This window comes from Plecotus auritus (genome assembly GCF_963455305.1).
Source record: "Plecotus auritus genome assembly, chromosome: 9".
Classification (NCBI taxonomy): domain Eukaryota; kingdom Metazoa; phylum Chordata; class Mammalia; order Chiroptera; family Vespertilionidae; genus Plecotus; species Plecotus auritus.
The window spans coordinates 153,235,934-153,369,443 of record NC_137783.1 but is presented as its reverse complement, the minus strand read 5'-3'; the positions used below and the strand labels follow the sequence as shown (position 1 = coordinate 153,369,443).

General features: G+C 59.4%; 4 protein-coding genes, 1 long non-coding RNA gene and 1 pseudogene across 14 annotated transcripts in view; 3 read left to right on the top strand and 3 right to left on the bottom strand.

Annotated features, from left to right (window-relative positions):
* Window positions 1-1,351: 1,351 nt before the first annotated feature.
* On the bottom strand, window positions 1,352-15,698 carry FADS1 (fatty acid desaturase 1). Its single transcript, XM_080688010.1, is given in 13 exon segments — window positions 1,352-3,597; window positions 3,962-4,087; window positions 4,194-4,273; window positions 4,539-4,635; window positions 4,829-4,926; window positions 5,796-5,872; window positions 7,210-7,270; window positions 11,299-11,427; window positions 11,531-11,632; window positions 12,762-12,959; window positions 13,538-13,648; window positions 15,281-15,502; window positions 15,505-15,698. Coding segments are annotated over 13 exon segments (1,515 nt in total). The 5' UTR covers window positions 15,667-15,698; the 3' UTR covers window positions 1,352-3,545.
* A 24,079-nt stretch (window positions 15,699-39,777) lies between these two features.
* On the top strand, window positions 39,778-40,932 carry LOC308257891 (glyceraldehyde-3-phosphate dehydrogenase-like; annotated as a pseudogene). Its single transcript has one exon. The product of its transcript is annotated as a glyceraldehyde-3-phosphate dehydrogenase-like (transcript).
* Window positions 40,933-43,889: 2,957 nt separating this feature from the next.
* On the top strand, window positions 43,890-52,792 carry LOC308257893. Its single transcript, XR_013961648.1, has 3 exons — window positions 43,890-44,034; window positions 46,136-46,348; window positions 52,393-52,792. It is a non-coding gene; the product is annotated as an uncharacterized lncRNA (long non-coding RNA).
* Window positions 52,793-64,525: 11,733 nt separating this feature from the next.
* FADS2 (fatty acid desaturase 2) lies at window positions 64,526-97,599 on the top strand. 2 transcript variants are annotated; one of them, XM_080688012.1, is made up of 12 exons: window positions 64,526-64,976; window positions 73,545-73,655; window positions 75,428-75,625; window positions 75,798-75,899; window positions 83,323-83,448; window positions 89,639-89,699; window positions 91,270-91,346; window positions 94,346-94,443; window positions 94,681-94,777; window positions 94,951-95,030; window positions 95,852-95,977; window positions 96,235-97,599. In XM_080688012.1, the coding sequence occupies exons 1-12, from the start codon at window positions 64,770-64,772 to the stop codon at window positions 96,284-96,286; spliced, it is 1,335 nt and encodes a 444-aa protein (XP_080544138.1). In that variant the 5' UTR covers window positions 64,526-64,769; the 3' UTR covers window positions 96,287-97,599. The 2 variants fall into 2 exon arrangements, with proteins under 2 accessions (XP_080544138.1, XP_080544139.1); XM_080688013.1 differs by lacking the exon at window positions 64,526-64,976 and adding an exon at window positions 69,123-69,323.
* A 5,781-nt stretch (window positions 97,600-103,380) lies between these two features.
* Window positions 103,381-119,453, bottom strand: FADS3 (fatty acid desaturase 3). Its single transcript, XM_080688011.1, has 12 exons — window positions 119,029-119,453; window positions 109,020-109,130; window positions 108,370-108,567; window positions 107,525-107,626; window positions 107,291-107,413; window positions 106,968-107,028; window positions 106,311-106,387; window positions 105,868-105,965; window positions 105,428-105,524; window positions 105,206-105,285; window positions 104,929-105,054; window positions 103,381-103,685 (listed from the first exon to the last, which is right to left on the bottom strand). The coding sequence occupies exons 1-12, from the start codon at window positions 119,251-119,253 to the stop codon at window positions 103,634-103,636; spliced, it is 1,350 nt and encodes a 449-aa protein (XP_080544137.1). The 5' UTR covers window positions 119,254-119,453; the 3' UTR covers window positions 103,381-103,633.
* Window positions 119,454-127,449: 7,996 nt separating this feature from the next.
* The window catches only part of RAB3IL1 (RAB3A interacting protein like 1), a 17,610-nt gene continuing 11,549 nt past the window's right edge, over window positions 127,450-133,510 (bottom strand). For 3 of the 8 annotated variants that reach the window (XM_080687805.1, XM_080687799.1, XM_080687802.1), the window contains 5 exons: window positions 133,354-133,510; window positions 133,048-133,071; window positions 131,841-131,940; window positions 129,335-129,401; window positions 127,495-128,430 (listed from right to left, as the gene is read on the bottom strand). The exon at window positions 133,354-133,510 is cut by the window's right edge and continues 166 nt beyond it. In XM_080687805.1, coding sequence (XP_080543931.1) covers window positions 128,348-128,430; window positions 129,335-129,401; window positions 131,841-131,940; window positions 133,048-133,071; window positions 133,354-133,510 — 431 coding nt within the window. In that variant the 3' untranslated portion in view covers window positions 127,495-128,347. Of the gene's footprint in view, window positions 128,431-129,334; window positions 129,402-131,840; window positions 131,941-133,047; window positions 133,072-133,353 lie in introns of all 8 variants that reach the window. The other 5 variants (XM_080687800.1, XM_080687803.1, XM_080687801.1 and 2 more) reach the window with 3 other exon arrangements.

Genomic DNA, 133,510 nt, shown 5'->3' with positions numbered 1-133,510 from the left:
TGGACCAAAAGGTTCCGGGTTTGATTTCGGTCAAGGGCATTTACCTTGGTTGCAGGCTCCTCCCCGGCCTGGGCCCTGGTCAGGGCCTCATGCAGGAGGCAACCAATAGATGTGTTTCTCTCACATCGATGTTTCTCCTTCCCTCTCTAAAAAATCAATGGAAAAATAATATTCTCTGAGGATTAACAAGAACAAAAATAGCCTTGCTGTGTTTTGTCAAACAATTAACTCACCCCTAATGCCTTGGCAGGACCAGATCAAATGATTTTGTGGGCTTGTACAACCCTGGGCTGGACGATCCCCACCCGATTAGATAAACTGCTATTAGAGCATTCGAGCATTTACCATTTTGTAAATTGCAAAAGCTGCCATTCAAACATCACTTCCCTGTTCCTTTTGTGACATCAGATTCAGGTTGCTGTTTCTCAGAGAGATGGGATGTTTTTGTACTTTGCAAAATTATAATCCTGATAAAACTTGGTGGGGAACTGTCCTGTTTGATTTTCTAATTTCATAGCATTTAGAAAAGTGGGCAGAATATAGTGTTCTTTTCACTCAGAGATAACATATCTGTCGGTTGGGACAAACTTTTTTTTTTTTGCATTTGAGTAAGTTTTATTTTCTCAGAAAAAAACACTAAGTCTGCTCTTATCCTGCAGTGACCCTTTGAAGCCCCAGGGCACTTTACCTAATCCCTAGCTCAGAATGGCTTGTATATCCATGTTCCCTTTTTATCTCTGAACCTCTAGTGCGTATGGAGTCTCTCTTTGTATCTGGGTTCCCATACAAATGTGCTAAATTTGGCTATCTTCTCTTGCTAATCTCATGTCTATTTGATTAGACCAGTGAGAAGTCTGCCGATCTTTATTTAGCATATTCTAATACGCTGGCTCAAAGATTGCTGTTCTAGTAGGATGGAGTTTAGAAAAGCATTGCCTTGTAGTCCAGCTCTGAGGCATTGTGCCTGCAGGGGAAGATTTAGGCAAAAAGGCGACTTAGGGGACTACCCATATGCTAGTGTACTGAGACCAGAAAGGAGTTCAAGGGTGAGGGCATTGCCTCATAGGAGGGATGCACAGAAACCCTAGTGTATCCAGCATTTGAACATAGGGTGTCATGGGAAGGGGCTGGCTTTTCTTTTCTTTGCCTTAGTTCACCTGTGCTCTGTTCCCTGGATTTCCTGACGTTCCTCTTCTGCCCAAGGGGCCTATGCAAAGGGCAGGCTGTGTGGGGCTTCATGTTCAGAAAGAACTTCGATCCACAGATGTAGACAGTGACTTGAAGAACAGGCACGGGGAGTCCTTTGGACATGTGCAGAGGAGCGCTGTGGGTTACAAGTGAGGAGCCTTCATTTGGTCAAAATTCGCTTTATTTTTCAGCTTTCCTCCAGGATGTGGTAACAAAGTTGGCATGTACAAAAAGGATAGTGATACGGGCCCTGGTTAGAGAAAATGCCTCCTCTGGCGAAGGGGGAGGAAGATGAAAGTAACTGAGACAAACGCAGACGTTGGGACTTTTTCAAAAGTGAGTTCAGATGTTAGTGCTGCCAGTCTGTGACCGGAGGCGACTTGTTCTATCGGAGCCTGCTTCCTCGGCTGTCGTTGGATTTGAGGTCGCTCACGTTACCATTGTAACCCTCGGAGCCTTTTGTCCGCGGCGTGTCCGTTATTGGCCGTGTGAGACCACACTGACCTGGGCTAAGGAGAAGGCCACCCATCTGAGGTGCTTTGAGGATCTGGACTTGGCTGAGTGAGCTTCACTGGGTTTGCTCAGCCCGGGCCCAAAGCCAGATAGATAGCTTGGCAGGCTGGTGACACCACACCCGAACCTCAGGTAGCGGGGAGCTGAGGGGTGGGGGGGATCAGCACCTATTGCGGAGTGAGGAAGCCAATGCTTCAGTTGTGCGTGTAATTTAAACCAGGTTCTGCCCAAATGAAAAAGATCTGAACACCTGTTACCTGTTCCCCCAACCTATTTGTTTTTTACATTTCTCTGTTTTGACCTCTAAGTAATCACAACACCCGTTCCATAGGTGGTGCCTCTAGTCCCTTCCCAACATGCCTTAGGACCGTCACCTCCCAAAACTAAAAGCCAACTCTCCCAGGGCTCGGCTTTTCCTTCTCGTGTGAGCGTCCCTCCTCCCAGGGTCCCAAAGGCTCAGTCCGCCCAGGCTGGGTGCTGCGGACTGAATGGCATGGGTACGGGGAGCGGAGAGGGTGTGAACGCTGATGACAAGTTCTGGAGTTAGGCGAGTCTCCTGGGGCACACTCTCTAGAGATGGGTTAAACTTTCTCTTTTAAAAAGCAGATTTAAAAAATGGCATCTCCGTACTAAACTAAGAGATCATCCTAAATTCCTAAGAGAGAGATCCTTGAACAGAACTGACAGAGTAAGATACCTAATGACAGCAACAGATGGTCCCATGACCACGAACTTCCGTGTTTACTTCCTGTTTCCGGGTTAGAACTAGGAAGCGATGACATTGAACCCCGCTGCTCCTGCTCAGAGGTAATGCTGTAAACAATCTACGTTAAGGACATTGCTTACAGCTCTTGCCTTCTTTATGATCAGCCCTGTGTCTTCCTCCTGACCGGCGTCTCCCCGCTTGGAAACTTGTGCTCAAGTATTAAACTTGGCATTACAGGTAGGGAAGCAAAGAGAACCCCCGAGGCCCCCCATTTGTCTCTGAGGAGGAGAAAAGCAAGTTGCCCCGTCTGCTCACTTGCTTGTGGAACAAGAAGTGGACTCCCTGTCCTAGGAATGTCTCACTCCTTAGGTGCTGGTGAGAAGAGGTGGAAAGCTGAAGGGAGTTTTAATGGCCAGTAACTCTCCGCTGGCATTTCGGCAGGACCTAGGACCGGATGCTCCCTTGGGACTCTGGATGGCACGTGGACCAACATCAGTAGTGGCAGGATCCTTCGGGGCCAGATGTCTTCCATGCCACCGCCCGGCCTTTGCCCTGCGTGCTTCTAAAAGCGGAGAAATCGCTTCTCCAGGAACCTGAGGCCCGTGGAGGTCACGGGCTTCACGGCCCTAAAGCGAGCCGAGCCCCCAGGCGCTGCATGAGGCTGGCCGATGCGTCCTTTCTAAATCCTGCTCCGAAGGTTCAGCTGCTCCACCTCCCTCCACCCTTCGAACCTGAGGTTTGCAAAGGACGGTGAAGTGGACCCCTAAGATGAGCTCACCCCTTTCCTGAGTGGAATTGTACTGCTAAACCGCCTGATTTCTGGGCTCAGCCGGTCCTCCCTAGTCTTCTCACACCTTCCCGACTCCCTCTTTTGCTCACCAACCACCTACATCTGGCACTAGGAAAAAACAAACTCACATCCCTGCCCTGACAGCTCCATCCCTCCCTCCAGGGGCTGGCATGTTCCCCTCCCTCTTTGGGTCCTAAATCTGCCTGGAAAGTAAAGGGGAGGGGTTTGAGCCAGAGCCTTGATCTCAAACCCACCCCCTCTGGGTGTTAGGGTTGTAGTGGCGCGTCCCTGGGGCTTCCTTCTTCTGCTTTGGCTCCCGAGGTTCTTCTTCCAGGAGCGGGGCTGCTGTTATTGGTGAAGATAGGCATCTAGCCAGAGTTGCCCCGACTCCTTCAGTGAGCTGTAGGGAGAAGACGGAAGAGGGAGCAGGCAGTGAGGGGGGCAGGGCAGGACCGAGCCCCAAAGCCAAACCACCCACCAGAAAGGTAAGGTACGGAGATGCTCTCACAGAGGTCTGGAAGCCCGTCACCTGGCTTGAGGCCCCCTCCCTTCCATGTGACCTCTTCGCCTCTGTCTGAGAAAGAGCTTGGGCCACGCACGGAGAGCAGAGGACTGACCTGGCCACAACGGAGCGCCCTGCTTTGGCCTCGGAGCTCCATTCCATGGGGGAAACCTTCCTATCGCTCCAGCCCCACCCTTCGCCCACCCCACGGCCCTGCCCGCTTCCTTCCCCACCAGCCATCTCCCCAGGCCCAGATACTCACTGAACAATGTCCGCGAAGGCCGTGAGCAGGGGCTTGGACTGGTACTCTACGCCGTGCTTGGCACACAGGGAGCGCACCAGGGGAGCCACTTTGTGGTAATTGTGTCGCGGCATCGTGGGGAAAAGGCTTCAGAAGAACGGGGCAGTCAGGGCTTCTGCTCCTCGCTCCCCCACCCCCACCCCCACCCCCAGCCGTGGACCCTGCCCAAGGCCCTGCTTCCAGTTCTACTTACTGGTGTTCAATCTGGAAGTTGAGGTGCCCACTGAACCAGTCATTGAAGGCCGACTTGTGCACGTTGCATGTTGCCTGGAGCTGGAGGGGGTGGGGAGGGGAGGGCACGGCGCTGGGTACTAGGCCAGCCCAGGCCTTTCAGGCCACGCTGTCTGAGCGGAGGGGCTTGGGACTGTCCCTGGTCACTCCCTGTCCACCTGGTGGCAGGGGACGCGTCAAGCTAATGAGGCGATGCTGCCGGGAGCTTGTGTGGTCACTGCTCCCGGTCCCCTGCCCCGCGTCGCTGCCCACCCACACTTTTCCTTAGTTGCATCAGGCCTCGGTCTTCCAGGTCAGTGTCCCTTACCTGGGTGGAGACCCAGTCCCTGTTCCGGTCGTGGTCAATGTGCATGGGGATATGGTTCATCTGTGTCACCCACACAAACCAGTTGCTTTCCAGGAACCTGGTGGCGTAACACACAAACGGGACGCACAGAGCTCAGAGTCCCTCTCCCTCAGGTAACTGCTCCAGCCTGGCCACCTTCCCGGGCCAACACCTGAAATACCCCTGCCACCCAAAGACCCTCACAGCCCCCACACCAGACTGGTTCCTCCCCAACATCCCCTCCGCCAACCCCTCTCCCCACCTCACCCTACCTGACCATGAAGAAAAGGCCCAGGAGGCCCTTCACCCCCAGCAAGGGCGTGTAAGTGAGGGCGATGCGGACGTAGAAGGTGATCATCCAGGCCAGGTCCTGCAGAGAGGCAGAGCGTGACGCCGGGCACAGAGCACTCCCTCCTCTTCCTCACGTCGCCTGGTGTGGCCCCTCTCCCTGGGACCCAGACTGGGACGCTCAGTAATTGTCAGTGTCCCTCCCAAGTGCCCAGTCCTGCAGGGTCTAGTGCAGCCGTGGGCAAACTTTTTGACTCGAGGGCCACCATGGGTTCTTAAACTGGACCGGAGGGCCGGAACAAAAGCATGGATGGAGTGTTTGTGTGAACTAATATAAATTCAAAGTAAAGGAGCGGAGGGGAGAGCAAGAGAACCGGATAGAACAGCCGGAATCTGGCCCGCGGGCCGTAGTTTGCCCACGGCTGATCTAGTGCCATGGCTCCTTCCTCCCATTCCTAGAGGCACCCCGGCCCTTCTTGCCTGTCCTTCAGGGACGCCATGGCCTCCCTCCACCCCACATCTATCTGTCCCCCAAAGGCAGTTGTACACGGGACGCGACAGAGCCTTTTAACTGACGCCTCTGGTCTAGCCGAGTGTCATCGGGTCCCTTTTGGCATCTCAGGACCCTCTGCCTGAACCTCATCCCCGGTGCCAACCACATCCTCCACCTGCTTCGTCAGAAATTTCCTGGGAGTGGGTGCCGTCTCTCACTCGTCTTCCCCACCCCCCAGCCTGCCTGGCCAAACCCAGCAAAGAACCTCAGGAGATACTGCTGAACGGAACAGGGCAGGGGGGTCCGAGTCACCCCACCTACAGATAAGGGAGATCTACACCTGCTTTTGCTCTAAATCGGGCCTGGAGTGAGCCTCAGTGGGTTGCCCTGGAGAGCCCTTCCCCTCCCCAGGGAACTGGAGACAAAGCGTGTGGGGCTCGTGGGCCAAGGATACTCACCACCCACTTCTTCCGCTGGATGACGAAGTAGAAGATGTACCACTGGAAGTAGAGAGGTAGCAAGGCTGGGGGCCCAACTGGGGAGGAAAGGAGACGGGGAGGAGGTGTGAGCAGCGTGGGGGCCCTAAGGGCTGGCGGTGCCGGGGGGCTGGCCTCCGGCATCTCCTCCTGTTGGCCCTGCTGCCTTGGCACTCCTCCGTCCACGGAAGCAGCAGGCACTGGAGGTGCGAGTGAACGCACGTCTGCAGGAGGCAGTCTCCCAAGAGGATGGAGGGGTGGGGGTGCGGGGGGGGGGGGGGGGAGGGACCTTCCAGTGGAAGGCAGCAGCTAGGGAACTGCTCTGCTCCTGTGCCTTTCAAAGGGCTCGGCTGACACTCCCCCGTTGTCCTGGCTACAGCCCTGCCCCCGCCGGGCCTTCCTGCTGACGCTGTGCCTGTCCTTGCCATCAGCTGCCCTGTGTTCCTGGCTGCTCCTCCATGCAGGGGAAGGGGTGTGTGTGTGTGTGTGTGTGTGTGTGTGTGTGTGTGTGTGTGTGTGTAGATGGGGGGCCCTGCTGCTCCCTCGTGGGCTAGAAGCTCACGTCCACCCAACCCAAAGCCCCCCAGCGGTCAGCTGTGGAAAGGGGTGGAGGTGCGTCCCTTAACCCTGGGAGCTGAAGAGGCGGGCAGTGTCCAGTGTGCTTCCCCTTCTCTGCAGAGCCCCCACATTACCGTGCCCACCCACCCCTGGCTCCGCTACCCTGAGGCTTCACGCCTTCCACCATCCTTTCTTCGGGACAGTTCTGCTCCACCCTCTGCCCCACCCCCCTTTGTCCAGTAGGGATGGTTGGTAGCAGGCAGTTGGGATAGATTCCTTTGAACTAAAATGGGATCGATGGAATCATTCCCCCCCTTCCTTTAAAAACTCCAACTGTAAGCATTATGACGCAGAGTTTTAAAGCAGGGGACATGCAGCCGTCTTCAGAAAGAGCTTAAAACAACGATAGAAGTGCTTCCTCCTTTTCCCAACAGCTCCTCCAACCCCTCTTCGGGTCCAAACCTCCACAGCTACATCCACAAGTCTCTGGGGGTGGGACTACGCCCCACTGAGTCACCTTGACCCGGGTCTCTGTTTGACAAGTTTCCAGGTGAGGTTTTAGTCGGGATGCCCCCCCCCCGCCCCGACCATTCCGTTCTCCGGTGGAAGCCAGGGTGGGACTGGAGGAACCGGACCCAACATTAGGCTCAGTGCCGCTCCTTGGCTGAGACGGTAGACTGCCCCCAAGCCGGGAGTAACCTGCTGGGGCGGGGTGCTTCCTCCAGCCTTTCCCTGAAATGCCAGGATCCTCGCAGAGTCCTCTCCTCCTCACATCCCTTCAGCCCCCGCCCCGCACTCCCCCAGAGGGAGTCTCCCGGTGCTGAATGGGGACACTCACTCAGGAAGAAGTATTTGTGCTGGTGGTTGTACGGCATGTACTTTTTCTTCTGCTTCCCAAGCTGCGAAGAAAAGCAAACAACTCAGCACCCGGAGCCCAGTCACCATTCCCCTCCCCCCTTGACCTTGGCTCAGCTCAGGCCTGCGCCAGGACTGCTGCTGCTGGACGGCTCCAGCAGGCCGTCTTACCTCCAGCACCCGGTCCATGAAGCCAGGTGAGCCACACCGCGGCGTGCAGCTCAGTGGCCCATGCCCACGTGAGATGCGTACACAACAGTGTCTTCAAGTCCTCAGGACCCCTCATGTTTACCCGAAGACAGCCTCGTGGTGAGGTTTCCAGGCCCCTCCCCCGCTCCCCCTTCCTTCCCGGGCCTTCCCCCCCCCACGCCCCCTCCCCCCCGCTGCCCCGTACTGTGTTGACACCAGAGTCTCCTGCACAGTCACTATTCCCTCTACATCCAGCCCCTGGCATTTCCCATCAAAATCCTTTGGTCTCTTGACGTCAGCATGAGCTTTCTCAAACCCCTTGAAAGCTCAGCAACGTTTGGCAAATACTGATGCCAGGGGACCAAGAACAGCTTGGCGATCTGAAGATGCTGGAAAAGGTGTTGCCAGCGGGAGGTGGTGGTTTATAAGCCTAGCTGCTGAAGAGGTAGGCCGGGGCGCCAGGGCAGCCAAGCAGCGTGGAACCCCTGGCGTGACGGCAATGCCCTGCCGTCCCCCTAGGTGGCTCCTCTGCCCCCCCTTAGTTATGGCAACCAGACAGCCACGGGGCGGGAGAGGCGCTCCATCCAGAGCACAGCGCCTGTTCCTTCTCCTTTCACCGTCTACCAGGCGTCCTCAAACTGCGGCCCGCGGGCCACATGCGGCCCGCCGAGGACATGGATCCGGCCCGCCGGGGGCCGCTGCCTGTCCTGCTTACCAGCTGACGCGTCCCGGGCCCGCAGTGCGCATAGGAATTTGTTCATAGTTTTTTTTTAAACTATAGTCCAACCCTCCCACGGTCTGAGGGACAGTGAACTGGCCCCTGTTTAAAAAGTTTGAGGACCCCTGGACCCGCTGCTGTGACAGGTCATCTATTGAGTTTATTCTCTGCAAGGCACTTCTGCTAAAGAATTCATTCATTCAAGTGTTTATTGAGCACCTACTATGTGCCAGGCACTGTTCCAGGTGCTGAGGATACAGAGGTGAACCGTACAAAATCCCTACCCTTGTGGAATTTGTAATCAGCCCAGGAAGCTGGCAATAAATCTGTAGTTATAGATTAAAAACAAGAAAACGAACAGAAAGTGAGGGAGGCGGCAGTGTTTTGGTGGGGGTGGTCAGAAATGGCCTCCCTGAACTGAGAACTGAGTAACGAGAAGGAGCCAGCAATGTGAAGATTCAGGGGAAGAGCATTTATAGCCGAGAGAACAGCCAGTACAAAGGCTTAGGATAATCCAGGGACGGAAAGATCAGTGTGACTGGGAACAGTAAGCAGCAGGGAGAATGGTTAGAAGGCCAGAAAACGAGCGATGGGTGGCCAGATCATGCCGGGCCTTAGAAAGCCCTGGTAAGGAGGTTGGCTTTTATTCCAATGGTGATGGGAAGTCGCTAGGGGGCTTTCGATGGGTGTGGCAAGAGCCGCTTTGTGCTTTAAAAGGCTCTCTGGCTGGCTGGGGAGAATGAACTGTTTGTAGGGGGCAGGTATAGTCACAGGGAGACCAGTAAGGAGCGACCCTAGATGACCAGACCTGGGGAGGGGAAGCAATGGAGCTGGAGAAGTCAATATAGGTTTGAGGTCTGTTTTGGAAGCAGTATTAACAAGGCTTGCTGAGCCCTGCTGGTGTGACTCAGTGGCTGAGCATCAACCTATAAACTCGGAGGTCACAGTTCGATTTCTGGTCAGGGCACATGCCCGGGTTGTGGGCTCAATCCCGTGTGGGGTGTGCAGGAGGCAGCCGATCCATGATTCTCTCTCATCATTGATGTTTCTAGCTCTCTCTCCCTCTCCCGTCCTCTCTGAAATCAATAAAAATAAATTTTAAAAGAAAAAAAAAAACAACAACAAAAAAAAACAAGGCTTGCGGATAGGGGGATGAAGGTTATCCCGCCCCAAGCATCATTAACTGGGAGGGGAAACTGGAAGAGAGCTTGTCTCATGGGCTGGGTGGGTGGGGCAGAGCTCTGGCCTCCTCCTGGAACAGTTATGGAAGGGAGCCCTGTCCATTATGATCCTAATGGCTGCGCCCTTGTGCTTTGACCCTGGGAAGCCAGGGGGTTCTCTTGAGGGTGAAGTGTCCTCGGTACCTCTTGTCCTCCAGGAGAGCTGGGAGGCAAAGGCAGGTCAGCACAGGGATCAATGCCCAGGTAAACCACACCCAGAGAGGGTGGCCCACGCACAAGCAGCCGGGAGCCGGGCATTTACTGGCATACGAGCAGGCAGCCTGTCTTCAGCCTCATAAGTAGGCCAAAAAAGGGAGGGGGGGGGCGGTATTTTGGTCCCAGATCATTCTCTAGTTTCGGTGTCTATGGGTAGGAATCTCCTCACACCCTAGATACAGGGGTCCTCAAACTACGGCCCGCGGGCCACATGCGGCCCGCCGAGGACATGTACCCGGCCCGCCGGGTGCCGCTGCCTGTCCCGCTTAGCAGCCGACGCATCCCGGGCCCGCAGTGCCCATAGGAATTTGTTCATAGTTTTTTTTTAAACTATAGTCCGGCCCTCCAGCGGTCTGAGGGACAGGGAACTGGCCCCCTGTTTAAAAAGTTTGAGGACCCCTGCCTAGAGCCAAGAAGCAATCCAGGCCGTGGTGTGAGAGGTTCCCTTCCACTTAGGCTCCCACGCGGTTGTTTTTTAACTCTCCGCAGCGACAGCAGAAGTGCTGTCCCGAGCTCCATGCTCCGCCCGATCAAGGAGCCGCGCTGCCCGCAAAGGAGCCGCCCGAGCCCGGGCCAGGGCGGGTTCGGCATCCCCTCGCTGTTGACTAGAACACCGTGGAGGGAGGGCAGGCAGCAAACCACACAGGTACCGGTTAGGAGGTGGGAAGTTAGGACATTACGGGCCGTGAGACACAAGCTTCAAGCTCGAGGCCAGCCAGTGCTGCCAGCAGCTTTCCACAGAGTTCTTCTCACGGCCCGAGGGGGGGCCGAGAGCCAGGCCACGCTGAACTCACGCCTGGGACTGGAACGTGTTAGCAGCCGTTGCATTCCCGGCAGCTGCAATGTCATGGAGCGGTGGAAGGGGACCTGACAGAGCTCTGGCTGTAGCCGGGAGCCTTGGGGCGGAGGGTTTTACATTCACTGCTTTTATTTTAAATCCTCACTCAATTGATTGATCTTTAGAGATAGGAATGGAGAAACATCGATCGCTTGCCCCAATTGGGGATCGAACCTCCGCACCTCGTGGCGTATAGGACAATGCTCCAACCAGCCGAGCTACCCGGCCAGGGCCCCATTAACTTTGTAAAGAACTCGGCTGGCCGTCCAAAGCCTCCTACTGCATTATGCTCCCCAGGAACCCTCCAGATCTCCACCCGCTTCCTTCAGCAGCTGCGTTACGATTTTTGCTCACAACCGCAGATGACAACTCAAACCCAACACTGCCCACCCTGGCAGTGAGACGGGGTGGGAGGATTATTTGGTGAATGAATGTTCCCGGCACTGGGTGTCACAGGAGAGTGAGACAGTCATGGCCCTGATGGGGAAGTCTGTGACCCAGTAGGATATCAAGTACGAGAGAGGAATAGAGCGAGGGGCCCAGGGGAGGGCTGCTGCCTGGGGTCGGACTGTCAGAAAACCCCGGACGGGGGCCATCCCTCACTTCCAAGGACAGGCGGGGTGTCTGCCCAGCAGTCCCGGTTACCCTTTGGGCCCTCAGCAGCAGGTGGCATCTTTAGACAGTAACTGCACTGCCGGTTTGAACTCACTCGGGAGGACAGGTGGTTCTGTCCGGGGCAGCACGGTGCCGCCTGTTCCCTCCCACAACTTCCAAGCGGCCGGGCCGCGGGCCAGTGTCTTCCCTCCCCTGGCAGCACTGCGAGCATCCCCCGAGCCCTCGGCGCTGGCAGGCCTCCACTCTCCCAGACCTTCCCGCGGTGCCTCTGCTCACCTCCACGGAGAGGATCTTCCCCAAGGCAAAGAAGAAGGGGTGCATGTTGATGTCCGGGTCTTTGCGGAAGCAGTTGGGCTTGGCGTGGTGCTGGAAGTGCAAGTGGTTCCACCAACTGGCGGGGGCCCCCTACAGAAAAGCAGGGGCATGAGGACCAAGGCCTAGCGCCCCCCCGCCCCAGGTAGCCCCGCGTTAGCCAGAGTTTCAGAAAGCCCCTCCCCGTGCCACTGACCTTCAGGTGGCCGATCACGAAATGGTGTAGCAGGTGGTTCCACGTGGAGGTGCTGAAGACTGACAGGTGCCCGAAGTCGTGCTGCAGCCAGCCGGCCTGGGCCTGGGCGGGAGAGGTCAGTGCTGAGCCGCTCACCGGCCCGGCGTCCCCCACTGCCCTTCAGCCTCTCCCCCTCACCCACCGAGGCCGCCGATGCTGAGCTCACCAGGAGAGGCGTTGGCAAGCCTGGCCCTACCGCTGGCTGTGGCACTAACTCAGAGGAAAGCTGGATGCAAGCACATTTCCTTCCCGGCCCGGAGACCTTGACATACAACGGGCTGGACATCCAGGCCACAGAGAAGGACAGAGTGACACACTCAGAGGCCTGGCAGATGCATCCGGGCAGCGAGTGTTAGAGCCCACGCATCATCAGCACGCTGGGCGGCCTTGTGCCGGGGGAAACCACGCATCCAGCTGCTGATAAAGATCTTGGTTCTTGGCACCCTTGGGCTGTGGCGGAACCCGAGCAGGAATTTCCCGAGGAGAAATTCCACGGGAAGAAGGGAGCCCTAGCCCTGACCGGTTTGGCTCAGTGGATAGAGCGTCGGCCTGCGGACGGAAGGGTCCCAGGTTCGATTCCGGTCAAGGGCATGTAGCTTGGTTGCGGGCACATTCGGGAGGCAGTTGATCGATGTTTCTAACTCCCTATCCCTCTCCCTTCCTCTCTGTGAAAAATCAATAAAATATGTTTTTTTTTTTAAAAAAAGAAGGGAGCCCTGGGAGAAGCCGCTGGAGCGGCAGGGAGAGGAATGAAGGTGCACAGCGACCAGCGCGCAGACGGAAGCCACAGACGGCGGCGTGCGTGTTCTCTTTCTGCACCGACTCTCCCGCGTGTCCTCAGCCCTGCCCGTCAGAGGTCAGAGGGGAGGGCACCTTGGCCTCCTGAGGACAAGAGTTTCCCTGAGGGATGCTGGGCATGGCGGTGCTCTCTCTCTCTCTCTCTCTCTCTTTTTTTTTTTAAATGTTTTGTTGGTTTCAGAGAGGAAGGGAGAGGGAGAGAGAAACATGAATGATGAGAATCACCCATCGGCTGCCTCCTGCACGCCCCCTACTGGGGATCAAGCCCTCAACCCCGGCAGGTGCCCTTGACAGAAATCGAACCCGGGACCCTGCAGTCCGCAGGCCGACGCTCTACCCGCCGAGCCAAGCTGGCCAGGGCCGGCCGTGCTCCCGCCAAGCCGAGGGCTCTCACCTGCACTGCGCTGAGCAGCACCGCACAGAGGACGAAGGGCACGAAGGACGTCCCCAAGGCCCACAGCGTGAGCCAGGCGGCCACGTCCAGCAGCAGGATGTGCAGCAGGTGCAGCAGGAAGAAGGCGCGGTTGGCCTTCAGGAGCCCCATCCGCTCCACCGTGGCCCGCAGCTCCCGGAACTCCTCGGTCAGCTCCTTCTGAGGAGGCGGCAAGAGGAGGCAGCTGTTATTCTCCGCAGCTGCAATGCGACCCTACTGGTGACCAGGGGCCTCTGAGGCTCACCCCCCCCCCCCCGCCCCGCACCTGGAGTCTTCCATAAAAACACCACAAACCCAGCGAGGATGGCGGGAGGAGGGGCTATGGGATCACGCCAAAGAGCACGTGGTCGCTGGAACTTAGACTCGACTCAAGGCCCTGCGCTGCGTTTACCAGCCGTGTGACCTGACCCTTGGCCACGTTGCTTAACTTAGGAGAGCCTCAGCCTTCCCGTCTGTAAATGCGTGAGGGTGATGGGAGGTTATGCTTGGCACAGAGCAGGTGCCCAAAATTGGTTTCATATTGACGATTATGGTCATGGTGGTGGCCTTGTGAGACCCATGGATTCCAGAGACCCTGCTCTCTTGGGCCTGTGACCCACTGACTCAGCAGACGAATCAGGGACCTCAAGATCCCCAGGAACTACTGACCGAAGTTACCCGTGATCCTGTCTAGGTCTTCCTTCCACCCTCCGCCCCTCCACAAGCACAGGGTCTCCAAGCAGCAAACAGGGTCTCACATTCTTCGTGGGCTCGAAGCTGGGCTGCTCCGGAGACAGCTCTCCAATCAGGAGCGAGTTCATGTACTTCCTCACAAGGCCCTTGTTGATGTGGAATGCCACAAAGGGGTCCTGCAAAGATGGGGAGAAGGCGGAGCCGTGAGGAAGCCAGCCCGGCCCCCGGACTCTGGGAGGGCTCCCACCCAAGGTCAGCAAGGAGGCTGCGCCAAGTTCAAACAGACACCACCTGCCCTCTGAGGGTGCTCAGACCTGGTCTAGGTGTCTGCAGCTCCCAGCACCTGTGGTTAGTGAGAAAGGCACCACTCCAACCCACAGGAGGCGGGGGTGGGGCCCCAGAAAGACAGCCCTGGGCTGGCCTTTCCACCGGTGTGGCCAGGGTCAGCTTTCACAGGGGACTTGCGGGGTGGGTGCGAAACAGAAGGGATGCGTGGGGCTGGGACGCTTCTCTGTGGGACTTAGCCCCGCTCCCTGCCTGCATTTCCCCTCCTTCCTTTCACGGGGCTTCCACGTTTCCTTGGCACTTTGATCCCACCCAGCCGCTAATTTTGGTTATTGGAGCTGGGGTCCTCGGTGGTAAGATCCACATCCTCGGGTCCGGAAGCCCCGAGGCTGGGGGGGAATCCACTGGAGAGGCGGGAACCAGGGCGGAGCCGCCGGTGGCGCCACGCAGCCGGACCAATCGCCGGCCCAGCGAGGCAGCTGGAGCCCCAAATCACCCTGCGGGACCGGCGTTATTGCCTGCTCCTACGCATGCGTGGGCTCAGCCTCGGCCGGCGGCCAAGGTCTGGGCTCCCCCGCGGTCACTCAGGGTGGCAAGCGCAGACTCTGGCCTTGTCCCCCCGGGCTGTGAAGGAAGGCGGGCCCTCACCTGGGAGCGCCTGCGCTCGGCTTGGACATGAGGGAAACGCGGATGGCAAGCGGGGAGGGGGGGACAGCCAAGGGTCAAGCCACCAGGCGAAAGATGGGCGAAGGATGCAGGGGACGGGGACCAGGAGAAGCGCACGCTCCAACCTCTGGGTCCCCAAGGGTGATCCCCAGCTCCTCAACCCAGCAGGGAGGCGCCGGGTGCCTGAGAGCTGGGTGGTCTAGAAGGGGAAGCGGAAGGCCGGGGCCGGGCGCAGTGACCCTGCTGCTGGGGCGCACTGACCCTGCTGTGTAGCGACCCGGGACTGTGGCTGGGAACACAAAAAGCCGTCCACCCGCGGCTGAGTGGGTCCTCGCCAAGTATATGTTCATGCACCTCCCCACCCTCCCGCCCTCACCCTTTGCGGGGCTCCCAGGACAGCGGGCGCCGGTGGATTCCGGCCTGGGCCTTTCCCCCAGACTGGTTCCCTCTCCCGCGCCCGCTCGCGAGGGTGGCCCAGCACACTCAGCCCTCCTTCCCGGCACCGCTGACAGCCCTGCCGCGATCCCGCCCTCCCTGGGCCTCGGCCGCACCGCCGTCCCGGCGCCCAGCATCCTCCCTCGGCCCCTCCCAGCCCCGCTCGGACTCGCGGCCACGGGCAGAGCGCACGCAGGGCCGGCGGCCTTTGTGTGAGTGTGAGCGGTCCGCCTCCATCCCCACTCGTGTTCGCAGCCTCTCCTCCGCTTGCACCCCCGCCCCATCCCTCGGCAGCCGGTACGCTCGGGCCCCGCCGGCTTCCCCCCGAATGAGTCGGTGTTCAGTTCTGGAAGCCAAACTTCCTGTCCTCCGGCCGCGGCCGCGCGCCCCGCCTTCCCCCGCGTCCCGTCGGCAGCGCTCACCGTAGCATCCTGCCCCGCGTAGTGGCTGATCACCCGGGAGCCGCCGGGGTGCCGGCGGCTGAACTCGCTGATGTTGTACACCTTCCGCTCGATCACCAGCCACCGCTCCTGGCCGCGCCCGCAGCGCTGTGCCACCTCGTCCCAGGTGAAGTAGCGCGGGGCCGGCCCCTGGGCCGGGGTCTCGGGGGCCATGGGGTCTGGCGGCTTCCCGCGCCGGCTGAGTCGGAGGAACCGGGCGCGCGCTCGGGTGCCCGCGGATGGCGCGCCGGCCTCGCGCGCTCGGAGGACGGGTCCGCGGCGCGCGCCCCGAGCCTGCTCCCCGGGCGCCGCGCCGGGTTTTCAGCTCCCGCGGCCCGGACCGCCGGGCCCGCTGCGCGCGCTCCCATTGGCGGAGCCGCGTGGCGCGGAGCGAGCCCCCGCCTCGCCGCGGGGCGGGCGGTAGCAGGCCTGGGGCGGGGGCGGACGCGCGCCCCCTGGCGGGCGCGGGACCGGGGTGACTGCGGGATCCACTGCCCAAGCGCGGCTTGGTCCCCAGGAGGCGCGCCAGCGGGATAACGGTTCCAGGGTGGGTGCAGGCTCCTGGGCCGGGCGTCCCTGGGCTCTAGGGCGGGAGTGGGTTCCGCCAACGGCAGGAGGCGGGGCGGGGAGGGGAGGGAGGCCGCGAGTCAGGCCGCTTAGGGAGCTTGGGGAGGTGGGTGGAGAGGAGCTGTCCCTGCAGCCATGGTTGTCCAGGGGCTGAGGCTGTCCCGGGGCATCGTCTTTGGCCATGAACGCCCTCTCCAGTGCCCAGTGTTCCGTCGTGCTTGCCGGGAGCTCTGTGAGACCAGGGGCTCGTCCATTTAATTCTGTATCTGCTTACCACACACGTCTTCAAGCCCGGCCATCCCCAGTGGGCGGCGTGCAGGAGGCAGCGGGTCCCTGATTCTCTCTCATCATTGATGTTTCTCTCTCTCTCTCTCCCTTTCTCTGAAATCAATCAAATTTTTTTTAAAAAAAAGAATGTACACAGTGGTAGTAAAGTAGGCTGTTTCTGAGCGGACAGAATAAGCATATTTTTAAAATATATTTTTTTATTCATTTCAGAGAGATTGGTGGTACCAGAGGTGGGGAAGATGGAAGAGATGGGTGATGTTAGTCAAAGGATACAGACTTCTGGTTATAAGATTAATATCTAATGTACAGACGGTGACTATACTAGTAGTTAACAATACTAGCTTGTATATTTGGAAGTTGCTAAGGGAGTGGACCTAAAATGTTCTCATCAGCCCTGACCGGTTTGGCTCAGTGGATAGAGCACTGGCCTGCGGATCGAAAGGTCCCGGGTTCGATTCCGGTCAAGGGCATGTACCTTGGTTGCGGGCACATCCCCAGTGGGGGGTGTGCAGGAGGCAGCTGATCGATGTTTCTCTCTCATCGCTGTTTCTGACTCTCTATCCCTCTCTCTTCCTCTCTGTAAAAAATCAATAAAATATATTTTTAAAAAATGTTCTCATCATACACGCACAAAACGGTGGCAAAGTGAGGTGGTGGATATGTTAACTAACCTTATTGTGGCCATAATCTTACAATATATACACACATCAAATCATCACGTTGTACACCTTAACTGTACACAATGTCATATGTCAAATACATCAGCAAAACAGGAAAAGAATAAGAAAATGAACCACTTGATTGAAACATGGGCAGAAGACTTTAAGAGACAGCGTACGAAAAGGAGCTCAACGTCCTATGTAGTTGGAGAATTGACAGTTCAAACAACAGTAGCAAAAGTCCAAAACACTGACGATACCAAAGGCTGGCAAGGGTGTGAGTGACAGGAATTCCCTTTCATGGCTGGAGGGAATGCAAAATGGGACAGTCACTTACAAGGCATTCTGGCAGTCTCTTACGAAGTTCAACATGGTCTTACCCCGGCTGAGCTCCCCCGTATTTGCCCAATGGGATTGAAAACGTATGTCCACAGACAAATCTGCCACCAGTGTTTACACGGTTAAAACCAATGTGTGGCTTTATTCACAAGCAACCAAGTTGTTCTTCACAGGTGAATGGACAAACGGACGCGTATATCCAGACAACACTTTTTTTTTTTTTCCAGTGCTGAAAGGAAGGAGCTGTCAAGCCTCATGGAGGACCCCTAAATGCATACTGCTAAGTGGAAGAAGCCCTATGGCCCTAGCCGGTTTGGCTCAGTGGATAGAGCGTCGTCCTGTGGACTGAAGGGTCCCAGGTTCGATTCCGGTCAAGGGCATGCGCCTTGGTTGCGGGCACATCCCCAGTGGGGGGGGGTGCAGGAGGCAGCTGATGGATGTTTCTCTCCCATCGATGTTTCTGGCTCTCTATTCCTCTCCCTTCCTCTCTGTAGAAAATCAATAAAATATATTTAAAAAAAAGAAAAAGAAAAAAAAAGAAAGAAGCCATCTGGGCCGCCGTAACAGTACCAACGACTGGGTAGCTTATGAACAGCAGAAATGTATTTCTCCTAGTTCTGGGGGCCGGGAAGTCCAAGATCAAGACACTAGCAGGTTGGGTGTCTGCTGAGAGGGTCCACTTCCCAGGCGGCTGTCTTTTCTCTGAACCTCGCCTGTGAGAAAGGTGCGGGGGTGGGGGGGGGACGTTTCTGTAGGGTTTCTTTTCTAAGGACACTAATCACCCTCATGACCTAATCACCCCCAAAAGCCCACGTCTAAACACTGTCACGCGGGGGATTAGATCTGCCAGAGCAGGGCACCTCTTGGAGTACTTACTCCTAAATCCTGCTCACAGCGCTACTTGTGAGAGCCAGTTCGCTCCCTCTTGAGCCCTGCTCGCTGTCCTCGTGGTGGAAGCATTCACTGCTCCATCCTGCCGACTGGCCCAAGTGTGGGAGCACAGGTCCTGATCCTGCTGACTTGGCCAATCGTGGGGTCGGAGCCCCTCTGCCAGGGGCTGGACCTCCTGGGACCCCGCGTATTCCAGGATGGAGACGCCATGAGAGGTCGTGGATATGTAAGAGAGTCTTTCTCGTAGGAGCGAGTGGCCCTGTAGCCATTGCTAACAGGGAGCCATCAGACAAAGCAGTTCTCCAAAGTCAAGTCCCACACACCGGCTAGTTAACGATGCGTCTCTCCCGCAAAGTAGAGCAGCCGCTGTGTCCACAGCCTTTATCTGAACGGCCACGCGCGCGCTGCCTCTGGACCCACAGCCTCTCAGAGTAGCTGCAGCTGAGCTCACTCACTTCAGCAGCCTCAGTGACATACGTCAGTGCTACGTAGACGAGCGAGGCTTCCCGCCAAATGGTAACATCGATCGTTTGAGTTACCGAAGGGCACGTGCGCGCAGTGTACCGTGGGATTGCCGTGTCCTTGCACCTGTGTCTAGTCCTTGGACACCCTGATTAAGATGCCCCTGCTCAGAGTGGCCTTGGACATCCGGTGTTCTCTGGCATGGTTCCCGTAAGGCCTCAACATAAAATATTCAGGACCTAGTATACTGTATGATTCTAATTATGTGACATCCTGGAAAAGGCAGAAAAAAAAAAAATGATGGAGACAGTGAAAAATCAGTAGTTGCCAGGGCTTAATAGAGAGGGAGGGATGAATAGGTGGTGCCCAGGGCACTTTTAGGGCTATTCTTTGTGATGCTGTGATGGTGGATGCATGTCATGGCACGTGAGTCGAAATCCATAGAGTGTACAACGCCAAGAGTGAACTCTAATGTAAACGATGGGTAGTATTGATGAGTCAATATAGGTTCATCAGTAATAACAAATGTACCACTGGTGGAGGGATGTTGATAGAGGGGAGGCTGTGAGGGGGGGGGGGGGCGAACTTTTTTTTTTAATATATTTTATTGATATTTTACAGAGAAGAAGGGAGAGGGATAGAGAGCTAGAAACATCGATGAGAGAGAAACCTCGATCAGCTGCCTCCTGCACACCTCCCACTGGGGATGTGCCCGCAACCAATGTACGTGCCCTTGACTGGAATCGAACGCGGGACCCTTCAGTCCGCAGGCCGACGCTCTATCCACTGAGCCAAACCGGTTTTGGCCCGAACTTTTTTTTAAATATATTTTATTGATTTTTTACAGAGAGGAAGGGAGAGGGATAGAGAGTTAGAAACATCGATGAGTGAGAAACATCGATCAGCTGCCTCCTGCACACCTCCTACTGGGGATGTGCCCGCAACCAAGGTACATGCCCTTGACCGGAATCGAACCTGGGACCCTTCAGTCCACAGGCCGACGCTCTATCCACTGAGCCAAACCGGTTAGGGTGTGGCGGGGCGGAGGGGGGGGGGGACTTTTTGCTCAATTTTGCTGTGGACCTAAAACTGCTCTAAGGAATAAAGTATTATAAAAACAATAATGAAAGAGACCTTAAAAATGGAAAGCCATCTGTTCTGTGGGATGTAATCCACCCTGAGTCAGAACGCTAGCTGGTCTCTATCTACCCGCTTTCCAGGCCTCGGACTCGGAGCAGGTCGTGGGACCACTCTAGGGCTTGGTTTGTTTTCTACGGGAAAATGAAGAGGTGGTCAGATCAGCGGTTCTTGTGCTTTTGAGTTTGTCAGGAAGAAGTAAATTAAACGTGAGAACCAGTGTAGGGTTGTCAACTTTTCATTTTGCCAAATAAGCATATTTTTTGAACTCCACCATCTTCTGTTACCATTTTATTATATATAGAGAGAGATATATGCACACACACACACACACACAAACACATTTTAGTATAAAAAATCAGGCCATGATTTTTAAATAAAAGGCGGTTTTTTTTCAATTGAATACTCTTAGTTTTATGGAAAACTCTACATTTCCCTTTATTTTTCTAATTCTTGCATTAGAAAAATACACCTGGTACCAGTTTGTAGATCATCACTTGTGTTGGCTAAACCATATCTTCTAACCTAATATTCTGAGACTTTATGCCCAAGTAGGTATGTGTTTTTATTGATTTGTGAGAGAGAGAAAGGGAGAGAGAGAGAGGGAATCATTGATTTGTTCTTCTACTTACACATTCATTCATTGGTTGATTTGTGTATGTGCCCTGACGGGGATTTGTGTATGCCACAACCTTGGCATATCAAAACGATGCTCTCCAGGGGTCCTCAAACTACGGCCCGCGGGCCACATGCGGCCCACCGAGAACATGCATCTGGCCCGCCGGGTGCCGCTGCCTGTCCTGCTTAGCAGCCGACTCGTCCCAGGCCCACAGTGCACATAGAAATTTGTTCATAGTGTTTTGTTTTTTTTTTTAACTATAGTCCGGCCCTCCAACGGTCTGAGGGACAGTGAACTGGCCCCGTTTAAAAAGTTTGAGGACCCCTGCAACCAACTGCGCTACCGGCTGATGTGCAAGTAGTGGTTGTACTGCAGGAAGGCCACAGTAGATACCCTTCGTGCTGGTCCTGCGCAGAGCAGTGAGGAATAAATGTCAGCGCTAAAGCCTGCACCATACATGCAGACATACACACTAAGGCTAAGAACAGCCCTGCGGGGTAGATGTCATAGGAGACGTGAGGCTTGGCAATCGTGAGCGACCTGCCCAGAGTCTCGCTGAGTAGGCCTGCGGGCAACACCAGGTCACAGGCCTGGGCCCGTCCTGACTCCAAAGCCCCTACAGTTTTGTCCTCAGAGTCTGGTTTTCGCCCAGCGCCTTCTTTTCTTCTGGAAGCAACCGGCTGCTCTTGCAAAAGTGGCTCCTCCCCCCACCGCTACACTCGGGCTGCTGGAGATCCATCCCCAGGCCAAAGCTGATTCACAGGGGCCTGGGCCCGTGATCCCGGGAGGGCGTGCCCGTCAGAGTCCTTCCTCCTGTGTTTGAGTTTATGCTCGAGAGATTAGACGGTATGGTATGCCATTCCAACCAGAATTAAGATCTAAGACAGCTGTTCTCAGCAGTCTATCCACCCAACGGGTCTGCAAAGAGAGAGAGCCAGCGTGGGGAAGCCCCTGGCAGCCTTCAAGGCCCTGGATCTATTTGTTCCCCAGGCCCTTCGTCCGCACCTTCCCGTGGTTAGATTGAGAAGGAAAACCCCTATTTTGTAAAAAACTGCTGTTTAGAATTCTCTGCTGTTTTTCTTAGATGGCCTCTTATTCTAAAAAAATAACTTTGCTTTCTAGCCTGCTTTAGCCTGCTTGAATAATGAGGAAGATAAACTTAGCTGTCTGACCTTGTAGGCCAGAGACTACATATGCCCATACTCTCAATGCCATGCCAGGTGCATTTTTTAATTGGATAGAACTTCCCTCCTTGTTTTCAAGGCCAGCAGCGAGATAACCACTAAGTGCACATAGGACTGGCTCCTTCATAAAAAGGGAAGTCCTGCTTGTAGCCTTGCTTAGAATTTGAATTCATTTTCTCTGAGCCCACCGCGGTGAAGAAAGTGTGACTCCAAACTCTCCTGCATTGTTTGATTATTCCGGTTTTCTGCAACAAGATGACCCCACCTTCCCTGGAATTTAGTGAGGCAACAAACCCCTCCTTTTCCCGGGGCCGGTGCGAGTGTTGCTCACATTCAAACCGGAATCGCTGAGGGCCCAGCGCTGTCATTCTCTCCGCCGGAAGGAGCCAGCCCTGTGGTCTAGCGGAGGGAAAGCATGCGGCTTCAGAGTCAGGTCCCGACCACACGTGGACAAAACAATCCCTCCTGGCGTCAGGGCTTCAGAAAGGGTCGGGAGCACTTCTGTGAGGCCACAGCAGAGGAAACCGTCTCAGACACCAGACGCACGCGGGCTGTTGCTGTGCGGGGGACACGGAGCTCAGATGTGCGTGAGGAAGGGGAAGAGGCGGCCAGCGCTGTGCGTTTGTTTCCAGCTCGGTCACTCTGCACGTGAGAACAAACAGTGCCACTTGTGAACCGAAACTCTCCTCCCCCAGCCGCGCTTCCTAATTTTAACACTTTGCCATCGCCTTTCCTCTTGGAGAGCGTGTCATGGACGCTCCTCTGGTTCAAAATGCAGAAGGTCCAAACAGGAATACAGTGAAATTCTCCCTCTCGTCCTGAGCCGGTCCTCCCCGCCCTCAGGCAGCCGGGGAAGCCAGCCAGAAGTCTTCTTCCCGGCGACGCTCTGCATGTTTACATTGGCCTTTGCTGCTTGTCAAGTCACTCCAAAACGTAGTGGCTTAAAACAACTAGCATTTTTTTCTTCTTTTGGTTTTGTTTTGTTCATCCTCACCCGAGGGTATTTTCCCATTGATCTTTTAGAGAGAGTGGAAGAGAGAGGGAGAGACAGAGAGAAACATGGATGTGAGAGAAACACATCAGTTGGTTGCCTCCTGCACATGCCCCGACCAGGGCCAGGGCCAGGGAGGAGCCTGCAACCCAGATACGTGCCCTTGACCGGAATCGAACCCGGGACCCTTTGGCCCGCAGGCCGATGCTCTATCCGCTGAGCCAGACTGGCTAGGGCAGAACAAGTAGCGTTTGTATTTGCTCAAGATTCTAGGGGCCAGCTGGACAACTTAGCCTGAGCGTGTTCGGAGGGCTGGATGGTCTACAGCGGCCTCAGCCACAAGACAGGCAGTTGGCAGGCTCTTTGGACTCGGGAGTCCTCACCTATGGGGAAGTTGACCCTGTGCCAGCTGGTGTGGCAGCCGCACCTCCCACTGCACAGCGGCCAGCCCAGCCTCGCTCATGTGATGCGGTCGGGACTTGCCAGAAGCGAGCGAGGGTCCACCCCGACCCGCAAGCCCCTTTCAAGTTTCTGCCTTCATCCCTTTGGCTCATGAACCTTTGGCCAAAGCAAAATTAATCAAAGCAAATGGCCCCGTCCGGATTCAAGGTGTCTGGAGAAACAGACGACCTCACTTCTTCTTTTTTTTTTAACCTCAAGAAAAACGATTTTGACTTTCTCCATCCTTTTTCGGCCGAAAATGCACGTGGCTCACCATGTCTGTAAGTTCTTGAGTTGCAATCCTTCCTTTTTCCTGAATAAATCCCTTTTGGTGATGAAAAAAAAAAAAAAGAAAAACGGTTTTATATATAACTAGAGGCCCGGTGCATGAAATTCGTGCAGGGGGGCGGTGTCCCTCAGCCCAGCCTGCACCCTCTCCAATCTGGGACCCCTCGGGGATGTCCGACTGCCCGTTTAGGCCCGATCCCGGGATCAGGCCTAAATGGGCAGTCGGATATCCCTCCCACAATCCAGGACTGCTGGCTCCCAACTGCTCGCCTGCCTGCCTGCCTGATTGCCCCTAACCGCTTCTGCCTGCCAGCCTGATCACCCCCTAACCACTCCCCTGCCAGCCTGATTGATGCCTAACTGCTCCCCTGCCAGCCTGTTTTCCCCTAACTGCCCTCCCCTGCAGGCCTGGTCACCCCTAACTGCCCTCCCCTGCAGGCCTTATCCCCCCACAACTGCTCTCCCCTGCAGGCCTGGGTCCCTCCCAACTGCCTTTCCCTCCAGGCCTGGTTGCCCCCAACTTCCCTCCTCTGCCGGCTTGGTCACCCCTAACTGCCCTCCCCTGCAAGCTTGATCGCCCCCAACTGCCCTCCCTTGCTAGGGCCAAAAAAACATTTTTGCGTGTGTCTCAGAACTTGAGCAATTAGTTGAAGTGTGTGCGAGGTGAAACAACGGGAAATGGCATCTTAAGGGATTCCCACCTGAGTCTGTCCCGGACTTACTCCCTGGCCGAAGCGCATTCGCTGACTTTCGCTGACTTTGGAGGTGGGCCCTTGGCCGCTGTGGTCACCCAGGACACGTGATGTCTGCCCCGCCCTGGCTCACGTCCGTGGGATCCAGTCGCACAGGCAGACACAGCCTTTCCAGAGGCATCTCCTGTTTCCTTTCCCCTTTCTGTGTTCTTCATCTTCCCTTGTTACTTCAGAGCAGTAAGTTGTCTTTCACGGCCGTGCCTCTTGGTCTGATGACCCAGGACCCCACTTCCGAACAGAGAGCTCTCAGGTAAACGAGAGCAAACATCGGGGTGTGCGAACAGCTACCCCAGGTAGGTCGTTCCAGCTCATTCAGATACACCGATGTTGGCTCAAAACCCCAAGCGGCTCTCGGGGTCACAGGTGTTCCGTGGGCGATCGAAACTTTCATTTCCCGGAAAACAGACCTTCCCATGGTCTTCCTTTTACCAATGTCAGTGGTAAGAAAATGTCTAGCCCTGACCGGTGTGGCTCAGTGGATAGAGCGTCGGCCTGCGGACTGAAAGGTCCCAGGTTCGATTCCGGTCAAGGGCATGTACCTTGGTTGCGAGCACATCCCCAGTGGGGGATGTGCAGGAGGCAGCTGATCGATGTTTCTAACTCTCTATTCCTCTCCCTTCCTCTCTGTAAAAAATCAATAAAATATATTAAAAAAAAGAAAAGAAAATGTCTAAACAGTAAGTAGCAATTAGAATACAATATTTATTTGTAAGTTGTATATGAAATACATTTTACTTTCTGACAAGGAAGTGGGGCTGGCCGATGTTGCTCAGTGGTTAAGCGTTGACCTATGAACCAGGAGGTCACGGTTGGACTCCCGGTCGGGGCACATGCCCGGGTTGCAGGCTCCATCCCCAGTGTGGGGTGTGCAGGAGGCAGCCGATCCATGGTTCTCACTCCTCATTGATGTTTCTCTCTCTCTCTCTCTCTCTCTCCCTTCCTCTCTGACATCAATAAAATATATTTTTTAAAAACAAGGAAGTGGGAAGAGCCATCGCCTTCCAACCACCGCTTGCTCCCTGTGCTGGAGAGGGTGGCCTTCCCCGGATCAGCTGTGCGCGCCCGCTGGCTCTCCTGGGCTGGGAAAGGAGAACTTGTCGCTGACCTGCCAGTGCTGTCGTCGGCTCTTTTCCACAAAAGGCTTCTGAACACTGTTAACTCAGAATCCTAGGAATGTCCTGGAATAATTTTTTTTTAAATATATTTTATTGATTTTTTTACAGAGAGGAAGGGAGAGGGATAGAGATTTAGAAACATCGATGAGAGAGAAACATCGATCAGCTGCCTCCTGCACACCTCCCACTGGGGATGTGCCCGCAACCAAGGTACATGCCCCTGACCGGAATCGAACCTGCGACCCTTCAGTCCGCAGGCAGACGCTCTATCCACCGAGCCAAACCGGTTTCGGCTGGAATAATTTTATAGTCAACAAAAGTTAACTCTCAGAAACAATGAGCTGGGCCCTAGCCAGTTTGGCTCAGTGGCTAGAGCATCGGCTTAGGGGTCCCGGGTTAATTCCGGTCAAGGGCACCTACTGAGGTTACAGGCTTGATCCCTGGCCCTGGTCGGGGCACATGCGGGAGGCAGCCGATCCATGAGTCTCTCTCATCATTGATGTTTCTCTCTCTCCCTCTCCCTTCCTCTCTGAAATCAATAAAAACATATATATATATTTAAAAATATATTTTATTGATATTTTACAGAGAGGAAGGGAGAGGGATAGAGAGCTAGAAACATCGATGAGAGAGAAACATTGATCAGCTGCCTCCTGCACACCTCCCACTGGGGATGTGCCCGCAACCAAGGTACATGCCCTTGACCGGAATCGAACCCAGGACCTTTCAGTCCGCAGGCCGACGCTCTATCCACTGAGCCACACCGGTTTCGGCAAAACATATGTTTTTTAAGAAGGAACGCCTGTTGCGGGAGTCGGCCCCAGACTCCCTCGTTGCAATGAGGCTTCCTCCTCTCCTTGCTCGGCCTTTGCCCGCTTTGAGTCCAAAAGGCCCTCCACCGCCTTTGAAGCAATAAAGTCGTCCACCCCGTGACCCCTCACCCCGGCGGTCTGTGCCGGACGTGGAACGGAAGGTACCTGGCTGCAGCCTTCTCTCCCTGGGTCGCCTGCCTTCGCCTCTTTTCCCCTCGTTTCTCCCGTGGCAGTGGTGGGGCCGGCGATGTAGGACGGGGCCGCGCCGGAGACACGGGAGCACCAAGACCCCGAGCCCGAGGCTTCGGGTTGGTGTGTCAGAATCGGGTTGGTGTGTCAGAATCGGGTTGGTGTGTCAGAAACGGGTTGGTGTGTCAGAAACGGGTTGGTGTGTCAGAATCGGGTTGGTGTGTCAGGGTTGGTGTGCCAGAAACAGGTTGGTGTGTCAGAAACGGGTTGGTGTGTCAGGGTTGGTGTGCCAGAAACGGGTTGGTGTGTCAGAAACGGGTTGGTGTGCCAGAAACGGGTTGGTGTGCCAGAAACGGGTTGGTGTGTCAGGGTTGGTGTGCCAGAAACGGGTTGGTGTGCCAGAAACGGGCTGGTGTGTCAGAAACGGGTTGGTGTGCCAGAAACGGGTTGGTGTGTCGGAAACGGGTTGGTGTGCCGGAAACGGGTTGGTGTGCCAGAAACGGGTTGGTGTGTCGGAAACGGGTTGGTGTGCCAGAAACGGGTTGGTGTGTCAGAAACGGGTTGGTGTGCCAGAAACGGGTTGGTGTGCCAGAAACGGGTTGGTGTGTCAGGGTTGGTGTGCCAGAAACGGGTTGGTGTGCCAGAAACGGGCTGGTGTGTCAGAAACGGGTTGGTGTGCCAGAAACGGGTTGGTGTGTCGGAAACGGGTTGGTGTGCCGGAAACGGGTTGGTGTGCCGGAAACGGGTTGGTGTGTCAGAAACGGGTTGGTGTGTCAGAAACGGGTTGGTGTGCCAGAAACGGGTTGGTGTGTCAGAAACGGGTTGGTGTGCCAGAAACGGGTTGGTGTGTCAGAATCGGGTTGGTGTGTCAGGGTTGGTGTGCCAGAAACAGGTTGGTGTGTCAGAAACGGGTTGGTGTGTCAGGGTTGGTGTGCCAGAAACAGGTTGGTGTGTCAGAAACGGGTTGGTGTGTCAGGGTTGGTGTGCCAGAAACGAGTTGGTGTGTCAGAAACGGGTTGGTGTGCCAGAAACGGGTTGGTGTGTCAGGATTGGTGTGCCAGAAACGGGTTGGTGTGCCAGAAACGGGTTGGTGTGTCGGAAACGGGTTGGTGTGCCGGAAACGGGTTGGTGTGTCAGAAACGGGTTGGTGTGTCGGAAACGGGTTGGTGTGTCGGAAACGGGTTGGTGTGCCAGAAACGGGTTGGTGTGTCAGAAACGGGTTGGTGTGTCGGAAACGGGTTGGTGTGTCGGAAACGGGTTGGTGTGCCAGAAACGGGTTGGTGTGTCGGAAACGGGTTGGTGTGCCGGAAACGGGTTGGTGTGTCAGAAACGGGTTGGTGTGTCGGAAACGGGTTGGTGTGTCAGAAACGGGTTGGTGTGCCAGAAACGGGTTGGTGTGTCGGAAACGGGTTGGTGTGCCAGAAACGGGTTGGTGTGTCAGAAACGGGTTGGTGTGTCGGAAACGGGTTGGTGTGTCAGAAACGGGTTGGTGTGCCAGAAACGGGTTGGTGTGTCGGAAACGGGTTGGTGTGCCAGAAACGGGTTGGTGTGTCAGAAACGGGTTGGTGTGTCAGAAACGGGTTGGTGTGCCAGAAACGGGTTGGTGTGCCGGAAATGGGTTGGTGTGTCAGAATCGGGTTGATGTGTCAGGGTTGGTGTGTCAGGGTTGGTGTGCCAGAAACGGGTTGGTGTGCCAGAAACGGGTTGGTGTGTCAGAAACGGGTTGGTGTGTCAGAATCGGGTTGATGTGTCAGGGTTGGTGTGTCAGAAACGGGTTGGTGTGTCAGAAACGGGCTGGTGTGTCAGAAACGTCTAAAGACGGTGCTTAAGGAAAGCGAATTCCTTGCTGCCTTCGCCAGGGTCAGTGACCTGACAGAGGTGGCGGGGGGGGGGGGGGGGGGAGATGGTGGGGGGGGGCAGAGGGCCCAGCCTCTTGGGGGACAAGCTTTGTTTACTTTCTGTGTTTCCTTTGTTTGTTTGATAATCCTCACCCGAGGGCATTTTCCATTGAGTTTTAGAGAGAGTGGGGAGAAAGGAGCAGGAGGAGACAGATAGACAGACAGACAGACAGACATCGATGAGAGACAGGTATCGATTGGTTGCCTCCTACCCCCACCCTGACTGGGGCTGGGATCAAACATGCCACCGAGGTCCGTGCCCTTGACCGGGAATCGAACCCGGGACCCTGCCGTGGGCGGGCGGATGCTCCTAACCACTGAGCCACACCATCCAGGGCCTGCATTTCCTTCTTTTTCATTGGACGAGGACGGACATAACAGCCCCTCCGCACCCTCCTGAGGGAAGCCCTTCCTCACCCGCCGTTTCTGAGCGCCAGGCTTGGCACCGAGGGGGTCCCTTTCTCCCGGGCGTTGACACTGTGAGGAAAGCGCATGCGTGGACTTTACGGTCCAACGGGCCAGGGTCTACACCAGCTCTGTGGCTTCTCTGTTTGACCCTAAGCCAGTTGTGTCACCTCTCTGAGCCTCAAATTGCGCACAAAACCCGCATGGCATCCGGTGTTGAAATACCTGGAGGGACGTGTGTCGTAAGAGCTGGAAGGCGGGTGCGTGGCTGCTGTCCCCGGGCCAGGCTCAAAGGGCAGGTCTCTGCTCCCCTGGCCGCTGCGGGGGGCCCCGGGGCGCTTGCCCTCGGTCCTCATGCCCCTCCCTTGGCCTCAGCGGCAGGGAGGCCTCGGGAACTTGTATTCCAGAACATTTCCGGGCTCCGGCCTCTGCTTCCCACACTTACTGCTGTGCCTGGCTCACAGGCCCTCAGGAAGGAATGCGTGCAGGAGGCAGGCCATCCGGAGAGGTGCTGGGAGCTGAGTCTGTGGGTTCCCTGGCCCCCCGAAGGGCAGGTGGAAATACCCCGTTAGGGTTAGCGAGCAGCATTACCGCTTCGGAGTCCTCTGCCTCTCAGACGCTCCCACGGGAGGCTCACCCTGAGATGGGCCACATTTACCCAGCCTGGCGTGCCCCCAAGGCCCTGGCCGCGCCCCCCCACGTAAGAGGCACAGATACAGGCTAGTCCAGGGGTGGGCAAACTTTTTGACTCGAGGGCCACAATGGGTTCTTAAACTGGACTGGAGGGCCGGAACAAAAGCATGGATGGAGTGTTTGTGTGAACTAATATAAATTCAAAGTAAACATCATTACATAAAAGGGTACGGTCTTCTTTTTTTTTTATTTCAATAGTTTTATTCATTTCAAACATTTTAACAAGAAGAATGTAAACACTAATTATTATAATTTGAAACTTCAAAAAATGGAGGAATCATAGCACAATAACATACCTTCTATTGGAGATGGCAAAGGCAAAATAAAATTGCCTGACAAAGGAAAGGTACAAAAGCCTTTCAAATTAAACTTAAATATAATAAAATAATTTAAAACTAAAACAAATAGAAAAGAACAAAATGTGGAAACAGTACATTAAACATTTTCTTTAGTGCAACTTCCAAATGATGCCCGGGACGTCGATGTAGATGGCAATGTAGACTGGGTTGAAAGGTTTTTGGTCTTTAAAACATCAACTTCAGTGGGAACAGTGTTGTTGGTCTCCTCTTTAGCTAATGCTCTGATCCTGTGCTCTCCAGGGGCGTGTCTCCCTCCATCACCACGATCACGTGTCTCCGCATTCCCAGGGTGATGTCGGGGGACGCGTCCGCGGGCATTCCAAGGAGCCTCTGGAAGATGGAGAGGTTGTTCCTTCTACTGAATGGGGATATAAATCCGCCCACTCAGAAGAAGGAGCTGCGGCCGTGTTTCCCGACGTTGCCATGTTAACACTGCTGCTGGCGAAGGAGCGGAGGGGAAAGCAAGAGAACCCTCCGCTCTTTCGGCTCCGCGGGCCGGAGAGAACAGCCGAACGGGCCGTATCCGGCCCGCGGGCCGTAGTTTGCCCACGGCTGGTCTAGGCACAGGGCTCCCCACCCTTCCCCGACGCACAGAAAACTCCCTCCCACGTTCTCAGGACACTCAGGCGGGCCTTTGTCAATGAAGGTCATCATTTCCCGCCCTAGCCTGTGTGGCTCAATGGACAGAGCGTCGGCCCCCGGACTGAAAGGTCCCGGGTTTGATTCCAGTCAGGGGCACATTGGTTGCAGGTTCCCCGGCCCTGGTCTGGGTACACGCAGGAGGCAACCAACCGATGTGTCTCTCTCACACCGAAGTTGCTCTCTGCCTCTCCCTCTCCCTTCCACTCGCTCTAAAAACCAATGGGAAATTGTCCTCGGGTGAGGATTAACCAAACACACACACACACAAAAGAAATCATCTCTTCCAGTCCCCGTGGTCAGACGTAACCGGCCTAAGCCAGTCCTGCCCAGGGGAGCCGTTTCAGGAGCTGGACGCGCTGGGCGTTTGGCTAACGTGGCCGACGTCCCGGACTGTGGCTGTGGGCCAGCAGTGCCCGCACAGAAGACATGGTGTGCCGGCCGGAGAGGTCCAGGGGGGACAGGCCTGGGTTTCTTAGGGGGGGTGAGGGGGCGGGGCCGGCTTGGCTAGATCCAGCCTCAGGGCTGCCTCTCATCCTTGATGTTTCTCCCTCCCTCTCCCTTCCTCGCTGAAGTCAATAAAAATATATTAAAAATAAATAAATAAAGGACAAGGTGAGGACAGTGTCAGAAGCACCCAGGAGGCCGTCCGCTGTCATAAGGGGCCCAGCATGGAGCTGCACGCGCCCCGAGGAGCCATGCCTGCGTCCCAGAGCCGATCCCCGCGGCACGGCTCCTTGCACCTCAGCCTGGACCCCCCGTGGCACCGTCCCCTCCGCTGAACCCCATTCCAGCGAGCGTCCTTCCCGGCCCCCCAGGAAGTGGCCGGAGTGGTCTTCCCACGGGTAGGCTGTGCAGCTTCCAGGACCTGGGGGCCCAGCAGGCATCGCGCCTCCTTCTTCGCGGAGAGAGCGTGTCCTTCACTTTGAAAAGGCTGTTCTAGACCCGCCAGGACCCCGACGTGGGCCCCATCCGCTGGGCCTTCGACTCTCTTTGTTAACAATGGACTTTATTTATTTTTTATTTTTTTAAAATTATTTTTATTGATTGTAGAGAGGAAGGGAGAGGGATAGAGAGAGATAGAAACATCAATGATGAGGGAGAATCATGGATCAGCTGCCTCCTGCACGCCCCCTACTGGGGATCGAGCCCACAACCCAGGCATGTGCCCTTGGCCAGAATCGAACCCGGGACCCTTCAGTCCACAGGCCGACACTCTATCCACTGAGCCACACTGGCTAGGGCTGGACTTTATTTTTTTAGAGGAGGTTTAGGTTTACAGCAAAACTGAGCAGAAGTGACAGAGATTTTTCATATACCCCTGCCCCCCACTCGCTCATAGCCTCCCCCATTATCAGCATCCCGCACAGCGGGGTACCACTGATGAATCTGTATGGACTCGGCATTATTGGCCCAAATCCCTCGTTCAGGTTAGGGTCCGCTCCTGGGGCTGGGCATTGGCGGCTTTGGCCAAATGCATACCGACACGTGCCCACCGTTATAACATTAGACCGAGCATTTCCACGGCCCAATGCTTGGTGCTCTGCCTGGTCATCTCTTAACCGCGCCCCGCGCCCCGCCGCCAAGCCCTTGCAAACCACGCGTATTTTCACTGTGTCCACAGCTTTGCCTTTTCCAGAAGGTCAGCGAGGCGGAAGCGGGTGCAGTTGGCCGGTTCCGATTGGCGTCGTTCACTTAGTCGGATGCAGCTGGGCTTCCTCCGAGGCCGTCCCTGGCCCACGGTGCTTTGGTTTCACACGCAGCGGCCTCCCCGGTCGGGGTTCAGTGCTCCCTCGCCTGCTGAAGGACATCCTGGATGCTGCCAGGTCTTGGCAATGGCGCGGAGAGCGGCCCTGCACATCCCTGGGCAGGTCTGCACGGGGAGGTGGGTTTTGCCACGGGCCTCTGGTCTCCCAGGGCGTCCCGCCTCCCCCCCCCCCCCGTCCGTGGACACCCGCGGGCTGTGCCAGGGCCTGCCGCGGACTCCTGCTTGGTTCACAGCGGCGGCCGATCCCTGAGCCATCCGCTGCAGAATGTCCCCTGGCCACCTCTTGCCCGTGTGCCACGGAGGAAAGAGAGCGCACGTACCTTGTGGATGCGAACAGCGTCCGGTCCTCCTTCCAGCTGGGAGAGCACAGGCCTCCCCCCACATCATGGCTGCACGCCTCGCACCTGAGCAACTGCAGGTCAAGGTCTGGCTGCCGCAGCCGGGGAGGGCGGGCCTGGGGGAGGCAGCCCCTCCGTGCAGGCCAGTCCTGGGGAAGGTCTCCTCGCAAGCAGCCAACACGTGGGCAGCTGGGGAAGGAGGGCCCGCCCGGGAGGGGTCTGGCCTGCGGGCCACAGCGCCCACTGCAGCATTCGTCAGCCACGGGTCACGCTGCCGGGGAGGGGCTCAGGGCGTCTGGAGGCCAGAGCTGCCAGGCTGGAGGCAGGAGGTGAACGTCTGTCATGAAAACGTCCCCTAAGCCACGGGAGAGCCTGGGTGAGAGAGACTGGGTGAGAGAGACTGGGTCAGGGAGTCTGGGTCAGGGAGACTGAGTGAGGTCATTAAGAGAGTAAATGTAGAATAAAATGACAGAGAGAGAGAGAGAGAGAGATCCAAATGACCCGGGCCAGGAGGAGCCTGCACCAAGTTCGTGCTCTTGATTAGACTCGAACCCCGTACTCTTAAGTCCATAGGCCGGCACTCTATCTATTGAGCCAAACTGGCTAGGGCAAGGAGCTTTTCCAACACCCCACAATTTCCCTCTGCCCTTTCAAAGCAGCCCCCCCAACACACACACACACACACACACACACACACACACACACACACACACGGTGGTCACTGTTCTGACTTGTACCACCGTCTGTCGTGCCTGCTCTCGACCTTCGTCTGAATGGAATCACACAGCATGTGGTCCTTGCCATCTGCCATTTTGCTCATGGTTATGCCTGTGAGATTCCTCCAAGCGGCTGGCTGTGGCGGCAGCATATTCTTATTCATCGCTGAGTGTTATTTGGTTGTAAGACTATCACAGTTTGTTTATTTTCTACCGCGGCAGGGCCTGGGGCACGCTCCCAGCGTGGGGCTATGGCGCCTGGAGCTGCCCTGATCCTTCTAGTGCCGGAAGCCACTTCCAGCATGTCATAATTACAAGAGTTTTATCAAAAGGTTGATGAAACTTGGGGGCTCAACAAGGGCTGAGTCACATATGTAATCAACCTGTTGGAATGGCTAAAAGGCACTTCCCCCTCACCTGAATAGGATGATTGTTTGCTGCCAGACAGCTCAGGGCATCTCAGTCTATATGTTATTGCCTCCTGTTGGCCAAACACCTGAGCAGCTGTAGGCCATTCCCCAATCTGACAATGCTTCTGTAAACCCTACCCTTTGAAGTGTATTATCTCCTTGCCTTAGGACTAATTGTGTTAATAAAAAGCAAGGGTCCTGAGACAAGGAGGACTTTAGCTCCTTTAGCTGAAGCTCCTCTGAGCCCCAATGCCTTTCAAAATTATCTTTCATCTTTGGACTCTTATTTAATCTATGCACAGCCTTTCTCCAGATTGCTGAACTCTTTGTAATGCTGGGACAAGAACCCTGGCATTCTAGTTCCTGGTTTTGGATGGACACGCACTCATTTCTCTTGTGGATCGACCTCGGAATGGAGTTGTGGCTCATGACTTGTTTCTTAAGGAAACTTCCGGAAGGATTGGCAGGGATTTGCCCTGGCCACGAATGCCAAGGCCACAGAGGAGCTGTGAGCATATTTACGAATGCCGAGAGGCGCCTGTGCCAGACAGCTCGTTCCTCTATGGGGCGGGGCAGGGGCAGCAGCCAAGACGGGGAGGGGGGGGTAGCCAAGGCTGATGTCAGCCCCCAGGCTGCGGGAGGTTGTCTGGCCCAAGCCCACAGCTGGAGCCAGGCTGAGGCCCATTGCAAGGCCTGCATCTCGTGGTCTCCCTGGCTGTTCACCTGAGCTGTGCGACTCAGCTCGCAGACCGGTGAGTGATCAGGGAAATAGGTTCGTGTCCTCGGAGCGGCAGACAGGCTCCCTCCGCTGCGACCTAGAGGAGGACTTTGAGTTTGGGGGATTGAGCCCTGGAGAGCATGTTACAGAAAACCGGAGAAGAACCGAGCAACGCTTCGAGAGATGGAGGTACACTTATTATTATTGTTATTATTATTATTATTATTATTATTATTATTATTAAGCAGGGGCCCAGAGGAAAATGTCTCTCAAATTCTGGGCGAAGTCACACAGGAAGTTTCTCTATTTATATCTTTTTACCCTCTTTGTCTCCCAGATATGGGGTGTTTCCGGCCCCCTTTGCAAGTTCTTAAAGAGCCCCTATGTGCTGGGGCTTTGAGACCTCAACCAAAGGCCTGGCCTGGTGCCAGCACTGATAACTTCGTCTGGGAAGGTTTAATGGCCTCTCTGAAGTGGGAGTAGTCTTATTTTCCTTATTATTTAAGCAAGCACGCATCTACAGAAGCCAAATAGCAGGGTTGGAATTTCAAACAGCAGTTTTTATAGAAGATGGATGCTTCAAGCAGGCGACCAAGGAAGAAGTCCGCAGCCCTGGGTCCGCAGGGCCAGAGCTCCTGAGCCTCCCCCGCGGCACCGCCGGGTCAGCGAATCAGTCCGAAAGCAGAGGGCAGTCACCCCGGGCCTCCCAGCGGGGCTCGGTCAGGGATGCTGGTGCCGCTACGGGAAACCTGCGACCCCGAGGCGGCAGGCAGCCACTGCTGTCGTGAGGTCAGGGCGTTTCCCTCCGAAAAGGACCCTCAGCAGGACCTTCTCCGCTCCCTGTGTCTCCTAGAGGAGGAAAGAGGCCACAAAGAGTGATGTGTGCACGGGATCAGTTAAGGGGGCAAAGAGGCTGGTGTGACCATCCCTGGGAGGGCTGCAGCTTTGGGGGCAGAAGCGGGGATGGGGGGGGGCGTCCCTGAAGGGTTTAGAGCAGAGACCAGTGTCCTGGCCTCGTAGGAACAGCCTGCAGGCATCCACAGGCCGGACCAGAACTCACTGGGACTGAAGGGCAGACCAGCCCGAGAGCACCTGCAACCTGAAGGGGTGGGGGTGGGGAGGACACAGCGATGGAGGGGCACCCGTGAACTCCGGGCAACGGGGACCTTGAGTGTTTATGACTCGGAGCCAGGAAGGACAATACTACCTGTCACTCCAATAACATTCAAGCCAGAAGGGACTTTGTACCTGATAGCTAATTCTACCTCTTTGTTCTATTCTTGGGGAAACGGAGGCCCAGAGGGGTGGAGGTGCTGGCTCCAAGGCGCACCCACCGTGTGTGGGGGTGAGACTGGGCCTGGACTCAGCTCCCGGACAGGTCCTATCGCCCAAGCCCCTTTGTGCTTTACAAGGTCACAGAGGCCACATAACAACAGGCCGTCTCCCATCATCAGCCTGCCGCCACCCTCCAGGCCGAGGCTGCAGCTGCTCTTTTCCTCCCCTTTCGCTTTTCCCTCGGATAACAGCCCGTGCCAGTCTGCCTGCCCACTTCCATCTGCCACCTCTCATTGTAGCGCCATGGCGACCAGCCTCTCGGAAGAAGAACCCATACATCTGCCTCCCGACCGACGGGGCAGGGACCTGTACTCTCATCTCTCACCCACTGTAAGGGCAGCCCCCATAATCAGTCTGTCCCGGTCCCCGTAACCCATCAGATCCGACACAAAAGGGCCGTCCAGACAATCCCTCTCCTCATCACCCTCGGTACCTCAGCAGGGGCTGGGACTGGCGTAGGGGACCTAACCACTGCTTATCCTGTTTTGAAATCCTGCCTCAGGACCTACAGGAAAGCTCTGGATGCTTACCAAGGGGCAAAGCTGGGAAAACAAGAACCTCGCCCCCAGGGTAGCCGCTCCTCCCCTTTCATATCGCTAATCAGGCAACTTAGATCCCTGAGCTTTTCCTCCCGAAAGATAACATCTAGGCCTCGGCTCCAGGCCCAGGAAAGCAGCAAAACCAGACAAGTGACGCTGTGGCAGCCTCAGGACCAGCTTTTACCTCCCAAGTCACTCAACAGGACCGCTTTCCAGCCCTCGCCAACCAGTCTCTCGGGAAATCGTGCTGCTGCGAACCCTTGCTCCAACCAGGAGGAATCTACAGTGTTCCCGCCGACAGTCCATCCCCTTACCCCAGGGGTGGGCAAACTTTTTGACTCGAGGGCCACCATGGGTTCTTAAACTGGACCGGAGGGCCGGAACAAAAGCATGGATGGAGTGTTTGTGTGAACTAATATACATTCAAAGTAAAGGAGCGGAGGGGAGAGCAAGAGAACCCTCCGCTCTTTCGGCTCCGCGGGCCGGATAGAACAGCCGAACGGGCCGGATCCGGCCCGCGGGCCGTAGTTTGCCCACGGCTGCCCTATAATCTTCATGACCCTGCTCAGCAGGAAGTAACTACAGAAGATATGACCTTTGTCCCTATTCCATAAAACAGAAAGGCTGGAATGTTAGGTCTGATCAAATAATTGAATCCATCCCCCCTCCCCTGGGAACTGACCTTCAGGCCACTTCATGATGGACATTCCACTTGCTTAGACCACATTCCACTTGCTCCGACCATTATCTCTCCCCCGCGGACTTTCCCAGGATCCGAATCTGCACAGAGAATTCTCCGCCCCGGAAAAGCCCGCCTGGAGTCCTTTAAAATCGCTGACTCCCCGTCCCCGGGTGCAGGCGCCATTTTGGGGTTCAGCCCATCTGGTGTCCAGATAACCTAATAAATGCATGACCCCTCACCACTTTGGGCCCTTGCGTTCCTCCTTCGGCGACCCTAACCCCTCCCAGGTTGATTACTAATATGTTTTGTGGACGACGAAGCACGTGACGCCCCCCACGTTCGCTCAGAGCCTGTTCCCTGGAGAACATGGGGCAGCACCTCCCTGGCCTCAGTGCCTCTCGTCACCTACCTTCCCCCGCGGACCCTGAACAGCCGGGCTGGGCCTTGCCTGTGGCGTGGAGGCCCGTGGGAGCCAGCCCCCGGGTCCTGGACCGTGTGCACGCAGTCAGGCCAGCGCTTCTCCCAGCACCACGTTCCCTCGCTGCGTGGGCCCCCTCCCTCGCGGGCACTGCCCCCGCTGACCGTGGCTGGGCACGCGGCTCGGGGTAGAGCAGTGGGCCAGTGGGCCCGGTCCCCGCCCACAGGAAGTTTCTCGTCTATCAGGGAGGAAGGCAATAAACCAGGAAACAAAGTGTGACAACTGCTAGGAAGGAAGCAAAGCGTTGGCAGAGAATGAGGGATGGAGGGTGGGGAGGGAGGACCCTGAGGGTGGCTTCAGAGCCGGGCCTGGGCACGGGGACAGGAGGCACATTTTAGGCAAAGCCAGCAGCGAAGGCCAAGGCCGGGGCACAGGAAAGAACTTGACTTCAAAACCAGAAAGCAGACCCGAGTAGAGGCGTTTGGATGACGCTAGCTAAGGACAGCGTGAAAAGGGGGGTGGGGCCGGGGGGCGCGCATCAGGAGGCTTGGAGGTGCTGCTGATCCAGACAGGCTCACTAGGGGCGGGTATGGGGCGGGGGTGAGCTCCCGGATCTGCTGACCGTAGGAACAGCCTCAGCCTGCAGCTCTGCTCTAGAAGCGGATGGAGAGAAAGGGAAAGGGGTGTGGGGTGTTTTTCTGTTTTGTTTTTTTTTCTTCTTTTTTTTGTTTTGTTTTGCTTTTGTTGTTGTTGCTTTAGCTGGCAGCTTCTTAAGACAGCTTGGAGGTGACGGTGAGCCAAGGGGTGGCAGGTGGACAGGCCCGGACTTTGGAAGAGCCCAGCCTGGTGCTGGAGGATGGCAGGCAAGCGAGGGGCTGGGGGCTCCTGTGATGCCCTGGTCTGCAGGCTGCTCAGGAGTTTGGGGTGGGGGTGGGGGTGGTTACCAGGGATGCAGCCTGGGCATGGGGTCTCAGTGCCTTCCACGGGCTTCTTGCATCTTGTACGGAATGGTGGGACTTAGACCCTCCAGGTCAGAGTCTCCAAACCTTTTCCTTCCCCCGCCCTCTCTTTTTTACTTTTGTTTTTATTTCATGTTTTTCAAAGCCGGGCGGTGAAGCAAAGCAGGCCCAGGCAGGAAGTGCGCCTTGTCTGGCTGCGTGGCTCCCGGGAAGTCAGAGAAAAGGGGCCGGGGGTCAGCCTGGGACGGGACAAGCTGCCGCCGCCGCTCCCTGGCTGCCAGTGTTGTGGGGACCTTTCGGGTTTCAGAGGTGCTCACGTATGGGGGACGGGAAAGGAAGTGCTCACGTATGGGGGACGGGAAAGGAGGTGCTCAGTTATGGGGACGGGAAAGGAGGTGCTCCCGTATGGGGGACGGGAAAGGAGGTGCTCACCTATGGGGGACGGGAAAGGAGGTGCTCAGTTATGGGGGACGGGAAAGGAGGTGCTCACCTATGGGGGACGGGAAAGGAGGTGCTCAGTTATGGGGGATGGGAAAGGAGGTGCTCAGTTATGGGGGACGGGAAAGGAGGTGCTCAGTTATGGGGGATGGGAAAGGAGGTGCTCCCGTATGGGGGACGGGAAAGGAGGTGCTCAGTTATGGGGGACGGGAAAGGAGGTGCTCACCTATGGGGGACGGGAAAGGAGGTGCTCCCGTATGGGGGACGGGAAAGGAGGTGCTCAGTTATGGGGGACGGGAAAGGAGGGGCTCAGTTATGGGGACGGGAAAGGAGGTGCTCCCGTATGGGGACGGGAAAGGAGGGGCTCAGTTATGGGGGACGGGAAAGGAGGTGCTCAGTTATGGGGGACGGGAAAGGAGGTGCTCCCGTATGGGGGACGGGAAAGGAGGTGCTCAGTTATGGGGACGGGAAAGGAGGGGCTCAGTTATGGGGGACGGGAAAGGAGGTGCTCCCGTATGGGGGACGGGAAAGGAGGTGCTCAGTTATGGGGACGGGAAAGGAGGTGCTCCCGTATGGGGGACGGGAAAGGAGGTGCTCAGTTATGGGGACGGGAAAGGAGGTGCTCCCGTATGGGGGACGGGAAAGGAGGTGCTCAGTTATGGGGACGGGAAAGGAGGTGCTCAGTTATGGGGGACGGGAAAGGAGGTGCTCAGTTATGGGGGACGGGAAAGGAGGTGCTCCCGTATGGGGGACGGGAAAGGAGGTGCTCAGTTATGGGGGACGGGAAAGGAGGTGCTCAGTTATGGGGGACGGGAAAGGAGGTGCTCCCGTATGGGGGACGGGAAAGGAGGTGCTCAGTTATGGGGACGGGAAAGGAGGTGCTCAGTTATGGGGACGGGAAAGGAGGTGCTCAGTTATGGGGACGGGAAAGGAGGTGCTCAGTTATGGGGACGGGAAAGGAGGTGCTCAGTTATGGGGACGGGAAAGGAGGTGCTCAGTTATGGGGACGGGAAAGGAGGTGCTCAGTTATGGGGACGGGAAAGGAGGTGCTCAGTTATGGGGACGGGAAAGGAGGTGCTCCCGTATGGGGGATGGGAAAGGAGGTGCTCAGTTATGGGGGACGGGAAAGGAGGTGCTCCCGTATGGGGACGGGAAAGGAGGTGCTCAGTTATGGGGACGGGAAAGGAGGTGCTCCCGTATGGGGGACGGGAAAGGAGGTGCTCAGTTATGGGGGACGGGAAAGGAGGGGCTCAGTTATGGGGGACGGGAAAGGAGGTGCTCCCGTATGGGGGACGGGAAAGGCGTGAGGGTGCTCCTGGGCGGGAGAGCACACATTTTTGTGTCTTTTAAAAATAAGGTTCAAAGTTACATTGTCTTGGCTCTCTGCTCCTCCTGCTCCTCAGACAGCCTCTCCTCCTGCGCTGTGCCAGCCACAACCCTGAGACGCGATGGTGAAGGTGGGAGTGAACGGATTTGGCCGCGTTGGGCGCCTGGTCACCAGGGCTGCTTTTAACTCTGGCAAAGTGGGTATTGTCACCATCAATGACCCCTTCATTGACCTCCACTACATGGTCTACATGTTCCAGTATGATTCTACTTGTGGCAAGTTCAAAGGCACAGTCAAGGCTGAGAATGGGAAGCTTGTCATCAATGAAAGTCCATCTCCATCTTCCAGGAGCGAGATCCCGCCAACATCAAATGGGGTGATGCTGGTGCTGAGTACGTTGTGGAATCCACCGGTGTCTTCACCACCATGGAGAAGGCTGGGGCTCACTTGAAGGGCGGAGCCAAGAGGGTCATCATCTCTGCCCCTCCTGCGGATGCCCCCATGTTTGTGATGGGGGTGAACCATGACAAGTATGACAACTCCCTCAAGATTGTCAGCAATGCCTCCTGCACCACCCACTGCTTGGCCCCCCTGGCCAACGTCATCCATGACAACTTCGGCATCGTGGAGGGACTCATGACCACAGTCCATGCCATCACCGCCACCCAGAAGACCGTGGGTGGCCCCTCTGGGAAGCTGTGGCGTGATGGCCGAGGGGCTGCCCAGAACATCATCCCTGCTTCTACTGGTGCTGCCAAGGCTGTGGGCAAGGTCATCCGTGAGCTGAATGGAAAGCTCACTGGCATGGCCTTCCGTGTCCCCACCCCCAGTGTGTCGGTTGTGGATCTGACCTGCCGCCTGGAGAAAGCTGCTAAAAAGGATGATATCAAGAAGGTGGTGAAGCAGGCATCAGAGGGCCCCCTCAAGGGCATCCTGGGCTATACTGAGGACCAGGTTGTCTCCTGCGACTTTAACAGTGACACCCACTCCTCCACCTTTGATGCTGGGGCTGGCATTGCCCTCCGTGACCACTTTGTCAAGCTCATTTCCTGGTCTGACAATGAATTTGGCTACAGCAACAGGGTGGTGGACCTTATGGTCCACATGGCCTCCAAGGAGTAAGAGCCCCCTGGACCACCAGCCCCAGCAAGAGAAAGAGAGGCCCTCAGCTGCTGGGGAGTCCCTGCCCCAGATCAGTCCCCCGACACACAGAATCTCCCGGCCACCGTTTCCATCCCAGACCCCCTGAAGAAGGGGAGGGGCGTAGGGAGCCCTGCTTTGTCGTGCACCATCAATAAAGTTCACTGTACCCAGCCAAAAAAAACAAAACAAAAACAAACAAAGTTACATTGTCTTGAGTCATTGCATTCTAATATAATTAACCTTTTTCTCTTCTAAAAACATCTCATTTATTATTTTTTATTATTATTTTTTAGGTCAGCTTTTTATGGGACGTGTTACGAAAGAGGTTTAGTTAAAGGGCCAGAGCCCGTGTCACCCTCAGACTCGTCAGATTCTCATTTCTCTGCTGCCACTGCCTTCCCAGAGGCCGATGGGCAGCAGGGGTGGAGGGCAGGGCCTCCGGGTGCAGTGCCAGCTGCAGGGCCGCCTACATTGCAGATGAGGCTCCTGACATTGGCCAGAGGCGGGTTTCCTGCAGCGGCTTTAATGGGGGCATTGATCGGTGCCCTCCCTCCGGCCCTCACCTCCCCTCCTCCGTGCAGCATGAGGGCCCAGGAGATGCAGGGGCGCTCCCAACGGGGGCCATGGTGTGAGGGGGTCCGGAGTGAGCACTCTGGGGGCCTGCGGGGGGCACGGTGCTGGTCGCCAGATGAAGGGAGGTCTCACCCCAACACAAGGCCACCGCTTCCCCAGGACAGAGCACCCCACCGGCAGCTGGGGGGAGGCATCCCGTAATTTAGAGAATGACGCGGCTGAGAGAGATTCAGGAAGACGTTTCCAGGAAGCACTGAACTGAAATCGTCCTCCAACCATGGTAATATTTTACCGGAAGGTCCACGAAACGAACCAGTTGCTTTTATTTTGTGACTGTGAAGTAGGAACTTGACCGCCGTAAAGAACCAATCATTGCTTTTAAACCATTAAGATAAACTCGTTGGCGCCCCGGCCGGCGTGGCACAGTCAGTTGGAGCATCGTCACGCACACCCAAAGGTCTCGGGGTGGATCCCCAGTTCGGATGCATGTGGGAGGCCACTGACTGAATTTCTCTCTCACATCGATGTTCCTCTCTCTCCCTCTCCCTTCCTCTCTCTCTAAAATCAATGAAAATATATTCTGGGGCGAGCATTTTTTTTTTTATAACAGTTTTTTTTGTTTTGTTTTTGTTTTGTTTTTTAAATATATTTTATTGATATTTTACAGAGAGGAAGGGAGAGGGAGAGAGAGCTAGAAACATCGATGAGAGAGAAACATCGATCAGCTGCCTCCTGCACACCTCCCACTGGGGATGTGCCCGCAACCAAGGTACATGCCCTTGACCGGAATCGAACCCGGGACCCTTCAGTCCGCAGGACAACGCTCTATCCACGGAGCCAAACCAGTTTCGGCTGGGGCGAGCATTAAAAACATGCAAACATAGCCCTAGCTGGTTTGGCTCCGTGGATAGAGTGTTGGCCTGTGGACTGAAGGGTCCTGGGTTTGAATCCAGCCAAGGGCACTTTCTTCAGCGGCAGGCTCCTCCCCAGCCCCGGGCCCTGGTGGGGGCTCGTGCAGGAGGCAACCAGTCAATGTATTCCTCTCACATCGATGTTTCTCTCTGTCTCTCCCTCTCTCTTCCACTCTCTCTAAAAATCAATGGAAAAATATCCTCGGGTGAGGATTTTTTTAAAAATAAATCTTTATTGTTCAGATTATTACAATTGTTCCTCTTTTTTCCCCCCCATAGCTCCCCTCCACCTGGTTCCCACCCCACCCTCTGCCCTTACCACCCCCCCCCCCCGCACTGTCCTCATCCATAGGTGTACGCTTTTTGTCCAGTCTCTTCCCGCACCCCCCACACCCTTTTCCCTGAGAATTGTCAGTCCACTCCCTTTCTATGCCCCTGGTTCTATTATATTCACCAGTTTATTCTGTTCATCAGATTTTTTATTCACTTGATTTTTAGATTCACTTGTTGATAGATATGTATTCGTTGTTCATAATTTTTATCTTTTTCTTCTTCCTCTTCTTAAAGAATACCTTTCAGCATTTCATATAATACTGGTTTTGCCGAAACCGGTTTGGCTCAGTGGATAGAGCGTCGGCCTGCGGACTGAAGGGTCCCAGGTTGGGAGCTTTTGTCTCCCTCCCAATTGAGAAAGCCAGCCGCGTACTCAGTTGCCAGCCCTCTCCGTGTGCGCGTCTCAGTACCTCTGCCTTCCGCAGCTCCTGTGAGTCTCAGTGTGCTTTTCTCTTCCCTTCTAGTTGTAGAATTTCCACTCAGCCAGCCTTCCTGTGGTTCTGGATGATGTCCGTTTTGTCTTTTAGTTGTAGTTTTGAAATTGTTGTGCGAGGCAGCAGTTTAGGTGTTTACCTATGCCGCCATCTTGGTTTCTCCTCCTCGGGAGAGGATTTTAAAAAAACACACAAAAAACCCTACAAACATAAAGTCATTTGTAAAGACACTATCAACTGAGACTTTCTTATACTTGTGACTAATCCATTATAAACAAATTCCAATCTTAAAAACACAGTTCCAGGATTAGTGCAGTTATACTGGGTACAGATAAGTGGATACAAGGAATTCCTTGGCTATGCTCTACCAAACTGATGAGAAATAAAACTGATTTTATACTATAGGTCTCTATAATGAAATAAATGAATCCCATCTCTTTTTTTCTGTGTGTGTGATTAGATTCCTTGTACAAATAACATAACACTCCATTCCAGTCACTTCAATGGGACAAACTCATTAGGCCCAGCTGGTGTGGTTCAGTGGTTGACCGTTGACCTTTGAACTAGGGGTTCATGGTTTGATTCCTGGTAGGGGCACATGCCTGGATTTTGGGCTTGATCCCCAGTAGGGGGTGTGCAGGAGGAAGCCGATCTGATGATTCTGATCATTGATGTTTCTCTCACTCTCCCTTCCTCTCTGAAATCAATAAAAAATATATATATTTTTAAAAATGATAAACTCTTTAGAAAAAGATTGAAAAGTTTGGGTAAAGGAACCAAGATGGCGGCATAGGTAAACACCTGAACTTGCTGTCTCGCAGAACCACATCAAAACTAAAACTAAAAGGAAAAACGGACATCATCCAGAACCACGGGAAGGCTGGCTGAGTGGAAGTTCTACAACAAGAAGGAAAGAAAAAAGCACATCTAGACTGGTAGGAGGTGCAGAGGTGCAGAAGAGTGAAGGTACGGAGGTGCCGTGGAAACGGGCTGGCAACTGGGTACACTGTGGTCTTTTTCAATCGGGAGGGAGATACAAACTCCCTACTGCTCTGAATTCCAGTACCAGGCGAGACTCTGGGGACCCAGACTTACACGTGGATAAACTGAACTGTCTGGCATCAGGCCGGAACACGAGGGCGGCTTTCTCTCAGAGGTGGTCGCAGCGTTCATTGTTCCTGCACGGGGCGAGGGACACAGAGACCCAGGGATCTATCTGGGGCAGGGCCAACGGGCAACCATTGTGGTTTGCACCACCCAGTGATTCCCTGAGACCACGCCCCACCCAATTTACAACCCCACCCAAGCTGTGCGCAGAGGCGTTTGCATATGAATGGCCTGGCCTTTTGCAACTTAACCTAACAAACTGCAGCTGGGTCAAAGAACCCCAGAGCTTCCAAAAGACGGCCTAAGGCTCGTCAGCAGCCCGCATTGCTTCACAGCTGGGCCTCATCTGGGCACCTCCAAACCCCAAACTAAGAGGAGGAATCTGCAGATCTCTCTGTAGCCTGCTGGGTGGCCTCAGGCAGGGGTCAGCTTACCACTTCCTTGGAGATTCAAGAGCCAGTGCACCCAGTGGTCAGTGTGAGACCACACCAGATTACAACTCTTCAGATCCATAAGGGACACACTCAAGGGGCAGACTCAGTGAGCACTAAAGCCCCACTGAAGCAAGTCCTGTCCCATAAGGGTATTTCCACCACAGCAGTTCTCCCATTGTAGACACAACTGGTCCTCACAGCCCATTGGTCTGGAGGTCAACTCTGCCCAGTGATACCAACAGCAATCAAGGCTTAACTACAACAAGACTGTGCACACAGCCCACAAAGGGGTGCACCAAGAGTGTCCACCTCAGATGACTGGGGAGGCTGAGCCACTGGGCCCTAGGGTGTTACAGAGAACCGGAATAAATGAAGCAATGTTCAGAGAGTTTGGAGTCACACTTTATTCACTGCGGTGGGCTTAGAGAAAATGAATTCAAATTCTAAGCAAAGCTACAAGCAGAACTTCCCTTTTTATTAAAGAGCCAGCCCTGTGTGTGCTTAGTGGTTATCTCGCTGCTGGCCTTGAAAACAACACAGTTCTATCCAATTAAAAAATGCACCCGGCATGGCATTGAGAGTATGGGCATATCTAGTCTCTGGCCTACAAGGTCAGACAGCTAAGTTTATCTTCCTCATTATTCAAGCAGGCTAGAAAGCAAAGTTATTTTTTTAGAATAAGAGGCCGTCTAAAAAATAGCAGAGAATTCCAAATAGTAGTTTTACAAAATAGGGGTTAGCCTTCTCAATAGGACACCTAGCACACACAAAGCCACTCCATCAACACAGGGAAGCAGCCAAAATGCAGAGACAAAGAAACAGGTCACAAATGAAAGAAATGGAGGAAAGCAAACTACTGGATATAGAGTTCAAAACCATGGTTATAAGGTTACTCAAGAATCTTCTAGAAACCTCCGAGAAATTTAGTGAGACCCTCAAGGATATGTGCCGGAAGCCAATTCCAATATGTCATAATTATAAGAGTTTTATCAAAAGGTTGATAAAACTTGGGGGCTCAACAAGGGCTGAGTCACATATGTAATCACCTGTTGGAATGGCTAAAAGGCACTTCCCCCAAACCTGAATAGGATGATTGTTTGCTGCCAGACAGCTCAGGGCATCTCAGTCTATATGTTATTGCCTCCTGTTGGCCAAACACATGAGCAGCTGTAGGCCATTCCCCAATCTGACCATGTCTTCACTAGCAGAGAGGTGTGGACAAGGAACTCAGAAGGCTGGAGACCTTGAACTCTGAAAGGTCAGAGCTCTGCACCCACTGTTTAGTTGAGACAAGGGGAGCTGAAGCAACTTCCACCTTTTAGTTTTATGTAAATCCTTGCTGATTGGCTATTATTGGAATTGCCTGCCTAAGGGCTATGTGTGTATCCCAAAACCTGAATAAAAAGGAGAGCAAGGCCAGAGCAAAGCAGAGTCCTTCCTCTTGAGCTGGGCTCCCGCCTGGCCCCCAATCCCCAAATTTATATTTTCTTGTCTAGTCTCTTTCATTTGTGTGCGGCCTCCTCCAGAACCCGAACCCTGAACCTGAATCCTGAACCACGCGGGACGTGGGGGGGACACTCACAACTGGCACCTTCGACGTGGGACCTCTGGAGGGGATGATATTTCTCCTAGAGCGAAGAAAGGAAGAATACACCGAAAAGGTGGGGAAGAATTCACCGTATAGGTGAGGGAAATTCACCGCACGCAAGGCCCACGATCTGCTGCAGAAGCTGAGATCTGTAAGTAGGGTGGGAACGTCTTTTAGAGCCAGGCTAACGGGGCAGAACTAGGTTATAAAGTAAACTTTATCGTAGACTTTTGGCTTGCATGCTCAAGGAATGAAAGTTTTAGAAGGTATTCTCTCACCGTTTTTGTTTGATGCTATAGAACATAACCCTTGGTTTCCTGAAGAAGGTACATTAGATCTTGAATGTTTGGCAAAAAGTTGGTCAAAACTTGAAAAAAGCTCAACAGCAGGGGAAAAAACTTGCCTCCAAACTGTTTCTCCATGAGGAACACAATATTGCGTTTGCTAGAGCCTTTTAGAGAGGCTGAGGGGGAGTCTCCTCCCCTGGCTCCCTCCGCTCCTAGAGAGGAGTGGGAAGAAGAATTGGAGGAATGGCCTTTATGGCCCCCTCCACCTCCATGTCCTAATCCTGAAACATTTAATTCGCCGTCAATAGAGTCATCTATACAGAGAGCCATCAGGGAAGGAATGAAGGACATGTCGGTGGAAGGAAAGGCTTGCTTTTCCTGTTATACAAGGAGCTGACCCACAGCTCCCAAATCAGATAATAAGACACCATGGAAAAACTGATTTTAAAACGATAAAAGCTTTGCGAGAGAGCGTTGTTCAAAACGGTCCGACGGCTCCTTTTACAGGAGAAATTATGAATAATATTCCGGAAGCATTCTTAGCTCCTTATGGTTGGTATTCTCTGGCTCGTGCAACTCTAGATGGCAGAGATTATTTACTACTAGAGGCCCGATGCACGAAATTCATGCACTCAGGGGGGGTGTCCCTCAGCCTGGCCTGCGCCCTCTCGCAGTCCAGGAGCCTTCAGGGGATGTCCGACTGATGGCTTAGGCCCGCTCCCCGCAATCAGACATCCTTAGCGCTACCTCGGAGGCAGGAGAGGATCCCGCCACCGCCGCTGCACTCACCAGCCGCACATTGACCACCAGGGGGCAGCTTCTGTGTTGAGCATCAGCCCCCTTGTGGTCAGTGCGTGTCATAGCGACCAGTCATTCCGCCTTTCGGTGGATTTGCATATTAGCCTTTTATTATATAGGATGGAAGGGAGACTATTTGGAGAAATGTCGAGAGCAAGCCCACGCAAACGGAGGGCCGAATGCTCAAATAACCTATGAAATGCTGGCAGGCTCTAACCGGTTTGGCTCAGTGGATAGAGCGTCGGCCTGCGGACACAAGGGTCCCGGGTTCGATTCCGGTCAAGGGCATGTACCTTGGTTGCGGGCACGTCCCCAGCAGGAGGTGTGCAGGAGGCAGCTGATCGATGTTTCTCCTTCATCGATGTTTCTCTCTCTTCCTCTCCCTTCCTCTCTGTGAAAAATCAATAAAATATATATTTAAAAAAAAAAAAAGAAATGCTGGCAGGACTGGGACAGTATATGGATGTACAAAATCAGCTACATTACATGCTACAGGCGTATGAGCAAATTAGACTTTGTGGAAGGAGAGCTTGGTGGGCTTTACCAGCAAAAGGGGACCCTCAGGGAGCTTTTAGTAAATGTATGCAGGGACCCACAGAGTCATTTTCTGATTTTGTGGCTCGTCTCACTCGAGCAGTGAGACGACAGATTCAACATGAGACAGCAGGAGATATTTTAATTCAACAATTAGCTTATGAAAATGCCAATGCTGATTGTAAGAAATGCCTGACGCCTCTGAGAAAAGATAGTGCCATTACAGAGATGATTTGAGCGTGTCAGAATGTGGGATCAGGCACTTTTCAAGCAAATTTACTCGCTGCTGCAGTAACAGTGGGAAATAAGAGGTGTTATAATGTGGAAAAACAGGACATTTCCAAAAGGAATGTAGGCAACCGAGAAGGACACAAGGTAACGCTCTAGGGAGAGGCGTGGACACTCCACCTCCAGATTTAATCTCTCGGTGTCCTAGATGTCAGAAAGGGAACCATTGGACCAGTCTGTGTAGACTGAAATTTCATAGAAACAGGCAGCTGCTAGATCAAGACAAAGGGCGTCAATCCTCTAAAACTGCGGTTACATATGTAGAACTATTGGCTCAGTTAATATTTCAAATTAGAAAGCGTTGTAAACAGCTTAGAGGGGAAGAGCCCCAGTATATCTACCTCCCCCCCACTGGGAAGTCATTAGAAATGTTATTTCAGACGGATATACATTGGCAAATTGGGTTAAGTGGATATTCAGGGGAACTTAGCTGTCACCTATTAAAAGATAAATTACTACAATTTTTATATAATACCTCTATCGTTATACCAAAAAATACTAGGCAGGAACTATTCCTGGAGCTTTAACTGTTTTTACTGATGGATCATCTGATGGGAAAGCTGCCTCTCATACAATGAATTCAGACCGAGTCATACTGACCACTCATACTTCTGTACAAAGAATCGAACTAGAAGCCATGAAGGCTGCACTGCAGGATTTCCAAGAGCCTCTTAATATCGTCTCTGATTCCTTTTACGCTGGGAACCTAGTGAATAGAATTGAAACTGCCGGTTGACATGGCTCAGTGACCAAAGTTTATTTTTACTATTTAAACAAGTTCAGCAGATTGTACAACAGAGACAATATCCTTTTTCTATCACTCACATCAGGGCTCACAGTGTCTTACCTGGTCCTTTAACAAAAGGAAATGCACAGGCTGATAAACTGGTTGCTTTATTAAAAGAAGCCTTAGAATCTCATCAGCTTTTACATCAGCCTGCCAAAATGCTGTCTAAACCATTCTCAATCACTCGGCAACAGGCAAAACAGATTCTTAAGGAATGTCCCACTTGCATGTTACATCTACCTCAAGGGCCTAACACAGGAGTCCACCCCAGAGGTTTGCTAAGAGACCATATCTGGCAAATGGATGTTACACATTATAATTCCTTTGGATGCCTTGGGACATGTCTCTGTAGACACCTTTTCAAAAGTCCTGTGGGCCACTGCATCTACAGGAGAAACGGCAAAACAGGTTATTAATCATTGCCTCGCTGCTTTTGCCGTCATGGGAATTCCAAAAATTATTAAAACTGATTGTTGGAAGCCGCCCATGGTCCTCACTAGCAGAGAGGTGTGGACAAGGAACCCGGAAGGCTGGTTAACCTTGAAGCTCTGAAAGGTCAGAGCCAACCACCCACTGTCTAGTTGAGACAATGATAGCTAAAGCAACCTCCACCTTTTAACCTTATGTAAATCCTTGCTGACTGGCTATTACTGGAATTACCTGCCTAGAGCTATGGGTGGATCCCATAGTCTTAATAAAAGGGATCGCTAGGCCAGAGCAAAGTGGAGTCCTTCCCCTTGAGTTGGGCTCCCGCCTGGCCCCCCATTCCCAAATTTATACTTTCTTGTCTAGTCTCTTTCATTTGTGAGCGGCCTCCCCCAGCGCCCAAACCCTGAACCTGAACCCTGAACCATGCGGGACGTGAAAGGGGTTCACTACAACTGATAATGGGCCTGCTTACACACGCTGTCATCTCCAGGAATGTTGTAAAAGTTGGAAAATTCAGCACATTACAGGAATACCATATAATTCCCAAGGACAGGCCATTATTGAACGACAGCATCAGCGGCTACAATCCCAGCTTGAAAAACAAAAAGGGGGGATGATGGAGAAATCACCTGCGGGTGGGCTGCACCAAGCCTTAATTACTTCAAATTTTTTCACTTGTGGTGCTGCTGGCAGACACCTATGGAGTTACACTGGTGTCAGAATAAAACAAAGGAAAATGGTCTGGTTCAATGGAAGGATCCCGAATCTGGTTTACGGAAGGGACCCGATCCATTATTAACCTTCGGCAGAGGGTATGCCTGTATATTTCCGGAGAATTTCTCCAAACCCGTGTGGATTCCTGCTAGAAATATTAAACTGCAACAGGGATCCAAGAGAGGAACTAGCCAGACGAACGAGGACCTTGCGCCTGGAGCCACACCATGCAGCCGCAGACAATCAGCCACCTCAGCCACAGAGAGCGGCGACTCCAAGCCATCCACTGAGGATGAAGAGCAGGAGGAGGACAGGCCGGACAACAAACAGCCCAGAGGTCACATGGTACAGAAGATGGTACAGAAAGCTGAGCGAGTTTGTGAGGAGACCAGAACCCCAAGAACGCCTGAGAACCTCTTTCTTGCCATGCTAGCAGTCATCAGCTGTGTGGCAGTATTACCTGGGGCAAATGGGGAAGTATTCTGGACTTATGTTCCTGACCCTTCATGGGTGAGATCCCTTACGTGGGCTGATCCCCCGCCTAATGTAGTCACCAATAATACCAAACACTTCGGTCATCCAGGAGGACCACGGGTGGGGCAAGGAAGTATATGGACAAAGTATAATTACGCAGGGGCCGCCGCCACCCAGCTTCCCTTTTGTACGACACAGAATCCAACCACTGCTCCTTTGTGTGTAGAATTAAAGAGAGGCTTCTGGCTTGCGTGGACACCAAAGGAGGGGGAGGCAAAAACCCAAGTACTCTACTATCACTACTTGCTCCGGGGAGAGGTGCAGACAGTGTAACTAAGACCTTGTCTGTACAAAAAGGAATTGACAGCCAGTTTGAAATGGAATTGATGGCATTAAGGTCTACAGCAGGCATCCTCAAACGACGGCCCGCGGGCCACATGCGGCCCGCCGAGGACATGTATCCGGCCCGCCGGGGGCCGCTGCCTGTCCTGCTTAGCAGCTGACGCGTCCCGGGCCCGCAGTGCGCATAGGAATTTGTTCATAGTTTTTTTTTAAACTATAGTCCGGCCCTCCAACGGTCTGAGGGACAGGGAACTGGCCCCCTGTTTAAAAAGTTTGAGGACCCCTGGTCTACAGTCTTGTGGATGGGTGATAAAATCCATGGCCTAGAGCAGCCGTGGGCAAACTACGGCCCGCGGGCCGGATTCGGCCCGTTCGGCTGTTCTATCCGGCCCGCGGAGCCCGAAGAGCAGAGCGGAGGGTTCTCTTGCTCTCCCCTCCGCTCCTTCACCAGCAGCAGTGTTAACATGGCAACGTCGGGAAACACGGCCGCAGCTCCTTCTTCTGAGTGGGCGGATTTATATCCCCCATTCAGTAGAAGGAACAACCTCTCCATCTTCCAGAGGCTCCTTGTAATGCCCGCGGACCCGTCCCCCGACATCACCCTGGGAATGTGTAGACACGTTATCGTGGTGATGTAGGGAGACACGCCCCTGGAGAGCACAGGATCAGAGCATTAGCTAAAAAGGAGACCAACAACACTGTTCCCACTGAAGTTGATGTTTTAAAGACCAAAACCCTTTCAACCCAGTCTACATTGCCATCTACATCGACGTCCCGGGCATCATTTGGAAGTTGCACTAAAGAAAATGTTTAATGTACTGTTTACACATTTTGTTCTTTTCTATTTGTTTTAGTTTTAAATTATTTTATTATATTTAAGTTTAATTTGAAAGGCTTTTGTACCTTTCCTTTGTCAGGCAATTTTATTTTGCCTTTGCCATCTTCAATAGAAGGTATGTTATTGTGCTATGATTCCTCCATTTTTTGAAGTTTCAAATTATAATAATTAGTGTTTACCTTCTTCTTGTTAAAATGTTTGAAATGAATAAAACTATTGAAATTAAAAAAAAAAAAAAGACCGTACCCTTTTATGTAATGATGTTTACTTTGAATTTCTATTAGTTCACACACACACTCCATCCATGCTTTTGTTCCGGCCCTCCGGTCCAGTTTAAGAACCCATTGTGGCCCTCGAGTCAAAAAGTTTGCCCACCCCTGGCCTAGAGCAAAGAATATCCTTACAATGTCATTATAATTTTTCCCAGATTTGTGTTACCCCCGTTACCGATAATAGTACCTTGCCCCCTGGGAATCAATAAAAAATCATCTTCTTGGTGCTTGGAGACAAAAGTAACACAGCTCTTGATATTGTAGAATTACAATGATCCCAAGCAAACTTACAAACTAGTTCTTTGAATGTCTGGCAGCCGTTTAAAAAGGACATGAAAGAATGTAACCCCTCCCACTGGATGTCCTTGCATTTGCCTCTCAGCATAACCACAGCTGCTTATCTCACTTTCGTTCTCATACGTTTATTTCTAGTCTGCAGAGGCGGAATGAAGAGTCTGAAGAGGACTCGAACCCTGCAGGCGGCATTCACCATGCAAGCTTTACTAAGGAAAAGAAACGGGGGAGATGTTGGAAGCCGCCCATTGTCCTCACTAGCAGAGAGGTGTGGACAAGGAACCCCGAAGGCTGGAGACCTTGAGCTATGAAAGGTCAGAGCTCTGCACCCACTGTTTAGTTGAGACAAGGGGAGCTGAAGCAACTTCCACCTTTCAGTTTTATGTAAATCCTTGCTGATTGGCTATTATTGGAATTGCTTGCCTAAGGGCTATGGGTGTACCCCAAAACCTGAATAAAAGGGATGGCAAGGCCAGAGCAAAGCGGAGTCCTTCCTCTTGAGCTGGGCTCCTGCCTGGCCCCCAATTCCCAGATTTATATTTTCTTGTCTACTCTTTTTCATTTGTGTGCGGCCTCCTCCAGAACCCGAACCCTGAACCTGAACCCTGAACCACGCGGGACGTGGGGGGGACACTCACAACAATGCTTCTGTAAACCCTACCCTTTGAAGTGTATTATCTATCTCCACCTTGCCTTAGGACAAATCCTATATAATAAAAGCCTAATATGCAAATTGACCAAACGGTGGAATGACTGGTTGCTATGATGTGCACTGACCACCAGGAGGCAGATGCTCAAGGCAGGAGCTGCCCCCAGCCCACAGGCCCCAAGCCAGCCAAGGTGGGTGCCAGCAGGGGCCCCCAGTTGCCCCACAGATTGGCTCTGATCGCCGGCCAGGCCTAGTGACCCTACCTGTGCACAAATTTTGTGCACCAGGCCTCTACTTGTGTTAATAAAAAGCAGGGGTCCTGAGACAAGGAGAACTAAGAAAGAAGAACTTGGAATTTTAGCTCCTTTAGCTGAAGCTCCTCTGACCCCCAATGCCTTTCAAAATTACCTTTCGTCTCTGGACTCTTATTTAATCTACGCACAGCCTTTCTCCAGATTGCTGAACCCTTTGCAATGCTGGAACAAGAACCCTGGCAATATGAAAAAGGACCAATTAGAAATTAAGCATACACTGACTGCAATAAAGAATAATATACAGAGATCCAACAGCAGACTAGAGAATCCCAAGAATCAAGTCAAAGATTTGAAATACAAAGAAACAAAAAACATCCAACCGGAAAAGCAAAAAGAAAAAAGAATCCAAAAAATATGAAGATAGTGTAAGGAGCCTCTAGGACAACTTCAAGCGTACCAACATCCGAATTATGGGGGTGCCAGAAGAAGAGAGCGAGCAAGATACTGAAAACCTATTTGAAGAAATAATGACCGAAAACTTCCCCTACCCAGCTCCCGGAGAGGCAGGCACCGCTGTGGAGGCTGCAAAGAGAAGAGGCCTTGGCCACTCACTCTGACCTGCTTCAATTTCGAACCACGCGGGTCTCGGGACTCCCATCTGTGAAATGGACTGTTATTAGAGCAGACACTGACTTAGCGAGTTGAGGGTATATTGTCAATGCCCCAATGTCTGGTGAGACCAGCTGAGCCCGAGCTGGGATTCAGCTGTGGCTGCTGATCTGTAGTTGCTAAGAGGGATCCCCCAAACCATCTTTTGGGGGTCCGGGGCAGACAAGCAGCCTAGAGACAGCAGTGTCTGCTCCCCGGCCACAAGGCCGGCCTCGAGGTCAGTCTCAAGGCCGGCCTCAGCTGAAGAATCGCTGTCATGAGGTCTCTGAGAATAAGGGCATGCACGCTGCCTCTGCCCAGAGACCAGAATACACAGAGGGTAAGGCATGCACCTCCTTTCTGTGGGACACTGTGGGGAGCAGCTACAGCGTTTAGACAGGTTCAAGCCTCGGACTAATGAGAGGGCACGATCCTCTCGTGGCAAAGTCACATGCAAGTCCAGCACAATTATAGCCAAAGGTTATGGCTGTAAGCTTGACCTTATGGTTCGAACCTGTGGTCCCAGGAGGCTGAGTGATGTGGGCTCGATAGAGTTCAGGTGCATGCAATTGAGTAGGTTCGAAACCCCACGAGAACGTTGTAAACACCTTGACCACGCCCTTACTTTGCCTCGTGGCATCTGGCTATAAAATAAAGACTCGGCTTGCAGGCCGTGGCACTGTCTCTCCATCAGAGTGTCCCACCTAGCCCCAGCTTTATTTTCTTGAAGCGACACAGGAAACATGGGACTTGCCAGAGTTCTTCAGGACATTGTGTCTTTTCTTGAATTTTCACTTGAGTCTTTCATTGCTCGATTGACTGAAAAGGTATTCCGCCCTGGCCTCCGCTGTCCCATCTCAAAGTGCGGTCCCCACAGCACACCTGGCCACAGGCCGACTGGCCTGCCCGCACCAAGGGAAGTGCAGAAATTGGGAGTAAGTGTTCAGAAGCGTTTAAAGCGATTTGTTGGGGAACTGTTATGCTTGCTGCCTCTAATAATAACAACTCCAGCCTCGGACGCTGGTTTTTGTTTTTTTGTGTGTGGTGTTTTTTTAAAAAATATATTTTATTGATTCTTCACAGAGAGGAAGGGAGAGGGATAGAGTTAGAAACATCAATGAGAGAGAAACATCAAGCTGCTGCCTCCTGCACACCCCCTACTGGGGATGTGCCTGCAACCAAGGTACGTGCCCTTGACCGGAATTGAACCTGGGACCCTTGAGTCTGCAGGCCGACGCTCTATCCACTGAGCCAAACCGGCTAGGGCCAGACACTGGTTTTTGTGTGTGCCTTTTTTGCTTCAGTTTTCTGATTCATTTTCATTGTATTTTACAAAAGTATCGATCTGTGATTGGCTGGACTTTTTTTTAAAGCCCGTCCTTTATCACTGATATTTGTGGAGGCCGCGTGTCCCCACCTCACACACACAGCTTGGAAGGTCTGTGACCTCAGGACTAAAGAAAAAAAAAAAAATAACACGTGGTGGTTGTTTGGCTGAGCTAACAGGTAGACGTGGACGGAGCTCAAAGGTCTCCAGCCCAGGCTGACACAGCCTCAAGGTCGTGGAAGCCTGGCTCCTGCGGGGGGCGGGGAAGGTCTCCCAGCCCCAGGACGTGACTTCCTTCTGGAGAGGACCCGGCTGCTCAGCCCAGCAATGGGGTCACCAGGCAGGACAGCCCACCGTGTGGTGTGAGTGCCCCTGCTCAGCCCCATCCTTTCCTCTCGCTCTCGCTGGGGTTTCGCACATGTTTCAGGGGCACGGCCCGGGCCCACACCGAGGCCTGCTCTCTGAGAGTCAGGCTCTCCCCACGGAAGCCTGTGGGCTGGCGATGGAGGGCGGGTAGGCGAGGTTTTGATGCTACATATACGAAGTGCTTTGGGAGCGCAGAGGAAGCGACTTGAAAACTGAATCTTAAGGCCGAGTAGGCGTCGCAGGCCGACGAGGTGGGCAGGGCCTCTGGCCAGGAGAGGCGCTCAGATCAAAGCCAGGAGGACTGAGGCAGCTCTCCCTCCTGGGAGCACCCCTGCTTTTCCCTTCTCCCTCTCCTCCCCCCACAGGCGTGCGTCTCCTAAACTCTGAGGGTCCCCATGAGGCTTGCCACCAGGGGAGCAACGGGCAGAGGCGGCTTGTCCTGGGCTCACCCCTGCCCGCGTCTCCAAGTGAGCTGACAGCAGCCGCGCTGGGCTCACTCCGTCACCGTTAATTCTCCGTGAGCTGACAGTAGCCCCTCCCCGGCTCACCCCTGCCCGTGTCTCCAAGTGAGCTGACAGCAGCCCCGCCCCGGCTCACCCCTGCCCGTGTCTCCAAGTGAGCTGACAGCAGCCCCGCCCCGGCTCACCCCTGCCCGTGTCTCCAAGTGAGCTGACAGCAGCCCCTCCCCGGCTCACCCCTGCCCCTGTCTCCAAGTGAGCTGACAGCAGCCCCTCCCCGGCTCACCCCTTCCCCTGTCTCCCTGAGCTGACAGCAGCCCCTCCCTGGCTCACCCCTGCCCCTGTCTCCAAGTGAGCTGACAGCAGCCCCTCCCCGGCTCACCCCTGCCCCTGTCTCCAAGTGAGCTGACAGCAGCCCCTCCCCGGCTCACCCCTTCCCCTGTCTCCCTGAGCTGACAGCAGCCCCTCCCTGGCTCACCCCTGCCCCTGTCTCCCTGAGCTGACAGCAGCCCCTCCCCGGCTCACCCCTGCCCCTGTCTCCAAGTGAGCTGACAGCAGCCCCTCCCCAGCTCACCCCTGCCCCTGTCTCCAAGTGAGCTGACAGCAGCCTGACACTGCCCCTCCCGGGCTCTCCCATTGCTTCTCCTGTGCTAAGCCCGTCCTGTGTCACTGCCCCAGCTTTAATGAACATATTCTCAAACCAACCATAAAGCCAGGAGGATTGAGGCGTCAGGGCCATGCTGGGGGACACGGAGCGTTTCCGTATGGCTGCGACAGGATGGCCGAGGGGAGGAATGAGCAGGAAAGTCGGGCGGGTGATGCATCGTGCAGGACCTTCCACGCCAGGACCCTGGCAGGAAGACGAAGATGAAGGACCCCATATGCGCTTTGTGGGGAGGGGCAGGAAATGCACTTCAGAGACGATGAGAGGCAGAGTCCCGCTGCAAGACCCATGGGAGCTCTCTGAGGGCGTGAGAGGTGTGGGTTTGAACTCGGGGGCTCACCACAGCCTCTGCCTGAGTCACACCGGGTGTCAGGGCCAAGGGCAGGAGGTGAGGCGAGGCGAGGCCAGCGTGGCAGCCTCCTGAGGGCATGAGGCCCTTCGCGTCTGCCGAACGGCTGATGCCAGTCCAGACAAGGCTCCCCGAGGCCTCCGAAGCCTGGTAGGCGACCCCTCCCAGCAGCCAGCACCTGGGCCGCCTGGAAGCAGGGGAGGCGGCGCCTTTAACAGGAAGCAACCTGTCGCTCCCGGCTCCCGGGGCAAGGAGACTCACAGGCGAGGAGGGAATTAGGAGATTACCTTCTCCAAAGCCTTTTCTTTATAAGAAAGGAGCGAGGTGCAAAGTGAGGGCAATGACCTTGGGCCTCGCTGCCCGTGTTTGCTGTACGTGCAGCACCCCAGTCCTCGGGTGTCCCCTGCTCCGCTTGGCCTCCAGCTGGAGATGGCTGAGGTCATTACGTGGCAGTGCCAGGGCAGGTGGCATCACCCCGGGGCAGGACCCAGAGAACAGGGTCATGGGAACAAGAACAGGTCATTGGTCTGAGCGGCCTTGGCCCGCGGAGGGGACTGGTGGGCAGCTGCGTCCCAGCGATGCTTTCCGTATCTTACCGGGGCTTTTAGTTAGTGTCCACGACAGGACAGGACCAGGTGCCCAGACCCCCCCGCTTAGAAACAGGGGTCTCTCAGGTTCCTCACTGCTGGGTGCTCTTTGGACAAGCCAACCTCTGGGCCTCAGCGTCCCCGTGTTAAAGGGGAGACAGAGCATCAGCTGGCTCTCCTGCACTCCTAGTGCCCGCGTTCCTGTCCCCTGCCATCGTGGCGACGCCTTGGGCTGTGCGTGCCGACCGGGCTCCCGCCCCGAGGCCCGGGGCCGCGCTCCTGCGTGGTCAGCTCCGCCGTGGCCACCTGCAGCCCCTTTCCTGGCAGCGCCTCTCCAAGTCGGTCATGCACAGCCTGGACTCCGAGGACCTGACCGTGAGCGTGGGAGGCAGCCACTGGAGCGAGGCGGCCGCTTCCTGCCCGGCTCTGCTGCCTCCCGAAGGCCCTGCCAGGGAGAGAGCCCCGAGCAGACGGCAAAGGGCAGCGGCCACCCGCCACCACCCACGTGCTCAGATGCCACACTGCCTCCAGCCTTACAGCTGCGTGTGAGCGTCACTGCTGTAGACGGGCGTCACCATGACCGAGCCTGCCTTCCTAACAAAGCGCTTTTCTCCCCATTATGTCAGGTGGCTGCCACGCAGCCCTGGAGGTGAGCCGGGGCCGGGGGGGGGGTCCCCCCTTTGTGCCAACGGGAATGCTGAGCATCAGCAGGGTCACCTGAGCTGCCTGAGTGATGCTGGTTTGGAAAGAGCTTCTCCTTCGGCGTTGGAACTGAAGTCAAAGTCCACTTGTGCCAATTACATAACTTGACTGAGTTTGATTCCCCAGCTGGACACCGGGACAGCAATGCCACGTCCGCTTCCAGTGAGTTCCCTCCTTTGCCACCCCAGGTTTGCGCCCTAGCGGTGCGAGCCAGCCGCGTGGTGAGCCAAAGGCTGGGGGGCCGCAGGCTAGCCTGGCAGGGCCCCCCAACTCCCTGCCCCAAGTGCACTGCAGCCTCCTAGCCCCGGGGTCTCCACGGAGACTCTTCGGAGCTCTTACACGCCATGAGCATCACGCTCCCACGCATGTGCATGTCCTGTGGTGCTGGACCGGGTCCTGCCATCTGTATTTGTCTTGGTCGTTGCCAATGAGCAGGTCATGGATGAACAAGCACTGACCTTTAAGTCAGACAACCAGAATGTCTGGTTCCTGTCCTGCCACTCATTGGCTACGTGGCCTGGTCAAGCCCCTCATCCTGGGGGGCCTCAGCCATCCTGTTGGTGCACGGGGGCCCTCGATGGCCCTCGATGGGGAATGAGCACGTGCACGTAGCAAACTCGAAACAGAACCGCAGGTCTGCAGGGCAGCCCTTCCTCCCGGCGGGGACTGTCCAGTCCACGGGCATTGCCTGCCTCGGCCTCTCGCAGCCTGGCCTGAGTGGACCTCACCGGAGAGCTGCTGCATGAATGAGTGAATGAGTGAAAGAATGAATGGCTTTAGGTTTTCCCATTTAACATGGAGGCTACTCTCATCAAGGCAGTGCGATTTGGTGGAAAGGGCGTGGGCTACAGAGTCAGACAAGTTCCATCTCTGCTTATAGCCTGTGGGGCCTTGAGCAGACCACTTACCTCTCCGGGCCGTAGCGCCTTAGGGGTCCTTGCAGGGTTGTTATGAAGATTAAAACAGACCACGGACTTAAAAGACTTAACACTGTGCTTAGGGCATAGTAAATGCTCAAGAAATGTTCATCATCAGTACTGATAGCCTAGAAACAGACATTGGCAGGGGCACCAACGGTAATCCTATCTAATAAAAGAGTAATATGCAAATTAACCATCACTCCGCTACACCCACAAGCCACACCTACCAGCCAATCAGGTGCGAGTATGCAAATTAACCCAAACAAGATGCCGGTTAATTTGCATATCCAGGAGTAGAGCGAAGACTGAAGACAGTGTAGAAGGAAGCCAAGCGCTGCAGAAGGGAGCGAAGCTGCGGAGAAGCAAGCAAGTGGGGGGTGGGGGGGAGAAGGGAGGGAAGCAGACCGCCGCAGGAAGCCCTATTGTAGGAATCTTCCTGCAACGGGCCTCTAGTAATAATAATAATAATAATAATAATAATAATAATAATAGATCCGACAGCAGCAAGAATAAGAGGTTGGGTATAGTACTTCATAAACTGTCAAGTACTTTTAGATTTTATTGTATTTGTCTGATTTTGTCTTTATAATCCTGTAAGGTAGGTATTACTGCCATTTCACGGATGAGGAGACCGAGGCTCAGAGAAATAAAGCGACCTGGTCAAGGAGGGTCACACATCCCCCAGCCTGGGTTCCCCGAGGGTTCTAGAGCAGGCAGCTGCTGGCCCTTCTTGCCCTGGTTCCCCTAGACAGCCAGCCTTCTCTTTAGGGGTGCTGTTGTGTTTGTCTCTTCAGGTCTTCAAGGAGGCTCCCCTGTGGGGTTCTAGGACTGAGCGAGCCCGTCTGGCCCTCTGATTCCTCCTCCGCTCAGTCTTCATTACTTCTTGTTCCCCTTTCAGGTTGCAGACTCATGAGAAGCATCCTTTTGCAATAAGACACACATCTCCTTAGTCATTAGTTGACTTCATGATCAGAATTACATGATTGTGTAGTTTCCCCCAGCATCCTCTCTGATGACCTCCTGTATATTTTTAGCCATTTGCGTTGGGCCTTACGGCAAGGCCAGTGTCATCAGGGAACATTATCAGCGTTTACGTGCTTCCCTCCCTCTCCCCATCCCCGCTCAATTCACTAGGCAGGAGAAACCAGGGGCAGGAGAAGTCCCATAAGACCTGGGCCCAGCAAAACGACGTCGCGGCAGTGACTGCAATGGTTGAGTGTTAGGACCCTGAGCCAGGGCAGTGTGGCCGGTGGCAGCAACGGAATAAAAAGAGCGGAGGGGAAACGCTGCTGGAGGTAGAATCCGTTGAACACAACAACTTTTTTTGCAAGGTGGGAGACCAGAGGAGAGAAGTAACAGATGTCCTGAAATTCCGAGACTGAGTTTAAGAAAGAAGAGGGGGGCCGTGAATAGGAAGGAAGACGTTCACGGGAAGGGCTGGATGTGGAAGGAAGGTGACAAATTCCAGTTAGCACCCAAAACAGTGGCGGTGAGACCTGGATGGACCCAAAGAACACACTTGCTGAGACCTGCCCTTGACTCAGGGAGGTGTCGGCAGGTCTTAGCGTGTTAGTGGGACGTCAGCTCTGCCTGAGTACCAGGTAGAGTGGACGTAGATCCAAGATGCAGAGTCTTCCCAGATGTGGTCCCCGAAGGAGAAACTACTGAGTGAGGCCGGGACAAGAACATCTAGGGCAGGGGTCCTCAAACTTTTTAAACAGGGGGCCCGTTCACTGTCCCTCAGACCGTCGGAGGGCCGGAATATAGTTTAAAAAAAAACTATGAGCACTGCAGGCCTGGGACGCGTCGGCTGCTAAGCAGGACAGGCAGCGGCACCCGGCGGGCCGGATAAATGTCCTCGGCGGGCCGCATGTGGCCCGCGGGCCGTAGTTTGAGGACGCCTGATCTAGGGGGAGGAGGCGGAGGAAGAGAAACACATGGAAGGAACACGGAAGGGGTTGCCCCGCCGTAGACTCGGACTGGGCGCTGTCAAAGGACCAAGGGAGCTTGGGATTGCACGCGGGAAGGGATATTGGCTTGCCGGGTGCCTCTGAGAGGTCTTGGACTTGCTAGTGACCTTTCAGAGAGGGTTCTAGAAGGCCTCATGGGAGCAGGGCCTGGAGTGTGCGGACTAGAAGTCAGGCTTCCTGCTGTTTGAGGGCTAGACCTGTTGTCTCCCTTTGTCCTTGACGTGAAGGGTGAGATCAGGAGGTGGTCATCTGCGGAGTCCTCGTTCCGCACCAGGCATTGCCCACTGTCTGAGTCCTTTGCCCACCCTCGCCTGTCAGAATCGGAGAAGACTGTGATGGCCAAAGAAAGGCAGGGAGACAGACAGCAGGCCAGACAGGCTTGACCACTCATTCACGAAACGGGGGCCGTGACTTGAGAAGACGTGGACTTAGAAGATCTTTTTTTTGGGGGGGGGGGAATGTTAGGGGCCACTTGCTATATTTATCCAGCGGGAAAGGCAGGGCGTCTGCGCCGGCCAGCTGGTTCCGCCTGTGCGGTGCTGTGTCCGCATCATATTCCCTCTCTGGGTGCCTTTCGCTTTCACTTTCTCTCCCTCTGATGACCTTTCCTGACCCTGCCGTCTCCCAGCAGACACAGAGGCTGCGGGTGAGGGAAGGATGGGAAGCCCCTCGCCGGCTCCTCCAGGCCCTGGCTGTCCACTCTGCCCAGCCTTGCACCCGCTGGCGGAGAGGACGTGGGCTCCAAGCCACGCAGGCTGGCCTCTTTGGATTCTGATAAAGTGCAATGATGTCAACGAATTCCTGGCCAGTGCCCTGGGAAGCTGCGGTCCTCGGTACCGCTAGAGGCCGTGGGGAGGGATTCTGTGGGGCAGGAGGAAGCCAGGCGAACCGCATCCCTCTCTGAGATCACCCCTTTTCCTAAGTGACGGGGGCCAGCTGGAGACTATGGGCTTTTCTCTAGGGAAATAGTGTTATCGGCCCATCTAAGCAGTAAGAGCAATAAATAATAGAGTAGGAAGAGAGCAGATGGGGTGAGGCAGTAGGGTCTGCCGTGGGCTCCAGCCTTCAGTTCTCTTGTAGTTCAGCCCCCCTTCCTCTCTCGCCCGCCCGGAGTGCTGCAGTGGCCCCTGAACTGATCCTGGTGTCTCCGGGGTCCCCTCCCCCTCCCCCTCCCCCAGCCTGCCTCCCGAGATCTGCCCACACCCTAGACCTCGTCATAGCACATTCCTGCTTTATGCATTCTCCCTCCTCCAGGCTCAACCAAAGTACACAAGGCTTTCCCCAATTCGTACCCTGCTCCCAGGTCTCTCAGAACCCCCATCCGAGCCATTCCTGCTGTCTTTTCATTCATTCATTCATTCATTCATTCATTCTTCGTGTCTTCAGCCACTGTTCGTCAGGGCCTGCTCTGGGCTAGGATCTGCTGGGAACTTCTCATCCTGGCCCGTTCATACTCCTTGTCCCCCCCAAACACCATGGCTGCCTTTCAGGGCCTGCTGCCTTCTCCCACACCCTCTTCTCAGCCTGCGAGCCCCCTCCGTGAGCTGGGTCTCCCTTTCATTTTTTAAAATATGTATTTTTTATTGATTTCAGAGAGGAAGGAAGAGGGAGAGATAGAAACATCAACGATGAGAAGGAATCATTGGTCTGCTGCCTCCTGCACACCCCACACTGGGGATCCAGCCTGCAACCCAGGCATGTGGCCTGACCGGGAATTGAACTGTGACCTCCTGGTTCATAGGTCGACGCTCAACCACTGAGCCACGCCGGCCGGGCCCCAAGTCTCCCTTCCAGATCACATATTTTCCTCTGAGCTCCATGGCCTTCGACTTTTTTTCTTCATTGAAGTGATCTATGTTTTGTGCTAATCCTCCTCCTGAAAAAAAAAATCGCCATCTTGGTTACTGTTCCAGTAAAGAGGCATGAAAGTCAGTGTCCCTAGCACTGGCTTCATCTTCTCATCCTGTGAGCGAGGGGCCTGTCCTCGTCCTGCCCGGAGCCTGGGGCTGAAGGAAGGACTCTGGGGACGGGCACCAGCATGACATGACCGTGCTAGAGAGGAGGCCAGCCCCTGCGGGAATGGCAGACAGGGTCCGCGTGGCCCCCCCACTGCCCTGTCCCCCACCAGTGGGCCAGAGTGAGTTTCCCTACATCACCCCTGTATCTGGCCATGTCATCTTTCCTAGGCCTGCCCCTCCGTGTTTGCCTATAACAAGAGGGGCCTGGTCACCTCCGAGGGCTGGACTGAGACCCTGACCCTGACCAGGAGAGTGTGCCACCACCACCACCACCCCCCCCCCCCCCCCCCCCCCCCGCCCAGGGACCTGGAAACCATCCCATTGAAATCAGAGGGCCCCTCATGAACTCCGGATTCCCAAGGCCACACACACACACACACACACACACACACACACATACACACACGTTCACCCCGACTTCCCCCTCATCCTCAGCCAGCCTTCTGCGCCCAGGGCTCCTTGCCAGCCCTTTCCTGGGGGCACTGCGCTAAGCAGCTCCATCCGGCCAGGGCCTGGGCCTGGCGCTCCGCCTTTCAGCGCCCCCATCTTTTATTTCCCGGCGCCTGGCCCGGGCACTACCCAGTGAGCCGCGTGTGGCCCCGTAATGAGTCCGTCTCCCAACGAGACTGTGCGCCTGCTGAGCCCAGAGCAAGGACCCTGTCCTGTTCATGGCCGCCCCGGGGCGCTCAGCGCTCGGAGGCTGAGCAGAGGTGCCGGATCCCTGTCTCCGACCGCAGGTGACAGGGTTCAGGGTCCCGCACGAGCCCTCCCGGGAGGCTGCGGGAAGGCGCCGCTGGGAAGCGCAGACAACGACCGGAATCCCGATTCCGGGCGCGGGGAGGGGAGTCCCCTAGCCAAGCCAGTCCCGGTGCAGCTCGCCAGCCGGAGGCTCCGCGCCACCAGCCCGGCCGCCCCCCCACCGCCAGGACCGAGCCGTCTTTGTGCAGCATCAGGTGCGAACCGCGCGAGCACGGGCCGTGCGCGCGCGCACGCACCCCCCCCCCCACTCCGCCCCCAAGCCCGGCTGCGCTTCCGCTCGCCCGCCCGTCCCCTCTGGCATCTCCTCCGGCGCCCCGGGCGAGGGCAGGGGGAGGGAGGAGGTCGGACACGTAGCCCGCCCGCTGCAGGGCGGCCTCGGCGCGCAGGGCGGGCGGGGGAGCCGGGACCGCCGCTCAGCCCGCTGGCCTTCGAAAGATCCTCCTGGGCCAATGGCAGGCGGGGCGACGCGCGCGGATTGGTGCAGGCGCTCTGCTGATCACTGTGGAAACCCGGGAACGCGGGAGGATGCGGAGCCCGGGGCGGGGGGGACCCCGGGGGCGGGCGGGGGAGGCGGCGAGGCCCTGAGCACCGAGAGTTTTTACTGGTGGCAAAAGTCCAGCGCGGGCTGGCGGGCGGGGGACGGCGACAGCTTGGGGGCACTGGGGAGCCAGGGATATTCCGAGGGATATTGGGCAGCGCGCTCCCCGGCAACGTCGAGGAAGTGGGGGGAGGGGCGCGGTGGGGGGAGGAGGAGGAGAAGACAAAAGCCGAAGGCGTGGAGGGCTCGGCCGCACTCGGGCAGCGGGCGCCGGGAGACCGCGGGGCATTCCGGTCTGCAGGCAACATGGGGAAGGGGGGGAACCAGGGCGAGGGGGGCCCCGAACGCGAGGCGCCGATGCCCACCTTCCGTTGGGAGGAGATTCAGAAGCACAACCTGCGCACCGACAAGTGGCTCGTCATCGACCGCAAGGTGTACAACATCAGCCAGTGGGCCAGCCGGCACCCGGGGGGGCACCGGGTCATCGGGCACTACGCGGGGGAAGACGCCACGGTAAGGGTCGGCGGCTCTGCGGAAGGCGGCAGCCGGGAGCCATGGTTCCCTGGGCGCCAACCCTGCTCTGCTGCTGGAGCTCGGGGCGCCCCGGGGCGGCGGGGCAGCGGGGGGGGGGGAAGAAAGTGTGTCTACGGCGCTCTCCTCCCGCTCCGAATCTTTGTCCGGCGGGGCAGAGGGGCGCACCTGCGGTGGGGGTCGGGCTGGGGGCCCCGGGAGGGAGGCAGCGCCGCGGGGGGAGACCGGAGCGGGGGCGGACCGTGCAGGGTCTACCTTGCGCACGGGCCCCCACGCGTCCGCTTCTTCCGCGGGGTTCACGGCAACCGGGGGCGCCCCAAAGAGGGCGCTCGGGCCCTGGAGCTTTGGCGCCCCAGCGTGGAAGATGGCCGCCCGGCGCTGCGGGAAGGAGCCGGGAAGGAGCCAGGTGGAGGACCCGGGAGCCGTCCCACTCTCCGGCCGACCAGGGGGTGGGGAGGGAGAGCCGGCCCGGCCCGCGTCTGCCTGGAGTCTGGCCCGAGGAGTCCGCCATGGCCGCCTCACAGACCCCCCCCCCCCCCCGGAGCGGCTGTGCCCACGCTCAGACTCCCAGGACCCACGCGCCCCCAGGACCGGCCTTCTTGGGGGGCGAGGGTGGGGACTTGGTGAGAAGGAGAAGGGCTGGGGTTTGCAAAGCCCACGTGGAGAGGCGGTGAGCCGCGTGGATTCAGCCGCTCTAGGCGGGCTTGGCAACAGGTCCGGCGGCCTCGAGGTTACTCGGGGGCGTTCAACTCAATGGCCCTCTGTTTCCGATCCGCCGGGAGTGCCCTGCGCCCTCGGCCCGCACAATCCCTACCCCCCGCACAGTCCCTACCCCGGGAGCTTCCTTCCGCCTCAGATCGCATTCGCAGGGCATGAACTGTACTAACTGGGGGTACAGCTGATTAATGTGAAGTCACCAACTGGAGAGTCATTCATTCTCCCCCCTCCTCCTCAGCCCCCCAACATGGGAAGTATGGGAAGGGGACTTGGAGAGGTTAGAAACTGGCTTGGAATCGGAGGGTTTTGTTTTCAGGCTGTTGAGCAGGTGCTTTGCCCCTTGGGGCATGGACTGCCTGCCGCCTCAGGGTTTGGGGAGCGCAGTATTAGGGGCCATGCCAGTATGGGGAGGAGCCGACCAGCAGAGAGAGTTCGTACCCCTGCAGCCCCTGATGCGCCGTTAGGAGTGAAGTGCCACTTAGGTCCTCAGGAGGCTGAAAGTCACGGAAACTTCTGGGGACAGTTCAGGTTCTCCATGGGGCGTTTCCCTGCTTCCGAAGAAGGGATGACCTCAGGACTCAGCACCTCCCTTTCCCCAGAAAGATGACCCGGAGAAGGGCCGGGCCGAGGCCATCTGGGCCTCCTGCAGGGATTAGAACGCCTGGGCCTGTCGGAATAACAGCTGCTTCGCTGTTCCAGCTTCCGCATCACATTCCTACCTGTCGCCTTTCACCCCAGCCCGGGGTCAGCCCCAAACTCCGATTGCTCTTGCTCGTTGCTGTCAGGTTTAAAAACCTGCTCAAGCCCTGGCCGGTGTGGCTCAGTGGATAGAGCGTCGGCCTGCGGACTGAAGGGTCCCAGGTTCGATTCCGGTCAAGGGCATGTACCTTGGTTGCAGGCACATCCCCAGTGGGAGGTGTGCAGGAGGCAGCTGATCGATGTTTCTCTCTATCCCTCTCCCTTCCTCTCTGTAAAAAAATCAATAAAATATATTTAAAAAAACAAACCTGCTCAAGCCCCGGTCGGGGAACTCGGCCAGGTCACTCCGTTGGTCATCCCAATATGCCAAGGTTTTCAGTTTGGTTCCCCAGCCTCTGGGCCTAAACTCGGAACCTGCCATCACTGAGTTCTCGCTCCCTCCCTCCCTCATTTCACCTCGGATCGCTCTCGCTCTGGTCCCCTGGCACTCTCTGCTCTTCACAAATAAATATATTTGATTTCAGAAAGGAAGAGAGAGGGGGGAGAGAGAGAGAGAGAGAGAGAGAGAGAGAGAGAGAGAGAGAGAGAGAGAGAAACATCAATGATGAGAGAGAATCATGGATCGGCTGCCTCCTGCACGCCCCACGCTGGGGATCGAGCCCACAACCCGGGCCTGTGCCCTGACCGGGAGTCGAACTACATGACCTTCTGGTTCACAGGTCGATGCTCAGCCCCTGAGCCGCACGCCAACTCGGCCCTGCCCTTGGCTTTGCTGTGGGCCAAAGGAACCCTCATCCGTGTCCCAACGGTGTCTGTTGTGTTCATGGCAGAGTCCCCCCTCTGCGGAGCTTTCTCCACCGGCGACTTTTAATCTCCAGCTGCAGTTCCGTCACACATTCACTTAGTGTCTCCAAGGCTCAGAGCTGGGCCCGAGCAATAGATGGCCAACGGAGGAATCCACTTTCCCTCCTTCCTCTCCAGCGGGGACTTGAATGGGGAGTCTCTGCCTCTCATCCCAGCTCCCTCCACCCGCCTCTTGTCCAGCAAACTCCTGCCCTGCCCCCTCTTAGAACCCAGAGAGGGAGAGCAGGGGTCAGGACTCCTGCCTTTTTACCTGCCCCTACGCTGTCCTCCTGAAAAGGCCGCAGACTGAAAGTGGGAGGCTCTGGCCCTCCGTGCGACAGGGCGACAGGGCGGGAGGTCCCAGAAGAGGAGGACACCTCGGTGTGAATTCCCAGGCGGACACTTCCCTCCCGGGTCTGTGACGTGGGAAGGTTATCGTCAGGCGCGAGTGGGCCGTGCGTGAGGTCATTGCTCAGACTTCTGAACGCTCTGCCGGTGTAAAGGATGGTTACTGTGTACATGTCCCCGGCACACACGGAGGGGGGCTCAGGACATAGGAGAAGGGGGGTGAAGAAGGGGTACCCCACTTTGACCGAAGGAGACACATTTACTGAAATAGAAATTCTCCGGGTTGTGCCTGGAGGGCAGTTCAGCTCCCTCAGCTAGGTCTGGGGAGGAGGGGAGACCACAGGCCCAGCCCAGCGTTCCCGGTCTCTTAGGCAGATTCACCAGCCTGGTCCCCGCTGTGACCCCATCAGCCCCAGGCTGCCGGCGGGGGGGCCTGCTTCCTGGGTAGCCCTGCCCTTCCCAACCCCACAGTGCGTGCCTGTGCCCTGCACCCGCAGGGACACTCGCCACGGGCCCTTGGGGCACAGCACTGTCCTCCCTCCCCAGCCTCCGCGGCTCCTTGCCCCGCGTGCACCTCTCTGCTTGGGAAGGAAGTCAGCCTCCCTGCCTCCAGCTGGGCACCCAGCGTCCCCCCCTCGGCTTCTCCCTCTCACCACGTGTCCCCGGTCCCGGTTCCCAGGGCCGCTGCCCGCAGCACTGTCTGCCAGGAGTTGGCTCCTCCCGCACTTGTGAGTCCCACGCTCCCCGTGCCCGCTCGGTGCCCCATGTGCGAAGCTGGATTAGAGACCAGCGTGCTCTGCAGAGGAGGGGGGCACAGCAGAAACAGCATGGCGGGGTGCTGGGTGCCGGGGGCGGGGCTGGGAGCCGGGCCTGGGGTGGGGCTGGGCCAGGGGTCCGTCTGCTTGCAGAAGCTGGCTGGCCTTGGAGCGGGCCATGGCAGAAGCAGAAACTGCAGCCGGTGTGTGACACGCACACATCTTCCGTTCGGGAGTCGGTGCTCTGGGTCTGGCCTCCTGCAGCCTGACCCCCTTACCCCTGACATGCCCTCCTGGGGGCCTGGGGGGGTGCTCTGCCATGTCAGCCTGTCGCTGCTCCTGTCCACCTGGGAGGTCTGTGGCTTCTCTCCCTCAGAGCCTGGCTCGCCTTCTTGTTCCCAGACCCACTTCGGGTTGTCCCTGTCTCGCCCGCCGCCTGCTTTGCACAGGCAGGCCCTTCTGTGCCCCAGCCGCTGCAGGGAGACACTTCGAGGGGAGGCACAGAGAGGGCCCTTCCGCAGGGAGGAGGGAGCTCTGACTGAGGCCTTTGTGTGAGCCGTGGAGACCTCTAGTTAGGCACCGCGGATGGGACGGCCCGGGGCGGGGAGCGCGTCTCCCTGTCTCTTCTCCTCTCTGAACCGGCCTGTCCGGAGTTCGGGAAACATCGGTGGCTGTTGCATGCAGCCTGGCTCGGTGGCTAGCCCTCCACAGCCCCCCCCCCCCCCCCGAGGAAGGGTGGAGTGGAGCGTTCCAGGAGCGCCCGCCGGGCTGTGCGGAACGGCAGGGGCGTCTGAACACCGTTGCCGTGTGGGGAGGTCTCCTGGGGCTAGGGGTGCGCCGTGTGGGGTCCTGGGGCCCCAGGCTTGCTTGTGAGCCCTCCTGGGAGGCTCTGCGGTAGCCCTGGGGCTGCGGCAGCAAAGGAGGCAGGCGTGGCCCCCCTGGCGCAGCTGTATCCTGGTGCGAGACGGTAAGACTATCCTGGTGCGAGACGGTAAGACGGGAGCGCAGGCGGCCCCCGGCTTACGATGGTGTGACGGGATTCTTCGGCTCCCGATGCTGCGGAAGTGATCGCCTGAGTTCCACGAGGTCCTGACACTTCGTTACCAAATAGGCCTTGTGTCGGTTTTGCCCAGCGGTGGGCTCGTGTGTGTTCTGAGCACGTGGAGGGCAGGCTGGGCTGAGCTCCGGCCCGTGGGCTCGGCGTCGTGAACGCACTTTCTGCTTCGGGACGTAACCCTATTGAAAGTCGGGGAGCATCTCTTCGGAACACAGCCTGTGGTTCTTTCAATAAATATATATTTTGCCAAAACCGGTTTGGCTCAGTGGATAGAGCGTCGGCCTGCGGACTGAAAGGTCCCGGGTTCGATTCCGGTCAAGGGCACGTACCTTGGTTGCGGGCACATCCCCAGTGGGAGGTGTGCAGGAGGCAGCTGATCGATGTTTCTCTCTCATCGATGTTTCTAACTCTCTATCCCTCCCCCTTCCTCTCTGTAAAATATCAATAAAATATATTAAAAAATATATATATATATATATTTATTGATGTCAGAAAGAAAGAGAGGGAGGGAGGGAGAGAAACATCCATGATGAGAGAGAATCATGGACCGGCTGCCTCCTGCACGCCCCCCACTGGGGATCGAGCCTGCAACCCGGGCCTGTGCCCTGACCGGGAATGGAATCGTGCCTCCGGGTTCCTAGGTCGATGCTCAGTCACTGGGCCAGGCCGGCCGGGCTAGAGCCTCGGATCCTGATAGGTAAGCATGTCTCAGGGGGAGTGTGGGCTGGCGGGTGGCGACAGCAGGTGGGCGGCTGGGAAAAGCCTCTGAGGTGCAGCCCAAATGGAGCCAGCCCGGGACACGTGGGCGCAGGCCTCGGCAGCGGGGAGCAGCCGTGCAGAGGCCCCGGTGTGGGACCCAGCTTGCCGGGCTCAATGGCAGTTCCCCCCCAGGGACGGCGAGACGGCCCCACAGCGCTCGGCTTTCTCAGCTGGCGGGCGGCGTCCGGGGTGTGGGGAGGCACCCCGTGGCAGGGGAACTGGGTTCCATCCTGGCTCTGCCCTGGGGGGCGTGGGAGGCCACTGGCCTGAGCGCCAGCATCTTCATTGTCAGCTGCGCTCTGTCTGGCTCCTGCCTGCCACCGCCTTCCCTCCCCGGGAGGTGAAGTCCCTGAGCGCATCAGGTCCCCAGCCCAGGCGAGGAGGGCCTGGAGCCACGGCCCCCGGACCTGGTGGGGCGGGGGGAGCTGGAAGCCGGGGGGGGGGGGGTGACTTGCGGACAGACCCGTGTGCTGAGTCCCTCTTCTGTGGACCGTAGAGGCACCGTTCGCTGTGAGACGAGGCAGGGCCCCAGGAAGCCGCCTCGTGGTGAGGGGGACAGTGACGGCGGGGATGGGCCCTGACGGGGAGCCACCATCGCCTCCGTGGCACCGCACCCCGCACCCCGCACCAGCCCCGCTTTGGAAGCAGCGCGGGGCCTTTCCGGGGCCTGGTACCCACAGCTGGGAGGGCCCCCCTTTGCAGAGGAGGCTGAGGCTATGCGGACGGCTGGCCCTGAGTGGGCACAGCTGGTCCGGACCGGACCGCAGCCCCTCGCTGCCTGCCGGGAGCCCTGGATGAGCACCGGGCTCCCCTCTGAACGTGGACATCAGGGCCCTGGGCCGCCCGCCTCGGCCGCTCAGCCAGGGGGAGCACAGGCCTTGTCACAAGCTCCGGCCCCTTTCCCTCGGCACAGTGTCGCTTTGTGAGTCTGTTCTAGACACAAATAGAACAAGGACCAGGCAGCAGGACCTGGCGCCAGGGGAGCAGGGGGAGCGGGAGGAGACTGGCCGTGACCGCGGGGACACTGCTGGGGGGGCGGCGAGGGAAGACATTGTCCTGTCTTGTCGGCGTTTTCCTCGTTTCTCCCCATTTTTCTTAATTGGAAGATGTCTGAGCCCGCAGAGGAGTTGAGGGACCAAGTGGACAGGAGAACGGTTCGCGGCTTAGCTTTCGGCAGCGGCTCTCCTTCTCCCTCACGATGCGCACGCGACTCCCTTTTGCCGGATCCCAGGAGAGTAAGCTGTGTCGTGCGCCCCGTCACCGTCTCCTAAGAACGGGACAGTCTCTCCACACCCACAACGCCCTGGCCACATTTAGGAAAGTCCATAATTCTTCGTATGATCAGGTCTCCCATCCGTGTTCATCGTTTCTCGCTCAGCCCGTAAGTGGCTTGTGTAACTGCTGGGTCCTCCCCTCTCCCGCTTCGAATAGAGTCTCAAGTCAAACATTGCAGTTTTTAAAATTATTCTTTTTTATTGATTTTTAGAGAGAGAGAGAGGGAGGGAGAGAGAGAAACATCAATTTGTTGTTCCACTTATTGATGGTTGCTTCTTATATGCGCCGACGGAGCTACCCAGCCCTGGCAAGCTTTGCAGTTTTCTGTTATCTTTTTACTAGAGGCCCAGTGCCCGAAATTCATGCACGGGTAGGGTCCCTAGCAGCTGCTGGCTCCCAGCTGGTACTCCCTCCCTTCCCCCCACTGCTGCCACTGGTCACCGCCTGTGGGGTCCGATCACCCCGCCAATTGCCCTACCGACACCCTGCTCCCAGGTGCTGAGGGAGCAGGGCGGCGGCCCCGCCCCCTCCGGTCACCAGTCGCCCTGCTGTCAGATCAGTGGGTCATCAGGCCCCTCCCTGGCGACCAGTGGCTCGTACCTGCCTTGGCCTGGCGCCGCCCACTTACCTGCTCCATCATCCCGCCCTGGTCCCGCTCTCGTCGGGGCCCATCGGGGCCTGCAGCACCTCCACTGCCACCCACCCGCCCGCTGCCAGCACCACGTCGCCAACACCAGCCAGGTTCCATGCTGCCCCCCTGGTGGTCAGCACCTGTCATAGCAAGTGGTCGAACTCCCGGCAGAACTTCTGGTCCAGGGGACAATTTGCATATTAGGTTTTTATTATATAGGATCCTCTCTTTTGGAGTCTCTTTTCATCTAGGCATCTACCACCACCACCCACACACAGACAGACACACTGTCTCTCACTCTTTTCTCACGGTGCTGATTTCCCGCTTGCTTCCCGTGGTGGCACGGACGTGTTCCTGTCCCGGCAGCGCCGTGGGGCTGGTGCCAGGCGGGTGGAGGCTGTCACCCCTGGGACTTCGCACAGCAGCCCATCGGGGCGCCGGGGCACTCCTCCCCACAGCAGATGCCATGTTGGTTGGGAGCTAACCCATGAACTGTACGTGGTACGCGTCGGAAACCCTGCAAGGAAGCGTGCTGGCATACCAGCAACAGTGGCCACCCATTGGGTGGCATTTTCCGCTTCGTTCTGTCCTTTTCCTAAATTTGCCAGAAGTATGCCCATTATTACCTTCTGAGGGGGAAAACCATTAGAGTGCATAACCTTCCTTTAGCTGTAAAAGCACCATAGCCATGTTAGAGGAAGCGGGGAAAGTAATGGAAGTACAGCAAGCCGTCATGCCGCCGCTGCCGTCAACACCCTTCTCACGAGTAAGTGATGCTTCTTCCAACGGCGAGGACGCTCCTGTCGGCCACGCTGCGCTGGTTTCCGGTTTCCCGCGTCTCCCAGCCCCGTTTCTCGCCGTGTCGTCTCCAGCCGCGCTCCTCCTCTCACTGACGGCCGCGTGCAGGGTGGTGGGTGGCCCGCTTGGCGGGGTCCCAGGCACCCAGCAGAGGAGCCCGAGGCCACGTCCTTCCCCGGCCCTGCCCAGCCCGGGGGCCGCTCCCTGCATGTCCCCGGAGGGCCCTGCCCAGGGGGGCATCCTTGGCGAGCTCAGTGGCCCCTCATCAAGGCAGAGGCCCAGCCGAAACCCGTTTGGCTCAGTGGATAGAGCGTCGGCCTGCAGGCTGAAGGGTCCCGGGTTCGATTCTGGTCAAGGGCACGTACCTTGGTTGTGGGCACATCCCCAGTGGGAGGTGTGCAGGAGGCAGCTGATCGATGTTTCTCTCTCATCGATGTTTCTAACTCTCTATCTCTCTCCCTTCCTCTCTGTAAAAAATCAATAAAATATATTTAAAAAAAAAAAAAGGCAGAGGCCCAGGTGGCACCTTGTGGGGGGGCCGGGCACTGAGGGAGCACTTGGGGCCAGTTCGTGGGAGGCACACAGGTTTGCTGGTGAGTCCTGCCCTCCCGAGTGGGGTGCAGGCTGAGGTCGGGGTCCCCGCTCACCGCTCACCCCCTGCTCCCCAGGATGCCTTCCGCGCCTTCCACCGCGACCTTGATTTTGTGCGCAAGTTCATGAAGCCCCTGCTGATCGGCGAGCTGGCGCCCGAGGAGCCCAGCCAGGACCGCGGCAAGAACGTGAGTCCGACCGACCACGGGAGGAGGGGGTTTTGGGGGGACGAGGACCCCACCCCAGGGGGAGGTGCTGGTGTGGGGCCGGGAAGCCTTGTGCCAGCCCAGGGGGAGCCCTCCCCACCCAGCCTTGTGCCAGCCTGGCTGACCCCCCACGTGGAGGGGTTCGTCCCCAGCCTCTACCTCCGGGCAGTGGCCCAGGCTGGGCAGAGGGCGGTCCCCTCCTGTCTGTCCTCCTCTGGTCAGCCCCACCTCCCACTGACCTCCACGCCCGCCCCTCCTCTCCTCGAGGCCGATGAGGCTGCCTCCGCGGCTCCGCAGCTGAGCTGGGCTCCCACCGGCAGAGTCCCACAGGCCCCCTTCCTGAGCTGCTTCTCCAGCTCCTGCCCTTCCCCCTTTCACTGCTGCATAAGTGGTCGCCAAGGATACGCTTCCGAGTCTTCACTTACCTCGCAGGTGCCCAGATCTGGCCTCCCCCGCCCAGGCCTCCCTCCCCTCCCCCCGTCTGCCTGTCCCAGGACCCTGGGGGAGTCCCTGCGGATACCCCTGCACCTGCTCTCCCCTGTCTCCCCTCCTGCCCTGCCTCCCAGCGATGCCCACACTTCCTCGGCGCCATCGGGAGGCCCTGCCTCCATCACCCCTCACCCCACCGGTCCTCTCCTGCCTCCCTCCCCAGCCCTGGGGGGCAGGGACTTCGTCATGTGTCTCCCCCACCTCCACCTCTTCAAGGCCCAACAGGGTACCCAGGACAAGTGCGCCGTGTCCGGTAGCAGAGACTGCAAGCTTGGGGGGGGCGGGGCCAAGCGGACAGAAGATAGAGAGCCCGTGGTCGCCCTTCCCGGGGTGCAGTTCAGGGGTTTGGAGTCCACGTGCACTGTGTTCACCCAGCACCAGCGCCCTCCCTCCCCCAGCCGTGGCCGGCACTGCTCTCACTTCTGTCCGGGCTCCTCCGGAGTGGAACCCACCGGGGGCGTGTCCGTTTGTATCGGGCTGGATCGCACTGAGCCCCGCGTCTTATGTGTGAAGATTCCCTTCCTGTTTTAAAAAATATATATATATATTTTAATATATTTTATTGATTTTTTACAGAGAGGAAGGGAGAGGGATAGAGAGTTAGAAACATCGATGAGAGAGAAACATCGATCAGCTGCCTCCTGCACACCCCCGCCTGGGGATGTGCCCGCAACCAAGGTACATGCCCTTGACCGGAATCGAACCTGGGACCTTTCAGTCCGCAGGCCGACGCTCTATCCACTGAGCCAAACCGGTTTCGGCTTAAAAAAAAAAAAAAAAAAAAGAATATTTTTACTGATTTCAGAGAGGAAGGGAGAGGGAGAGAGAGAGGAACACCAATGATGAGAGAGGACCATGGATCGGCCGCCTCCTGCACGCCCCCCACTGGGCATGCATGTGCCCTGACCAGGAATTGAACGGTGACCTCCTGGTTCACAGGTCGATGCTCAACCACTGAGCCACCCCGCTGGGCCCTTCCCTTTGAAGGCGGAAGAATGTTCTGTTGTATGGGCGTTTGGTTCAGCCATTCATCTGCCCGCGGTGTCTGCTTTGTCTCCGCCTTCTGCCTGTGGTGAACGCTGCTCTGAGCGCGGGTGTGCGCGGGGCAAGCTGTGGGGTTGCCGCCGTTCTCTGCCCCTTGACTGGCTGGGCACGAACGCACAGCCCCCAGGGCTGGCCTGGCCCAGGCAGGCGCGTGGCAATGCCGGCGGGGAGCGCTGACACCTCCTGGGTGGCTGACGGGGCCCCGTGCCCTCGCTCCGCAGTCCCAGATCACCGAGGACTTCCGGGCCCTGAGGAAGACGGCCGAGGACATGAACCTGTTCAAGAGCAACCACCTTTTCTTCCTCCTCCTCCTGGCCCACATCATCGTCATGGAGAGCATCGCCTGGTTCACCATCTTCTACTTCGGCAACGGCTGGATCCCCACCGTCATCACGGCCTTTGTTCTTGCTACCTCGCAGGTGAGGCGTGACCCCCCCCCCACGGACAGCCCCCCCCAGCGATGCAGGCCCCGCCCACCCCCCCAGCGCTGCAGGCCCCGCCTCCCCCAGCGCTGCAGGCCTGGCCCCAGCCCGCGGAGGCCCCCACTGCCGCCTGCCCCGCGGGGAAAGCACCTGTGGCCTCTCCCCGCAGGCCCAGGCCGGCTGGCTGCAGCACGATTACGGGCACCTCTCTGTGTACAAGAAGTCCACGTGGAACCACATCGTCCACAAGTTCATCATCGGCCACTTGAAGGTAAACGCGTGGCCCGGGTGCAGCCCCGCCGTGCGCAGTGGGTGGAGTGCTGCCGCTCTGAGACCAGGCCCCAGTTGTGGGGCTCCCCCCGGCCAGGACCAGGCCCCAGCTGTGAGGCTCTCCCCCTCCCCCCCCCCCCCCGGGACCAGGCCCCAGCTGTGAGGCTCTCCCCCTCCCCCCCCCCCCCCCCCCCCCGGGACCAGGCCCCAGCTGTGAGGCTCCCTCCCCCCCAGGACCAGGCCCCAGCTGTGAGGCTCCCTCCCTCCCCGCTCCGCCCTTCAGAGCCCGACTCCCTATCTCCTTAGAGCCACAGGCCCCGCTAGTTCTGAAGACGGGCCCTGGCCTCTTGGTCTGTGACTCAGCGACTGGACGGCTCCTTATCTGAGCTGCCCCGTCGCTGTGGGGCCCGTAGAGAAACTGTTTCTCTTGATGAACTGGAGCAATGAGAGCTGTTTACCACATGGAGTTCTTCCTTCTTCTTCTTCCTCCCCCTCCCCCTCTTCCTCCTCACTCTCCCTCTCCCCCTCCTCCTCCTCCACCTCCTCCTCCTCCACCTTCTCCTCCTCCACCTTCTCCACATTCTCCTCCTCCTCCCCCTCCACCTCCTCCTCCTCCCCCTCCTCCTCCTCCTCCTCCTCCTCCCCCTCCACCTCCTCCTCCACTTTCTCCTCCTCCTCCCCCTCCACCTCCTCCTCCTCCTCTTTTGTGAAATGTGTCCTCCCCTCCCCTGAGCCATCCTTCGGGTCATTTACTGCCTTTTAGTCATTTTGTTATGAGGAGTCCTGGGTCACGAGCCGTCTCATCAGCTCGGGGTCAGAAAAGGGGTCTGCAGACCAGGGCGCACCACGCAGCACAAGGTGCAGCTGAGCCAACGAGCAGAGCTGGTCAAAGCCCTGCAGACCAGGCGGCTCTCAGGCCCCCGCAGACCAGGCGGCTCTCAGGCCCCCGCAGACCAGGCGGCTCTCAGGGCCCCCGCAGACCAGGCGGCTCTCAGGCCCCCGCAGACCAGGCGGCTCTCAGGGCCCCGCAGACCAGGCGGCTCTCAGGCCCCCGCAGACCGGGCGGCTCTCAGGCCCCCGCAGACCGGGAGGCTCTCAGGCCCCCGCAGACCGGGAGGCTCTCAGGCCCCCGCAGACCAGGAGGCTCTCAGGCCCCCGCAGACCAGGCGGCTCCCAGGTCCCCGCAGACCAGGAGGCTCCCAGGCCCCCGCAGACCAGGCGGCTCTCAGGGCCCCGCAGACCAGGCGGCTCCCAGGCCCCCGCAGACCAGGCGGCTCTCAGGGCCCTGCAGACCAGGAGGCTCTCAGGGCCCTGCAGACCAGGCGGCTCCCAGGCCCCCGCAGACCAGGCGGCTCTCAGGGCCCTGCAGACCAGGCGGCCCGGCAGCGGCCGGTGTGTGAAGCCCAGCGGGCCGGGCCATGGCCTGTGCTGATTTGATGGCGTTATCTCCTCGGCTTCAGAATCACCCCTGCCGGCTCTCTCCCTGACACACCACCCTCCCGCCCAGCTGCTCCCTAGGAACGGCTGTGTCCTGAAGACTCCCACCTCCCCACGCCCTCCCCCTCCCCACCCCACACCCTCCCCACCCCACCCCCTCCTCATCCTTACACCCTCTCCACCCCCTCCCCCTCCCCACCCCACCCCCTCCCCACCCCACCCCCTCCTCATCCTTACACCCTCCCCACCCCCTCACCCTCCCCACCCCACACCCTCATCCTTACACCCTCCCCACCCCCTCACCCTCCCCACCCCACACCCTCATCCTTACACCCTCCCCACCCCCTCACCCTCCCCACCCCCTCCCCTCTCCACCCCACACTCTCCCCACCCCGCACCCTCCCCATCCCTACACCCTCCCCACCCCACACCCTCCTCATCCCTACACCCTTCCTACTCAAACCCTCCCCACCCTCCCACCCTCCCCCTCCCCACTCCCTCCCCCTCCGCACCCCTCCCCTCTCCCTCCTCCTCCCCACTCCCTCACCCTTCCCACCCCCGAACCCTCCCTACTCAAACCCTCCCCACCCCCTCACCCTCCCCACCCCACACCCTCTTCATCCCTACACCCTCCCCACCCCTCACCCTCCCCACCCCACACCCTCTTCATCCCTACACCCTCCCCATCCCCGCACACTCCCCACTCTCCACACCCCCCACACCCTCCACACCCCCCACACCCTCCACCCTCCCCACCTCCCCACCCCGCACCCTGGCTGGGGAAGAGCCACGTGTCAGGGTTAACTCTTCCCACTGAGACCCACACGCATCGGGCCCTTGGCTCCAGGCTCAGGTCTGGCTGGGGGTGAACGACCATTGAATTGGTCACCGGTTCTGAGCGAGCTGCAGCGAGCGGCTGGCCTGGCCCTGAACCTGCACCGCCTGAGAACCCGTGGCTCTCCCCGGGTTTCGGGGCGACGGGGAGGTGTGCACAGTAGGCGCTCTGTTTCGTTTTGTGCTTTTCCGGGAGACAGTAAGACGTGAGTGCAGACGGCCCCCGACTTACGATGGTTTGTCATAACCCTCCCACCCCCCCACCCTCCCCACCCCATGGGCCCATCGGGGTGATGCCCGACACTAGACAAGGGCGCCTCTCCCTCCTTCCCCACCTCATCCCTGGCCTGGAAAGCTGCGTTTCACACCCGACCGTGCTGTCCCCACGCACTCAGCGAAGGCGGGCTGTGTCCTGCGGGCGCTGGGCCGGAGCTGCAGCCCCTCGGCCGGGGGCCGCCGGGGGCGGGGGAAGACGAGGCCGGGGCGGGGCGGCCTCCACGGAGATGGGAGTCTGGATGGCGGGATGCGGGCCGGCTCGCAGGGGGAGGAAGCCAGGGCCCTGCCTGCCGCCCTCCGTGTGGCCCTCCGTGTGGCCCTCCAGCTCGCCGGGGCGCCCAGCCGGGAAGACGCCGCAGCCAAGTCCCAGAAGGCCGCCTCCTCTCGGGCCCTGTGCGGGGCCAGGTTCCGGCTGCTCTCGGGCCCTCTGCGGGGCCAGGTTCTGGCTGCTCTCGGGCCCTGTGGAGGGCCAGGTTCCGGCTGCTCTCGGGCCCTGTGCGGGGCCAGGTTCTGGCTGCTCTCGGGCCCTCTGCGGGGCCAGGTTCTGGCTGCTCTCGGGCCCTCTGCGGGGCCAGGTTCTGGCTGCTCTCGGTCCCCGTGCGGGGCCAGGTTCTGGCTGCTCTCGGTCCCCGTGCGGGGCCAGGTTCTGGCTGCTCTCGGCCCCTGTGAAGGGCCAGGTTCTGGCTGCTCTCGGCCCCTGTGAAGGGCCAGGTTCTGGCTGCTCTCGGGCCCTCTGCAGGGCCAGGTTCTGGCTGCTCTCGGGCCCTCTGCAGGGCCAGGTTCTGGCTGCGGGGGCCCGTCCTGCGCAGCCGGGGGCTCGTGTGGTGTCCACGCCCCGTGCCCTCTCCCGCGGCCGTGCCCCCCTGTCGGGCGTCTCCCCGAGGGCGCTCCGTGGAGACTGTGCCGCAGTCCCACCTGCAGAGCCTTGGGTTGTCCCGTCGCTTAGGCTGAAGCACAGCGGCAGGGCCCGGCCACCCCTCCTGGAGCTGGCCGCCCGGCCACGGGGGCCAGGACTAGGGTAAGGCTAGCGAGGGAGGCTTTTGCTAGAGTACCAAGTTTAAGGGAACCCCCCAAAATACTCGAAATCAAGATAACGTTTTAATGCAATCTTTTCTTGAAAAAGCAAAAATAATGCAAAAGAAATTCACAATGAACAAAATATGAACTTAAAAAAATTTTTAATGTATTGACGAGAGAGAGAGAGAGAGAGAGAGAGAGAGAGAGAGAGAGAGAGAGATGGATTAGCTGTCCCCACAGATGGATGCATTCATTGGCTTTTGTACGCGCCGTCTGGGGATCGAACCTGCAAACTTGGCATATCGGGGCGACCCGCTCACCAACTGAGCGACCCAGCCAGGGCTCAAAATATCAACATTTTTTTTTATTTTTTTGCCCTAACTGGTTTGGCTCAGTGGATGGAGCATTGGCCTGCGGACTGAAGGGTCCCAGGTTCGATTCCGGTCAAGGGCATGTACCTTGGTTGCGGGCACATCCCCCGTGGGAGGTGTGCAGGAGGCAGCTGATCGATGTTTCTGACTCTCTATCCTTCTCCCTTCCTCTCTGTAAAAAATCAATGAAATATATATTTTAAAAAAATATATTGACATTTTTAAAGAAAGACCAGGACGGGGCTGAGCCATTGGAACCGGAGGCTGGTCCCCTGGACACACATCTGTCTGTCCTCTCCTTAATGGTTGATTTCCCCCTGAGGGCATTAGAGTCGCTGACAGATACTTAAGAATTGGGAAGTCCGTGTATTAAAAGCCCCCACGTTAAGTTTATGTTATTTTTAAAAATATATTTTATTTATTTTTACAGAGAGGAAGGGAGAGGGATAGAGAGCTAGAAACATCGATGAGAGAGAAACATCGATCAGCTGCCTCCTGCACACCTCCTACTGGGGATGTGCCCGCAACCAAGGTACATGCCCTTGACCGGAATCAAACCTGGGGCCCTTGAGTCCACAGGCTGACGCTCTATCCGCTGAGCCACACCGGTCAGGGCTAACTATGTTATTTAAACCAAAACAGAATTGACTGTTTCATTTCGATTCATTGAAAATCATTTAAAATGGTCACGTGGTTGAAGCCGTCACACGTGGCGGTTCTCCCGATGGGAGACGGGATGAGCCAGAGGGAGTAGGTTTGGAAAACCCGCTGATGAGGTTGCGTCTGCCAACACCAGGGGCACATTTGCCCTTTCCCTCGGGTCCTGCGATGGCCCGGCCCGGCCCGGCCCGGCTGGCTGCCGGGGGCCTTCCTGTGGCTTCTGGAGCAGCCCACAGCCCCCTCCCCCTCCCCAAGGCCCTCACCCAGGCTGTTTCCCTCTGTCAGGAAGGACCCTCCCTCGGCCCGGCCCCTCCCCCGGCCCCAGCTGCAGACCCAGCACAGTCCTGAGCAGCCGCCCCAGACTTGTCCGGCCCCATGGGCCCCCTGGGTGCGACGCCCGACACTAGATGAGGGCGCCTCTCCTTCCGCACCTCATCCCGGGGCGGCCAGCATCGCCACCACGTCCTGAGGACGCGGCTGGGCCACTGTCCCGGGCAAGCAGGGCTTCCTGTGGGGAGGGTGGTGGAGGATAACGGGGGAGAATCGCAGCAAAGGAGCGGCATGATCCGAAGGTCCCGTCATTCCGCCCGGCGCGCGTGCGGGACGGCCCCACCCGGCCCGTGGGCACAGCCCATCTTGCCAGTCTCCCCAGGTGCCCATGCAGCCGGCCTCGTGCCCGCTCAGGACCCGCCTGGCGTCTTCGTTTCTTTGTTCCAGAGGTTTTCCTTGTAGTTCTTACTAGGAATTTGGTTCCTTTTGTCTGGAAAGATGAATGTGTCCTCTGATCCTTCATCCTCTACCAGGCGTCCTCAAACGACGGCCCGCGGGCCACATGGATCCGGCCCGCCGAGGACATGGATCCGGCCCGCCGGGTGCCGCTGCCTGTCCTGCTTAGCAGCCGACGCGTCCCGGGCCCGCAGTGCGCATAGGAATTTGTTCATAGTTTTTTTTTAAACTCTAGTCCGGCCCTCCAACAGTCTGAGGGACAGGGAACTGGTCCCCTGTTTAAAAAGTTTGAGGACCCCTAAGCGCTCACTCGCTGACTCTGCTCTGATCTGGTGGGCTCTGAGGCGCCCGCGTGTAGCTGCCTGAGGTCCCCCCAAGCCCAGCTGCTCCTGGCTGGTCCCGCCCCCCACGGAGTCCACAGCATCTCCCTAGCAACGTGTGTTGTAGGGACTATACCTTTCTGTGGTGGCCGGACCCCGGGCCCAGGCATTGCTGGGCATTGAGCTCCCCCTCCAAGTCTGATGTGACGGCTCAGAGGCTCAGAGCCTGTGCGTCTCAGGCCCTGTGGAGGGACGTGCCCTCGGAATGCGTCAGGGGGTTTGAGCGGGGGAGACGCTCCGTGGCCGGGAGAGGAGTGGGCGTGTGATGCTTTTCCTCTGCCGAACGCTCGGTGTGAGAGCCGGGACCTCCTGCCTGCGCGTGTTCGTGTGAGCCAGTCCGCCCTGCAGCGCCCGGGCCCCGGGGCCCCCCCCCCGTCAGGCATAGCGTGTCTGGCTGCCGGCTGTCTCTGGCCACTGCTTCAGGCCCTTGTCTAAAAGGCTTTATTGTGATACAATTCACATACTGTCCCATTCGCCCGTTTAAAGTGTACAAGCCAATGGCCCTGCCGGTGTGGCTCAGTGGTTGAGTGTCGACCTCTGAACCAGAAGGTCAGGGTTTGATTGCTGGTCAGGGCACATGCCAGGTGACGGGCTCCATCCCCGGTGTGGGGCGTGCAGGAGGCAGCCGACCCATGATTCTCGCTCACCATGGATGTTTCTATCTCTCCCTCTCTCTCCCTCTCTGAGATCAATTAAAAATACATAGAAAAAGTGCACGAGCCGTTGACTTAGCCATCATCGCAGTCAATTTTGGAGGCTCTTCATTAGCCCCAAAAGAAACCCCTGCCTCTGAGCCAGCACCTCCCATTTCTCATCCCTGCACCCAACCCCAGCCCTGGGCAACCACTCTTCCTGTCTCTAGGTTTCTCTGTCCCGGGCATTTCGTAGAAATGGGGTCATCCGTGTGGTCCCGTGGGACTGGCATGGGGGGTTTTCAAGGTCCGTGCATGCGGAGACGCGTGTCACTCATTCCTTCTAAGGCCCGGCCGAGCGCATTCCATTGTACAGTCGACCACATTTTACTCATCCGCCTGTCAGCTGGCGGACAGCCATCCGATGGGCTGTTTCCGCTTTGGGTTCTGGTGAATGATGCTGCGGGAGCATCCCTGGACAAGGCTTTTTTAGTATTTTTTTATTGATTTCAGAGAGGAAGGGAGAGGGCGAGAGAGGGAGAGAGAGAGAAACATCAACCATGAAAGGGAATCATTGACCGGCTGCCTGCCGATGCCCCTCCCACTGGGGATGGAGCCCACAACCCAGGCATGTGCCCTTGACTGGAATCGAACCTGAGACCCTTCATTCCGCAGGCCGACGCTCCATCCACTGAGCCACACCAGCTAGGGCTGTGTGTGTGGCCATATTCTCATTCTCTTGGCTTCCCACCAAGACCACTTCTTCCTGCCCCCGAAACGCCTTCTCCTCACACGCCACGGGCGCACGGAGCCCCACGGGGATGAGGGCGCGGAGGGCACGCCTGGCGGAGGCGTGCGGAGGCCTCCCCGCCTGTGGAAGCCGCGCAGGGGCTCATCGCCACCTTCCTGTTGGGGAAACGGGCCCGGGGGTGGGGCGGCCGGACTCCCGCGCTCTTGACCCGGCACTGGCAGGCCCGGGTGTCACGGAGAAGTGGGCCCTGAGCCCCGGAGGTGCTGGGTCCCAGGAACCGGTCCTGAGCAGGGCCTGTCGCCGGCGGACTGCACCCCTCACCCCACCTCCTCCCCCCCAGGGTGCCTCCGCCAACTGGTGGAACCACCGCCACTTCCAGCATCATGCCAAGCCCAACATCTTCCAGAAGGACCCGGACGTGAACATGCTGCACGTGTTCGTGCTGGGAGAGTGGCAGCCCATTGAGGTAGGACGGATGGCGGTGAGGACGGGGGAGGGGAGGGAGCGTGGACGGGGGTGTGTGTGTGTGTGTGTGTGTGTGTGCGCGTGTGTGGATGGAGGGGGGTGGACGGAGGCACAGTGCGGATGGGGGCGTGTGAACTGGGGGCCAGGAAGGCACATCCAGGGCTCAGTCCCCAGGGCCAGCTCCAGGAAAGCTGGCGTGGAGTCCCAGGCCTGGACGCGGGAGGGCCTGGGCGGGGTCCGTCCACCTGCGCGACCCGCGGGAGGGGCGGTGCAGGGTCACACGGGCAGTGGACGTGAGGCCCAGACCCGACAGCTCGCCCTTGCCTTCCGCTCTGGGTCGCGGCCTCATTTGAATATCGGTGCATCCTTTATTATAGACATAGGACGTGCCCATTGTAAGCATTTAAGTGGCACAAAAATATACAAAACGGAAAAGTGCGTCTCCTATTGTCTCCACCGCGCCCTTCCCCAAACGCCATGTGCCGGAGTGGCCTGTGACCACATGTCGTATGTCCTCTGTGTGTGAGCGCGCACGCCTGCTCGTATGTCCTCTGTGTGTGAGCGCTCACGCCTGCTCGTATGTCCTCTGTGTGTGAGTGCGCACGCATGCTCGTATGTCCCCTGTGTGTGAGCGCGCACGCCTCCTCGTATGTCCCGTGTGTGAGCGCGCACGCATGCTCGTATGTCCCCTGTGTGTGAGCGCGCACGCCTGCTTGTATGTCCTCTGTGTGTGAGCGCGCATGCCTGCTCGTATGTCCTCTGTGTGTGAGCGCGCACGTCTGCTCGTATGTCCTCTGTGTGTGAGCGCGCACGCCTGCTTGTATGTCCTCTGTGTGTGAGCGCGCACGCCTGCTTGTATGTCCTCTGTGTGTGAGCGCGCACGCCTGCTCGTATGTCCTCTGTGTGAGTGCCCACGCCTGCTTGTATGTCCTCTGTGTGTGAGCGCACACGCCTGCTTGTATGTCCTCTGTGTGTGAGCGGGCACGCCTGCTTTTCAGAGGCAAACACCGAGCCGGAGGCTCTGTCTGCAGCTCGCGCCTCGCCCAGCCGGCCTCCCAGAGTCCCAGCCCAGCGGCCCCACCCGGGCTGTACCAGGCTCTGCTCAGTCCCTCTTCCATGATTCCCCCTGCTGTTTATAATTTCCTTTTAACAAAACCCCCCAGTTGATTTAAGCAACGTCCTCCTTTAATGCATTTTTTAAGAAAGCGGAACCCGTCTGTGACGGCCTGTGTTATGGTCAGTTTCCCCCAAAAAAGAAATCGACACCCACTTTGATTTGGGGAAGCCCACTGCTGACGTCAGACAAAGACGGGCCGTCCTTGCTGCCTGGGGCAGCCCTGAGCACCCGGCGGGCGCGAGCAGGGGCTCCGTGAGGTCCCGGGGCGGCGCGTGGGCCTCCGCAGCAGAGCCTGGAGCTCCGTGCTGTGCCCGGGCGTGGGCACCCTCGCCGCCACCGGGGAGCGGCCTCTCCGTCTCCTGGCCGCCGCGGCGGGATGCCTGTGGCCTGGTCACTGCAGAGGAAATGAGCCAAACCCCGGTGCTTTGAAGCGGGGGTCCCCGGGCCAAAGTCCGCGCTCGAGCGTGTCTTCCAGAAGAGCCGCTGGCTCTGAGGAGGGTTAGATCGCGGCCTGATTCGCCGGGTCAGCGGGACAGCGGCCGCCCTTGCTGAGGGGCCTGCCTGTTGTGGAGCCGCCGGCCGTCCTGACATGAGCGCTGGGTCCCCAACGAGACCGATGTCCCCAGCAGTGCGGGCAGGGAGGCGTCTTGCCCGCCCGCCCCGTGGCAGGCAGGGACGCCTCTCCAGAGCCGCTGGCGGGCAGGGCGGGCAGAGGTTTGGGGTCGGGGAACCCGGTTGCCGGTAGCATTGGAACAGCCACGTGCTCCGTGCTATCCTCCTCTCTCACTTTTGGGGGACAGGGCGGCTGTTTCTGGGCTCCCGGCTGAGCTGTGCCCTGGAAAGGACTCTGGGCCTGAGAGCGCTGTCCTGTGTCAGACCCACCCGCCCCCCCCCCCCCCACCCCAGGCCGTCCCTTATCTCCAGGCGCATAAACCAGCCGGCCGGCCAGGTGCTCCGATGGGCCGGCGCCTTCCTGCCTTCCGGTCTTCTTTATGACTTCCGGGAGAATTATTTTGGTTAATATTTTAGCAAGTCCACCCCCCCCCCCCCCCCGCCCCCAAGGTCCTTTCATTTCTTGGATGCGCAGACGGCTCTCCAGACATACCACTTTCAGGGGTTGTAGTTTCGCTTCTGATGTTTCGCTTTTGCCCAATGGGTTTGGGCTGAGTTGATGCCCCGCCTTCACAGCTCTCCCCAGCTCCCGCGGCGGGGTGCACTTCTCGGCCGGCCCTGCGGCACAGGGGGCGCCCCTGAGTCCGGCGCCGGGCTCGGCCGCCTGTCCTTGTGCGGACCCCTCTGGGTGACTGGGCGCCTAGTAACTCACTGGAGTGGGCCGCCGTCCCTCTTCTGGAGGGAATCTGTACCTTTAGCCCTCGCTGGTGTGGCTCAGTGGATAGAGCGTCAGCCTGCAGACTGAAGGGTCCCGGGTTCGATTCCAGGTTGCAGGCTTGATCCCCAGTGGGGAGCGTGCAGGAGGCAGCCGATCCCTGATTCTCCCTCATCATCGATGTTTCTCTCTCTCTCTCCCTCTCCCTTCCTCTCTGAAATCAATACAAACATTTATTTTATTCTTTAAAGAAAGAAAATAGTGAAAACGTAGCCCCTTCCTTTCTACTGGTCCCGCTCTGTGTCTGCGTTGGGTTTATGAGCTCCTGAGCGTCCAGGACAGAATGACACAGCCGTGATCTGGGGGGGCAGCCTGATGTTGCTCCTCCTCGTTCTGGGCCACGTCTTCGAGCCATTGTGCCGGCCGGAGCGGTTCCACCTCCCTGCTCGGACCCTCCTCCACCGCCTGGACGCCCCCCGCCCCGCACTGGCCCTGGCTTCCTGGGTCAGGCAGCCCCTGGTGCGGCCAGTCCTCCCTGGGAATGGCCGGGCCCTCCTGCAGGGCCGTAGCTGGGGTTTGGGGTCTCGCTGCTCTGCGCATGCGGGGCGGGGGTGGGCGGGGGGGGGAGTGGCTGTTGCTCATTCTCTCCGTGGGAGTTCGCAGGTTCCCAGAGGCGGGTGCTGGACTTTGCGACAGCTCCCCTCCCCCACTCCTGGGCAGACAAGGAAGGCCCTTGTCCTCCTCAGACATTTTGTTCCAACGCTGAAAAGTCCCCTGTACATGCCCCTGGCATCCGAGCCCGGCCTCGTGGTCCGCGGACAGGCTGAGCGCAGGAGGGCCAGCGGCCGGGCAAAGGGCGGCGGAGCTCCGAGAAGCCAGGCCACCCGCGGGCAGGGCCCCCCTCCCTGTGCCCCTGGCCCGCGTCCCCGGTCAGCCTCCGCCTGGGAATGCGGCAGAGAGAGCCCTGTGCGCCACCATCTCCTTCCTGGGGTCTGGACAGGGGGGGCCACCCGTACCTCCCTGGGTGAAAGCACCCTCCGTCCCCCCTGCGTCTCCCCTCCGACGGCCCCACCCCCCCCAAGCCCTCTCCCTGTGGGGTGAGGGCTGTCCTGGAGGAGAGGGGTGTGGGGGCCCAGTGGGGAGGGGCCACTCCTACCGAGCAGGTCCAGGGCCCGGCCGTGAGCTGAGCTCGGCCTGCAGGTCGTCACGTCATCCTTGCTTAACCCTGAGGCGGGAGCGCTCAGCAAACCCATTTTACAGATGGAACAATGAAGGCTGGGAGATGGAGCAACTCGCGCCAGGTCACAGCTAGATAACGGAGCGCCAGCAACCAAACCATGTCTCTGCTCCAGGCCAGGCCCTGGGTCCCATGGGGCCTTGCCTGCGGCCACCACGTAGTGGACATTAAGGGAAATGTGTTCGTTGGATCACCCCAGCTTTCGTGTGTGTGTGTGTGTGTGTGTGTGTGTGTGTTTAATGTATTTTTATTGATTTCAGAGAGGAAGGGGGGGAGAGAGAGAGAGAGAGAGAGAGAGATCGACGATGAGAGAAAGAGAGAGAGAGAGAGATCGACGATGAGAGAGAATCCCTGATCAGCTGCCTCCTGCACGCCCCCCACTGGGGACTGAGCCTGTTCTGTGGGTCATATGCCTCCCAGGCCCCTGGGCAGCTGCATTTTCCCCTTCCTTGAATGGCCACTCGGGGTCCCCCCCACCCCAAGTGTGGGCCCCTCCACCCACACCTCTGAGACCTCCCTGGCTGGGGCCCCTCCACGGCCAGCCTCAGCCCTGGCCTTAATGACAGTCTTGGAGCAAATGGACACACCTTCTGGGTGCGAGGGGGGCCCCTGCGGGAGCCCAGGAGGCCGCGGAGCCGAGGAGTTGACGGGCCGGTGCTTCTGTCGGGCGCTGGGACACGGCCCCGGCGCCAGGAGGGGAGGCCTGGACAGCCTGGCTCTGTTCCCGTCAGGGCCCTCGGTGCAGGAGCCCACAGACTCCCTGTGGTTTTGAGAATCACTGTCCTCTGTCCTCACCTGGGAGCCAGGGGCTTTGGCCTGGACCGCACCCAGCGTCTCCGCCCCGGGTTCTGATTTCCCGCAGTAACTGGGAATGGACGCGCTGGAGGAGGCGGCTCTGGCTCCCGGGGCCAGCACCTGGCACGTCGGCGTGAGAGCGAGATGGGCTGCCCCCTGCACCGCCCCTCCCAGGGGTCCAGCCTGCAGCCAGGCACGTGTCCTGACGGGGAATTGAACCAGCGACTTTTTTTTTTTTTTTTAATCCTCACCCGAGGATATTTTCCCATTAACTTTTAGGGAGAGTGGAAGAGAGAGGGAGAGACAGAGAGAAACATCGATGTGAGAGAAACACATGGACTGGTTGCCTCCTGCACGACCCCAATCAGGGCCCGGGCCGGGGAGGAGCCTGCAACCAAGGTACATGCCCTTGACCGGAATCGAACCCGGGACCCGCTGGCCCACAGGCCGATGCTCTGCCACGGAGCCAAACTGCCTAGGGCGGAATCAGCAACCGTTTGGTGTGTGGGACAACCTTCAACCAACTGAGCCACACTGACCAGGGCTCATTGGCTTTTACTTTTTTAATATATTTTTATTGACTTCAGAGAGGAAGGGAGAGAGAGAGACAGAGAGAAACATCAATGATGAGAGAGAATCATGGATCAGCTGCCTCCTGCACGCCCCACAGTGGGGATTGAACCTGCAACCCGGGCCTGTGCCCTGACCGGGAGTCAAACTGGCACCTTCTGGTTCCTAGGTCGACCTTCAACCCCTGAGCCACGCCGGCCAGACTCATTGGTTTGTTTTTTAACGATATGGATGCCAGATGGGGCTCGGGCTGAGTGACCTGGGCAGGGTCTGGCCCTGGCCTGGCTCCCCCCACAGACCCCAGCCTTACAGACAGAGCAGGTGCACTCTGCAAGCAGCTTCTGCGGTCTCGGCCTCCACGCAGGAGGGTGGGCTGGTCCCCAGGGGCCCGAGCTTTAGGACTAAAGGGCCACGGGGACCCTGTGGGGCCGTGGCTCTCCCACTGGCTGGCGCTCAGAGGGGCCTGAGCAGCTTTGTGCAGCGAGGATGCCCAGGCCCCACCCAGCCCTCCTCCAGGGGGCCGGCTCCCGTGGGCCTGGGAGCAGAGCTTGGCTTTGAAATTGTGGGAGGTTCCGAGGAGGCAGATGCTCCCAGCCCAGGTCAGGGAAGTCCCCAGGCCCCCACCTGGTTCTGGCAGCTGCTCACGGGGCCTCGGGGAGCTCCCCAGGAGGGCCCGGCAGCCTTCTCACTCCCAACGGGGTGGAGACCCCCGGGCCTCCCTCTGGGCTGTGCCTGTGTGAGCGGTTGGGTTGTGCATTCACCAACAACAGCTACTTAGTGACTGTCTCGGGGGCGCTGAGTCAACGCTCTCAGTGCAGATCCCCGCCGGCCCAGCCCCTGTGGCCTTGGGCAGGGACCTGACCCTGAGCCTTAGCTTCGGAAGGGCCGGCTCTCCGGCTCGTGGCTCCCGGGCTGGCGTGGAGCGGGAGCTGAGGCTGTGCGCAGGGGACGCACTGAGCCGGCTGAGGACGTGCTGGTGCGGTTAGCCTGGGCTCAGCCCGAGCAGCTGGAGGGACAGAGGCCCCCTGAGCTGGAGGCACAGTGGTGGCTGCAGAGCGGGTGGGGAAGGGCACGGGAGGCCGGGCCCCAGGGTGCAGGTGCCGGCACTCACGGTCTCTGTCTCCCTCTGTCTCCTTCCCTCTCAGTACGGCAAGAAGAAGCTGAAATACCTGCCCTACAACCACCAGCACGAGTACTTCTTCCTGAGTGAGTGCGGGGAGCCTCACCCTCACCCCTCACCCCTCACCCCTCACCCTCTGTTCGCAGACTCAGAAAGTGACACTGACCCTGTTAGGAAAGGGCCCACAGCAGTGTCCCCTGCAGACCCCTCCTGGGCCTCAGACAGACGGGCCCTTGCTCTGTGCTCCCGGGTCGGGGTGTGGAGGTGCTGTCTGCTCCCGGCCGCCTCAGCGTGAGCTGCAGGCCTGTGTGCTGGCCGCGGCCCCTCCTGCTCTTCCAGCTGGGACGGGGGCAGGACGGGGGACAGGACGGGATGGGGGACAGGACAGGACAGGGGCAGGATGGAGGACAGGACGGGACGGGGAACAGGACAGGACGGGCAGGACGGGATGGGGACAGGATGGGGACAGGGCGGCCCAGGAGGGACAGGGAGGGATGGTATAGGACGGGGACAGGGTGGCCCAGGAGGGACAGGGCGGGACAGGACAGGACGGGGACAGGGCGGCCCAGGAGGGACAGGGCGGGATGGTATAGGACGGGGACAGGGTGGCCCAGGAGGGACAGGGCGGGACAGGACGGGATGGGGACAGGACGGGGGCAGGGCGGCCCAGGAGGGACGGGACGGGACAGGACGGGGACAGGGCGGCCCAGGAGGGACAGGGAGGGATGGTATAGGACGGGGACAGGGTGGCCCAGGAGGGACAGGATGGGATGGGGACAGGACGGGGGCAGGGCGGCCCAGGAGGGACGGGACGGGACAGGACGGGGACAGGGCGGCCCAGGAGGGACAGGGAGGGATGGTATAGGACGGGGACAGGGTGGCCCAGGAGGGACAGGGCGGGATGGTATAGGACGGGGACAGGGTGGCCCAGGAGGGACAGGGCGGGACAGGACGGGATGGGGACAGGACGGGGGCAGGGCGGCCCAGGAGGGACAGGGCGGGACAGGACGGGATGGGGACAGGACGGGGGCAGGGCGGCCCAGGAGGGACGGGACGGGACAGGACGGGGACAGGGCGGCCCAGGAGGGACAGGGAGGGATGGTATAGGACGGGGACAGGGCGGCCCAGGAGGGACGGGACGGGACGGGACAGGACGGGGACAGGGCGGCCCAGGAGGGACAGGGAGGGATGGTATGGGACGGGGACAGGGCGGCCCAGGAGGGACAGGGAGGGATGGTATAGGACGGGGACAGGGTGGCCCAGGAGGGACAGGGCAGGACGGTACAGGATGGGAACAGGGCAGCCCAGGAGGGACAGGACAGGATGGGGGGCAGGCTGGGGGCAGGGCGGCCCAGGAGGGACAGGACGGGGGCAGGGCGGCCCAGGAGGGACAGGACGGGGACAGGGTGGCCCAGGAGGGACAGGACGGGGACAGGGTGGCCCAGGAGGGACAGGGCGGCCCAGGAGGGACAGGGCGGGACGGTACAGGACGGGGGCAGGGCGGCCCAGGAGGGACAGGACGGCCCAGGGGGACAGGACAGGGCAGGGCGGCCCAGGGGGACAGGACAGGATGGGGGGCAGGCCGGGGACAGGCGGGGGGCAGGGAGGCCCAGGGGGACAGCCCGCTCTGAGCACCTCTGCGCCGCTCTCCCGCAGTCGGGCCGCCGCTGCTCATCCCCATGTACTTCCAGTACCAGATCATCATGACCATGATCGTCCGCAAAGACTGGGTGGTGAGTCGAAGGGCGTCGTGGGCCGGGGCGCGGCGGGGGTCTGGGCGGTGGACCGGGGCCTGCCCTGTGCCTCCTGCCTCGGAGGGCCCAGGCGTTTCCCCTCGGGGCGCCGCCTTGTTGCTCGGGAAAGGACCTGCTCTGGGGCTCCCAGGAGCTGGCAGGCCCTGCACCCACCCCGAAGGGCCCCACGCACAGGGGAGCCCCTGGGAGCCAGCGCCTGGCAGGGCCCTCAGACACTTCCCGAAGGCCAGGAGGCCAGAGCCGCAGGCGGCCGCCCCCCCCCCCCCCCCCGGGCTCCGCGCCAGCGGGGCCTCCTGTGTCCACACGTGTCCCTGAGGCCCACGAGCGGGTCACACGCTGGGCAGGGAGCGCGGGCGCTGGCCCGTGCGGAGGCGCAGGCGTGCGGGTTGCGGGCTGCGTGGCCGGTCTGTTAACCGCAGAACCGTGTTCTCACGTCCCAGGCTGCGGCCGGGGGTGGTCCTGAGGCGGCGAGGAAGGGGCTGGTCGGGCGCTCTCCGTGGCTCCTGGCCGGCGCCGCCTTCTCCACGTGCCTCCTCACTTCGTCTGCCCCGTGCGTGGGTCTGCATCGGTGCCCAGTGTCCCCTCAGAGGGGCACCGCCCGTGGGGCGCCCGGCCTCCCCCGAGCCTGGCTTTGCGTAGACGTGTAGGCATGATGCCTCCTGAGTGGGTACCGCGCCCACGGTGGCATGACCTGGACAGAGCGGTCAGCATGGACAGAGCGGGGTCCAGCGGATCAGGGACAGGGCCCCGCTGTCCACAGTCACTGGTGCAGGTACCGCTGGTCTCTCTTAACTTTCTCTAACTCGGTTTCATGAATGAAGACGGTGAGACTCTGAGCGTTTGGGACTTACCCGAAGTGACACCACAGGGTGGGGGGGGCTCTAGAACGCAGGCCTTGCCAACGCCACGTCCGAGGCCTCCCCCACGCCCGCCGCCAGCCTCTGAAGCAGCAGGGCCTTGTGTCCGTATCACATTTGAAGGCCGCAAAGCACTTGTCGCACATCCTCTCGTGGAAAGTACGGGTCGGCCCGTGGCTGTTGATTCTTGTTTTTGGGGTGTTTTTTTTGTAATATATTTTTATTGATGTCAGAGAGAGAGGGAGAGGGAATGAGAGAAACATCAATGGTGAGAGAGAATCACGGGTCTGTTGCCTCCTGCACGCCCCCTACTGGGGATCGAGCCCGCCACCTGGCCGGGAATGGAACCATGACCTCCGGGTTCAACCACTGAGCCGCACTGGCCTGCCCGTGGCTGTCGGTTCTGCTAAGAGAGCCGGACTGGACGGACTGGACTCCGGAGTCGGGTGGTGGCTGGGGAGGAGGCGTGACTCTGCCCGCGTCTGCCAGGCCCGTGCTGCTAGAACCTGCCCCACTCACCTCCACGACTCACTCTTTTCCCCAAAGCGAGCGTTTCGTCAGTACGGACGCCGTTCTAGAACAGTCCGGCTCTGACACCCACGTTGTATCGTTTAACCCTGCTGGCCAACGAGGCCGGAAGGGGCTGGAGGAATGGAATTTCTGGACCAGTTAAGTGATGGGAACTTGAACCCAGGTCTGAGCCTGCGTGACCGCTGTCTGCCCCTGAGACCTGGGCCCGGTGGCCGCGTGCCGAGAAGCAATGTGAGCCGCGGCGCTGGGCCAGGCCGTGCTGCTGGGGTATTTTAATCAGCTTTCATGCAGGTGATAGGAATATTTCATCTTTTTTTTTTTTTTTTTTATTTTAGCTGTTTGTTCCCTAAGGAACAAAGCGATTAAACAGGGGCAGCAGGGAACGCGATCCGACCGTGCACCTGAACAGGCTCAGAGGGCAGGGCCCGGGAACCCGATAGGCCCTCGGCCTTTGCAGGACCTGCCCTTGCTCTGCCGGGAAATAGGGTGCAGCTGGGCCGGAGGGCTGGGCCCCCGACCGCTCCCAGACTCGGTGCCTGAGATTCACGGGGACCCATACGCAGGCCCCCCTCCGGATGGAGGCTTTTAAATGCCAGGGAGGCCCCGGGACCCAGGTCTCGATCCCCCGGGACCACCAGCCCCCTTCCATGGGGTGTTCAAGGGACCTCTCTGAGCCTGTCCTTGGAGGGCCGGGCTCCGAATGACCTTTGCCCCCAGCACCTCACTTAGCCTCTGACACAGAGAAGGCACTGGCTGGATGTTGTGGAGCTGAGCGGAGCAGAGCTGCCCTGCAGGGCGAGCTGCTGAGCAGATAAGGGAAACAGCAGCCGCCGGGGGACGCGGCCTGGACACAGCACGTCCTGGCCGGGCGCACGTGGGCCAGGAGATGGGCTGCGGGCCAGGCAAGGCCGGGGCCAGGTGTGGGAAGGGCTCATGTGTCCTACCCAGAGGCGGGACCTGACCCGTGGTCCCAGCAGGGAACGAGGCCGCGATGGCTCTGAGCATGGCGGTGCGTGATCGGGTTTGCGCGTGAGGAAGATCTCTGGGTGGCCACGTGCTGCCGGGGGCTGGCTGAGTGGGCAGAGCTCAGATGCAGCTAAGCTCACTTCAACATTCACGCCCCGAGGCAGGGGTGGGCCGTGACTCTGTCCCTCTGTCCTCTGCATCCTCTCCTCCCCTCCCTCTCTTCCTCCCCCTCTCCCCGCCCCCCGTGTGCTGGGTGAGCGAGGAGGAAGGGGTTCTCAGGTGCTCATGAGTCCAGACAGGACCCCAGGGCTGTTTGTGAGCCTGCCGGGTGGGGGTGCACGGTCAGACTCCCCGGCCCACGGAAGGGCTGCTGACCTCTGGCCCCTCCCTGTGGGTGCCCCTCACTTGTCCCTGTCCCCATCCCTGTTTCTATCCCTGAGAGCAGAGCACGCAGCTCCCTTCCTGCGGCTGAGACTCTCAGCGTTTCCCTGGAAACGAGACGGCCTTGTTTGCTGCCCCCCTTCCTAGCGGGACGCCTTTGCCCGGCGGGGGGTGCGCGCCTGGGTGGGGACGCAGTGCCGGGAGGAAGGGCCCGCCCGCGTCTCATCGGGCTCCTCTTGGCAGGACTTGGCCTGGGCCATCAGCTACTACGCCCGCTTCTTCGTCACCTACATCCCTTTCTACGGCGTCCTGGGAGCCATCCTCTTCCTCAACTTCATCAGGTGCCGGCTTTCCGCCCCTCCCGGGGCCCACACTGGTGCTGACGGCCGCTTTGACGAGAGGGACCCCTGGGCCTCACGTCCTGGCACCTCAACCTACCCCCTATGCCCTCCTGGGCCGCCTGGGGTGTGGGGAGGAGCTGTTCCCCCCCGTGGCTGGGCCGGGAGAGCAGGCAGGGCTCCGGCGCTGAGCAACAATCCCCCTCCCCCCCCCCCCCCCCCCCCCCCCGCCGCCACCAGGTTCCTGGAGAGCCACTGGTTTGTGTGGGTCACGCAGATGAATCACATCGTCATGGAGATTGACCGAGAGCCCTACCGGGACTGGTTCAGCAGCCAGGTGGGGTCACGGGGCCCTTGGTCCGTGGGAGGGGCCCGCGGGGACAGAACAGTATGACGCGGAGGGGCGGCCCTGAGACCTGGGCGAGGCTGGGCCTTGCGGGAAGGAGACGAGGCCCCTCGTTCTTTACCCCTGGCCACCCCTCCCCTCCCCGCCCCTCCCCTCCCCCCCAGCTGGCGGCCACCTGCAACGTGGAGCAGTCCTTCTTCAACGACTGGTTCAGCGGGCACCTCAACTTCCAGATCGAGCACCAGTGAGTGAGGCGCGCGTGGGCCGGGGCTGGCGGGCCACGTGCAGTGGGAGGGCGTGGTCACCAGCCCCACCTGGGCAGAGGGCAGTATCTGGGGGCTCCCTCCCTCCCGCACTTGGGGAGATCCCCCGCCTCCCAGCCCTCGAACATGCTCCACTGAGGCCGGGAGGGGCGCCCTGTGCCTCCCCTGGTCCGTGAGCCTGGCGGGCAGGCAGGGCGGTCCATCCCTCTTCATTGACGGGGAAACTGAGGCCCAGCTTGCCCGGGACTGAGATGCCCAGGGGCGTCCCCCCAAGGCCCCATCCCTGCTGCCCCTCATCCTCGTCTCCCGCCACTTCCTCTTCCTCTCACCCCTCCAGTTCACTCGTTTCCTTTTTATTTTTTTTTTACTTGTAAAATATATTTTTATTGATTTCAATTTTTTAAAAATAGATTTTTATTGATTTCAGAGAGGAAGGGAAGGAGAGAGAGAGACATCAATGATGAGAAAGAAACATTGACCTGCTGCCTCCCGCACGCCCCCTCCTGGGGACTGAGCCCACCCCCCGGGCACGTGCCCTGACTGGGAATGGAACCGTGACCCCCTCGTTCGTAGGTCGATGCTCAACCACTGAGCCGCACCGGCCGGGCCACTGACTTCCTTTTTAGAGAAGCATGGCGTTCTGTCTCGAGCATCAAACCGATGTCCAGTCCCCTGAGCCCCAAACACAGCCGTCCACGAACAACCCCACCCACGTGCCCGCCGCCTCGGTGGGCACCCAGGGAGAGCTGCAGACAGGGTCTCCCTGGGCCCTGCCAGCCTCACCCTCTGCCCCCTCTCCCAGCCTCTTCCCCACCATGCCGCGGCACAACTTCCACAAGGTGGCCCCGCTGGTGAGATCCCTGTGCGCCAAGCACGGCATCCAGTACCAGGAGAAGCCGCTGCTGAGGGCCCTGCAGGACATCATCCGGTGAGGGGTGGGGGGGCACCCCTGGGGGAGACCGTGCCCCCGCAGAGGAGGGCGCCGAGCGGGCTTCTCTCGGGGCTGGCTGGGGGCCTTCCCTTTGTCTTCCTCGGGGCCCCGGGGAGCCCTGCGCTGCAGCCCCTGGCTGAGAGCTGAGGAACCACCTGCACCCCAGCGACGCCCCCCCAGCCCGTCCTCTCCCCGTCCTCCCTGTCCTCTCCCCGCCCTCTCCTGGCCCCTGACTGCCCCCCCTTTCTTCCCAGGTCCCTGAAGAAGTCTGGGGAGCTGTGGCTGGACGCCTACCTCCACAAATGACACCACAGCCCGCGGGTGCCGTGGGAGGGGGAGCAGGTGGGGTGGCGGCCGCAGGGCGGGTGGGGTTTTGTTCTGAGGGGTGTCCCTGAGGCGGGGCACATGCCGTCACAGCCCCGATTTTTGGTCTTGCTCCTGGCTTCCTCTCCTGGTTCCCTTCACTGCGCCCTCAACACCCTCCTTGGGGGGCCGCCCTCAGTCAGTCCCGGGAGCAGAGAGAGGTGGCCCCAGGCCTGCCTCCTCCCTCCACCCCACACATCTGCTGACCAGAGGCCACCTGCCTCCCTCCCTCCCTCCCTCCCTCCTCTGCCCCTCAGCACCCCCCTCCTCCCTCTGCTGCTTTCCCGTCCCGGGAGATGGCTCCCCGACCCTGAGGCTGGGCCCCCTCTGCGGGCCCACAGTCTGCCTTTTTGTAGGGAGAGGCTGGCTCTGACCAGGCTGGAGCACTTCCGGCTGTCTCTACCCACCCACCCCCCACTCCCTTCCAGCCCCCTCCCTCCTCCAGAGCCTGTGACCTGGGCCCAGGGGTCAGCCCTGCAGAGGTCAGGGGCCTGTAGGCTCAGCCCCACCCCCACCCTGCCAGATGTTTGTCCTAGCTGGGCCGCCTTAGATTCTGGAGCATTCGAACCCTCTCCAAGGGCTCTGTCTTCCGCCAGCTCGCATCTTCTGCTGGTTTAACCTTTGCTGTGGGATGCATTCGGACCAGACGGCCGGGTGGCCCTGGGGCTGGTGTGACAATCTGCCCCTCGGCCAGTGGGCTGAGCCGGGCTCATTCCCGAGGCACTGTCGGGCCACCACTGTATGGGGGGGACGGGGCGGGGGCAGTGGGGCAGAGGAGGAGGGAGCCCAGGAGGTGATAGGAGGTGGCACAGAGGAGGTGGGGGGTTGGGAGGACCTGATGAGGGCCGCGTGGAAGTGCGAGTGGGAGGAGTTTGGGGCTGGAGGCCAGGAGCTGAGGGACAGGAGTGAGGGGTGGGAGGGGAGCCCGGGAGGGGAGCCCGCCCCTGGGAGGACCCAGAGCCGCTGCATTTGGAAACCTAACCCACTAACCGATTTTTAGCTGCGGGGCAGGGGCAGGGACAGCTCAGCGGGGGAGCCTGGGGTGGCCAGCCCCAGCCCGGAGGGACCAGTATCTGGTGCGACAGGCCTCCCCGTTGCCACGGCAACATGGCCCACCTGCGGCCCTGCTGCTAGAACAGGCCGGAGGAGCTGCTGTCCCTCCGGGCCGATGGACCCGTGGGGAACTGGTCTCCGTTTTTATCCTGTTGCTCCCCCACCCTGCACTTTTTGGAAATAAAGAGGTAATTTTATTCTCACTTCCCTGATGTGCTCAGTCAATGCCCGCTGGGGGTGGGGGTGGGGGAAGGGCGGCCGGAGTCAGGCCACTGGCAGTCCTTCTGTCCTCTCCCCTGCGCCCCCCCGAGCCGACCCGCTGCCTCCCTGACGTGAGCTTCGGGCAAAGGATCCAAAGAAATGGGCCGCCTTCCCCAGCTCCCACCCCGGAGCCCGCGAGGCCTTGGAAGGTGTTCGGAGGGCAGCGAGGAGGGGCTGGTGCGGCCGCCGCCCTGGTGTCATTCCCTTCCCCTCACTGGGACCGCTGTGCGCCCACAGCCTCGTCAGCTAGCTTCTGCCGTCTCCCTTGTCCCGCTTCCTGGTCAACACACATCCCTGGGGCAGAGAGCATCTCCGGGCTGAGGAAATAAATCCCCGGACACGCCGCCGTCGGTGGCCCGGGCCCCTGCAGTGGCTCATTGGGGCCCCACACTCTGTGAGGTCCCAGCCTCGCCCGGCTCACCAGCTCAGGCAGTGTCGTGGAGACGGGGTCCAGGGGGCAGCCCCAAAGGTGGATGCCAGCCCCAGCCTGGGAAGAGCCCAAGGGAATGCGCTGGGCACTCGTACAGCCGGGCCCCCCACTGGCCCCCACGCTGCTCCATGACCACCTGCCTCTGGGCTGGCTCAGGGGGCAAGTCCAGCTGGACAAGCCAGGGAAGGGCCAGAGGGTCAGGGTAGTCCACCTAGGGGCGCCCCACCTGGCCTTGCCTGCCCCCCAATCTCCGCAGTAGACCCTCGTCCCCCGCTGTGTGGCCTGTGACCTCGGTATAGCCGGCAGGGCCAGCCAGGTGACGGGGAGACTATGTGTGGTCCCCCAGTGGGCGCAGGCCTCAGGTCGGGCCGAGGAGCAGGGCTGGGGGCAGAGACCGCCCCTGGCTCAGTGGGTGGCTTTGGGCAAGTCCTTTGCCCTCCTGGACCCTCTGGGCTCCAGGCTCCAAGGATGTCTCAACCATGGATCCAGGGACCCGCTAGCCAGGGGTGGGCAAACTTTTTGACTCGAGGGCCACAATGGGTTCTTAAACTGGACCGGAGGGCCGGAACAAAAGCATGGATGGAGTGTTTGTGTGAACTAATATAAATTCAATGTAAAGGAGCGGAGGGGAGAGCAAGAGAACCCTTCGCTCTTTCGGCTCCGCGGGCCGGATAAAACAGCCGAACGGGCCAGATCCGGCCCGCGGGCCGTAGTTTGCCCACGGCTGTTGGACGCGCGGCTGTGAGCGCCCCAGGAGGGTCTGTGACTTCTTCCCCAGCCTTGCCCTGAAGTCTCACCTTTGGGTCAAGAAGCTGGGACGCCCCTACCTGCTGTCCCCGTACATCCCTGAGGCTCTTGGTGAGCACGGGATCATGGTTTCTGACCCCCAACCCCCGACAAAGCTGGGCCACCGTGACACGCAAGGCCCCGAGGGAGCCCAAGACCCGAAGCTTCCTCTACCGGAGGCCGAGACCCAGCGTTTGGCTCGCCCTCTCCTTCACTCCCCACAAGGGAAGGCTGTTTCCCAGCCCATACCCGCCCCCCTCACCCCGTCAAATGTCAGCTCTCCCAGGAGGCCCAGGGGCTGGGCCAGACGGCGTGGAGCCTGGAGGGGACAAGCGCTCACCCACAGTGAACTGAGGTGGCCACCCCCATAAAAGGACGTCACTTGGGGGGGGTTGGGCACGGGCACAGAGGAGGGGCTGGCAGAGCAGTCTGGGCGGCGTGTGGACCTGGCGCCCCCGAGGCGGCCAGTGGCCTGGCCAGTTGCTCGGGTGTCAGCGGGACACTCGGAGGGGGCCTTCGAGAAGGGGCAGGACAGGAGGGCTGCCCTCAGGAGTGACCGGCCACGCTCCGGTGACAGAGCCTTGCGCCAATCCAGACAGGAAGTGAGAAGCTGTGGGTCCCGGAGGCCCTACAAGCATCTATGAGGACGTGGAGGCTGGAGGGGGAGGCGGCCGGTCAGGAGCTCCGGTGCTCTTGTGTCTGGACTTGGTCTCTTGTTGTCGTCCATGTTTCGGGGGAAGGGGCCTTGTTTCTAACCATCTGGCCGCACCTAAGCAGAACAGGGGGCCCCCAGCATGCTTGTCCTCCACCATCATGGATGTTTCTTTCTTTTTTTAAAATATATTTTATTGATTTTTTACAGAGAGGAAGGGAGAGGGATAGAGAGCTAGAAACATCGATGAGAGAGAAGCATCGATCAGCTGCCTCCTGCACACTCCCACTGGGGATGTGCCCGCAACCAAGGTACATGCCCTTGACCGGAATCGAACCCGGGACCCTTCAGTCCACAGGCCGACGCTCTATCCACTGAGCCAAACCGGTTTCGGCATGGACATTTCTTTTTTAAAATTATTTTTAATTAGTTAATTAATTTCTTAAATTGATTTCAGATAGAGGAAGGGAGAGGGAGATAGAAACATCAATGATGAGAGAGAATCATCCATCGGCTGCCTCCTGCACGCCCCCGACCAGGGACCCGGGATCCAGCCCACAACCCAGGCATGTGCCCTGACCAAGAATCGAACCCTGACCTTCTGGTTCATGGGTTGACGCTCAACCACTGAGCCACACTGGCAGGGCGTGAATGTGGCCGTTCTGAAGGCATTTAGGAGGGTGAGTGACAGGCCCACGGGGACCTGGGCAGCCCAGTGCCCGGGACATGTGCGGGGGAGGGGTGTGGGAAGACCACGGAGAGCCAGGACCTGTCCCCACAGAGCTTGTCACCCCTCCCAGCCCCTCGGGACACGGCCCGCAGGGACCGGTTCTGTTCTGTGACTCCTTTGCCACCACGGGCCGGGGCAGCCCACAGGGGGCTCTTAGAGTCACAGCGTCCCTCGGGAGTGTTGCATTTCTTCGGGCCCAAGGCTCTGTGCACGCCACTAAGCAGGGACACGGGGTTTTTGGAGGCCGCACCCAGGACCCTCGGGCCCCCCCCCCCCCCGCCCCCTTCACAAACCCCACACATGCTCCCAATTCTTGCTCCACAGCTGCCTAAGAGAAGGGAGCGCTCCACTCAGAAGGGCGGTGCCCTGTCCCCAGGGGCTCCAGCATGGGGAACAGTGGGAGGAGGGCGGAGATGACCGATGACCGCCCCTGGAGGATCCCAGACCATAAGGAGAGATCTGCAGGCGGCGGGGTCACCCCAGGAGCCCTGTAAGCGAGTTTCTAGGCAACCACCAATTTGCTGATGAGGGCGCACTCCCCATAGCTACCACCAGGGGCAGCAGGGAGCATGGCCTGCCGACGATGGTGCAGTTACTCCAGGCGCCACTGGGTGACGCTGCAGGCTCAGCGTCCGCGCTGGGTGAGGACGTGCCCTGTTTTTAAGTACCACTGCTTTTTTTTTAATTATTATTAAGATTTTTTAAATTGATTTTTAGGGCCCTAGCTCGTTTGGCTCCATGGATAAAGCGTCGGCCTGTGGACTGAGGGGTCCCAGGTTCGATTCCAGCCAAGGGCACATGCCTGGGTTGCGGGCTCGATCCCCAGTGGGGGGCGTGCAGGAAGCAGCCAATCAATGATTCTCTCTTTCATTGATGTTTCTATCCCTCTCCCTTTCTCTCTAAAATCAATAAAATATATTTTAAAAAAAATAAATTGATTTTTAGGGAGAGAGGAAGGGAGCGAGAGAACATCGATGTGATAGCGAAACATCAGTGGGCTAGCCCAGTGGTCGGCAAACCGCGGCTCGCAAGCCACATGCGGCTCTTTGGCCCCTGGAGTATGGCTCTTCCACAAAATACCACGTGCGGGCGCGCACGTGCGATTGAAACTTCGTGGCCCATGCGCAGAAGTCGGTTTTCGGCTCTCAAAAGAAATGTCCATCGTTGTACTGTTGATATTTGGCTCTGCTGACTAATGAGTTTGCCAACCACTGGGGATCGAACCCACAACCCAGGCGTGTGCCCTGACCGGGCATCAAGCCGGCAACCTTTGGGTGCACAGGACGACGCCCAACCAACTGAGCCACGCCCGCCGGGCCAGGGTGTTACTATCTCCCCGATAAAGGCATCAGAGCCACCGCAGGAAACGTACAGGCCCGTCTGCCCAGGAGGGGACGGGGAATGCCACCCAAGGGCACCCTTGGCACCAGGAGCCGGCAGGGTTTCCACGGAAACCCCGCAGGAAGGGGACTCCTGGCAGAGGAAATGGCCTATGCAGGGGCCCTGAGTGTGGGCCCTGCCCTAGACGGAAGGAATTTGCCTTCAAGGCAGAGTACCTTTCACGGAGTAAACAGCTCAGAGAGAACCAGGGCCAGGTCCCGAGTCAGAGGAGGCGGCGGCCCTAAGGCCTTGAATGGCGGGCACAAAACTTGTAAATAAACTTCTCAGCTCAGCTGCTGGGCCCCACGCCAGGAGCTACCCACGACATCTTTTATCTCCCATCAGCCCAGGAAGTCTTACTACCCTCAGAGAGGCTGAATAACTTCCCCAAGCTCACACAGCCTGGAGTCCTGCCAGAAGCAAGACTTGCCCGGGTCTGCCAGACTCCAGATCAGAGGGGACCCTGTGGAATGGACCAGGGTGGGGCTGAGTGACCCCACGGAGGACCGAGCAAGAACTGAAGTATTGTGTCCCTTCTGCTTCCGGAGGGAACCCAGTCCAGGGCAGTGGGGGCCCTCATAAAGTGGGGGACAGGCCTGCAGCTGGTGGGGAGACTCCGGCCCCCCCACCCCAGAAAGGGCCTCCGATATTCTAGCTCAGCATTTTAATATTTTTAAAAAATGGCTGACATTCTTCAGATGGGACCGTCAGCCCTAGCCAGTTTGGCTCCGTGGATAGAGTGTCAACCTGCTGACTGAGGGGTCCCAGGTTGGATTCTGTCCGGTCAAGGGCACATGCCTGGGTTGTGGGCGGCCTCGATCCCCAGTGGGGGGCATGCAGGAGGCAACTGATCGATGACTCTCTGTCATTATTAATGTTTCTATCTCTCTCTCCCTCTCCCATCCTCTCTGAAATCCATAAAAATATATTTAAAATAAAAACACACAAAACACACAAATGGAACCTTCACCTCAGCTTGCAGCTGCTGCAGTGCGTGGGGACTGGGCTTGAAGGGGGCCAGCGGCCCGGCTCTCCCTTCCTCCCACCTTCAGGAAGCCCCAAGGGGCAACTCTAAGCCCTCCACAGAGCTGTCGGAAGCCACAGGCCCACGGCCGCCCGCACCCATTTCTCAGATGAGGAGCCTGAGGCTCAGTGAAGGGCAGCGGCTGTCTAAGGATCCGGACAGCGGGTGAGCCCACATGCTGCTCTCAGACTCCAGGGATGGAAACGGCCGTCTCAGGGCCCAGCCATCGCCGCAGCAGCTGCAGCAAAGCACCCGCTCCAGGCAGGCCTGGGAGAGCCGGCATCACCCGTCAGGCTGCGCCCCTCCGGTGCGATGACAGGTGTGGTACTGAGATGGGCAGGTGACCCCCCGCGCATGCTCTCTGAGGCCCCTCATCAGAGGCTCCTGGAGAGGGCCGTGCAGGTCCAGGATGTACTGGCTTCTCCATCCTGCGTGGGCCACCTGCACAGTGGCCCTCGGCCCTAGGCCCTTGTCCGCTGGACCAGCCCCTGCCCCACTGTGCCCAGGAGTAAAGTGAGGTGAGCCATGGGACCCCCCAAGGTTGCTGGTGAGGGGGTGAAGCACAGGAAGGAACCAGGCCCTTAGGCCATGTAAACCCAAGCAGGACCGACCGAGCAGAGAGAAACTCCGAAAGCACCATCCCCCCGTCCCCCCGCCCCCAACACCCCGATGGCCCTCAACTCCTCTTGGGGATCTTGGCGGAATCCAGCTCCAAAATTCATGCAAGTTCAATACTTTATTCCATCATAGATCTGGGTGTGTCTTTATATAAAAATAACAGGTTGCCTAAACGTTGGCTCCAGGAAAACGTGTCGTGCTCACCTTGTGGCTTCATGTCCCATCCCCCTCGCCCCTGTCCTGTGGGGCCCAGAGCTGTGGCCTTAGGGTTGCAAGAGGGCGGAGGGAAGGTGGCAGGGCCAGGAGGCGGCGGGGCGGAGCCTGCCTGCTGGCCGTGAGCGCCCTGGGGGCCACCTTCACGGCTGGAGGTAGGCTTGCAGCCAGAGGTTGCCAGACTTCTTCAGGGACCTGGGAGGCAGGGGTGGGGGTGGGCGTTGGGGGACCAACTGCAAGATACCAGCCCCTCCCCCCCCAAGAGGATGAGTATGCTCAGAGGGGTCCCCCTCCCTCCCCTTCCCCTCCCCCCTGGGCAGGCCGCTGGGTGGGGATGAAGGGGTGGGCTGAGAAGTGAGGCCACCCTCTCAGGAACTGGAGTGGGATCTAGACCCCAGGGGGAGGGGTAGAGCCAAGGCCAAGTCCAGGCAGGAGCCCGGAGGGGCCTGTCCCTCCATCCCCTGCTCGGCCTGTTGCCTCCGGCTGGGCCCTGATGCCCAGTGGCCCAAGGTCAGGCAGAGGAGCCAGAAATATCTGTGCCGGGCGTCCTAACGGGGCCAGGCTGCGTGGCCGGGGCCCCGAGGATGAGGCCGGGAAGGGCCGTAAGGAGGAGCAGGAGTCCCAACATCGGGTGAAGGGAGGGCAGCCGAGCACAGGGACAGCGCGGTCAAGGCGCAGGTGGGAGGGCTCTGGCTGGGGAGTCCGGCCCCCGCTCCCCGCTGCCCAGTTCCCGCCACCCGGCCCCCACTGTTCCTCGCCGGGGCAGCTGCAGGAGCCCGCCCCACGCCGTCTGCTTCTGCTCTCGCCCCTTCCGCGCATTCTCGCCGCCAGAGCATCTTCCCAGAATCCAATTCCTGCGTGTCCCCCCCCCCCCCCCGGACTCCCCCCCCCCGGCCCGTCCCCGCTCAGCGGCTCCCACACACCAGCACCTGCCTCGGGCGTTTGCACTGCTTTCCCTGCCCAGAATGTTCTTCCCCACGTCTCCGTGACCAGCCCTCTCCCCTCCGCCTGTCTGCTCCCCTGGCACCTCAATGCCCGCCACCCACCCGCCACCTGCCCCTGTCGCCCCCGCCCGGCGCTCCCGCCCGCTCCGGCCTCCCTCCACCCATAGGTCTCGCAGTTTCCTTTTTATTTTGCCAAAGCACCACCCCCTTTCGTGTTTTCTGTCATTTCCTTATTTTAGGCGCTTGCCTTCTGTGTCCCCTGCGGGGATGCCAGGCCTAGAAGGCAGGGGTCTGGAGCCCCGGTAGCACGTCGGACGGGGCCTGGGCCCAGGGCAGGGGGCCCGCGCGTGAAGGCCGGGAAGGGAGCCGCAGGCTGGGGACAGGAAGGCGGATGGGCAAGGCCCCCCAGCTCAGCTCCTAGAGGGGCTGGGGGCGCAGAGCGGGGCTGTGCGACCAGGTGGCCAGGGCCCCGGGGAGCCACCGGGAGCCCCTACCTGACGATGTCCACTAGGGCGGTGAGGAAGGGCTTCACCTCGTACGTGAGGCCGTGCTTGGCGCACAGCGCCCTGACCAGCGGCGCGATCCTGTGGTAGTTGTGCCTGGGCATCGTGGGGAAGAGGCTGCGGGGGGAGGGCATGTGCTGGCACCGGAGGAGGGGTGCCAGAGGGACCACCATCCCCCCGGCCCTGCTCACCACCCTCCCAGGCCCCAGGGAGCCAGACCTGCCGTGGGAAGCCTCGTGCCCACCCCGCGGGGCCCTGGTGCACTCACTGGTGCTCGATCTGGAAGTTGAGGTGCCCGCTGAACCAGTCGATGAAGAGTGAGGACTCCACGTTGCAGGTGGCCGCCAGCTGCCGGAGCAGGTGGGGGCTCAGGTGAGGGAGGAGGGCACCAAGCCCTGAACCTGGCAGCCCCCTCAGGGCCCCCTTCCCTCTCGGCTGTGACCCCGCCGCCACCCCAGGAGGCACCCCTCCCGGCGCCCCCACTGCCCACCTGTGAGCTGGCCCAGTCCCGGTGCTTCTCGTGGCCGATCTCCTTGGGGATGTGGTTCATCTGCGTGACCCACACGAACCAGTGGCTCTCCAGGACCCTGTGGGGAAGGCTCAGGCGCTGCCCCATGTCCGGCTCGCCATGCACCGCAGGCCCGGCCTCAGCGTCCTCATCTGTGCCATGGGGCTGCGGGACACCCTCCCCCGCCGGGGTGTGAAGCAGCTGCGAGGAGCCGGCTCCGTGCGGGCTGAGCCCAGAGGTGAACATCCACGGGGCCGCTTCCCCCAGACCCACGGTCCCGGGGAGCCCGCCACTCTCGTGTCACTTGAGTCTTGCACACCCAGGGAGGCCGTGCCGCTGTCCCATCCTGCAGATGGGCAAGGGGAGGCTCTGCGGGCGGAGGGCCGTGGGCAGGCCCTGCCGCCGGTGTGTGAGCCGAGTACCTGACAGCCACGAAGAGGAGCAGCGCCCCGGGCACGCTGTAGAAGGGGATGTAGGACCAGAAGAAGCGGTAGTAGAAGCTGGCGGCCCAGAGCAGGTCCTGAGAGAGCGGAGGACAGAGGTGGCGAAGCCGCCGGCGGGGGGCCGAGGTCACCCCCCTTCCTGCTCGATGTGCCTCGGAGCCCTGGGCAGGACACTGCCCCTCGCAGCCAGGGCGAGGGAGGGGCCCTTGCCCTGCCCACTGAGCACGGAAGTGAGGGTGCCAGGCAGGGGCTGAGGTGGGGAACCCCTGCCTGCGAGACCAATGCTGGGTGGAGTCACCCCGGCAGATCCCCGCCCCCAGGGAGGACATCCGCCACCAGCCCCACGCCACGCCGGCTGCAGGCGCACGCACACCTGTTCGCGTCCGTGGACAGGGCTGGCCCCGGCCCCTCCCGCCACTCACCTGCCACTGCAGGCACACCAGCATGTAGGCCAGGTTCTCCACCTCGAAGTTCACCAGCGTGAGCAGCGGCGGGCCGACTGCAAGGACAGAGGTTCAGACGGGGCGGCCCCCACGGGCCTCGTGGGGCCGTGACGCCGGGACGCCCGGGGGCTCCCAGCCAGGGATGGCCCCATCCATCACCCGCAGGGCCTGGTCCCCGTTCTCCCCTCCGCGGCCGAGCCTCCTCAGGCTGACCCTCACCTCACCGCCTCCGTGTCCCTCCTGCAGGTCAGGGCCAGCCTTCCGTGGCCACCCCCGTGAATCCTCACCCTGGGCACCCCAATAATCGCTCTAATCCTCTAGGGCTCTGGACCGCCCTGGCGTGAGGGCTGGTAGGAATTCCGAAAGCTCTGGGCAGGGCTGTGACGACCGCCCGCAGTGGACACCCAGGAGGGGCCAGCAGGGGCAAAGGGTTGGCAATGGGGCAGTCAGCATAGGCTGCGCGCAGGGGTGGCAGAGCAGGGGCTGGGAGGCGCCCTGATGAGGATGGTTAACCAGTGCCCCTTCCCCGAGGGGTTGCCGGCAGCTGCCCAGCAGGCACAAGCGGACAGTGCAGGCTCAGGCGTGACCCCCACTCCCCCCGCCGTGCCCCGCCCGTGGGGGGACAAAGGGACTCACTGAGGAAGAAGTACAGGTGCTGGTGGTTGTAGGGCAGGTATCGGCGCTTCTTCCTGCCGTACTGTGGAGACAGGCGGCGGCTGGGGGGGCAGCTCTCCGGGGCCCCTCCTCCCAGGCAGGGGCAGGGGGCCGGCTGGGGCCACCGGGCAACGACAACTCTAGATTCTAGCAACTGCGCCCATCGTCACAGCAGGCTGGGCGGTGGGGAGGGGGCACCCCTGGGGTAGGGGCTCAGCCTGGAACTAGAGTGGGGGCTTGGTCAGGGGCCAGTCCCCCTCGGCAGCAAGGCCCAGCCAGTGTGTGTCCACGTCCTCCCCACGAACCTCAACAGACGACTCCCCCAAGAGGAAGATGGGCGCCAAGGTCACGTCGGGGTCTTTGTGGGAGACGTTGGGCTTGGCGTGGTGCTGGAAGTGGCGGAAGTTCCACCAATGGGCGGAGAAGCCCTGCAGGGGAGAGGGGGCTCAGGGGGGGGCCAGGCCACGCCCACCACTCGTGCCCGCACGCTTGGCACCCCGGCTCAGCCCCTGCTTGCCCGCCACATGCCCCGCCCTCACCTTCAGCTGTCCCATCACAAACTGCTGGGCCACGTGGTCCCAGCGGGGCTTCCGGAAAACAGACGTGTGGCCCAGGTCATGCTGCAGATACCAGCTCTGGGCCTGGGGAGAAGGGCAGGCTCAGGGGACCTGGCCCCTGCCTCCGGCCAGCGGGGAGGGTGCTGGCTGCCTGGGGGCCCAGCCCTGGAGTCCCAGTGAGCCCCCCAGCTCATGGGGCACACCCACAGCTACCAGTCCCTTTTAGGACCCGGGCTGCCAGCTTCCTCTTCTTACAGGACACTGAGTTCCGGGCGGCCTAGGGGCCTGCACGTCATGCAGCTGGGGTAGCGCCCTCTGGCTCCCTGCCCTGTGCTCGCTCAGGGTTACAGAAGGAGCTGCCTCAGCTCCTTTCAAACGCAGCTTGAGGCCCGGCCGGTGGCTCCGTGGTGAGAGTGTCGGCCCAAAGGTCGCCGGTTTGATTCCCCGGTCAAGGTCACGTACCTCATGCCTCGGTGGCAGGTTCCCCAGCCCCCGTGGGGAGTGTGCGGGAGGCAACCAATCGATGTGTCCCTCTCAGGTAGACACTTTTCTCTCTCCCCCCCCCTTCCCTCCTTCCCTCCCTCCCTCCTTTCCACTCCAGAAATCCAGGGGAAAAGGTCCTCAGGTGAGGCTTAAAATAATTAATTTATTAGTTAAAGAAAATGCAGCTTGGCCCTCAGATACACACCTTATGGAGTCCCTGCTCGGTCGTGCGTTCATTCACTCGTCCGTTCATTCATTCATTCACTCACTCATTCAGCAAATGAGTCCGGAATGTCCACGTGTGTCTGTTGGGCAGGGTTAGGGGCCGCAAGACAGCGGGTCACCTGGGAGACGGTCAGGATGAGGGCAGTGAGAGTGCTGGGCAGCCAGCCGGGGCCCAGGAGGTAGACGATGAGCCAGGCGAGCACCTCCATGGCCAGGATGTGGCCCAGCAGGAGGGCGAAGAAGGCGGGCTGGGCCTCAAACAGCTTCATGTCCTCGGCGGCCTGGCGCAGGGCTCGGAAGTCCTCCACCAGCTGGGCCTGCCACGGTGAGTGGCCCATCAGGGGAGGAAGCCACGTCCCAGTTCTCCCCAGAAATGCCCCACAGCCACTCCTCCCATGCCAGGCCCAAGGGGTGTGGCCAAAGGGGTCAGAGAGACAAGAGCACCTGGCTTGGGGTGTGACCTGGATTGCTACCTGGAGGCAAAGGCTCCCCTGCAAAAAGTGGGGGGTCTGTGAGAAGCAGAAACAGCCAGAGTTGACCGAGCCCTTCAAGCTCAGCTCATCCAAATGCTCCTTGTAGACGGGGATGCCAGGCCCAGAGCAGGCAAGGGCTCCTGGCGGCGTCCCTGCAGCTCACCCTCAACTGCCTGCCAAGGAGGGGCCCTGGGTCCCATTGGGGTACTGCCAGTGGAGCTGCTATGGCCGCGCCCCCCATGCCCCCCCATGCCCCCCCTCCCCCGATGGCTCAGCCTCCACCAGGCCCTGCTCACGTTCTGGGCTCCGTCCTGGCTGGGCTCCCCAGGGGCCAGCTCCCCGATCAGCAGGGGCTGCAGGAACTTGCGCACAAAGCTGAGGTCCTGGTGGAAGGCACGGAAGGCATCCTGAGGGAGAGCAGACAGTCAGGCGGGCAGACAGACAGACAGACAGACAGACCGACCGCAGAGCCGCGCCGGGAGGCCACAGGCGAGCTGGAGGACGGCTGGCGGGAAGGCAGAGCCGACAAGACAGACGGGCAGATTCAGCTGGCTGTTCCGTGGCCACAGGACTAGCCGCACAGGGGTCAGCCTCGCCCGGGAGCTGCCTGGTCCTCTCCGGCCCTGGGGCCCTGCCAGCCAGGCCCACCCGCTTCGGCCGCACGCGGGCCTTCTCCACACCTGCCGGGTGCACAAATCTCTGGATTTGCAAGGAGGTCTCCTTGAAAGACGCGTGACTCCTTTTATGATATTTACAACTTAAAAAAAAAATCTCTGGAAAGCTTTCTGGAAATCACATGCTTCTCTGCGGCATCGAAAATAAGGTCTGGGTCACAGGCGTCACATTTGGCCGCGGGGGGAGGGGGCGCTCCGTGGAGGGCCGCGCAGGCCGAGTTCTCAGGGGTTTGCAGGGAGGACACTCAGCAGGCAAACCCGTTGGACTTTAAAAGCAGGAGCAGAAAACATGTCTTTCAAAAAGTAAAATGGAATAAGTCTGACCTTCTCTGAAAATAGCAGGGTGGGTGGGAGCAGTGCAGGCGCGGGGATCAGAGGGGGAGGCGAGGAGGCAGATGATGGGCCAGACACTGGCCAGGGAGGGGCCTGGGCACTGCTGAGTGCGGTGACCTTGACCGTCACCCCGGGGCCCACTCAGCCTTCCTGATCTGGCCTTGGTGCAAGGGGCTTTCAGAGGCGGGAGGAGCCGGCCACAGCCCCCCAGCAGCCGAGCTGAGGAGGCAGGGACCCAGGGGTGCTGTCCCATGGGCCCCGGTAGGCACCTCTGCAGAAGGGGACTGGACAGGGGCGGCCGCCTGTCCTCTCACTAATGAGCCTCCAGCTGCTGGTGAGTGTTCAACAGAAGGGCAGCCGGGCCCTGTCCTTACTGCCAGGCGTCCTGCAGTCCTGGGGAGGGAAGCAGCTTGGGGAACCCGCTCCCCCCCACAGCTCCTCAGGGCCCACACCTGCAGGAGGCCTGCTCCCTTACTGGCAGCCTGGGAGGCGGGGGGGTGGGGGGGTTGGGGGGGCGGGGTGGTGCAGGAGGGAGCTGGGAAGGTGAAGCTTCTGGAATAACCTAGGCCGGCGGGAAGGGAAGAGGGGGCTGTGTAAACTGTGGGGTGCAGACCCTCTCCTGGAAGAACCCTGATGGAGGGCACACGGCTGGGAGGGAGGGGCTCAGCGGACCCTCATTGTGACCTCGAGCGAGTCCATTCTGCCTGGAACTAGGCCAGTGGTCGGCAAACTCATTCGTCCGCAGAGCCAAATAGCAACAGTACGACAATTGACATTTCTTTGGAGAGCCGAATTTTTTAAACTTAAACTTCTTCTAACGCCACTTCTTCAAAACAGACTAGCCCAGGCCGTGGTATAAGAGCCGCATGTGGCTCACGAGCCGCAGTTTGCCGACCACGGAACTAGGCAAATCCAGAGGCAAGACTCCAGGGCCATTCTGGCTCCGGACTGCTAAGGTTGTTTTCCTTTAATTACAAAAATACGTATGTTCTTACTGATTTTAGAGAGAGGAGGGGAGAGGGAGAGAGAGAGAGAAACACTGATCAGCTGCCTCCCGCATGCACCCCGACGGAGGATCGAGCCCGCACCCTCGGGTGCACGGGACCACGCTCAACCACCGGAGCCACGGGGCCAGGGCTTCAGCTTTTTCGTCGCAGCAGAGCTACATAAAACGCACGTGTTAGCCATTTCCCAAGATGCCGTCCGGGCGTGAAGTGTACTCACTTTGCTGGGCAACCATCACCGCCACCGCCTCCAGGACTTTCTCATTTCCCGAACTCAACGCTGCCCCATCGAACGCGAACCCCCTCCCCAGCCCGCGGCCCCGCAGTTCTGCGTTCGGCCCCCGTGAATGTGATGGCCCAGGGACCTCACAGAGGAGAAATGATACACTGTCTGTCCCTTTGTGACGGACCTGTCACTCAGCGTCCTGTCTGCGAGGCTCACCTCTGCTGTAACCGTGTCGGAACTCCCTCCCTTTAGGGCCAAGTGAGCGTTGACTGATCCCGCACCATCCCCCCAGCCAGGGACCCGCTGCCCTGGGACCGGGCGGAGGGGACAGCGGGGTGCTGGCGTTTCCCGGCCGCACTGACCGAGTTTCAGGAAGCAGCGGGGCACCCGTCGTCCACTCTGGGGCACTCAGAAGTGTCCTTCCAGGCACGTGTGTGCCAACCCCAGGACCCTCTCCCACCTGACGAGTCGAAGGTGGCACTCCAGGTCTCTACTGGGTCCTGGGACAAAGCTGAGGTTAACACTGTGCCCCTCATACGCTCCGGTGGCAGGACCGGCTCTGCCACAGCGCTGTCCTGGGGCCGGGGCCGGGCAGGGGCAGGGGCCGGGTAGGGGCAGGGGCCAGGTAGGGGCAGGGGCAGGGGCCGGGTAGGGGCAGGGGCCGGGCAGGGGCAGGGGCCGGGTAGGGGCAGGGGCCGGGCCAGGTAGGGGCAGGGGCCGGGCCGGGTAGGGGCAGGGGCCGGGTAGGGGCAGGGGCCGGGCAGGGGCAGGGGCAGGGCCGGGTAGGGGCCGGGCCGGGTAGGGGCAGGGGCCGGGCCGGGTAGGGGCAGGGGCCGGGTAGGGGCAGGGGCCGGGCAGGGGCAGGGCCTGGTAGGGGCAGGGGCCGGGTAGGGGCAGGGGCCGGGTAGGAGCAGGGGCCGGGTAGGGGCAGGGGCCGGGCAGGGGCAGGGGCAGGGCCGGGCAGGGGCAGGGCCTGGTAGGGGCAGGGGCCGGGTAGGGGCAGGGGCCGGGTAGGGGCTGGGGCCGGGTAGGGGCAGGGGCCTGGTAGGGGCCGGGCAGGGGCAGGGGCCGGGCAGGGGCAGGGCCTGGTAGGGGCAGGGGCCGGGTAGGGGCAGGGGTGGGTAGGGGCAGGGGCTGGGCAGGGGCAGGGGCTGGTAGGGGCAGGGGCCTGATAGGGGCAGGGCAGGGGCCGGGTAGGGGCAGGGGTGGGTAGGGGCAGGGGCCTGGTAGGGGCAGGGGCCGGGTAGGGGCAGGGGCCGGGTAGGGGCAGGGGCCGGGTAGGAGCAGGGGCTTGGTAGGGGCAGGGGCCGGGTAGGGGCAGGGGCCGGGCAGGGGCAGGGCCTGGTAGGGGCAGGGCCTGGTAGGGGCAGGGGCCGGGTAGGGGCAGGGGCCGGGTAGGGGCAGGGGCCGGGTAGAGGCAGGGGCCGGGTAGGGGCTGGGCAGGGGCAGGGCCTGGTAGAGGCAGGGGCCGGGTAGGGGCAGGGCCGGGTAGGGGCAGGGGCCGGGTAGGGGCAGGGCCGGGTAGGGGCAGGGCTGGGTAGGGCAGGGGCTGGGTAGGGGCAGGGCCGGGCAGGGGCAGGGGCCTGGTAGGGGCAGGGGCCGGGTAGGGGCAGGGGCCGGGTAGGGGCAGGGGCCGGGTAGGGGCAGGGCCGGGTAGGGGCAGGGGCCGGGTAGGGGCAGGGGCAGGGGCCTGGTAGGGGCAGGGGCTGGGTAGGGGCAGGGCCGGGTAGGGGCAGGGGCCGGGTAGGGGCAGGGGCCGGGCAGGGGCAGGGGCTGGGAGTAGGTGTGGGACGTGGACAAGAGCCGACCCTGCACCACCCCGAGGCGGGTGAGGGAACGGAGGCCGGGTGCTTGGAGTGCTGAGGGCAGCGTGCAGGGCAGAGCTGGGGGCGAACCCAGGTCCTCTGCGATGCCCACGCCCTCCCAGGCACAGCTCCCCCAGCCCCGCCTCGGCCCCTGGGCCCCGGGAGTGGCTCCCAGCGCGGCTGGCGAAGGGGCGGGACTGGGAGGGCGCACGGAGCCGGCCTGCCGGGCATGGAATGTGAGCCGCCACTTGTGAGCGGGGCACGGAGTCACAGACATCACCCCCTCCGCTCTGCTTCTCATCAGGAGCCACAAATGCCCGGGAGGACCCAGCCAGCGCAGGTGGAGCGCTCAGAAGGGGCCTGGCGCCCGCGAGCTTCCCAGCCGAGCTCTGACCTGAGCCGCTGCCCTGACCTGAGTCCAGTCCGATGCGGAGCCCTAGAAGGCTGGGTCGCAGGGGTGGACGCCAGGACATGCTGTGTGTCCTGCATGGTCAGGTCCCGGCCAGCTTGAGGGGGGCACCCCTCCACCCCAGAGATACAGTGGGGGCAAGGGACCATTTCTGGCCACTCTCCAAAGATTCTGGAATATTCCAGATCAGACAGAGGGTGGAGCCCTGGCCGGTTTGGCTCCATGGATAGAGCATTAGCCCACCAACGAAAGGGTCCCGGGGTCAATTCCGGTCAAGGGCACGAACCTCGGTTACAGGCTCGATCCCCAGCCCTGGTGGGGCACGTGCGGGGAGCAACCAATCCATGTGTCTCTCTCACATCGATGTTTCTCACTGTCTCTACCTCTCCCTTCCACTCTCTCTAAAAATCAATGGAAAAATATTCTCAGGTGGGGAGTAACAAAAAATAAAAAATAAAAGAAAGAAAGGGGGTGGAGCAGGGCAGGTGGGGTGATCTGGCCTGTGCCTTAAGCCTTTCTGAGGAGGCAGTGGCTGTGGAGATGGGGGTGAGGGGAGACCTGCCTTCCCTCCCTCCCTCCCTCCCTCCCTCCCTCTCCCGGGCGAAGATGGCACAGGAACACGTGCCCAGCGCTCAGACGCCCCTTCCGGGCCTCTCCCTGGCACTCCTCACAGGCAGCCACAGGCAAGCGCTATCAGCATCCCCATTTTGCAGATGTGAAAACCGAGGCACCAGAGGCCGCAGGGCACACAGCTCGGGACATGGCACAGCCAACTCCCGCCCATACGGCAGAGCCCGGCTCAAGGACAGAGCCCCAGAGGCCGCCCAGCCTCCCAGCTCTGCTGGTGGCCCTGTGACCGGCCGGCCCACCTCTCAGGGGCTCGGCCACCCAGCACCCTCGGCCTCGCAGGTGTCACTGGCCCAGCGGTGACCCCCAGCGGCAGGCACTCTGGCTGTTGGTCCTCTCCGCCACCTGGCTCTGGCCCTCCTCGGCTGTTCCATGAGAAGCCCATGGCAGCGTGGGGCCCTCGGGAAGACACGGGGAGGGCTTCCCACTCGGCCAGCACCCCACTCTGCACGCTGCGCTCCTGGGAAGGGGCTGGGGGGTGGGAATGCAGAAAACGCCCGCGGAGCCCAGAGCGGTCACATGTCACCAGGCAGCAGGTGCTCACAGCAGCCAGCGAGGTGGGTGGAAGCAGAGTGCGAGCTCCGGAGCCAGGTCCTCCGCGGTCACGGCCGGTCCCCTCTGCACCCACCCTCACCGGGGCCTCAGGATGGGCCCTGCCTCTCCCCAGCTCCCACTAGACAGCCCACCCTCCAGGCCCAAGGAGGAAGGCCCTGCTGTTCAAGGGCCCCAAGGAGGTCCTTTTCCATCACCCACCGTCAGCCTCAGTCTCCCCATCTGCACAATGGGCTGACACGAGTACCTGCCCCAGCAGGCTGCTGTCTGAAAGCCACACTGAGCTACTTCCCCACGGCTCCCCTGGCACGCCTGCCCCAGCACCTCCTGCCTCTGCCCCGGCCACACCTGCCCTTTTCCGGGGAGGCTCTGCCTTCCCCTCCCCATTCGGGGTCATTTCAGATCCCCCGGCTTCCCTGCTGTGCCCTGCAAGGCCCCTCTTCCAAGGACGCAGAAAGAAGCCCGGCAGGAGCAGCGCCCGCTACCCTTGGACCTACCCGCCTGCCCCTCCCCCCTGCTCCACGCCAGCCCCGCCGACTGCCTTGCTGGTCCGTGAACGCAGAGCAGGTCCCCTCGGAGCCGTGCCCCAGCCGGTCCTCCCGCCAAGGGGCTCCCTCCTGCAGAGGTTTCCACAGCCATCTCCTCAGGTGAGGACCGACACGCAGGGTACGCTCACTGCTCTGCTGATGGGCACAGCAATTCAATACGAAAACGAGCGAGCGAACGAACAAACGAACGGACGGAATAAACAGCTAAGTCCAAAGAGCATGGGCTGTGCGTTCAAATCCCAGACCTGACTTCTTAAAAAATCAAAAAAAAGCCAAAACCGGTTTGGCTCAGTGGATAGAGCGTCAGCCTGCGGACTGAAGGGTCCCAGGTTCGATTCCGGTCAAGGGCATGTAACTTGGTTGCGGGCACATCCCCAGTGGGAGGTGTGCAGGAGGCAGCTGATCGATGTTTCTCTCTCATCGATGTTTCTGACTATCTATCACTCTTCCTTCCTCTCTGTTAAAAAATCAATAAAAAAAAAAAAAAATATATATATATATATATATATATATATATATATATATATATATATATACACACACACACACATACACTGAGTGGCCAGATTATTATAATCTCTGAACGCATAATAATCTGGCCACATAATAATCTGGCCACTCAGTGTATATCCCAAATAATAAAAGGCTAATATGCAAATTGTCCCCTCGACCAGGAGTTCAACCAGCAGGCAGGCCCATGTCCCCTCCCCCTTGCCAGGCTGGCCGGACCCCACCTAGGCACGAATTCATGCACTGGGCCTCTAATATATATATATACTGAGTGGCCAGATTATTATGCGTCCAGAGATCATAATAATCTGGTCACTCAGTGTGTGTGTGTGTGTGTATATATATATATATGTATATGTATATATAATTTCAGAGAGGAAGGGAGAGGGAGAGAGAGATAGAAACATCAATGATGAAAGAGAATCATTGATCGGCTGTCTCCTGCACACCCCACACTGGGGATCGGGCCCACAACCCAGGCATGTGCCCTGACTGGGAATCAAACTGTGACCTCCTGGTTCATAGGTCGATGCTCAACCACTGAGCCACGCCGCAGACCTAACTTTTAATTCCAAGGCACTTTGCCTTGCTGAGCCCCTGCTTCCTCATCTGTGAAGTGGGAGTAATCACAATAGGACCTGGGAATGAAAAGAGAGAGCGTCTATAAATCTGATCCCAGGTCCTGGAGACCAGGTGGGTGCTGGGCGCCTGGCCCAGGCATACCATACCCTGGCCATGGAGTCCCGGGAGCTCTGGGGTAGGACACAGCCTCTTTTGCAACAGCCAGGACTTGCCTCTCCCAGCTGGTTCCGCTCCCGTCAGGCTGCCGATGACTCTTAGACAAACCTGGCCCACAGCCCGGAGCCTTCTCCCCGGGGAACCGCTTTGTATCCCAGGGTGGCCACAGGCTGACTTAATGGCCCGGGAACTCTGGGAATTTCCTGGCAGGAAGGCTCCTGTTGCCTGGACATGAGAACAGCTGATGGACGGCCCTGGCAAGACAGCTGCCCCACCCCCACCTGGTCTCCAGGACCTGGGATCGGAAGCCTGGGGTCTGGGCTTGACCACGCAGGGCAGGCACTGGGCTGGTCCAATCCCTGGTCTGTCTGGTGGTGGGCCCATGATGGGCAAAGATGGGGTTTCCCGACCTCAGCCACCACATAACCCTTTTGGCCTGATCAGACCAGGTGTTCCTGGCAACTTCCGCCCAGTGTTTGGGGCCTTGAGGAAGCTAAGAGGTGGCTTGATGTAACTCTTTCCTGTGACAGACGTGGCAGAACCGGACATGGTCACCCAGCAAGGGGTGGCTCTGCCCTGGCTGTCCCCATGCCCTACGCAGCCTGCAGGGCACACCCACACTCGTCAGGCAGAAACATATACTGACCAGGACAATGACGTGGCAGCCCACTGGCCACGGGGTTGCAAAAGCCCAGTCCTGCCCTCAGCTGCTGGCTGTCTGGCCCCACTCTCCCCATTTTACAGATAAGGAAACTGAGGCTCAGAGGAATGACATGCCTGGTTCAAGGTCACTCGGGGCCTCCAATGGCTGAACCGGGACCCAGCCCCAGGGAACATATATATATATATATTTTTTAAACAAAAAAGAGACTTCATTGGTGATGAATCAGTAAGAAAACCATCAGATGGAGGTCTCAGGGTCAAGGGCTAACTGTGTGATGGGGTCCCCACACCACATGGGAGGGTCCCCAGCACAGGCATGGGCATCAAGGAGGAAAACGCAGTCACTGAAAGCTCTCCGCCGACTTCTCACCGGCTCCCATCCTGCCCTACGGACCAGAGGCTGGAAAAGGCCAGAACAAGCACCCGCAGGATCCGGGAGGGGCGCCGGAGCCCAGCCAGGCTGAGGGGCGGGCTGTGGCACCTGGTACCCCCACACCTTGACAGAAGTGCACACACGTGCAGCGTTCTCACACATGCCCGTCTGCACATGGTCACACACTTATTGGCCGTGGTCAGCTTCACCTCCGTGGCCACCACCCGGCCTCTCGGCCCAAGGGGACAAGGCTTTCTGTCCATTTCTGGAGGCTTGGGACCCTCGGCCTCAGCCTCCTGGGGTGGAAGTGAGGAAGGCTTTTTCAAACGGCGTGCCACGGTAGGTACACCGGCGCGCTGGAGAATTTTTAAACCATGCAATATCTGCCCCAGCCGGTGTGGCTCAGTGGATAGAGCGTCGTCGGCCTGCAGACGGAAGGTCCCGGGTTCGATTCCCGTCATGGTTGCAGGCTCCTCCCCGGCCCGGGCCCTGGTTGGGGCACGTGCAGGAGGCAACCAATCAATGTGTTTCTCTCACCTCCATGTTTCTCTCTGTCTTCTCCCTCTCTCTTACACTCTCTCTAAAAATCAACGGAAAAATATCCTTGGGTGAGGATTAAATAATAATAATAAAACATGCAATACTTGACTCCTTTAGTCAGGGGCACTGACCTCTTTGCCTTCGATGGTCAAATTAAAAAAAAAAAAATGACAATAGGTAACACAATAGTTGTCCGGTGTGAATGAATCGAAATTACACGCGCGCGCGCGCGTGTGTGTGTGTGTGTGTGTGTGTGTGTGTGGTCAGAGGGGAAACACTATAACTTTCGGTGTGTCGCAGAATTGTCATAGCTCGTGTGCTGGGTGATGACAAAGGGCTGGAAATTGCTGCTCTAGAGTCCCAGGAAGATTAGGCAACCCGCGGCGGGAGGCGGGGGGGCAGAGAGCGGGGGGCCTGGCAACAGGGGGCCTGGCCCTCCTGCGACGGGACACACGCTCTTTTGCCGCCTAACGTTTTGACATTTGGGAATTCATCCCCTGGAATCTAGTACTTCCGACGGCCAAGGGCAGAACAGCACGGCCCGGCTCCCATGCCCCTACGGGGGACTTCGGGAACCGGAGAGACGAGTCCTAGTTGGCTGCTCTGCCACTGGGCTCCAGCCAGATGGTCCCCCTGGACCAGGCCACACCCCTCCACGGCCCAGGCACGTCTAGACATGGGCTGGGAAGGGGAAGTGGGGGTCCCCAGGAGCCAGCCTGTTCCAGAGGTGACTGTGCTTCCCAAGGAGGCCCACCCAGCCTGGCTGGCTGGCAGAGTTCTCCCACGGCAGCTGCCAGCCCCGGAGAGGTGAGTCACTGACCCTCTGACATTCACCGCAGCTCTTGGGCAAGCCACATACCTTTGGGCCCAGCCCAGCCTTTGCTGCCCAGCCCCCAGCCTCCGATGGTACATCCTCGCCCAGCCCCCGGGTCTTGGCCCTACCCTTGGCACCCGGCAGGAGGGACCTGGTTGGGGGGACCCAGAACTGAGAGGAGGAATCTCAGAGGGGGGGGGCTCTTCCGGTCATGACACACCCACCTCTGAGAGCCCCTTCCTCCAGCCCAGCCCCCCTCCAGCCCAGCCCCGGCCCATGGCCCGAGGTGCGGTCCTCCAAGCAGGGACGTGGCTCCCTTTCCTCCACCAGAGGCCCGCGCCAGCCCATCCCAAGTCAGGGTCCCGGGTCAGGAGGTCAAAGGTCAGCTAGGGGAGGGCGCTAAGACCCCCGCAGGCGAAGCGGGGCACCATGCCCAGGATCCGGCCTCCAGCGCGCCGGGCTCCATCCCGCGCCCGCGAGCTTCCTTACCGTGGCGTCCTCCGCGCCGTGGTGGCCGATGAGGCGGCTGCCCCCCGGGTGCCGCTGTGCCCAGCGGCTGATGTCGTAGACGCGGCGCTCGATGACCAGCCACTTGTCGCCCGGCAGGTTGTGCGGGCGGATCTGTTCCCAGCGAAAGGTGGGCAGCGACACCCCACGCTGCGCGGGCCCGTCGCGCGCCCCCGGCCCCCCGCCAGGCTCCCCGACGCTGCCCATGGCTGCGCGCCAAAGTCCTGGGACACTGGGGTCCTCCCGAAGTCCCCGCGAGACGCCCAGGCGAGCGAGGGGGCCTCTCCCGGGCTCCTGCTCTCGCCACCGGTTCCTCCGCGGCCGCGCCCGGCAATGCAAGCCCCGTAGCAGCGCGCGCCGACTCTCCGCTCCGAGCGGAACTTTCCTGCCTTATAACCGCGCCGCCCGCTGCCGCCCGCCCCGCCCCGGCCCGGCCCGAGCCGCCGCCCGCCCCGCGCGCCAATCCCGGCGCCGCGCTCCGGCCCCCAGGGGCCCCATTGGCTGCGGGCGCTCCCACCGGGAGGCCGAGTCCCAGCGGGCCCGCCCCGCCTCCGGGCCCGCGGCCACCACGGCCCGCCTGTCCTGGGCTCTGTCCGCTCGCGGGCTCCCGGCTCGGCAGGGCAGGGCGGGGCGGGAGGGGGAGGGGACGGGGACGAACACCCGTGCCGGGTCCTCCGCGCCCTCGGGGGCCCGCGTCTGCGCCCTGCCGGCTGGAACAGAGGTCTGTCCGGTCTGTCCGTAATGGGCTTCCTGCCTCGCGTCCTGGGACACGGCACTCAGCGCGCAGAGGTGGGGACGCTACTTCGGGGTGACCGCAAACAGCAATCAAACAACAGACCCCCAACGTCTGCGCGAAGAGGCCGCCGTGGAGCTGAGGGACTGGCCCTGTCCCGCGGGGTGTCGGGTGGGGGGGGGGGCAGTGGTCTTCCCGCTGCTGTGGCTGTAGGGTTGAGTGAGGGGTGGCCACTGGGGCGAAAAGAATGGAGGGGCACCGGAGTCAGTAGTGGGGCGCTGCCATTCACTGGGGGCTCGGCTGGGTGGCTTGCTTGTTACGACCTCCCCCCCCCAATCCCATTTTTTACTTAAATAAACTCAAGCTCTTTTGAGAGTGTAGGTTTTCTCCAAACGACTTCCTAGGTCTTTGAATAAAGATCTCTGCCCCTACCATAAGCGTTCACACCCAGGGCAGATGGAGTCTGGCAAGCGCATGCCTGGGGCAGTGGTGTCAAACTTGTCTGCGGGTCAGGTTACCAGGGGCTCATGGAGATGCTCCTGTCGTGGATTTGGCAAGTCCCCAGGCAAAGCTGATGGTCGGGTTCAGGAATTCACTTCGAGAACCCCAAGTCCAGTGGACCCTTGAACAACAGGGGTTGGAACTTCGTGGGTGGATTTTTTTTTTGGTAAACATACTGTGGGCCCCCATACTTCTGGGTTTCTCACCCACGGACTCATCCACTGCAGATGGAAAACAGTATTTTCCATGCCGCGGTGGGAATCCCTGGACGCGGAGGGCCGACGGACTGTATGCTTCGTTCTACACCATTTCACATAAGGGACCTGAGCATCCACGGATCTTGGTATCTGTGGGGGTCCTGGAGCCAATCCCTCCTAGTGTATCTGTGGATGACTACAGTTTTGGGGGACTCAACAGTTATACGTAGATTTAAAACAATTTTTTTCTTATGTATTGATTTTAGAGAGAGAGGAAAGAAGAGGAAGAGAAACATGGGTTCGTTGTCCCGCTCATTCATGTATTCGTTGGTTGATTCTTGTCTGTGCCCTGACCTGGGGTCAAACCTGCAACCCTGGCCTATCAGGATGACATTCTGACCGACAGAGCTCCCTGGCCAGGGATACATGTAGATTTCCGATCGCGGGGCATTGGCACCCCTAGTCCCTGTGTCGTTCAAGCGTCAGCGGTATAGTCCTCCGATATGCTAATATTTTTCTTTTTTTTTTTTTTTAAACAATGAACTGTGAATGATCTTTCTTTTTTTTTTTAAATATATTTTATTGATTTTTTACAGAGAGGAAAGAAGAGGGATAGATAGACAGAAACATCGATGAGAGAGAAACATTGATCAGCTGCCTCCTGCACACCTCCCACTGGGGATGTGCCCGCAACCAAGGCACATGCCCTTGACCGGAATCGAACCCGGGACCTCTCAGTCTGCAGGCTGACGCTCTATCCACTGAGCCAAACCGGTTTCGGCGCTAATATTTTTCTTGGTCTAACAATCTGTAGGCTATCATTGCAGCTAGCATTTGTGGGGTAGGCAGACCAGGGCCCAGAAGAAGGGCCGAGGAAGCCTCTGGGTTCTCCCTGGTACCAGGAGCACCTGCTTTGGTTGCCAGGACAACCGGTAAGGCTGTGAAGTCATCACCCGTGGTGCTGCCTCCTCCATCCTCGTGACCATGTGTGACCATGGTGGGAGCAGGGGGATCCACAGTGACCTCCAGCCTCAGCTGCCAGCCATACTCCCCTACCTGCGCCCCCCCACACACATACCCACACCCACACCCACACCCACACCCACACACAGGCTGTGGAGCGGGTTTGAGGAAGCAGCCTCTTAGAGGAAATATAGAGCTACTAGAGGCCTGGTGCACGAAATTCGTGCATGCAGAGGGGTCCCTCAGCCCGGACTGCACTCTGTCACGATCCGGGACCCCTCGGGGGATGTCTGACCCCTGTGGGATTGGGCCTAAACCAGCAGTCGGACATCCCTCTCGCAATTCAGGACTCCTGGCTCCTAACTGCTCGCCTGCCTGCCTGCCTGCCTGCCTGATCGCCCCTAACCACTCTGCCTGCCTGCCTGATCACCCCTAACCACTCGCCTGCCTGATTGCCCCTAAGTCCTCTGCCTGCCTGATCACCCCTAACTGCTCGCCTGCTTGCCTGATCGCCCCTAACCGCCTCTGCCTTTGCCCCCGTCACAGTGGCTTCGTCCAGAAGGATGTGCAGAATGACGTCCAAAAGGTCGTTCTGCTGTCCAGTCTAATTAGCATATTACACTTTTATTATTACAGATAAGCTGATGGTTGCCAAAGGAGGAGGGATGAATGGGAAAAAAAAAAAAAAAAAAGAGCCTCTGGGGCTGCCCTAGCTGGTTTGGCTCAGTAGATAGAGCATCGGCCTTCGGACTGAAGGGGTCCCAGGTTCGACTGTGGTCAAGGCTGGCACATGCCCCGGTTGTGAGCTCGATCCCCAGTAGGGGGTGTGAAGGAGGCAGCCCATCGATGGTTCTCTCTCATCATTGATGTTTCTCTCTCTCTCTCCCTCTTCCTTCCTCTCTGAAATCAATAATATATATATTTTTTTTTAAAAAAAGAAAAAACCCTCCGGGGTGGTGGAGTCCATGCTGGCTGCCTGCTCCTTCTGGCAGAGGTGGGCCAGCAAGTAGCAGGAGGAGGAGTCGACCCCGCCCCTGTCCCTGCAAATGCCTCTCCATGATGCAACTGCATAGTGTGTGTTCATGAGTTCATTCACAATATACCTTTGCCCTGGTAAAATATATACACTTGGGCCAAGGAAAGGGGGGGCAGGGGGAACTACAGTCCTAAACATAAGACGGGAAACCAAAAAGCTCCTTAAAGGAAACCTGGGGGGAAAGCCCCTGGACATCGGTCTCGGCAGCCACGTTGTGGCTAGAACACCAAAAGCACAAGGAACAAAAGCGAAAACGAAGGAGTGGGACTCCCCCAAACCGGAAGCTGCTGCGCAGCAAAGAACCGGCAAAATGAGAAGGTCGCCTCTGGCGGGAGAGAAACGCCGTCAGCGCTGTCTCCGGTACGAGGGTGACACCCAAACGATGTGAAGAACTCGACGGCAAAAAAGCAAAGCGTCTGATTTTAAAACGAGCAAAGGAACCGAACAGAGATTTGCCGCATAAAAGGTGCCGGGCCTCAGGGGAACGCCAATCAAAACCGCACTGAGATGTCGCCTCCCACCTGTTAGAAGACTTCATGAAAAAGACGAGAGAGCCGAAACCGGTGTGGCTCAGTGGATAGAGCGTCGGCCTGCGGACTGAAGGGTCCCGGGTTCGATTCCGGTCGAGGGCATGTACCTTGGTTGTGGGCACATCCCCAGTAGGGGGCGTGCAGGAGGCAGCTGATGGATGTTTCTCTCCCATCGATGTTTCTAGCTCTCTATCCCTCTCCCTTCCTCTCTGTAAAAAATCAATAAAATATATTTTTTTTAAAAAAAGAGGTATGTGCACTCCCATGTTCACTGCAGGACTGAGCTATGGAAACATCTCGCGTGTCCGACAGATGAATGGATGAAGAAGATGTGAGATAATCTATATATATAAAAGCCTAAGCAACCGTTACGACCGAACAACCGAATGACCACCAGGGCGCTTAACGAGGAGCTGCCCCCAGCCCCGCAGGCCCTGATTGCCGATGGGACCTGCCGGCCAACCTCCCAGTCTCTCCCCAGGGATGGCAGGTCCCGATCGCCCAGTCAGGGCCGGGCCCCAGGCTGGGATGGGGAACCAGGGGGCGGGTGGCGGTGGATGTGGGCAGTGAGGGAAGGCAGAGGGTGAGAGGCAGGAAGGGGAGGAGGCAGGGAGGTGGGGAACCTGACCGGCCATAATCCCCAGCCAGGCTTAGGGACCCCACCCATGCACGAATTTCATGCACCAGGCCTCTAGTATGGAATATTATTCAGCCATGAGAAAAGCAGGCACTCCTGCCATGGTGACAGCGTGGAGGGCATTTTGCTAAGTGAAGTGAGTCAGACAGCGAAAGACAAATACCGTATACTCTCCCTTCTAGGTGGAATCTACAAAAGCCAGTGCATAGAGGCAGAGAGTGAAATGGCGGTTAGCAGCCTGGGGGGGGGCAGGGAAGTGGGGAGATGTTGGCCAAAGGGTAAAAGCTTTTGGTGATGAGGTGACTAAGTTCTGGGGGCCTGAGGGGCAGCGTGGTGATTGCAGTGACTCCTATATTATACACCTGAAAACTGCCTCCACAGGGCAGGCCCTCACACCACCCTCAGTGGTCAGACCTGACCCCTGACGCCCTCTCTGGAACCTGGCCTGCCCTCAGCGCATGCGTGAAGCAGCTGGGGGGTTGGGGTGAGTTAGATCCTCCACCACCCCCAGCCGCACCCAGAGAGAGAGGAAGGTGAGGCCAGCACAGAGTCCCTCGGGAGGCGAGGCAGGGACGGGGCCCAGTGCCACCACCCCTCCAGGCACTGCACCCCCAGCCCTGCCGCCACCCCAGCCCCAGGAGCTGCACTCCCATAAAGCCTGAACTGTGTCTCCTCCCCGCCGCGCCCCACGTGACTTCTCTGCAGGCCTTGGGGCTTCAATAGGTCCCTTCACCTCCCTGGGCTGCAACCCAGTGGCTCCTCAAGTCTCCTAGAGTGGGGGGAACTTGGGACTCCATTGTCCCCACACCCCACAGAGCAAGCGAGCCCTCTCTGACCACTTGGAAAGGGAGAGGCACCGCTTGACATTCCTGAGCGGCCGCTGGGCCAGGGCCAGAGTGCTGGGTTTAGGGAGGAGGAGGGGGAACGGGCCAAAAGGCGAGGGAGGGTCTGGGCACCGAAGCATCGTGGGAGGGGGCACTCCAATGCGGCCCTTGTCCGGCCCCTGCTGGGCTCCCCCTGCCACGAGCTGCCACACAGGCCTCTTGTTGGACGCACCGAAGTCTCCACCCTGCGGAGCTGCCAGCCGCTGTCCTGGAGCCAAGCGCTGCGTGTGCCAGCCAGCGGGGCTCGGCAAGCCGCGTGGGCGCACCGGTGCGTCTGGGGAGCGCCAGGCCCCCCAGGGGGCAGCCACAAAGCCCGGGCGCCCCGCGGCACACACAGCGGACCCCGCCTGAGCCTGAGGATTCGCCTTGCCGCGCCAGCTCACCGCCCGCCTTGGCCCCTGCGTACCCTCTTCTGTGACGGGGCGGGCTGGGAGGCAGGGCCGGCCACAGGGTTACTCCAGACCCGCGGCCCTTCCTCCGCGCCACCGGGACTCTCCCCGCGGCGCAGCCGAGCCCCTTAGCCCACATGCCTCTTAGCGAAGAGCGGCCGCGCAGATGGCTAGCGAGCGTACGGAAAGCTGCTCAACAGCATTAGGCATCAGAGAAATGCAAGTCAGAACCGCAAGGAGACGTCCCCCGCGGCCATTAGCAAGGCCATTATCCGAAGACAGCGAGGGAGGAAGTGCTGGCGGGGATGGGGCGCGATCGGAACCTTGCGCACCGCGGGGGCTTGTAAAGCGGCGCAGTCGCCATGGAAGATGGTGTGGAGGCTCCTGACAAAGCTGAAAACGCACCTGCCATCCCACCCACCTCTCCTCGAACATCTAAAGGAATGGAAAGCGGGGTGGGGGGTGGGGGGGGGGAGAGGGGGAGAGAGAGAGTGCTGTGCGCCACGCCACGGCGGCATTAGCCAAGTGGTGGCAACAACCTAGTGTCCATCAGTGGGTGGACAAGGAACATGGGTCCATCGCACCATGGAATGTCACCCAGCCTTCAGGAGGAAAGGCATCCGGCCCCATGCTGCAACACGCATGAACCTGGACGTGGGATAAGGCAGTCCCAAGAGGACAAATCGTGCACGACGCCACTGACAGTGTCTAAAGCAGTCAGCGTCCTAGGAGTGAGCGGGGCCTGTGGCGCCAGCGGTGGGGGGCGGGGGGGGGGGGGCTGTCTCACGGGCAGAGCTGCAGCTTGGCAAGAGGAAAAAGCGCTGGGCATGTTCACCACAGTGCGAACACACCTAACAGCTGGGCTGTGCGCTTCAAAATGGATAAGATCGGGCCCAGCTGGCGTGGCTCCGTGGTTGAGCGTCCACCTAGGAACCAGGAGGTCACCGTTCCATTCCCGGTCAGGGCACATGCCCGGGTTGCGGGCTTGATCCCCAGTAGGGGGCGTGCAGGAGACAGCCAGTCAATGAGCCTCTCTCATCATTGTTTCTCTCTCTCCCTTCCTCTCTGGAATCAATAAAAATACTATGTATTTTTTAAAATGGTTAAGACAGTAAACTTTATGCGTTTTTCACCACAATAAAATAAGAGGGAGGGGATGGTAAAGGGGACGTCAGTCGATCTTCCCGATTCACAGATGAGAAAACTGAGGCCGAGAGGCGCGCCGGGCCCAGGTACAGAGCCCTGGCAGCATCAGGTCAGGACGGGCGCGGCAGACGGTGAAATGTGGCGGAGTGATGCGCAGGCCACTGGGTGGCTGGGCCCAGCTCAATGGCCCTGGTCGGTGCTAGCTTTCAAGAGGTGGCCCCGTGGGCCAGGGCCACGTGGGTTATCTAGAAAATTCACTGAAGAGGAATAACACCTGTGTGGCTGATGTCAGCTAACCGTCCCGTCCCCGAGCTCCTTCAGAGAGCCCCCGCCGTACCCCAAACCAGAACAAGGGCAGGGCAGGTGTCACGGGGTGAAAAGGTGGAAAACAAACCTATTCTCAAACCTGCCTCTGCCAGGGCCTGCACCTCAGCTTCTCCATCTCCGAGGGCCTGGTTCCTCACCAGGAACATGGCAGGGGTTTGAGGCATTTTACTTTATTTGTTTAGAGAGGGAGAGGGAGAGAAACATCAACATGAGACTGAGAGATCAATGAGCTGCCTCCTGCACACCCTCTCCCGGGGATCAAGCCTACAACCCAGAGACGTGCCCCGACCCGGAACGGAACCAGCAACTTTTGACATGGAGGTGTTTAGTAAAAGGAGTCTAGGGTGCTGGTTAACACTCTGGAGCTGACTCCTGTTGTGGGGACACCGTTTCCTCTGTGTGACCTCCCAGTGCCTCCGTCGGGGACAAGTGCTCAGAAATGAGCTATTGGTGGGAGATCACGGGGGATCCCGCACGCACCTCTGGGTATCTGACACTCCTGATGGCCCCACGCGGGCCTGACAACGGAAGTGCCCTCTGTCGGAGGGACAGGCCGAGCAGGTCTGGAGGGTGGGGCCCTCGGCCAGGCCTCTGCAATGTCGCCCGATGTTTCCCTGGCCCTGGGTGTGACTGAGTCAGGGCATTGGACACGGGGGGGGGGGGGGGGGGGGCAGGGATGGGCAGGACAGGCCCCAGCCCTTCATCCTCGCACGTCTCTGATTGCTGCCACAGAGACACCACCCGTCAATCCTGCCACTGTCCCCTGAGCGCCAGACACCTCCACTCTGGGCTCCAGGCTTCGTTGAGCCTGAGGCAGGGAGACTGAGGGGCTTCAATAGGTCCCTTCAGGCCCTCAGGAGGCACCGGCCTAGCCGGCCATTCTCCCGACAGCAGCTACTCCCCAGGGGAGAGGACGCGGGCTCCGCCCCCAACAGCCCCCAGCCCCACGGAACCCCGGGAGGACCCGAGGAGTCCTCCCCACAGCCACCCTGCAGGATCTGCGCTTAATCCCGAGCACGAGGGCGGGTGGGCGAGGAAAGGATTTGGTTTCATTCCTGTAGATGCCCGAGCCTTGGCCCGCGCCCCAGGGCACAGGAGCCAGGCGCCCCGCCTCAACCAACAAAGGCTTCCTTTATTAAACAGGGATGCGCTGCATTCCATTCCGAGGCGCACACTGGACGCGGGGCGCGACGTGTCCAGGTGGGACCCGGGTCCTGCGTGGGCTGCGAGGGGTGAGGGGGGCCTGGGGCCTGCCTGTCCCACCCCTGTCCTGCGGGCAGGGCTCGGTGACCTCGGTCCGCGCTGTCTGAAGGGCCACTCCCAGCTGAAGGCAGGCATGGCGCCGAGGCCCCGTCGGCGGTGGGGCAGTGCCTCCCGGAGCACAGGGCTCAGAGGGGCGGGGGCAGGTCAAATGGGAGGGCCCTTGTCCACGGGAGGGACTTCGAGGCAGTTCTCAAGCAGGTTCCAGCTGGCATGGAAGTCCCTGGCACCACTGCCCCGTGGGCACTTAGGATGGCAGGCCCACTGGGACGGGGAGAGGGGTGGCCACAAGGGGGTGCTGGTGCGCGGGGCTTGGGAACGGGGGTGGGCAATACCAGGAGAGCAGGCTGCCCAGCAGCCACGAGCACCTGCCGGCAGAGCTCCCGGACCGGGGCGGAGGGTGCTGGCCGCCCCAGGTGTCCCCTCCCGAAAGCTGAGCCCCGCGTGCGGGTCTGGGTCCCTGGTCTTTGGTGCCTTCTAGAGTCTCGTGGCGGCTGTGCCACTGGGAAGGGAGAAGGTCATCCCGGGAGGTCCTGTCTTCCGGGGATGGGCGCGTGGTGCCAGCTCAGGACGCCTCCTCGGCCTGGCCGTTGGTCTGGCTGTTCAGCGTCTGGCTCAGGGCTGGCTCCCGCACCGTCTTCCTGTCCGCCTGCCGGGCCTGGGGCAGCTGTTGCTCCAGCTCCAAGCCCCTGCCAGGCCTAGGCCTCCTGGGGGAAGAAGCCCAGCTTGGCCAGCGACATCTCCTTCCGCAGCCTCGTGACCTCCCAGAACATGGGCTCTGCTGCAGGCAGAGAGAGGGGGAGAGCTTGGCGGCAGCTCAGGGTCACCTTGGGCCGACGGCCTGGCCCTCCCCTGGCTCTGGGCAGGGCAGCGGGCAGGCACTCTGGGGCTCCCACCGTCCCCCAGGACAGATGGCCCCAGCGAGTGGCTGAACTCCCTGAGGCTCCAGTCTGAGGCTCTGTGAACTGCTGAGCAAACACGTGAAGGAGCTGTGCTGTCCTGGGGAGCAGGTGGCAGCCGCTCCACAGCCGGACACAGATGAGCAGGTCACACGGCCACACACTCGCAATGCCTTCCCTCCTCTCCTCCCTAGTCCTCACTGGGACCTGGAGCGGGACGCAGGGCCACAGTGCCAGTCCAGCAGCGGGAAGGAGGTGGCCCCTCCGGGCTCAACCCTGGCCTGGCTGTGGCCTTCCCGAGGGACTTGGCCCCCACAGGCTGGGGGAGAGGCGTACACTCCAAACTGGTTCAGGAGACTCTTAGGGAACCAAGTTTGGAGGAGCGGGAAGCTAGGCTATGCGGGATGGGAGGAGGGGGCCAGGGGACATCAGAAGGCCACACCTGGAGGAGAGGGGTCCCTAGGGGAGGCCCCTCATGCAGGTCCTCAAACGCCAGGCCAGTGACAGGGAGCTGTCCCTGCAGGGCCCTGGGCCCGGGAGAAAGCAGTCAGACCCAGGTAGGGGGGTGGCATCAGGCTAGCGTTCCTGGTAAAGCGGGGTTCAGAGGCTCCTTTTGCAGCTCACGTCAGCGCCAGGCTTACCAGCCCTTTCCTCACCCACAATCTCCTTCCCCTGGAGTCCTGGCCCAAGACTGAGGGGGGCAGAAGCCTCTGATTGACCCCACCACTGCCACCGGCCCCATCCCCCAGGGCGCCATCCCCCCGTCGGCCACCAGGGGGCGCTCACCGTCCTGCCGCACCAGGCCTTGCTGGATGTAGCGGATGTAGGTGAAGAAGTTGCACACAGCGGTGATCTGTGGGAAGAAGCGGGGAGGATGTGACCAGCCAGTCCTCAGACGTGGGGTCCCTCAAAAGCCAGGGCAGGTCGGAGAGCAGAGCGGGAAGCCCCATGTCCGGTCCCATCAGAGCCTGAATTGAACGGGGCTGGGCTGTTTAACAATGGCAGTACTATTACGATTTCTACTAAAACAATAGCAGCAACTAGCATTTCATCAAGGGCACACCTCCAGGGAGGCAGCCATGCTTCTCATGCGCTGTTACACGGGGAAAACGGAGGCTCCAGAAGCGAAGCCAGCTGACAACGGTGGAGGTCACGGAGCCGATCGTGGCAGAGCCGAGCGTGACACCAGGCAGCCTGCCCAGCCTCCACGCCCACCCCCCGTGGCTGCTTGCTCTGGAGGCCGAGGCCCGGGCCAGCCAGGCCTTAGCCAGGTGCTCCTGGTAACGCCAGGAAAGACAAGGGGGTCGGAAGCTGCTCACCTGGCGGCCCTGGGTCCCCATGCCCGGAGCCCCAGCCCGGCGGAGGCCTGCTCTGCCCAGCCCTCTGCTCAGACCCGGGCCCTGCCACGAAGACTCTCATACGGTGGAGAGGGTATTGCTGGTGCCCTGCCAGGCCCCTCCCCAGGCTGGGGCCCCATCTCCCCGATGCTGAGAGCGTTGGCCGCTAATGGCTCATAGGTGCCCCCCTGCCAATGGCTAACTGGCATGGGGGGTTATAAAAGGCCAGTCCCCTTGCCTCAGGGTGGAACCCACTCAGCGGCAGCCAGACCCCAGCCACGGCCACAGCCTGCTTCGCTCCACCACCTCCCCTCGCCTGCACCCCGTCCTGCTGTCCTCTCTAGCGCCTGAGGCCCGGCCTTTAGGGAAACCGCCCTGAGGCAGGACGGCAGGCAGCTGGCAGTGCCCACAGCAGCCCCACGGAACACCCAGCACTCTGGGGAAGGGGTGTCCGGTGTGTGGGGGCCCCAGACGGGGCATGGAGAAAGTCACAGGAGGGGACCTGCTCTGGCTGGGCCCTCAAACACACAGGAACCCTTGCCAGGGACCAAGCGGGGGCAGGGGGGCTGGTGGCCCAGGCAAAGGCAGGGAGGTGTGAAGAGAGTGGCCACGTCAGGAACCAGCCCAGTGAGGCCAGAACGCGGTGGGCGGGGCGGGACGTGGCGGAGGTCGGGCAGGAAGAGGCCACGTGTGGCCCGTGGCCAGTGGCTCCCACGGGAGGCTCGGGAGCAGGGACTGGCCGGGAGCAGGGGGTTCTGGCCCCGGGGCTGTGCTTGGGGGACAGAACTCTTCTCCCTGTGGACCCCACACGCCTTGGCCTCTTCAGGATGGGGACCACATCCTAGGGGACCACAACCTAAGACGTCACCCCTTCTCATCTCCCGGACCAGAGCGGGGGCACAGACCTGAAGGAACCGAGTTCTGAACGTGACTGCCGGGCACGGGGATGTCCGGGGCGCATCCTCCGTTGACTCAGAGCGGGGCGACCCGGCGGCTGAGTGGCCCCAGGGACACCCCTTCCTTTCTAAGGCTCAGACTCCCTTTGGGTAAGTGAGAATCCAGCTCACTCTCGGGGGGCGCGGGAGAGGGGGGGCCCCGGGACGACATGCTCGGGTGCCCTGTGGAAGCTGTCAGCACCAGACACGCTGCCCTCACTGACCAGCCTGCTGCAGGGACGCGGCCGTTAGTCCCTTCGGTCCCCAGAGGCGCCCCAGGAGGTCAAGGAGAGGCCGCCCACACGAGTCGCCTTTGCACCGAGCTCATTCTCCTTCATCCCTTACAACCCTCCTCGCCGTCCATGAGGGGACAGAAGAGTGGGGACCGCCCCACCCTTACCCCCAGCTCGGTGAGGCCCCCGATCCAGCCCGGTCACCCGGCAACAGAGGGCAGGGCTGGGAGTCCTAGAGGGCCCCGCGCCCTGCGGTGACTGCGGGCTTTGTGACCAACACCCCTCCAAAGCCAGGGCTGGAGCCAAGGCGGGAGCTGTCCTCTGAACTCCCGGCCACTGCCTTCACCGGGTACATTAAACCACGCAGGTGGCAGGGGCCACCCATGAGTACATCTTGGCTAGCAAGAAAGCGGGCACCACCGTCCTTCAGCCACCGAGGAACCGGGTCTGCCAACAGCCACGTGCGCTCGGGAGAGGACCCCCACCTCCAGAAAGGACGCAGCCGACGGGACACCTTGGCTGCTGCCCAGGAGACCTGAGCTGGGCACCCCGCTAAGCTGGGCCCAGACTCCTGAGCAGGGGTGTGAGAAGAAATGGGTGTGCGCGCCACGGCGTTTACGGTCATTTGTTCCGCAGCAGGAGCAAAGCACTACCCCGGGCTTGGCTGCGTGGCCCGATCAGTCTCCGCACCTCTCTGAGCCTGCTCTGCAGATCAAGGTCGCGGGCCCAGAGTCCCAGCCCAGGGGGCCCCTCCGGAGCCAAGCGATGCTCTAAGCGGGTGACTCACCCTGGCCCGGGACGATGGCGAGATGTAGTAGTGACTCTCGGAGTCCCCGAGCCGGATTCGGTGGCGACAGGCACGGGCCAAGCCGCTCAGGGCACAGGTGCTGGGGGGAAGCAGAGGGGGCCACGGGGGCCGGCTGGCCTCACCCACCAGCTCGTGCAGGGGGAGGCGCAGCTGGGAGAAGGCACGGTGGGAGGGGCAGCAGACAGACATGGGGGCGGACCTGGCGTCCTCTCCCCGGGTCCAGCCTCCCAAAGCCACGGACGGGGCAGGCCAAGATCTCCCTGGGATGGACCGTTAACCTAAGCTAGACCCCCCGCCCCCCCTAGAGCCCCTGCCCTTACCCCTGGTGGGCAGAACGTGGGCAGCCTCATGGCAGGTGCACCGAGAAGCCCCTAAGATGCCTCTCCTACTTTACGGGGCCTCAGACCATCACCCCTTCCCGGACTAAGAGGAGTCCACGCTCTCCTCCACGTGGTCACCAAGGCCCCAGGCGGGGCCGGGCCAGCAGGGCCTTTGCCAGCTCCCCTCAGCTCCTAGCGGCCCTGTGCCTCCTTCTTCACGTGGCTGTGCGTGCCAAGGAGCCGGGCGCCCGGGTGCTCCACACCTAGCCCCCCGTCTTCCCTGCTGCTCCCCACTGCCCAGGAAATAGCGATGGAGAATCCCGAGCAAACAAAGGTTAAACAGGCTGCTTGGCTGTGGGACTTATCAGAGCCTTTGCTGCCTCCAGGGTCGCTGAGGCCTCCGACTGGACGGGGGAACCTCTTTTCAGGGACATCTGCAGGTGGTTTGTGAAAGGCTGGCCGAGCCGGTGAAAGCCCAGGACCCACTGGACAACCTTTCCGTTCTGGCTCCAGCCTCAGCCCACCTCCCTGCCCGCCACGGCTCCACCCACACGCCCACTCGGAGGTGCTTTCGTGGACACCCCAGCTTCTCCTGCCTGCCTGGAAGGCCCACCCCTCCTTGGCAAACTGCTAGTCACCCTTCAAAGCTGCCTCACATGCCCCCTTCGATACGGAGGCTCCCACCCCTGGCTGCCGAGGGGAACTGCTCCCCAAGCTCTGCCCTTGCTCCCCCCGCCCACCCCCCCGGGCCACCTGGTTCTGCTCTAGCCCTGCTCAGCGCGGCCTGAGCAGCAGGAAGGACAAGGTGCCAGGGCCCACTGGGCCCTTAGGAGCAGAAGGCGGAGCTGGCAACTGACATCACTTACGTGGCAATTGGGGCCCGGAACCCACTGTGGGGGAGAGAGGGCGGGGAGAGGGTGCGTCAGGCCAGCCAGGAAGAGGGAGACCCCAGCCCCCGGACTCCCTGGAGAGTCTGGGGTCCGTGACTAGGGGCAGGATGGTCAGTGGGCAGAGCCACTGTCCCTCTTCTGTCCGGTGCCCCTGCACCCGGCCCACCCTGCCCACCCCGGAGCCGCTGCAGTGCTCCCTCGGCAGGCAGAGCTCACCCTCCCTGGCCAGGCCCTGGATGGGTGCTTTCCCGCGGGGCAGGAAGGGGAGGGAGCCGGGCTTACTTGGTGCTGCCGTATCCAGCTGCGGCCGCCTTCCCCGTGGGCGGCGTGTGCGAAGCCACGGGCTCGATGGTGAGCGTGTTGTCCTCCACGGCAGCCCGCACCAGCGCCGAGAGCTGCGCGGACCAGGGCGCGGTTGGGCGGTGAGGGCGGCCGGGCG

Excerpts from the sequence above, each read along its gene's own strand:
- FADS2 (XM_080688012.1), top strand. The coding sequence starts at position 64,770 with ATGGGGAAGGGGGGGAACCAGGGCGAGGGGGGCCCCGAACGCGAGGCG. Across the intron at positions 73,656-75,427 it reads GCCAGGACCGCGGCAAGAAC|TCCCAGATCACCGAGGACTT; the intron begins GTGAGTCCGACC and ends CTCGCTCCGCAG. Across the intron at positions 95,978-96,234 it reads GCCCTGCAGGACATCATCCG|GTCCCTGAAGAAGTCTGGGG; the intron begins GTGAGGGGTGGG and ends CTTTCTTCCCAG.
- FADS3 (XM_080688011.1), bottom strand. The coding sequence starts at position 119,253 with ATGGGCAGCGTCGGGGAGCCTGGCGGGGGGCCGGGGGCGCGCGACGGG. Across the intron at positions 105,966-106,310 it reads TGGTGTGCCTGCAGTGGCAG|GACCTGCTCTGGGCCGCCAG; the intron begins GTGAGTGGCGGG and ends CCGCTCTCTCAG. Across the intron at positions 105,525-105,867 it reads CTCCTCTTCGTGGCTGTCAG|GGTCCTGGAGAGCCACTGGT; the intron begins GTACTCGGCTCA and ends CCTTCCCCACAG.